The sequence below is a fragment of the Ursus americanus genome, chromosome 5 (assembly GCF_024610735.1).
Source record: "Ursus americanus isolate L20-20 chromosome 5, mUrsAme1.1.p, whole genome shotgun sequence".
NCBI lineage: Eukaryota > Metazoa > Chordata > Mammalia > Carnivora > Ursidae > Ursus > Ursus americanus.
The window spans coordinates 52,483,814-52,627,039 of NC_142131.1; the positions used below are offsets into that span (position 1 = coordinate 52,483,814).

Consider the following 143,226-nt stretch of genomic DNA (forward strand, 5'->3'; position numbering starts at 1 on the left):
AACATTTTACACATTTATCAGTTGCTTTACTGATGGATATGTAGGGTTCACTCCTATTCTTTGTTCCCCCGAGATGAACATTTTTAGGCATCTCATTTGTGAAACTGTGAAAGAAATCTTTGGGCTTATACACTTGAAACTAATATAACATTGTGTGTCAACTATACTTCAATTAAAAAAAAGAACTTTCTGGCTTATATACCCCAAAGTAGAATTGCTGGATCACAGGGTATGTTCACTTTAAATTTCACTAAATACTATTAAAAATCTCTCAAAGTGGGCTGTACATGTGATTTCCTATTGTTCCACTTGATGTTATGCAAACTTCTCATCTTTACTAATGCTCTGGATATAAAGTAGCGTCTTATTCTAGCATGTTTTTCACCAACTAATGAGGTCAAGCATCATTTCATGTTCTTTTCAGACTTTGCTTTCCATTTTTTGAATTTCCTATTCCTTTTAACCTTAAAAAAACTTACTGGCTCTCTGACTTTTTTATTTTTGCTAATCTGCAACAGTTATGTGAATAATCTGAATATTAATCCTTCTTAGTTAAACTGCTGCAAGTAGCTTCTCCCTGCCTTTTGGCTTGCCATCTTCTGGTTTTGAGGTAGTAATATTTGTCCATTTTTATCTTTATTTTTTATAATTTTAAAGCCTTGTTTAAGAAATTCAAACTGATAGGGGCGCCTGGGTGGCGCAGTCGTTAAGCGTCTGCCTTCAGCTCAGGGCGTGATCCCAGAGTCCTGGGATCAAGCCCCACATCAGGCTCCTCCACTAGGAGCCTGCTTCTTCCTCTCCCACTCCCCCTGCTTGTGTTCCCTCTCTCGCTGGCTGTCTCTCTGTGTCAAATTAATAAATAAAATCTTAAAAAAAATAAATTCAAACTGATTGTAGGTTTATAAAGATATTTTTACCTAGGTTTATTATATTTTCTCAATTAAAATACTTTAACTTTGCTCTCCCAAAGAGATCTTAGGCCCATAGAAAGTTTATTTTTATATGGCATAAGATGAGGATTTTCTTTATACAGTGAGCCAAATTTCCCAATAACATTTGCTAAGTGATATGTTTTGCCCCTAAGCACAGTGATTTTGACACCTCCTCTATCACAACCACATTATCTTATATAAGAGGATTTGACTCTGGATTCTATCCTATATGGTAGTCTACAAGTCTCTTCCTAAATTATTCAAATAGGATATTCTGTTCTTATCTATTCTTTTCTTAAAAGATTTATTTATTTTAGAGAGAGAGCAGGGAGGGGCTGAGGGAGAAAGGGGTGAAGCAAGGGGAAAGGGAAATAATCTTCAAGCAGATTCCCTGCTGAGCACAGAGCCTGACATGGGGCTTGATCCCTGGACCCTAAGATCATGACCTGAGCTGAAATCAAAGTCCAATGCACAACCAACTGAGCCACCCAGGTGCCCCTGTTCTTATCTATTCTTATTAGTGCATAATAAGCATAAGATTTACTTCTTATGAGACTGAGGGATTAAAAGGGCCCAAACATTTTTTTTCAAAATTTTATTGTTTATCTATTTATATGAAATTCTCATAGCCAGTAAATAGCTACTGCAAAACAAAATAAAACCAGTAAAAATTTCATGAGGGAAAGAACAAAAAAGAATTCTAGGGAAATTGAAATTTGTTGCACCCATTTCTCAATGTCAAATTCTATTTTATTACACCATCTAGCCTATAATATCTAATTTTATGAGAAAAATTACAAAAATGCAAGGCACACTAGCTCTATATCCACACATTATAGCTATGAAAATACCTATACTCTTCCATTAAACTGTCTACTTATATATTAGAGACATAACCTGTAACACCATAAGATATCTATAAACCATAAATACAGACCCATTCCTTCTTGTGGATATCAGAGAGAGGCCACAAATTATTAAGGATTACAAATCAATGGAAAAGTGAACCTAATTCATTTCCTTAACATTTTGAATTTTCATTTCAATTTAAGAAGTTTTTATACGTACTCTTCTGATAGAGAGTTATTTTGCTCAGAATGATACCTTGACCTACATTCTAGTTAAGTCATGAACAATGTAATATAAACTAGCGAACATGGTATTGAAGAAAACAAAACAGCCATATCAACAAAACACAGGATCTAGAGTTCCTTCCCCACAAAGCATAACAAAAACAACAAAGGAAAATTACTTAAGAAATCAATAATTTTCAATGTGCTCACTTTTATTTTGTCACGTGGTGAATTTTTGAAAAACATTACAAGACAAAAAGCGAGCAAATAGGTATCCTAGTACTAAATATGGAGGGATATCTTTTTTTAACACTTTATGATGAAAACGAGCACAGTAAGTGCAAAAAAATCCAATATACTTCCACCCAGATCCAACAGCATTTTTTATTTTTGCTTTCTGCTTTGATAAAATATCCAGAAGTTACATATACTGTAGCATTCACTCTTAATACTTCAGTTTGTACCTCCAAATAATTAGTACCATTGTCTTGCATAACAATGCCATTATCACATTAAAAATTAGCAACAACTCCATTAATATAACATTTTTGACCAAACAATTGAAAAAAAAACAGACAACACACAGATTATATTTCCACTTCATTATGGCCGCTAATAAAGATTTGTGAGGAGAGCGGGAGAAATGCATGCAGCTGTAGTACAACCTAATATCCGTTAGATTGGCAGAAAAAGAATCCACACGTTGTCAAGAGTAACAAAAGATTCAAAGTTTAAATAAATTATTTTATTGAATGTTGAATCCAAAACTATTCCTAAAGTTCTCATTTCCCCCTATATCTCTACCAGTGTCAGGGACTGGAAGGCTGGGGATAATGGGTTTGAGGAACTTGAACTCGCCGGTCCCTGAGCCTCCCCTCAGACACACCTCATACTGGTAGCTGTGGGACAGGGTCCCCGTGCCGCTGACGTCCACCAGGTGGCCCGCAAACGGGCCCTCGGGCACCGAGCAGCCGCCCCCCGACGCCGCCCGGCTCCGCCTGCACAGCCGCACCGCCACGAACACCAGCACCGACACCAGGAAGAGCGACGACACCGACGCCAAGGCGATGACCAAGTAGACGGTGAGCGGGTCGGCCCGGGCCTCGGCCGCCGCCACGTCCGGCAGCGGCAGGTAGGGCTGCGAGAAGCCGTCCACCAGCAGCACGTGCAGCGTGACGCTGGCCGACAGCGGCGGCTCGCCATTGTCCTTGACCAGCACCAGCAGCCTGTGCTTGACGGCGTCGCGCTCGCTCAGCAGCCGGGCCGTGCGCACCTCGCCGTTGTGCGCCCACACGCCGAACAGCCCGGGCTCCGTGGCCTTGAGCAGCTGGTACGACAGCCAGGCGTTCTGGCCCGAGTCGCCGTCCACCGCCACCACCTTGGTCACCAGGTAGCCCGCCTCGGCCGCCCTGGGCACCAGCTCGGTGCAGGGCGCCGAGCCGTTCTGCAGCGGGTACAGCACGAAGGGCGCGTTGTCGTTGGCGTCCACCACCAGCACGCGCACCAGCGCCTGGCTGCTGAGCGCGGGCGAGCCGCGGTCGGCCGCGCGCACGCCGAACTCGAACGCCTGCAGCGCCTCGTAATCCAGCGCCCTGAGCGCGAACAGCTGCCCGTTGTCCGCGTTGATGGACACCAGCGAGGCCAGGGGCAGGTGCGGGTCGTGGGGCGGCAGCAGCAGCGAGTAGGTGACCTGCGCGTTGGCGCCCGCGTCTCTGTCGGTGGCGCTCACGCTGCCGATGTGCAGGGCGGGGCTGTTGTTCTCGCGGACCCGCAGGGTGTAGGAGCTTTGGCTGAAGGCGGGGGCGTTGTCGTTGACGTCGGACACCGTCACGGTTAAGTTGAGTTGGGTTTTCAGCCTGGGGGTGCCCAGGTCGGTGACGGTGATGGTGATGTTGTACTCGGATTTTGTCTCTCTGTCTAGTGCTTTTTCCGAAACTAGAGTGAAAAAGTTCTTGAAGGTTGGCTTCAGAAAAAAGGGGAGCTCATCCTGAATAGAGCAAACTATCCTCCCATTGTCCCCAGCGTCTTGATCTCGGACACTAAAAAGAGCAACCAGAATCTCTGAGGCATTCTCTGGAATTGACTTTGTAAATGATGAGATGGTCACTTCTGGTGGATTATCATTTATATCTATTACTTTAACCAGAAGAGTACATTCTTCTGAAAGACCCCCACCATCTGTTGCCTGAATACTTATAGTGTAGAACTGTATTACTTCAAAATCCAGGCATGATCTCAAATGAACTTCCCCAGATATTGGATTGATTTCAAATGTTTTACGAATATCTTCTGATGCATGCAAAAAGGTGTATGATATTTTCCCATAATTTCCTGCATCCAAATCGTTAGCAAAAATGGTGATAATCCAGGAGCCAACGGGTGTGTCCTCCAGAACATGAACTTCATAGAGCTTCTGAGCAAACTGAGGGGCATTGTCATTGATGTCCAAGACCTTGATGAGAACCAAAGTTGTCCCAGACCTGGGTGGAGATCCACCATCCAGTGCTGTGAGTGTTAATATGAGCTCAGGCTCCTCCTCATGATCTAATGCTCTGTCCAGGACCAGTTCTGGGTATAACTTTCCATCACTGCTGTCTCGGATTTTAATGTAGAAATGATAATTGGGGCTAATTGTGTAGTTTTGGAGACTGTTGGTTCCTACATCCAAATCTTGGGCACTCTCCATTAGGAATGTGGTTCCAGTACTGGTACTTTCTGATATTTTAATAAGTATTTGCTTGTCTAGAAACATAGGGGAGTGATCATTTATGTCTTTGACATGCAGTTCAGCCCGAAAAAACTGTAAAGGGTTTTCTAATACCATCTGAAAATGCAGCACACAGGGCTCGGTGGAGCCACAGAGCTCTTCTCGGTCCAATTTCTCATTTAGGAGCAAATCCCCCGTCAGTAAATCAAGTTGTAAGTGCTTTTCATTATCATCCGACACTACCCGGGCTTCCCGTGATGATAGCTCCTCCACCCCAAGCCCCAGATCCCTCGCAAGATTGCCCACAAAAGAACCAACTTCTGTTTCCTCTGCCACAGAATATCGCACAGATTCAGGACCTGCCTGAGATAATCCCAGCAAAACAAAGAGAATCAGGACTTGCCTTTTCTGCAGAGCGAGCTCCCCTTTGATCTCCATGGATCCTTCCAGCAACCTCTTTTGCAGAAAAAAATCTCAGCCCTAATTTTGGGAACTGAAACTCAATTTTTAAAAATAAGAACCCCCTGGAAGGTATATAGCCCTCCAGCAGCTTTAGTAGATGAAGCTCCTTTACTACCTCTCTTTTCATTGGCTTGGAATGGTCTCTGTTCCCCTGAATAATGAAGCCCACAGAGTTGCCCATGCACTAATTTCATCTTATCCTGCAGCGCCACCATGTGTTTCTATGAATTTTTTTCAGTAAAAAAAATTTTTTTCTCTTTGAACAAATAATTCATGAATACAGCAGGAGTATTTTAAAGCAAATCCCAGATATCATATATCTTTACCTCTAAGTACTTGATCACGTATCTCTGATAAAGACTTTAAAATATAACGATACCATTATCAAATCAAAGTTAGCAATAATTCCTTGATATAACTTATACCCAGTCTGTATATTGTTTTCCTCATTTTTCTCTAAAATGTTTTTTACTGTTGGTTTGTTTGAATCAGGATCCAAACAAGGTCTATACAGGGCATGTAATTAGTGCTGTTTTGAATGCCGACAAGACTCTATTAAGATGTCCTGAACCAAAGAGGTATGGGAGGGCAGATGCCCTGAACTGAAGTAATAATATTTTATTTAGACCATTTGTTTTTTAAGTAACTTCTTAAAAAAGATTATTTATTTTTTATTTATTTGAGAGAGAGATCACAGAGGGAGAGGAAGAAGCAGACTCAGCGCTGAGCCAGGAGCCGAGGTGGGGCTGGATTCCAGGACCCTGACATCATGACCTCAGCTGAAGGCAGTCGCTTAACTGACTGAGCCACCCAGGTGCCCCAAGTCCATTTCTTGAGAATTTCAAATACATGCTCTCCTCCACTCTTGTAAATACTTTTAAATTCGGTCAATTATAGTTAGTAATGTCATTACTTTTTTCACTTACATATTTTTAAAACACTCATGTAAGAATACGGAATAAATAAGATGTATTTAATCCTTGCCTTTATGAAGCTCACTGGCTAAAAATTTGGCAGACAAGTAATTGAAATATTTCACAATGTATGCATAAGTAAAGAGTAATATAGAATCATCTAGAAGAGCCATCTTGTACCTAGGAGGCACCATAGCCCATGAACATGGATTCTGGAACCAAAATATTTATATTAGAATCCTAGTTCTACTACTCATTATCTTCAGTATTGGGCAAATTATGTAGCGTGTTTCCTTACCTGTAAAATAGGGGTGATAATGGTAGGATTATAAGATTATTATCACAGGAATCTAATGAACTAAAATTTACAAAGTTCTTAATAAGTGCTAAATATCTATTAAAAAATAAATAAAATCTAGCCCAGATTTTTGAACATCAGTAAAAGCTTTCCTAAGGTCATAAACTATAAGTTATGATCTGAAGGAACAAGACAGGAGGAGGAGTGTTTTAGGCAGACATTTTGAGGAACAGAGAGAAGTTAAATATGCCTTAAACTTTAAAGCATAGAAGGGGAAAATTTAAAAATGAGACTGAAGGAAAAAAGCAGGGTGAGGACTTAAATTATTATGCAGGTTGTGTCACAAATTTAAAATTCTATTTTATGGGCAACCAAAATACATTGTAGGGTTTTAAACATTTGATTAACATGATTACATCTGTATTTTTTTTAAATCAGTTTAGAAGAAGTATAGAGAATCAATTTTGGGAGGAATGACTGGAATCAGAGACTCTGGTTAGAAGATAATGGCAGCCCGGTTAAGGCTAATGCTGCTGTGGATGGAGAGAAGAGGGATGATTAGAAAGATACGTAGTATCTGGTGACTGATGGGTTGCATGGGGAGAAAAAGAGGAAAGACACAAGGATGATTAAAACACCCCTGGATTAGACAACTGGATAGATAGTCATGTCATTCACTAAGACAGGGAACACTAAGGAACAAAAAAGATTGAAGTGAAAAAAGAGGAAGTCAATTTTGGATATGCTGAGATTGAGGTAAGTGCCTCTGGGATATATGTATGTGTGTTCACACATGCATGTGCCTATGTTAGAGTTGTATGACATATATAACTGAAGCATAGGATACAAACTGGGGTAGTTATGGACTTTGGGTTTCACCAGCATATATACAGTGGTTGAAACCATGAGAACTCTATGATAACCAAGCAAAAGTATGTCAGGTAACAACTGAAGAGGCTCAGCATAGAACTCTGAAAAAAACACCTTCGTTACAGGAGAGAGCAAATAAAGTATCTTTAAAAAGACAAAGAAGGCCCTGGGTTCAGAATCATGAAGCCAAAAGCAAATAGCACTTCAAGGAGATGAGGAAGATCAATGGTAGTAAATGCTTCAGAAACTGTCCCCCCCCAATAAACGCTAAAATCGTCGATAGGATTAAGAAGATGGTCATTGTGGAGGATTCTAATAGACATCTGCCAAAACCTGCTCCCTTTATAGTAATAGCATTGCATGCAGGCACACATACAACTACTCATAGATTGCCTGTCCCAGTCTCCCTTGTAGTTATGTGTGGCCAATTGAATGAAGTTCTCACTAATATTATGAATCGAGTTTTTGTTTGCCATTCCCGGGTCTAGAATAGAAGACATCTGGATGGGTTTCCTCCCTCCCAGCCAACTAGAAGCTAGATGTGGCAGTGACGAGGCTACAGTCATGAGGATTATGATACTGCATTAGGGAATGTAGGAACAATTACTTGCAACACAATTTGGTTCTGGAAGGATTGTAATGAGCAAAGCTGGCTCATCTACCCAGTCATTTACACTTGAACTGTTAGAAGGAGATACACACTTTTACAAGCCACTGGGTAGTTATAACCTTACCTAACTTTTACAGAAAATGTCAGTCTCCTTTACAATAGCAGTTTTGGAGTGCTCACAGTGAAATCAGATTGTGCTTGGTTGAAAAGCAAGAAGGATAAAGAAGTAAAAATGACAATCCTTTCAAATTTAGCTAGAAAAGAAATTGATGGTATCTTTAGGAAAATTGAGACTCGATAGGGTTGTTTGTTTTTTTTTTTTTTTTGAGCCTAGAGAAATTTGAACTTATTTAAAATGCTGATTTGTAATATTCAACAGAGAGGAAGAAAAGTGAGATACCAAAGAGAGGATTAACTCGATGTGAAGCCCCTAGAAGGTGGTTAAAGATAGGACCTGGAAAATAAATGAAGAGATTGGACTTGGGTAGAAAGTGACCACAGCACAGGTCATTAGAAGTACATTTGCCATCCAGTGTGTGGGTTTGGGGACAGAAAATTGAAAGAACTCCCATTTGATAGATTCTATTTTCTCAGCAAGGTATGAAGCAAGTTGTGCAATTATCACCGCAGTCTAATTTCAGAACATCGTGCCAAAAAGAAACCTCTCACTCCTTAGTCACTGTCCATCCCCTACCCTCCCTACAGCTGTAGGCAACCACGTATCTGCTTTCCGTCCCTAGAGATTTGCCTGTCCAGAACATTTCATATAAATGGGATCAGACAATGTAAGATATTTTGCAACTGGCTTCTTTCACTTAGAGTAATGATTTTCAGGTTTGTCCATGTTGTAGTCTGTATTAGTACTTCATTCCACTTTGGTGTTGAATAATAACAATCCCATTGTATGGAGATACCATATTTTGTTTATCCATTCATCAGTTGATGGACATTTGGGGTGTCTCCACTTTTGGTAATATTATGGATAATGCTACTGTGAACATGCATGTATACAATTATTGTGCATGTGTGAACATGTGCTTTTATTTCCTTTGGATACATAGGAGTTGAATTTCCATGTCATAAGGTAACTAGATGTTTAACATTTTGAGGAACTGCCAAGCTGTTTTCAAGTAAATGTGCCACTTCACATTCTTTCCAACAGTGCAGCAATTTCTCTGCATACTTTCCAACAGTTGTTATTGTCTTTTTGATTATGGCTATTCTGGTGTGCACAAAGTGGCCATTTATATTTTTCACCTTCAGTAGTCTGTATATCTTGTCTGGCACGCTGAGGTGCTATAATGCTTTTTATCTTTTTAAGCTAGTGATCACACATCTTTTCCCTACTGAGTGCAGTAAAGACAGAAGGTAATCTTAATACTTTACTTTGATTTATGGATTTTGTATGAATTTTTGTTCTCTATGTAAAGCAGCTTTCACTTAGGGGGAAAGGACTTTCTCCTGGTTCCACTTCTAAAAATAGAAAACTAGAATTTAATTAGCCTGCATGGAGAAACTCCTGTTCCCTCTATTTTTCTTGAATTCAAAGAATAATTAATCACTTCATGCAGTTCAGAACTGGTAGTGAAATCTCAGCTTTCAGAAAGTGCAAACATTAGATTATTTGGGATATGCTGGAGTAAAAGATTCTACTTCCTGACGTTATTAACTAACTAATACCTAGCCCTGCTATAGTGTTAAGATAAAGTTTTTAAATATATTGAAGAGGCACTTTCTGGCATTGATTCTAGTCTATGGTACTAGAGGCAACATTGCCATCATGTTCCTTACCCTCACCCATTTCATCTTTTATGTGCTTACTCTCTCACACACATACTTCCTTTCCTCTATACCCTCACTCATTTTGTTTCTCTACAGTTTCCTTCCACAACATATAGACTTTGGGCTTATTGATGAGATTCACTGGAAAACTCTTGTCCCAATCATGAAGGCTTTTTCTTCTGTAATGTAGTCAGATTACTAAAGTCAAGAGTAGTTGGTTGGTGCCCATGCTACATGAGACAAAACTTCCTCTTACAATGGTTTGAAAACGTTTTAAAAGATTAGAAACTTAAAGGATTCTCTTTGATACTTCTCAATGCTCTATATACACTTACATATATCTCTGAGAAAAGTGTTTTTCAAACTTTGGATTGCTACCCATTAGCAGAGCCATGAAATCAATTTAGTGGATCATAACCACACTTGAAAATTAAAGAGAATGGAATAATATGGGCAATTTAGGCTTCATCCCAAAAAAACTAAGAATTGTTCATAAAACATTTCTATTATGTTCATATATTACATAATATATACAACATAATTTTTCTGTTGGCTGCCATTTTTTAAGTTTTGGGTGCGTTTTTTTTTTTTTTGGCTTTTTGGTGTGGTTGTTTTGTTTTGTTTTTTTAGAGAGAGAGGAGGGGAGAGTACAAATGAGGGAGGAAGAGCAGAAGGAGAGAGAGAATCCCAAGCAGGCTCCACACTCAGTGCGAGCCCAACAGAGGGCTCGATCTCACAACCCTGAGATGGTGACCTGAGCCAAAATCAAGAGTTGAATACTTAATTGACTGACGCACCCAGGCGCCCCTTAAGTTTAGAAATTAGTGCCTACTATTTCTATTAGGGCCCACTGGGCACTATATCTATGTATTTATATATACATGTATATGTATTCTATAGGCATATATATAATAAGTGTATATACATATATATGTATTTTATATATACATGTAAAATTCTGGGAGAACACAGAAGGTAAAAGTTATAAACATTAGCATACAAGTCCACTTTATGCTATACAAATTATTATTCAGGTAGATTCAAGTGGGTTGCATTATAGCTTTGTAATATCAACAAGAAATCTGAAAAATTATAACTTCATTATCCAAGACTTTCTGGGTAGCTACACTATTTATGTGCCTTCACAATCACTCTACAGGATGAATAAAGAAGAGATGTTAACAAAATTGCCTTCTGGCCCTTTCTAACAAGGTGATTACACTTACAGTTGTATTATAGGACATGATATTTCAGGTGTATTTTCAACAGTGCACATTTTAAAGTGTTAATAAAAATGCAGTGAATTTAACAGAAGAAAAATGACATTTCTGAATAGCAACCGTTACTACACAACAAGAAAAACTGCAAGAAAAACGTGAAATTAAGAAATACTTAAATACTAGAAATACTTTGAAAGTGGTCTGCTTTATTTTACCAAAAGTATAATTGTGGGTGAAATTCAATTGGAGAGAGGGCCATGGACAAAAGTGATTTGGTGTTGTTACTTAAGGATGCAAACTACCCATTAAGACTTGGATTACAGAATAAAGTACCATCTAATTACAACCACAAATAAAGATAACATTCACTTTAAAGTAAAGATGGGTAGAATTTGTGAAAATATAAAAGTACACTGAATGCAATTTAAAATACACACAAATTGGGGGATATAACATTGATTTGGAAGTGGCACAAAAAAAGTGGCATATATAGAATAAGAAACTTAATTGTGGTCTCTACATATTGAACCCAAAGCTATTGTGGAAGGTAGGATTTTCTTCCCTTTCTTTCCCAGGGCACTGGGGTGGGAAGTTGGGGATAATCGGCTTCAAGAACTTGAACTCATTGGTCCCAGATCCTTCCCTCAGACACACCTCATACTGGTAGCTGTGGGACAGGGTCCCCGTGCCGCTGACGTCCACCAGGTGGCCCGCAAACGGGCCCTCAGGCACCGAGCAGCCGCCCCCCGACGCCGCCCGGCTCCTCCTGCACAGCCGCACCGCCACGAACACCAGCACCGACACCAGGAAGAGCGACGACACCGACGCCAAGGCGATGACCAAGTAGACGGTGAGCGGGTCGGCCCGGGCCTCGGCCGCCGCCACGTCCGGCAGCGGCAGGTAGGGCTGCGAGAAGCCGTCCACCAGCAGCACGTGCAGCGTGACGCTGGCCGACAGCGGCGGCTCGCCATTGTCCTTGACCAGCACCAGCAGCCTGTGCTTGACGGCGTCGCGCTCGCTCAGCAGCCGGGCCGTGCGCACCTCGCCGTTGTGCGCCCACACGCCGAACAGCCCGGGCTCCGTGGCCTTGAGCAGCTGGTACGACAGCCAGGCGTTCTGGCCCGAGTCGCCGTCCACCGCCACCACCTTGGTCACCAGGTAGCCCGCCTCGGCCGCCCTGGGCACCAGCTCGGTGCAGGGCGCCGAGCCGTTCTGCAGCGGGTACAGCACGAAGGGCGCGTTGTCGTTGGCGTCCACCACCAGCACGCGCACCAGCGCCTGGCTGCTGAGCGCGGGCGAGCCGCGGTCGGCCGCGCGCACGCCGAACTCGAACGCCTGCAGCGCCTCGTAATCCAGCGCCCTGAGCGCGAACAGCTGCCCGTTGTCCGCGTTGATGGACACCAGCGAGGCCAGGGGCAGGTGCGGGTCGTGGGGCGGCAGCAGCAGCGAGTAGGTGACCTGCGCGTTGGCGCCCGCGTCTCTGTCGGTGGCGCTCACGCTGCCGATGTGCAGAGCGGGGCTGTTGTTCTCGCGGACCCGCAGGGTGTAGGAGCTTTGGCTGAAGGCGGGGGCGTTGTCGTTGACGTCGGACACCGTCACGGTTAAGTTGAGTTGGGTTTTCAGCCTGGGGGTGCCCAGGTCGGTGACGGTGATGGTGATGTTGTACTCGGCCTGTGTCTCTCTATCCAGCATTCTCTCCGTTTCCAATGTGTAGTAATTCTCAACAGAAGATTTTAGCATGAAAGGGAGATCTTTTGGGATAGAACAAATCATCCTCCCATTGTCCCCAGAGTCTCTGTCTCGGATGCTAAAAACCATAACCACAGTCTCAGGCAAATTTTCCGGAATTGGACTGGTAATTGATGACACAGCGATTTCAGGAGCATTGTCATTCACATCCATCACCTGAATTCTGACTGTTGATTTTCCAAAGAGGCCGCCCCCATCTGTAGCTTGAATTATTATTGAGTATGATTTAATTGTTTCAAAATCCATGGATGCGGTTAAACTGACTTCTCCAGACTTTTGATTAATTTCAAATGTCTTGCGAATATCTTCTGAGGCATGTGAAAAAGAATATGATATTTCTCCATTTTTTCCTGAGTCTAAATCCGAAGCTGAGACGGTGACAATGATTGAGCCCAATATGCTATTCTCTGGAACCTTCACCTCATAAAATGGCTGCTCAAACTCAGGCGAATTGTCATTAGTGTCCACAACCACCACCCGAACCAAGGCAGTCCCCGACCTGGGCGGAGACCCGCCATCCAGAGCAGTGAGGATGAAACTGAGCTCGGACTGCTCTTCATAATCCAGTGGCCTGTCCAGAACCAACTCTGGATATTTCCTATTGTCTGGATTGACTCTCATTTTAATGTGGAAATAAGAGTTGGGGCTTATTGTGTAGTTCTTTAGAGCATTGATTCCTACATCTAAATCCTTCGCGCTTTCTAGTAAGAACACAGCACCAACAGGACTGTTCTCTGGGATTTCTAAGAGCATTTCTTTTTCTAAGAAGACTGGAGAATGGTCATTTATATCCCTGACCTGGAGCTCAATCCGTAAAAACTGCAAAGGGTTTTTCATTAATACCTGGAAATGCAACACACAGGGCTCCGTGGAGCCACAGAGCTCCTCCCGGTCTAGCGATTCGCTTAAGAGCAAATCTCCGGTATTTATGTCCAGCTGCAAACGCCTTTTGTTATCATTAGAGACCACCTGAGCCCCCCTTGAGAACAGCTCACCCACTTCTAGTCCCAGGTCCTTTGCCAAATTGCCTACAAAGCTCCCGCTCTGCATTTCCTCTGCCACCGAAAAGCGCCCAGACTCGGAACCCGCCTGAGACATTCCTAGCAAAACAAAAAGAAGCAGGACTTGCCTTATCTGCAGAGTGTCTGCCCTTCCGTTCTCCATCGCTCCTTTAAGGAAAGCTTCCCGCAGAATCGCTTCAGCTTCTCTTCGCAGTTCTGGGAAACGTGCCTCTGCTAATGTCCACCGAATCTTCGGAGGCCTAAGGATTTTAACCCTGTTAAGTAGCTTGTAGTTCGCCCCTTGAAGGCGTGTTCTTTCTGTCTTCCCACCGCTCTGTGCGCCCTGGGTAACTGTGTCCGGACCATCATCCAGTGTAGTTTTTTACCCCCGCGATGTTATCCTGCAGCGCCACCATGCGTCTCCAAAGATTTTCAGTTTGGTGAAAGCTACCTACATTCCATTAATATCAATGTCCTTCAGAAACTAATGTTGTTTTATCATTGTGTTTAAGTGATTACAAATATATTCTATCTTCCATAAGAACTGTTTTATACTCTTTAAAGTTCCTGATGCTGTTAGTATTGTTTTAAATACACGATGTGATTCCTGGCCCCCAGGAGTTTGTAATCTTTCTGAGAAGATTGAAACCGGAAACAAGATTGCATCACTACTTGGCCTTCATTCGGTTGTAATGGAAAGGGAATGTATACACGAGTGACTTCGGGAGTGCTCTCAGAGGATATGAAATGGGTAAACCGTGAGATGAAACACAGATAGTTGTTACAGGGTGAGAAGGCATCTCTGTAGATTTCCTTCACAGCAGTGAACTGTGAACTTGGGAGAAAATGAAGTAAAATACTGGGGTGGAACACATTAGGCAAAGTCATAATTTAGTTCTAGTTCCTCATAATTTACACAAAGTATTTAATAAGTACACAAACATGTTACTTTCGTTTAAAGCAGGCTTACTCCTAAAACCACGTTCCCTCAGGTTCACAAGATTTATTCAGCTACAACTATGGTCACCTGTTTTCTCTTTCAGCCTCAAAAGAGAGGAATTCGCTTTCCCAGTCATAGAGCAAAAACTTAGTTTTACTCTGATTAGACAATTAAGATCATATACCTGCTTTTGAAGCAATCATTATTTCAAAAGGTATAAAGGTATATAATTATAGGCGGAGATTTTAGTCTCGGAATCCGAAGATCCATCTTTGGCCTTTGCTTTGTTTTAAAACTGTCTGGAACCATCTTTTAAGCTTTGGGGGGTTTGAGTCCTAGCCAAAGTGCAAGGTTGAGGGAAATTGTTTGAAATAGATGATAGAAGCTCACCAATGATGTGAAGTCTCAGTAATGCTCTCAAGAATGGATCGAGGAGGTATCTAAAATTTTTGCATTTAAAAATGGTAAGTTCAAATTACATTTTTAAAAATATAAGACACATTATTGAAAAATTGATCACTACAAAAGGGTAGAAACTGAAAAGTAGGTGGATTGACTACACTCAGTTATCCTCCTTCCTTTTAAAATACTCACTAAATGACAGGGAAAAAAACCCTAAAGTGGTATGAACTCATAAAGACTAAGAATGCACAAGTGAACACCCATAATTTTGATGACAGAAATTTTAAAAAAGAGCAATTGATTTAGCAGTTCCAAAAAAACATCTAAAATAAAGTTCCTGCCTTTGAGATATTCACACAAGACTAGTGGGTTTGTTCTATAATATCCCACTTAGGTACAAGATTTAGAAGAGCTAAGCATGAGTTAAGAGCTAAAAACGCTATATGCAAAAGAATGAAACTTGACCACTGTCTCATACCATACACAAAAATAAACTCCAAATGGATGAAAGACCTCGATGTGAGACAGGATTCCATCAAAATTCTAGAGGAGAACATAGGCTGTAACCTCTTTGACATTGGCCACAGCAAATTCTTTCATGACACATCTCCAAAGACAAGAGAAACAAAAGAAAAAATGAACTTGTGGGACTACATCAAGATAAAAAGCTTCTGCACAGCCAAGGAAACAGACAAAAAAAACTAAGAGGCAGCCCACAGAATGGGAGAAGATATTTGCAAATGACACTACAGATAAAAGACTGGTATCCAAGATCTATAAAGAACTTCTCAAACTCAATACATGAGAAACAAATAATCAAATCAAAAAATGGGCAGAAGAGATGAACAGACACTTCTAATGAAGACATACAAATGGCTGACACATGAAAAAATGTTCAAAATCGTTAGCCATTAGGGAAATTCAAATCAAAACCACATTGAGATACCACCTTACACCAGTTAGAATGGCAAAAATCAACAAGGCAGGAAACAACAAATGTTGGAGAGGATGTGGAGAAAGGAGAACCCTCTTACACTGTTGGTGGGAATGCAAGTTGGTACAGCCACTTTGGAAAACAGTGTGGAGGTCCCTCAAAAAGTTAAAAATAGAGCTACCCTATGATCCAGCAACTGCACTACTGAGTATTTACACCAAAGAAACAGACGTAGTGAAGAGAAGGGCCATATGCACCCCAATGTTCATAGCAGCATTGTCCACAATAGCGAAATTGTGGAAGGAACCGAGATGCCCTTCAACAGACGAATGGATAAAGAAGATGTGGTCCATATATACAATGGAATATTACTCAGCCATCAGAAAGAATGATTACCCAACATTTACAGCAACATGGATGGGACTGGAGGAGATTATGCTAAGTGAAATAAGTCAAGCAGAGAAAGACAATTATCATATGGTTTCACTCATTTATGGAACATAAGAAACAGCAGGGAGATCGGTAGGAGAAGGAAGGGTAGGAGAAGGAAGGGAAGAATGAAGGGGGGTAAACAGAAGGGGGAATGAACCACAAGAGACTATGGACTCTGGGAAACAAACTGAGGGCTTCAGAGGGGAGGGGGGTAGGGAATTGGGATAGGCCAGTGATGGGTATTAAGGAGGGCACGTATTGCATGGTGCACTGGGTGTTATACACAAATAATGAATCATGGAACACTACAACAAAAAAGGATGTACTGTATGGTGACTAACATAATAAAAAATTTAGAAAAAAAAGAACTAAAAACGAAGTTACCAGGTGACAGTATGTAAATGGGAGAGTTGACTACTCTGATCCTCTCATCATCCTACATAGACAGGAAAGTATCTCAGAGGCAGAAAATGGGAAGTTAGTTCTTTGGAGAAATTAAATGGGACTCTCCCTAGTTTTGGAGGCCTTAGGCAGAAATGAGTGCAAGTTGAGGTGTGAAACTAAAAAGAGGGAGGTTAAACAAAATTTTGCATCTTGAGTGATGAGATTTCCATATTACCCGTACTATGCAATATTCTCTCGTTGTAGGACACAAGGTATACACCTGACCTTCTCTCTAACTTTCCCTCACACAGAAGATACTGTAGAATTCTAACCTGGAGAATATGAGAAGCTCAGATAAAGACTTACACACTGATATTTGGAGGGGTCAATAGCCCAAGTTAATAGCCCTATCCTAGCATGGTTACATTAGAATGAATTCCTACCATCAAAGGCCTCATGTTTTCACAAAGAGCTGACAGGATGGTATCTCATCAATTTTAAATATGAGAAGATAGCTCAAGACCACAAGACATTTGAGAAAATGCCTACAACATGAGTAGAAACATCAAACCACCATCACCAAAAAACAAAACAAAAAGGAACAGGAAGAAACAGATATAATAGAGAAAACAGAAGAAAGTATTTAAAAATGTCTGATTAATATCCCCGGAATAGTAGAATCTAATAAGAGCTAATACTTATTGAGAATTATTATGTGATACCCATTGTACTAAGTGACATATATGCATTTACTCACCTAACAGTAACTGCATGAAGTATGTATTCTTATTGTAAGATTGAGAATAGATTAGGGCTTAAGTGCCCCTTACTAGCTATATAACCTTGGATGTGTTCTTAACTTCCATGTTACTCACTCTCATTTTAATAATGGGTGTGACAGTAGTTTTTACTGCATAATGCTTCTTTGTATAATGTATTTTAAAATAATAAATTAATTATAGATGAGAAAAGATAATACATTTACAAATCTATAACAGTATAATAAGGAAAACACTCAGAGAACCAAAAAGGGCTCTTAAATATACAGGCTGGGTGATAAAATAAATTGTTCAAAAAGTAGAGCAAGAGACAGAGAAAATAAGGAAAAAGATTAGTGTTTTAGAGTATCAGTCCAAGAGATCCAATACGTAACTAATGAACTTCCAGTTAAAGTGAGAATGTAGAAAATTCAAGGGAGAAATTATGATAAAAACATAACAAGAAAATTTCTCAGAACTGAAACTGAGAGTTTAAACGTTAATAGGGTACACCCTTAAGACCAGATAAATATATAAATGATACTCTGATATTTTCATACTTCCAGAATGAAAAAATGGGGGTGACATTAAAAGAGCTAAGAATCAGAAGGGAGGGGCACCTGTATGGCCCAGTCAGTTAAGCTTCTTTTTTTTTTTTTAAGATTTTATTTATTTATTTGACATAGAGACAGGTAGCGAGAGAGGGAACACAGGCAGGGGGAGTGGGAGAGGAAGAAGCAGGCTCCTAGTGGAGGAGCCTGATGCGAGGCTCAATCCCAGAATGCTGGGATCACGCCCTGAGCCAAAGGCAGACGCTTAACAACTGTGCTACCCAGGCGCCCCAACAGTCAGTTAAGCTTCTAACTCTTGGTTTTGGCTCAGGTCATGATCTCAAAGGTTGTGAGATTGAGCCCAGCTTCGGGCTCTCATGCTCAGCAGGAAGTCCTTGAAGATTCTCTCCCTCTGCCACTTCCTCCACTCATGTGCTCTCTCTCTCAAAATAAATAATAAATCTTTTTAAAAAAGAATCAGAAGGGAATCAGTCTTCTGAACAACAACTCTATATGCAATCAGTAAAATGAACAGTGCTTTCAAAATCTGAGGGAAAATTAGTTTCAAACTAGAATTTTACAGCCAACTATCAATCAGATGAAAAGAAAAACAAGAGACCTTTACCAAACAAGTTTTCAAAAATTTTTACCTCCTCTGAATCATCTTTATGAAACTATTGAGAGATGTGTGTCAGTTAAATAAGGGAGTAAACTAACAAAAAGGAATATATTGGATCTTGTAAAACAACACAAGAAAGTATTAAAGGAAAAAGTCCCAGGGTGCCTATAGAAGACACTGGTAGTGTTGGAAACAATGAAACTAAAAGGCAAACTTATGGGAAGGGAGAAGATATTTGCAAATGACATGACATATCTGATGAAGACTCAGTATCCAAGGGGCACCTGTGTGGCTCAGTTGGTTAAGTGTCTGCCTTCAGCTCCGGTCATGATCCTTGGGTCCTGGGATTGACCCAGCATCTGCATCTGTCATTTGTTGGGCTCCCTGATCAGCAGGGAGTCCGATTCTCCCTCCCTCTCTGACCCCCTCCGTCATGCGCTCACTGGGGCGTTCTCTCTCTCTCATGAATAAATAAAGAGTTAGCATCCAAAATATATAAAAAAAACTTATACAACTCAACACCCAAAAACAAATTATCCAGTTTAAAAATGGGCAAAAGACATAAATTGACATTTTTCTGTAGAAGACATACAGATGGCCAACAGACACATGAAAAGATGCTCGACATCACTCATCATCAGGGAAATGCAAATCGAAACTACAATGAGATATCACCTCACACTTGTCAGAATGGCTAAAATCAACAACACAAGAAATAACAGGGGTTGACAAGGATTAGGGGAAAGGGTAACCCTCTTACACTGTTGGTGGGAATGCAAGCTGGTGTAGCCACTCTGGAAAACAGTATGGACGTTCCTCAAAAAGTTAAAAATAGAACTACCTTATGATCTAGCAATTATACTACTAGGTATTTTACCCAAAGAATACAAAAATACTAATTTGAAGGGATACATGCACGCTGGTGTTCATAATAGCATTGTCAACCATAGCGAAATTATGGAAAGAACCCAAATGTCCATCAACTGATGGATAAAGTAAGATGCAGTGTGTATATATACACAATGGAATATTAGCCATAAAAAAGAATGAAATCTTGCATTTGCAACCACATGGATGGAGTCAGAGAGCATTATGCTAAGCAAAATAAGTCAGTCAGAGAAAGACAAACATCATATGATCTCACTCATATGTGGAATTTAAGAAACAAAACAAAGGATCATGGGGAAAACAGGAGAGAGGAAAACCAAGAAACAAACTCTTTTTTTAAAAGATTTATTTATTTTAGAGAGACAGCTCAATGGGTGGGGTACAGAGGGAAAGGGAGAGAAGGAATCCCAAGCAGACTCCAACTGGGGATCCCAGCACTTGAGATCATGACCCTGAGATGATGACCTGAGCCAAAACTGAGAGTCAGATGCTTAAAAGACAGCGCCACCCAGGTGCCCCATGAACTCTACAGAGAACACACTGAGGGTTACCAGAGGGGAGGTGGGGGGGGGGAATGGGTGAAGTAGGTGAGGGGGATTAAGGAGTGCACTTGTTGTGATGAGCACCAGGTATTGTATGGAAGTGCTGAATCACTAAATTGTACACCTGAAACTAATGTTACACTGTATGTTAACTGGAATTTAAATAAAAACTAAAAAAAAGAACAACCAGTATTAATGAATCAGAGATACAAAAGGATCTAGGTGAAGATCTGAAATAAATTGATACGAATCTGACATTTTTTTAATATTTAAAAGAAATACTGCTATTCAAATGAAAGAGAGTATGAAAAATTAGTAATAGTAAAAAAAGAAAATGATGCAAGTGAAAATAACGATCAACTCTCAGAATGAAGTTTTTCAAGAAAGGAAATGTAATCATACTAAACTAATGTGTATTTTGAAGTAATCTTGGTAATATAGACAAAAACTACTAGTTTAACTTTAAAAAATGACACCTCTACTGAGAGAATAGGAGAGAGGGCACATGCAATGTTTGGATGTGTGTTAGTTGGAAAGTAAGGAAGTGAAATCCTTTTTATCATAGGAAGAAGTGATGAAAGTATAAAACTGAACGTTATGATACAGCAGTATAAACATATTACTAAGAAATATTTAGAACAATTCTAAAGGAACTACTCTGTAGGAGGGGCCTGGAGATTGAAGAATTTATTGTTTTTCTTCATGACTTTTAGTTCATCTTGATGTTAAACTTTTTAAACAACTAAAATAAATTCACAAAATGAAATGAAAAGTGATTATCTTTCCAACAGTCCACCAATATTCTCACACAAATTTTCAAAATGTTTTTATTTTCATTTTCAGGCAGATTATTACATTTTTTTGGAACTGTAAGACATGACCTATTTTTACATATGTCAGCAAAAGTGAACACTAGAAAATAGTAAGAGTAGTGTAATTTAAAGGAAATGAAATAATAATATGACTACACAGTATCTTGTAAGTCCAATATCACTCACAAGATGATCTCATTGTGTCATGAGCAGAGTAATATAGAAATATTTCTTTTTAAATGCTAGATGACATGGTTTTTAAAAATATGATTAAATAGAATGTTAGATAAGGTCAGAAGTGCAGGTATGTCTTCTTATATGAAGTAGAAGGTGATTAGGATCAAGAGATTAGTCTATAAATATACTAGAAGAAAAATAAAAACTTGTTTTCTAGATAAGAAATAATAACTAAATCCTTGCACATTTTGAAATGATTAAACCTTAGAACTATTATTTAGAAAAGGGTGCTAATTAAAGCTACTGATGAATGCAAAAAAGGATGAAATAACATTGTAAAATATATACAGCACTTAAAATTAGGCTTGAACTTGCATAATGACTAGGAGTTTTAACATTAAACTAATATGGATATTAGAGTACAGCACTTAAAAGTATATTAAAATATAAAAAGAATTCTTATTGAAAATTAAATCCAAAGCTATTTCGAAAGGTGGGATTTTCTTCACTATTCCTCCCAGAGCTCTGTGCCTGGATATTGGGGATAATGGGTTTGAGGAACTTGAACTCGCCGGTCCCTGAGCCTCCCCTCAGACACACCTCATACTGGTAGCTGTGGGACAGGGTCCCCGTGCCGCTGACGTCCACCAGGTGGCCCGCAAACGGGCCCTCGGGCACCGAGCAGCCGCCCCCCGACGCCGCCCGGCTCCGCCTGCACAGCCGCACCGCCACGAACACCAGCACCGACACCAGGAAGAGCGACGACACCGACGCCAAGGCGATGACCAAGTAGACGGTGAGCGGGTCGGCCCGGGCCTCGGCCGCCGCCACGTCCGGCAGCGGCAGGTAGGGCTTCGAGAAGCCGTCCACCAGCAGCACGTGCAGCGTGACGCTGGCCGACAGCGGCGGCTCGCCATTGTCCTTGACCAGCACCAGCAGCCTGTGCTTGACGGCGTCGCGCTCGCTCAGCAGCCGGGCCGTGCGCACCTCGCCGTTGTGCGCCCACACGCCGAACAGCCCGGGCTCCGTGGCCTTGAGCAGCTGGTACGACAGCCAGGCGTTCTGGCCCGAGTCGCCGTCCACCGCCACCACCTTGGTCACCAGGTAGCCCGCCTCGGCCGCCCTGGGCACCAGCTCGGTGCAGGGCGCCGAGCCATTCTGCAGCGGGTACAGCACGAAGGGCGCGTTGTCGTTGGCGTCCACCACCAGCACGCGCACCAGCGCCTGGCTGCTGAGCGCGGGCGAGCCGCGGTCGGCCGCGCGCACGCCGAACTCGAACGCCTGCAGCGCCTCGTAATCCAGCGCCCTGAGCGCGAACAGCTGCCCGTTGTCCGCGTTGATGGACACCAGCGAGGTCAGGGGCAGGTGCGGGTCGTGGGGCGGCAGCAGCAGCGAGTAGGTGACCTGCGCGTTGGCGCCCGCGTCTCTGTCGGTGGCGCTCACGCTGCCGATGTGCAGGGCGGGGCTGTTGTTCTCGCGGACCCGCAGGGTGTAGGAGCTTTGGCTGAAGGCGGGGGCGTTGTCGTTGACGTCGGACACCGTCACCGTTAAGTTGTGCTGGGTTTTCAGCCTGGGGGTGCCCAGGTCGGTGACGGTGATGGTGATGTTGTATTCAGCCTGGTTCTCTCTGTCCAGCCCTCCTTCTGTCATTAGGATGTAAAAATTTTCCACAGAGGGTTTTAGAAGGAATGGCAGATTATCTTGAATGTAGCAAAGCATCTTTCCATTTTCTCCAGAATCTCTGTCTTTAATTCTAAAAACAGCCAGTACTGTCTCAGGAGAGTTCTCAGCAACATAGTTGGAAAGTGATGATATGATCAGTTCAGGGGGATTGTCATTGATGTCTAATACCTCCACCAAAACTGTACATGTCGCAGTGAGGCCCCCTCCATCCATTGCCTGTACATTTATTTTGTAAGACTTTACTAACTCATAATCCAGCAACACTATGAGAACAATGTCCCCAGAAAAAGGATTGATTTGAAAGGTTGTTCGTATATCTTCAGAAGCATCGAAAAGCGAATAGGATATGTCTGCATTAACTCCAGAATCTACATCTCCCGCAGAGACTTTTGCAATAAGGGACCCTACTGGGCTGTTCTCTGGGGCCTGGGTCTCATAGATTGTCTGAGAAAATTGGGGGGCATTATCGTTGATGTCCAGGATCACAATTCGTATTGTGGTGGTCCCAGACCTGGGTGGAGACCCACCATCCAGTGCCGTGAGTGTTAAAGTGAGCTCATGCTGCTTCTCCCGATCCAGTGCCTTATCCAACACTAGCTCTGGATATATCATGCCTTCATCACTGTCACTAATTTTAATATGGAAAAAAGAGTTCGGGTTGATGGTGTAGCTTTGGATACTATTAAGTCCTCCATCTGCATCCTCTGCTCTTTCTAGTCGAAATGCAGTCCCTTCAGCTGTGCTTTCTAATATTTTTAAGACTGTCTCTTGGTCCCGAAACATTGGTGAATGATCATTTATGTCCCTGACCCTCAGCTCAGCCCGGTAAATCTGAAAGGGGTTATCCATTAAGATTTGGAAATACAGCACACAGGGCTCTGTGAGGCCACACAGCTTCTCCCGGTCCAGTTTCTCATTCGTGAGCAAATCTCCAGTCTGAGAATCCAGGAGCAGGTGTTGTTTGTTATCATCGGAGACCACCCGGACTCCCCTTGCAACCAACTCCTGGTCCCCCAGCCCCAGATCCTTTGCCAGATTGACCACAAATGATCCTCTCTCTGTTTCCTCTGTTACCGAATATCGTCCAAACCCAGAACCTGCCAAGGATACTCCCCAAAACAGAAAGAGAAATAGGACTTGCCTTTGTCTTGGGCGACACAACGTTCCAGCCTCCATTTTTTCTTCAGAACACGTCTTTTGTCAGTGTTGGTCTCAGTCACTGCTGCCAGCATAAAGAACCAGCAGTAGCAACCCCCAGACCTACGCCATGTATAGCAGGCGTCTGGGTTTTTTCTTTTCCCAGTCTTGGACCACTACAGGTTTTCTCCCAGCTCATCTGGCCGGATCTTCCTTTTCTGTTAATGACTTCCGCAGCGTTCCCAGTTCAAGGTGGGTTCGTTTTTTTTGTTTTTGTCTCTTTAGCCTGCAGCGCCACCGCGTGGCCTCCAACAGACTCAATCGGCTATACCCAATGTGCGTGTGAATATTTGGAATTTTTTTCTTTAGTGACTCGTTTAAATATTTTGTTTTCCTTTTCTTTTTGTTTATTTTGTAGAAAGCATTGTTGAGATAGAGTACTGTCCACATTGTTGAGATTATTCACTGCTTCATAGGAAAAGTTAAAAATTCAACACTTGGAAAATGTCTCTAGCAGTTAACTGCCCATCTCATCATGCAACATTTAGTTCTGTAGTAGGTCTTTCACTCCTGACACTACTCCCATGCAATGTCATGAACCAAAGGGAAAATAGTGGTGACGTCTGGGACCACCAACATAACAGATTTTACTTTTCTAAAAACACAGGGCATAAAACAACAGATTTTACTGTTCCAAAAACATTGACCAAAACTGACAAAAGAAACTTGTTTCACACATTCTTCAACAAATTTTTTCAACATCTAATTACATTGCCTAAGTAGAATCATTTGGAAAGAAGAATTTAGGCTGTCCCTCCTCTGTGATCCCGTAAAAACTTGTGTAATTGCCCTGTAAATATTATTGCTTCCTGCTTCATACCAATTTGTCCCTTCTTCAGGCCAATCTGTCCCTATGTAAGGAAGGAAACTATGTCTTAGTCATCTTAGGTTTGCAAATCAGACACTCAGTGCTTGCCCTATTAAGGCATGGATAAATAAACTCTACTTAATAGGATATGAAACAACTTTCAGTGCCTTAAATCCTTACCATTTGAAAATTATTCTTTCACTCACTCATTCTTAGCAATTTGTTTCCTTTCTTTCACTTTGTTTTTCTTATATTAGATTTAAAATTACTTACAGAATTAAAGAAGAGACTGATCTTTATTTTAAGCTCCCTCTTAATTAAAATCTAGTGGGATCTAATTTGTGCCAAATAAAAGGGAGGAGAAGAATAGACTATCCCAATGCCTATCCAAGCAACAGCAAAAGTAAGAACAGCAATGTAACATCTGCCTCATAGAGAATTGTATTCAAAGGCCTAATATCTAGAAAGAAGCTCTATTTTTCCCTTAATAAGCTAGGAATACAGATTAAATTGAGGGATATTGTACAGGGAAAGGGCTAGATACTGCCAAAAACTCTAATTGCTGACATAAAAGCCACACCATACAAACTTCTGACAACTTCTGTATGTTTTTTTCTCCAACTGAGTGGGACTCTGTTGTTAGCCATTAAAAACTTAACAGGGAGCTCTATTTTTTTATACAGAATTTAAAACAACAAATATATTAAATATTTCTATACGATGCTATTGAACACCTAAATTTTCCACATTTTTGTCTCCAAACTTAAACACATATATACACACTCAGTATCTAAGGTGTTTCTTCTTATTTTAGATAAGACTTATTAGAGATTTATATATATCACACAACAGAAGTATTTTAAATATGAAGGTACCAATACAGGGAAAGTGGAACTTTTTAAAAAAGTAATAAAGGTGTTAAAAATGGCTATAATAAAAACTGAGGTTGATAAACCAAAAAAAAAAAAAAACCTACCAGTTATAAAAGGAAAAGAGAAGAAATATCAAATAATAAATACATAGATCAAGGCAGATTATTTTAATAACTGAACAAGTTCTAGAACACTAAAATGAGACACATAAGTACAAAGTCAGTAAAGACTCCTATAAAGTGGAAAAACTGTTAATGATACCATGATTGAAGGTAGAGCCTATTTCACTTATTGGTATTACACTGAAAAAAATACTTCATTAGGCTAAAATATGAGAAAGGAAATTTGTGAAGTTAGGCATAAAATTGGAAATTGAAGATGAACCAAACAGAGAAAATTAAACACCTTATTGGTGGTGGTGGGCATAAACGATTTGGTTAATCAAGAAAAAATATTAGAAGTTAATGTGTTCATTAAATAGGTTCCTAGCAATAATTACATCCCAAAACTATTTCTGAAGGGGGAATTTTCTTCCACTTCCCTCCCTGTGCTCTGAAGCTGCAGATTAGGGATAATCGGCTTCAAGAACTTGAACTCACCGGCCCCTGAGCCTCCCCTCAGACACACCTCATACTGGTAGCTGTGGGACAGGGTCCCCGTGCCGCTGACGTCCACCAGGTGGCCCGCAAACGGGCCCTCGGGCACCGAGCAGCCCACCCCCGACGCCGCCCGGCTCCGCCTGCACAGCCGCACCGCCACGAACACCAGCACCGACACCAGGAAGAGCGACGACACCGACGCCAAGGCGATGACCAAGTAGACGGTGAGCGGGTCGGCCCGGGCCTCGGCCGCCGCCACGTCCGGCAGCGGCAGGTAGGGCTGCGAGAAGCCGTCCACCAGCAGCACGTGCAGCGTGACGCTGGCCGACAGCGGCGGCTCGCCATTGTCCTTGACCAGCACCAGCAGCCTGTGCTTGACGGCGTCGCGCTCGCTCAGCAGCCGGGCCGTGCGCACCTCGCCGTTGTGCGCCCACACGCCGAACAGCCCGGGCTCCGTGGCCTTGAGCAGCTGGTACGACAGCCAGGCGTTCTGGCCCGAGTCGCCGTCCACCGCCACCACCTTGGTCACCAGGTAGCCCGCCTCGGCCGCCCTGGGCACCAGCTCGGTGCAGGGCGCCGAGCCGTTCTGCAGCGGGTACAGCACGAAGGGCGCGTTGTCGTTGGCGTCCACCACCAGCACGCGCACCAGCGCCTGGCTGCTGAGCGCGGGCGAGCCGCGGTCGGCCGCGCGCACGCCGAACTCGAACGCCTGCAGCGCCTCGTAATCCAGCGCCCTGAGCGCGAACAGCTGCCCGTTGTCCGCGTTGATGGACACCAGCGAGGCCAGGGGCAGGTGCGGGTCGTGGGGCGGCAGCAGCAGCGAGTAGGTGACCTGCGCGTTGGCGCCCGCGTCTCTGTCGGTGGCGCTCACGCTGCCGATGTGCAGAGCGGGGCTGTTGTTCTCGCGGACCCGCAGGGTGTAGGAGCTTTGGCTGAAGGCGGGGGCGTTGTCGTTGACGTCGGACACCGTCACGGTTAAGTTGTGCTGGGTTTTCAGCCTGGGGGTGCCCAGGTCGGTGACGGTGATGGTGATGTTGTACTCGGCCTGTGTCTCTCTATCCAGCATTCTCTCCGTTTCCAATGTGTAGTAATTCTCAACAGAAGATTTTAGCATGAAAGGGAGATCTTTTGGGATAGAACAAATCATCCTCCCATTGTCCCCAGAGTCTCTGTCTCGGATGCTAAAAACCATAACCACAGTCTCAGGCAAATTTTCCGGAATTGGACTGGTAATTGATGACACAGCGATTTCAGGAGCATTGTCATTCACATCCATCACCTGAATTCTGACTGTTGATTTTCCAAAGAGGCCGCCCCCATCTGTAGCTTGAATTATTATTGAGTATGATTTAATTGTTTCAAAATCCATGGATGCGGTTAAACTGACTTCTCCAGACTTTTGATTAATTTCAAATGTCTTGCGAATATCTTCTGAGGCATGTGAAAAAGAATATGATATTTCTCCATTTTTTCCTGAGTCTAAATCCGAAGCTGAGACGGTGACAATGATTGAGCCCAATATGCTATTCTCTGGAACCTTCACCTCATAAAATGGCTGCTCAAACTCAGGCGAATTGTCATTAGTGTCCACAACCACCACCCGAACCAAGGCAGTCCCCGACCTGGGCGGAGACCCGCCATCCAGAGCAGTGAGGATGAAACTGAGCTCGGACTGCTCTTCATAATCCAGTGGCCTGTCCAGAACCAACTCTGGATATTTCCTATTGTCTGGATTGACTCTCATTTTAATGTGGAAATAAGAGTTGGGGCTTATTGTGTAGTTCTTTAGAGCATTGATTCCTACATCTAAATCCTTCGCGCTTTCTAGTAAGAACACAGCACCAACAGGACTGTTCTCTGGGATTTCTAAGAGCATTTCTTTTTCTAAGAAGACTGGAGAATGGTCATTTATATCCCTGACCTGGAGCTCAATCCGTAAAAACTGCAAAGGGTTTTTCATTAATACCTGGAAATGCAACACACAGGGCTCCGTGGAGCCACAGAGCTCCTCCCGGTCTAGCGATTCGCTTAAGAGCAAATCTCCGGTATTTATGTCCAGCTGCAAACGCCTTTTGTTATCATTAGAGACCACCTGAGCCCCCCTTGAGAACAGCTCACCCACTTCTAGTCCCAGGTCCTTTGCCAAATTGCCTACAAAGCTCCCGCTCTGCATTTCCTCTGCCACCGAAAAGCGCCCAGACTCGGAACCCGCCTGAGACATTCCTAGCAAAACAAAAAGAAGCAGGACTTGCCTTATCTGCAGAGTGTCTGCCCTTCCGTTCTCCATCGCTCCTTTAAGGAAAGCTTCCCGCAGAATCGCTTCAGCTTCTCTTCGCAGTTCTGGGAAACGTGCCTCTGCTAATGTCCACCGAATCTTCGGAGGCCTAAGGATTTTAACCCTGTTAAGTAGCTTGTAGTTCGCCCCTTGAAGGCGTGTTCTTTCTGTCTTCCCACCGCTCTGTGCGCCCTGGGTAACTGTGTCCGGACCATCATCCAGTGTAGTTTTTTACCCCCGCGATGTTATCCTGCAGCGCCACCATGCGTCTCCAAAGATTTTCAGTTTGGTGAAAGCTACCTACATTCCATTAATATCAATGTCCTTCAGAAACTAATGTTGTTTTATCATTGTGTTTAAGTGATTACAAATATATTCTATCTTCCATAAGAACTGTTTTATACTCTTTAAAGTTCCTGATGCTGTTAGTATTGTTTTAAATACACGATGTGATTCCTGGCCCCCAGGAGTTTGTAATCTTTCTGAGAAGATTGAAACCGGAAACAAGATTGCATCACTACTTGGCCTTCATTCGGTTGTAATGGAAAGGGAATGTATACACGAGTGACTTCGGGAGTGCTCTCAGAGGATATGAAATGGGTAAACCGTGAGATGAAACACAGATAGTTGTTACAGGGTGAGAAGGCATCTCTGTAGATTTCCTTCACAGCAGTGAACTGTGAACTTGGGAGAAAATGAAGTAAAATACTGGGGTGGAACACATTAGGCAAAGTCATAATTTAGTTCTAGTTCCTCATAATTTACACAAAGTATTTAATAAGTACACAAACATGTTACTTTCGTTTAAAGCAGGCTTACTCCTAAAACCACGTTCCCTCAGGTTCACAAGATTTATTCAGCTACAACTATGGTCACCTGTTTTCTCTTTCAGCCTCAAAAGAGAGGAATTCGCTTTCCCAGTCATAGAGCAAAAACTTAGTTTTACTCTGATTAGACAATTAAGATCATATACCTGCTTTTGAAGCAATCATTATTTCAAAAGGTATAAAGGTATATAATTATAGGCGGAGATTTTAGTCTCGGAATCCGAAGATCCATCTTTGGCCTTTGCTTTGTTTTAAAACTGTCTGGAACCATCTTTTAAGCTTTGGGGGGTTTGAGTCCTAGCCAAAGTGCAAGGTTGAGGGAAATTGTTTGAAATAGATGATAGAAGCTCACCAATGATGTGAAGTCTCAGTAATGCTCTCAAGAATGGATCGAGGAGGTATCTAAAATTTTTGCATTTAAAAATGGTAAGTTCAAATTACATTTTTAAAAATATAAGACACATTATTGAAAAATTGATCACTACAAAAGGGTAGAAACTGAAAAGTAGGTGGATTGACTACACTCAGTTATCCTCCTTCCTTTTAAAATACTCACTAAATGACAGGGAAAAAAACCCTAAAGTGGTATGAACTCATAAAGACTAAGAATGCACAAGTGAACACCCATAATTTTGATGACAGAAATTTTAAAAAAGAGCAATTGATTTAGCAGTTCCAAAAAAACATCTAAAATAAAGTTCCTGCCTTTGAGATATTCACACAAGACTAGTGGGTTTGTTCTATAATATCCCACTTAGGTACAAGATTTAGAAGAGCTAAGCATGAGTTAAGAGCTAAAAACGCTATATGCAAAAGAATGAAACTTGACCACTGTCTCATACCATACACAAAAATAAACTCCAAATGGATGAAAGACCTCGATGTGAGACAGGATTCCATCAAAATTCTAGAGGAGAACATAGGCTGTAACCTCTTTGACATTGGCCACAGCAAATTCTTTCATGACACATCTCCAAAGACAAGAGAAACAAAAGAAAAAATGAACTTGTGGGACTACATCAAGATAAAAAGCTTCTGCACAGCCAAGGAAACAGACAAAAAAAACTAAGAGGCAGCCCACAGAATGGGAGAAGATATTTGCAAATGACACTACAGATAAAAGACTGGTATCCAAGATCTATAAAGAACTTCTCAAACTCAATACATGAGAAACAAATAATCAAATCAAAAAATGGGCAGAAGAGATGAACAGACACTTCTAATGAAGACATACAAATGGCTGACACATGAAAAAATGTTCAAAATCGTTAGCCATTAGGGAAATTCAAATCAAAACCACATTGAGATACCACCTTACACCAGTTAGAATGGCAAAAATCAACAAGGCAGGAAACAACAAATGTTGGAGAGGATGTGGAGAAAGGAGAACCCTCTTACACTGTTGGTGGGAATGCAAGTTGGTACAGCCACTTTGGAAAACAGTGTGGAGGTCCCTCAAAAAGTTAAAAATAGAGCTACCCTATGATCCAGCAACTGCACTACTGAGTATTTACACCAAAGAAACAGACGTAGTGAAGAGAAGGGCCATATGCACCCCAATGTTCATAGCAGCATTGTCCACAATAGCGAAATTGTGGAAGGAACCGAGATGCCCTTCAACAGACGAATGGATAAAGAAGATGTGGTCCATATATACAATGGAATATTACTCAGCCATCAGAAAGAATGATTACCCAACATTTACAGCAACATGGATGGGACTGGAGGAGATTATGCTAAGTGAAATAAGTCAAGCAGAGAAAGACAATTATCATATGGTTTCACTCATTTATGGAACATAAGAAACAGCAGGGAGATCGGTAGGAGAAGGAAGGGTAGGAGAAGGAAGGGAAGAATGAAGGGGGGTAAACAGAAGGGGGAATGAACCACAAGAGACTATGGACTCTGGGAAACAAACTGAGGGCTTCAGAGGGGAGGGGGGTAGGGAATTGGGATAGGCCAGTGATGGGTATTAAGGAGGGCACGTATTGCATGGTGCACTGGGTGTTATACACAAATAATGAATCATGGAACACTACAACAAAAAAGGATGTACTGTATGGTGACTAACATAATAAAAAATTTAGAAAAAAAAGAACTAAAAACGAAGTTACCAGGTGACAGTATGTAAATGGGAGAGTTGACTACTCTGATCCTCTCATCATCCTACATAGACAGGAAAGTATCTCAGAGGCAGAAAATGGGAAGTTAGTTCTTTGGAGAAATTAAATGGGACTCTCCCTAGTTTTGGAGGCCTTAGGCAGAAATGAGTGCAAGTTGAGGTGTGAAACTAAAAAGAGGGAGGTTAAACAAAATTTTGCATCTTGAGTGATGAGATTTCCATATTACCCGTACTATGCAATATTCTCTCGTTGTAGGACACAAGGTATACACCTGACCTTCTCTCTAACTTTCCCTCACACAGAAGATACTGTAGAATTCTAACCTGGAGAATATGAGAAGCTCAGATAAAGACTTACACACTGATATTTGGAGGGGTCAATAGCCCAAGTTAATAGCCCTATCCTAGCATGGTTACATTAGAATGAATTCCTACCATCAAAGGCCTCATGTTTTCACAAAGAGCTGACAGGATGGTATCTCATCAATTTTAAATATGAGAAGATAGCTCAAGACCACAAGACATTTGAGAAAATGCCTACAACATGAGTAGAAACATCAAACCACCATCACCAAAAAACAAAACAAAAAGGAACAGGAAGAAACAGATATAATAGAGAAAACAGAAGAAAGTATTTAAAAATGTCTGATTAATATCCCCGGAATAGTAGAATCTAATAAGAGCTAATACTTATTGAGAATTATTATGTGATACCCATTGTACTAAGTGACATATATGCATTTACTCACCTAACAGTAACTGCATGAAGTATGTATTCTTATTGTAAGATTGAGAATAGATTAGGGCTTAAGTGCCCCTTACTAGCTATATAACCTTGGATGTGTTCTTAACTTCCATGTTACTCACTCTCATTTTAATAATGGGTGTGACAGTAGTTTTTACTGCATAATGCTTCTTTGTATAATGTATTTTAAAATAATAAATTAATTATAGATGAGAAAAGATAATACATTTACAAATCTATAACAGTATAATAAGGAAAACACTCAGAGAACCAAAAAGGGCTCTTAAATATACAGGCTGGGTGATAAAATAAATTGTTCAAAAAGTAGAGCAAGAGACAGAGAAAATAAGGAAAAAGATTAGTGTTTTAGAGTATCAGTCCAAGAGATCCAATACGTAACTAATGAACTTCCAGTTAAAGTGAGAATGTAGAAAATTCAAGGGAGAAATTATGATAAAAACATAACAAGAAAATTTCTCAGAACTGAAACTGAGAGTTTAAACGTTAATAGGGTACACCCTTAAGACCAGATAAATATATAAATGATACTCTGATATTTTCATACTTCCAGAATGAAAAAATGGGGGTGACATTAAAAGAGCTAAGAATCAGAAGGGAGGGGCACCTGTATGGCCCAGTCAGTTAAGCTTCTTTTTTTTTTTTTAAGATTTTATTTATTTATTTGACATAGAGACAGGTAGCGAGAGAGGGAACACAGGCAGGGGGAGTGGGAGAGGAAGAAGCAGGCTCCTAGTGGAGGAGCCTGATGCGAGGCTCAATCCCAGAATGCTGGGATCACGCCCTGAGCCAAAGGCAGACGCTTAACAACTGTGCTACCCAGGCGCCCCAACAGTCAGTTAAGCTTCTAACTCTTGGTTTTGGCTCAGGTCATGATCTCAAAGGTTGTGAGATTGAGCCCAGCTTCGGGCTCTCATGCTCAGCAGGAAGTCCTTGAAGATTCTCTCCCTCTGCCACTTCCTCCACTCATGTGCTCTCTCTCTCAAAATAAATAATAAATCTTTTTAAAAAAGAATCAGAAGGGAATCAGTCTTCTGAACAACAACTCTATATGCAATCAGTAAAATGAACAGTGCTTTCAAAATCTGAGGGAAAATTAGTTTCAAACTAGAATTTTACAGCCAACTATCAATCAGATGAAAAGAAAAACAAGAGACCTTTACCAAACAAGTTTTCAAAAATTTTTACCTCCTCTGAATCATCTTTATGAAACTATTGAGAGATGTGTGTCAGTTAAATAAGGGAGTAAACTAACAAAAAGGAATATATTGGATCTTGTAAAACAACACAAGAAAGTATTAAAGGAAAAAGTCCCAGGGTGCCTATAGAAGACACTGGTAGTGTTGGAAACAATGAAACTAAAAGGCAAACTTATGGGAAGGGAGAAGATATTTGCAAATGACATGACATATCTGATGAAGACTCAGTATCCAAGGGGCACCTGTGTGGCTCAGTTGGTTAAGTGTCTGCCTTCAGCTCCGGTCATGATCCTTGGGTCCTGGGATTGACCCAGCATCTGCATCTGTCATTTGTTGGGCTCCCTGATCAGCAGGGAGTCCGATTCTCCCTCCCTCTCTGACCCCCTCCGTCATGCGCTCACTGGGGCGTTCTCTCTCTCTCATGAATAAATAAAGAGTTAGCATCCAAAATATATAAAAAAAACTTATACAACTCAACACCCAAAAACAAATTATCCAGTTTAAAAATGGGCAAAAGACATAAATTGACATTTTTCTGTAGAAGACATACAGATGGCCAACAGACACATGAAAAGATGCTCGACATCACTCATCATCAGGGAAATGCAAATCGAAACTACAATGAGATATCACCTCACACTTGTCAGAATGGCTAAAATCAACAACACAAGAAATAACAGGGGTTGACAAGGATTAGGGGAAAGGGTAACCCTCTTACACTGTTGGTGGGAATGCAAGCTGGTGTAGCCACTCTGGAAAACAGTATGGACGTTCCTCAAAAAGTTAAAAATAGAACTACCTTATGATCTAGCAATTATACTACTAGGTATTTTACCCAAAGAATACAAAAATACTAATTTGAAGGGATACATGCACGCTGGTGTTCATAATAGCATTGTCAACCATAGCGAAATTATGGAAAGAACCCAAATGTCCATCAACTGATGGATAAAGTAAGATGCAGTGTGTATATATACACAATGGAATATTAGCCATAAAAAAGAATGAAATCTTGCATTTGCAACCACATGGATGGAGTCAGAGAGCATTATGCTAAGCAAAATAAGTCAGTCAGAGAAAGACAAACATCATATGATCTCACTCATATGTGGAATTTAAGAAACAAAACAAAGGATCATGGGGAAAACAGGAGAGAGGAAAACCAAGAAACAAACTCTTTTTTTAAAAGATTTATTTATTTTAGAGAGACAGCTCAATGGGTGGGGTACAGAGGGAAAGGGAGAGAAGGAATCCCAAGCAGACTCCAACTGGGGATCCCAGCACTTGAGATCATGACCCTGAGATGATGACCTGAGCCAAAACTGAGAGTCAGATGCTTAAAAGACAGCGCCACCCAGGTGCCCCATGAACTCTACAGAGAACACACTGAGGGTTACCAGAGGGGAGGTGGGGGGGGGGAATGGGTGAAGTAGGTGAGGGGGATTAAGGAGTGCACTTGTTGTGATGAGCACCAGGTATTGTATGGAAGTGCTGAATCACTAAATTGTACACCTGAAACTAATGTTACACTGTATGTTAACTGGAATTTAAATAAAAACTAAAAAAAAGAACAACCAGTATTAATGAATCAGAGATACAAAAGGATCTAGGTGAAGATCTGAAATAAATTGATACGAATCTGACATTTTTTTAATATTTAAAAGAAATACTGCTATTCAAATGAAAGAGAGTATGAAAAATTAGTAATAGTAAAAAAAGAAAATGATGCAAGTGAAAATAACGATCAACTCTCAGAATGAAGTTTTTCAAGAAAGGAAATGTAATCATACTAAACTAATGTGTATTTTGAAGTAATCTTGGTAATATAGACAAAAACTACTAGTTTAACTTTAAAAAATGACACCTCTACTGAGAGAATAGGAGAGAGGGCACATGCAATGTTTGGATGTGTGTTAGTTGGAAAGTAAGGAAGTGAAATCCTTTTTATCATAGGAAGAAGTGATGAAAGTATAAAACTGAACGTTATGATACAGCAGTATAAACATATTACTAAGAAATATTTAGAACAATTCTAAAGGAACTACTCTGTAGGAGGGGCCTGGAGATTGAAGAATTTATTGTTTTTCTTCATGACTTTTAGTTCATCTTGATGTTAAACTTTTTAAACAACTAAAATAAATTCACAAAATGAAATGAAAAGTGATTATCTTTCCAACAGTCCACCAATATTCTCACACAAATTTTCAAAATGTTTTTATTTTCATTTTCAGGCAGATTATTACATTTTTTTGGAACTGTAAGACATGACCTATTTTTACATATGTCAGCAAAAGTGAACACTAGAAAATAGTAAGAGTAGTGTAATTTAAAGGAAATGAAATAATAATATGACTACACAGTATCTTGTAAGTCCAATATCACTCACAAGATGATCTCATTGTGTCATGAGCAGAGTAATATAGAAATATTTCTTTTTAAATGCTAGATGACATGGTTTTTAAAAATATGATTAAATAGAATGTTAGATAAGGTCAGAAGTGCAGGTATGTCTTCTTATATGAAGTAGAAGGTGATTAGGATCAAGAGATTAGTCTATAAATATACTAGAAGAAAAATAAAAACTTGTTTTCTAGATAAGAAATAATAACTAAATCCTTGCACATTTTGAAATGATTAAACCTTAGAACTATTATTTAGAAAAGGGTGCTAATTAAAGCTACTGATGAATGCAAAAAAGGATGAAATAACATTGTAAAATATATACAGCACTTAAAATTAGGCTTGAACTTGCATAATGACTAGGAGTTTTAACATTAAACTAATATGGATATTAGAGTACAGCACTTAAAAGTATATTAAAATATAAAAAGAATTCTTATTGAAAATTAAATCCAAAGCTATTTCGAAAGGTGGGATTTTCTTCACTATTCCTCCCAGAGCTCTGTGCCTGGATATTGGGGATAATGGGTTTGAGGAACTTGAACTCGCCGGTCCCTGAGCCTCCCCTCAGACACACCTCATACTGGTAGCTGTGGGACAGGGTCCCCGTGCCGCTGACGTCCACCAGGTGGCCCGCAAACGGGCCCTCGGGCACCGAGCAGCCGCCCCCCGACGCCGCCCGGCTCCGCCTGCACAGCCGCACCGCCACGAACACCAGCACCGACACCAGGAAGAGCGACGACACCGACGCCAAGGCGATGACCAAGTAGACGGTGAGCGGGTCGGCCCGGGCCTCGGCCGCCGCCACGTCCGGCAGCGGCAGGTAGGGCTTCGAGAAGCCGTCCACCAGCAGCACGTGCAGCGTGACGCTGGCCGACAGCGGCGGCTCGCCATTGTCCTTGACCAGCACCAGCAGCCTGTGCTTGACGGCGTCGCGCTCGCTCAGCAGCCGGGCCGTGCGCACCTCGCCGTTGTGCGCCCACACGCCGAACAGCCCGGGCTCCGTGGCCTTGAGCAGCTGGTACGACAGCCAGGCGTTCTGGCCCGAGTCGCCGTCCACCGCCACCACCTTGGTCACCAGGTAGCCCGCCTCGGCCGCCCTGGGCACCAGCTCGGTGCAGGGCGCCGAGCCATTCTGCAGCGGGTACAGCACGAAGGGCGCGTTGTCGTTGGCGTCCACCACCAGCACGCGCACCAGCGCCTGGCTGCTGAGCGCGGGCGAGCCGCGGTCGGCCGCGCGCACGCCGAACTCGAACGCCTGCAGCGCCTCGTAATCCAGCGCCCTGAGCGCGAACAGCTGCCCGTTGTCCGCGTTGATGGACACCAGCGAGGTCAGGGGCAGGTGCGGGTCGTGGGGCGGCAGCAGCAGCGAGTAGGTGACCTGCGCGTTGGCGCCCGCGTCTCTGTCGGTGGCGCTCACGCTGCCGATGTGCAGGGCGGGGCTGTTGTTCTCGCGGACCCGCAGGGTGTAGGAGCTTTGGCTGAAGGCGGGGGCGTTGTCGTTGACGTCGGACACCGTCACCGTTAAGTTGTGCTGGGTTTTCAGCCTGGGGGTGCCCAGGTCGGTGACGGTGATGGTGATGTTGTATTCAGCCTGGTTCTCTCTGTCCAGCCCTCCTTCTGTCATTAGGATGTAAAAATTTTCCACAGAGGGTTTTAGAAGGAATGGCAGATTATCTTGAATGTAGCAAAGCATCTTTCCATTTTCTCCAGAATCTCTGTCTTTAATTCTAAAAACAGCCAGTACTGTCTCAGGAGAGTTCTCAGCAACATAGTTGGAAAGTGATGATATGATCAGTTCAGGGGGATTGTCATTGATGTCTAATACCTCCACCAAAACTGTACATGTCGCAGTGAGGCCCCCTCCATCCATTGCCTGTACATTTATTTTGTAAGACTTTACTAACTCATAATCCAGCAACACTATGAGAACAATGTCCCCAGAAAAAGGATTGATTTGAAAGGTTGTTCGTATATCTTCAGAAGCATCGAAAAGCGAATAGGATATGTCTGCATTAACTCCAGAATCTACATCTCCCGCAGAGACTTTTGCAATAAGGGACCCTACTGGGCTGTTCTCTGGGGCCTGGGTCTCATAGATTGTCTGAGAAAATTGGGGGGCATTATCGTTGATGTCCAGGATCACAATTCGTATTGTGGTGGTCCCAGACCTGGGTGGAGACCCACCATCCAGTGCCGTGAGTGTTAAAGTGAGCTCATGCTGCTTCTCCCGATCCAGTGCCTTATCCAACACTAGCTCTGGATATATCATGCCTTCATCACTGTCACTAATTTTAATATGGAAAAAAGAGTTCGGGTTGATGGTGTAGCTTTGGATACTATTAAGTCCTCCATCTGCATCCTCTGCTCTTTCTAGTCGAAATGCAGTCCCTTCAGCTGTGCTTTCTAATATTTTTAAGACTGTCTCTTGGTCCCGAAACATTGGTGAATGATCATTTATGTCCCTGACCCTCAGCTCAGCCCGGTAAATCTGAAAGGGGTTATCCATTAAGATTTGGAAATACAGCACACAGGGCTCTGTGAGGCCACACAGCTTCTCCCGGTCCAGTTTCTCATTCGTGAGCAAATCTCCAGTCTGAGAATCCAGGAGCAGGTGTTGTTTGTTATCATCGGAGACCACCCGGACTCCCCTTGCAACCAACTCCTGGTCCCCCAGCCCCAGATCCTTTGCCAGATTGACCACAAATGATCCTCTCTCTGTTTCCTCTGTTACCGAATATCGTCCAAACCCAGAACCTGCCAAGGATACTCCCCAAAACAGAAAGAGAAATAGGACTTGCCTTTGTCTTGGGCGACACAACGTTCCAGCCTCCATTTTTTCTTCAGAACACGTCTTTTGTCAGTGTTGGTCTCAGTCACTGCTGCCAGCATAAAGAACCAGCAGTAGCAACCCCCAGACCTACGCCATGTATAGCAGGCGTCTGGGTTTTTTCTTTTCCCAGTCTTGGACCACTACAGGTTTTCTCCCAGCTCATCTGGCCGGATCTTCCTTTTCTGTTAATGACTTCCGCAGCGTTCCCAGTTCAAGGTGGGTTCGTTTTTTTTGTTTTTGTCTCTTTAGCCTGCAGCGCCACCGCGTGGCCTCCAACAGACTCAATCGGCTATACCCAATGTGCGTGTGAATATTTGGAATTTTTTTCTTTAGTGACTCGTTTAAATATTTTGTTTTCCTTTTCTTTTTGTTTATTTTGTAGAAAGCATTGTTGAGATAGAGTACTGTCCACATTGTTGAGATTATTCACTGCTTCATAGGAAAAGTTAAAAATTCAACACTTGGAAAATGTCTCTAGCAGTTAACTGCCCATCTCATCATGCAACATTTAGTTCTGTAGTAGGTCTTTCACTCCTGACACTACTCCCATGCAATGTCATGAACCAAAGGGAAAATAGTGGTGACGTCTGGGACCACCAACATAACAGATTTTACTTTTCTAAAAACACAGGGCATAAAACAACAGATTTTACTGTTCCAAAAACATTGACCAAAACTGACAAAAGAAACTTGTTTCACACATTCTTCAACAAATTTTTTCAACATCTAATTACATTGCCTAAGTAGAATCATTTGGAAAGAAGAATTTAGGCTGTCCCTCCTCTGTGATCCCGTAAAAACTTGTGTAATTGCCCTGTAAATATTATTGCTTCCTGCTTCATACCAATTTGTCCCTTCTTCAGGCCAATCTGTCCCTATGTAAGGAAGGAAACTATGTCTTAGTCATCTTAGGTTTGCAAATCAGACACTCAGTGCTTGCCCTATTAAGGCATGGATAAATAAACTCTACTTAATAGGATATGAAACAACTTTCAGTGCCTTAAATCCTTACCATTTGAAAATTATTCTTTCACTCACTCATTCTTAGCAATTTGTTTCCTTTCTTTCACTTTGTTTTTCTTATATTAGATTTAAAATTACTTACAGAATTAAAGAAGAGACTGATCTTTATTTTAAGCTCCCTCTTAATTAAAATCTAGTGGGATCTAATTTGTGCCAAATAAAAGGGAGGAGAAGAATAGACTATCCCAATGCCTATCCAAGCAACAGCAAAAGTAAGAACAGCAATGTAACATCTGCCTCATAGAGAATTGTATTCAAAGGCCTAATATCTAGAAAGAAGCTCTATTTTTCCCTTAATAAGCTAGGAATACAGATTAAATTGAGGGATATTGTACAGGGAAAGGGCTAGATACTGCCAAAAACTCTAATTGCTGACATAAAAGCCACACCATACAAACTTCTGACAACTTCTGTATGTTTTTTTCTCCAACTGAGTGGGACTCTGTTGTTAGCCATTAAAAACTTAACAGGGAGCTCTATTTTTTTATACAGAATTTAAAACAACAAATATATTAAATATTTCTATACGATGCTATTGAACACCTAAATTTTCCACATTTTTGTCTCCAAACTTAAACACATATATACACACTCAGTATCTAAGGTGTTTCTTCTTATTTTAGATAAGACTTATTAGAGATTTATATATATCACACAACAGAAGTATTTTAAATATGAAGGTACCAATACAGGGAAAGTGGAACTTTTTAAAAAAGTAATAAAGGTGTTAAAAATGGCTATAATAAAAACTGAGGTTGATAAACCAAAAAAAAAAAAAAACCTACCAGTTATAAAAGGAAAAGAGAAGAAATATCAAATAATAAATACATAGATCAAGGCAGATTATTTTAATAACTGAACAAGTTCTAGAACACTAAAATGAGACACATAAGTACAAAGTCAGTAAAGACTCCTATAAAGTGGAAAAACTGTTAATGATACCATGATTGAAGGTAGAGCCTATTTCACTTATTGGTATTACACTGAAAAAAATACTTCATTAGGCTAAAATATGAGAAAGGAAATTTGTGAAGTTAGGCATAAAATTGGAAATTGAAGATGAACCAAACAGAGAAAATTAAACACCTTATTGGTGGTGGTGGGCATAAACGATTTGGTTAATCAAGAAAAAATATTAGAAGTTAATGTGTTCATTAAATAGGTTCCTAGCAATAATTACATCCCAAAACTATTTCTGAAGGGGGAATTTTCTTCCACTTCCCTCCCTGTGCTCTGAAGCTGCAGATTAGGGATAATCGGCTTCAAGAACTTGAACTCACCGGCCCCTGAGCCTCCCCTCAGACACACCTCATACTGGTAGCTGTGGGACAGGGTCCCCGTGCCGCTGACGTCCACCAGGTGGCCCGCAAACGGGCCCTCGGGCACCGAGCAGCCCACCCCCGACGCCGCCCGGCTCCGCCTGCACAGCCGCACCGCCACGAACACCAGCACCGACACCAGGAAGAGCGACGACACCGACGCCAAGGCGATGACCAAGTAGACGGTGAGCGGGTCGGCCCGGGCCTCGGCCGCCGCCACGTCCGGCAGCGGCAGGTAGGGCTGCGAGAAGCCGTCCACCAGCAGCACGTGCAGCGTGACGCTGGCCGACAGCGGCGGCTCGCCATTGTCCTTGACCAGCACCAGCAGCCTGTGCTTGACGGCGTCGCGCTCGCTCAGCAGCCGGGCCGTGCGCACCTCGCCGTTGTGCGCCCACACGCCGAACAGCCCGGGCTCCGTGGCCTTGAGCAGCTGGTACGACAGCCAGGCGTTCTGGCCCGAGTCGCCGTCCACCGCCACCACCTTGGTCACCAGGTAGCCCGCCTCGGCCGCCCTGGGCACCAGCTCGGTGCAGGGCGCCGAGCCGTTCTGCAGCGGGTACAGCACGAAGGGCGCGTTGTCGTTGGCGTCCACCACCAGCACGCGCACCAGCGCCTGGCTGCTGAGCGCGGGCGAGCCGCGGTCGGCCGCGCGCACGCCGAACTCGAACGCCTGCAGCGCCTCGTAATCCAGCGCCCTGAGCGCGAACAGCTGCCCGTTGTCCGCGTTGATGGACACCAGCGAGGCCAGGGGCAGGTGCGGGTCGTGGGGCGGCAGCAGCAGCGAGTAGGTGACCTGCGCGTTGGCGCCCGCGTCTCTGTCGGTGGCGCTCACGCTGCCGATGTGCAGAGCGGGGCTGTTGGTCTCGCGGACCCGCAGGGTGTAGGAGCTTTGGCTGAAGGCGGGGGCGTTGTCGTTGACGTCGGACACCATCACGGTTAAGTTGTGCTGGGTTTTCAGCCTGGGGGTGCCCAGGTCGGTGACGGTGATGGTGATGTTGTACTGGGCTCTTTCTTCTCTGTCTAGTGGTCTCTCTGTTACCAAGGTGTAAAAGTTCTTGACTGAAGGTTTTAGAAGAAAAGGAAGGTCACCCTGGATAGAGGAAATGGTCTTCCCGTTGTCCCCAGAATCAGGATCTGAAACACTGAAAACAGCAACTACAATCTCAGGTGAGTTCTCTGGGATGGGACTGGTAAGTGCAGACATGGTCACTTCTGGAGGATTGTCATTCACATCCACTACCTGGAGGAGAAGAGTGCATTTTCCTGATAGACCTCCGCCATCAGTGGCCTTGATGTCTACTTCATAGGATAAAACTGTTTCAAAATCTACTTGCTTTTTCAGTCGAATTTCTCCTGTTACAGGATTTACTTCCAAAGTTTTGCTAATATCTTCTGAAGGCTGAAAGAGTGTGTAGGATATTTTTCCATAGATTCCGCTGTCTAAATCGCTGGCAGAAACAGTGACAACGAGGGAGCCTACCGGGCTGTTCTCAGGAATATGCACCTTGTAGATGGGCTGCCCAAACTCAGGGGCATTATCGTTGCTGTCCACCACTTCAATGCGCACTTGCGCTGTCCCATACCGAGGTGGAGAGCCGCCATCCAGCGCCGTCAGGGTTAATACGATTTCAGGCTCTTCCTCCCTGTCCAGCTCTTCTTCCAACACCAGCTCGGGGTACATTCTGCCATCACTGAGTTTGCGGGTTAGAACCCGGAAATGGGAATTGGGGCTGATTTTATAGTTTTGAACATTGTTGCTTCCTACATCCAAGTCCAGAGCATTACTCAGAGGGAATGCAATTCCTAGAGGACTGTTTTCCGGTATTTTTAGAATCATTTCTCTTTCAGTGAACACGGGAGAATGGTCATTTATGTCTTCCACCCTCAGTTCAGCCTGAAATACCTCTAAGGGTTTTTCCATTAAAAGTTGAAAATACAGTAAGCAAGGGTCAGTTGAACCACATAGCTCCTCTCGATCTAGTTTCTCATTTATGAGCAAATCCCCAGTCTGAACCTTGAGCTGCAAATACTCTTTGTTCCCCTGAGAAATTATCCGAGCCCCTCGGGTGGACAGCTCTGTCAATCCCAACCCCAGATCTTTTCCTAGATTTGCCACAAAGGAGCCTATTTCCATTTCTTCCGCTACTGAATAGGGCTCTAACTCGGCACCCACCCCAGACATGCTCAGCAAAACAAAGAAAACAAGGACTTGCCTTTGTCTCAGATAATGCATCCATCCAATCTCCATTGCTCTTCATGAAAATTTCATTCAGAGAAGCTTAGTGCATGCCCGGGATCCTGGTAGCCTGGCACTGCAGTCCAGATATCAAAACTATGCCACTGAATAGAGTTTTAAAGAGATTCCAGATTGACTTCTGCTGTGGCTAAGAAAACCGTTCAGAGCTTCCGGGCAGTGTGAACTGTTTGGCTGGATACTGAAGCTGCATAGGCAATTCTGTTTTCCATCATTTAACCTGCAGCGCCACCACGTGTTCTCATGGAATTCTTTATTTTCTACAGAATTCTCCTAAATGTACTAAATAAGTTGTGTAAAATGTGTTCTGTACTATAAAACAATGAGCTCTATTTTCATATGGTTGTGTGTGTGTGTGTGTGTGTGTGTGTGTGTGTGTGTGTTCAGATAGAGCTCTGTGTTGTTGCCCAGGAGGAATACAAAGAGCAAACTGTCACTTACGTTACCATTTAAAACTGTTGAGGGTTAAAATAAAATAACATTTCGGTTAAAAAGAATCTAGGAGCAAAATGTTTTCTAAGTAACATGGGAACAGTTTCACAAGTACATCGTTTTCATGGTACATATCATAGAATTACAAATGAGTGGACACTGCAAAATTGCAATTAGTGTCAGTTCTAAAGAGAGTATTTAACCAATGCCTTATTAAATTACATACTTCCTCTTCTTTACAATACCTAAGCCTGAGAGCTGTGAAATTTTGCAATTTTCAATTTATTGGAAAATTATTTCCCAAACAGGAAGTAGGTAGATCGCAAGGTTAGGCCTGCCTTGCTTTTGGATTCTTTTTTTTTTTTTTTTTGGATTCGTTTAAAAAAATGACAAGAATAATTTGTTTCACTCCTTTTTAAAAGTTTTAATGAGATATAATTCGCATACCATACATTTCATTCATTTAAAGTATACAATTCAGTGGCTTTTAGTATATTCAGAGGAGTAAATCCATCACCACAGTCCATTTTATTTGAGAGAGAGCACACACGTGAGAGAGAGCACAAGCCGGGGTGGGTTGGGTTGGGAGGGGCAGAGGGAGAGGAGAAGCAGGATCCCTGCTGAGAGGGAGCCTGAAACAGAGCTCTAACCCAGGACTCTGGGGTCATAACCTGAGCCAAAGGCAGATGCTTAACCAACTGAGGCACCCAGGCGCCCCACCATAGTCAATTTTAGAACATTTTCATCACCGCACAAAATCCATACCCTTTAGCTACCACCCTATTCCACTATCCCTCCTGTGCTGAGCCCTACTCAATAACTTTCTGTCTCTGTAGACTTCCCTACTCTGGACTCTCATATGAATGGATAATATAATATGTGGAGTTTTGTGACCAGCTTTTTTCATTTAGCATGTTTTCAAGGTTCATCCAAGTTGTAGCATGTATCCGAACTTCATTCCTTTCTATGGATGAATAATATTCCGTTGTATGATATATCACATTTTGATTATCCATTCATCTGTTGATCAACATTTGGGTTGTTTCCACCTTTTGCCTCTTCAGAGTAAAGCTGCTGCAAACATTCATATACAAGTGTTTGTGTGGACATAAATTTTCATTTCTCTAGGAGTAGAATTGCTAGATCATATGGTAGCTCTGTATTTTCCAAAGTGGCTGCATCATTTTATATTCCCACTAAATATATATCAGCATTCCAATTTTTCCACATCCTCCCAACACTTGTTATCTGACTTGTCAAAAAACTTCTGTTTTGTGTATTTATTTATTTATTTATTTATAGACAGCATGCATACGCACACGCATGAGTGAGCCAGGGAAGGGCAGAAGGAGAGGGAGAGGGAGAATCTCAAGCTAACTCTGCTGAGTATAGAGCCTGAGCAGGGCTCCATCTCACCACCATGAGATCATGACCTGAGCAGAAATCAAGAGTCTGATGCTCAGCTGACTGAGCCACCCAGGAACCCCATGACTTTTTGATTCTAGCCACTCTAGTGGGTATGAAGTAGTATCTCATTATGATTTTGATTTGCATTTCTCTGATGACTACTGATGTTGGACTTATTGTCTATTTGCATATATTCCTTGGAGAAACATCTATTCAGATCTTTGACCATTTTAAAACTGGATTATTTGCCTTTTCATAATTGAATTGTAAGGATTCTTTGTATATTATAGATACAAGTCCCTTTAAGATTGTATTCATTTGTTCAGGTTTCCATTTTTATAATTCGACTCTAACTGTAGTAAGGTTAATATCTTTATCAATTCGATGTTTTCCTTAATGTTAAATACTTTGGGGTTAAAGCATCTAATCAATGAGGCCTAAACTACTCTTATAAAGGCCTTTATTTGCCTTCCTTTGGCCACCAGTGGTACTGCTAGACTGGATAATTTTCTTCCAAGCAGCCAATCTGTGGTAGACAAGAATAATGGCCATACACACGAAGACATCCTAATTCCCCAAATCTGTAAATATGTATCTTACATGGCAAAAGGGAATTTATAGGTGTAATTAAGTAGAGGATCTTATGAAGGAAAGGTTATCCTGGATCATTTCGGTGGGACAAAATTTTGCTAGCTGTGGTCAGAGGTAATTATGAATATGGAAGAATTGGTTAAAGAGATACAATGTTGGGTGCCTGGGTGGCTCAGTAGGTTAAGTGTCTGCCTTCAGATCAGGTCATGACCCCGGGGTCCTGGGATCAAGCCTCACTTTGGGCTCCCCTGAGCAGGGAGCCCATTTCTCCCTCTCTCTCTGCCACTCCCCCTGCTTGTGCTCTTTTATGTTCTATCAAATAAATAAATAAAATCTTTAAAAAGAGAGAGAAAAGATACAATGTTGTTGGCTTTGAGGATGGATGAAAGGGGCTATGAGTCAACTAATATAGGCAGCATCTAGAAGCTGGAAAACACAAAGAAATGGATTCTTGTCTAGAGCCACCAGAAAGATATGCACTCTTGCCAACACTTTTAGCCCAGTAACACCCATATCAGACACCTAAAAAACTATAATACATTTTTTTGGTTTAAAGCCACTATGTTTGTGGTAATTTTTATAGCAGCAATGGAAAACTAATACATAACACAAGGATAGATGTACATGCATCCAGCAGCTGTGTCAACAACATTTATCACCCTACAAGAAAAGTACTATCATGGCATTTGCTGGAAAATGTCTGATTCAGATCTGGTGAACCATCCTTTCAGAATAAAGTCATTAATGACCCCCTAAATCTTTTTTCAACATAATTTTTGAGGAGTTGCCAAAGACATGTGATTAATTTTAACAGAAAATAGCTAGAGCCTATCAGTTTCTTACTAAATTCCCAGTCTCTAAATTATTTAGTGAAAAAAATTCCTCCACACCATTGCCCATACTTTTCTGAAATTAGTCGTTTCATTTAAAATTAATACTAGAAATATCAATTGCTTTCAAACAATAGTGTGCTAAAATGAATTACAGTATATTTAAGTTGAATTAGAGACTTAGAAAAAATATATAATAAAGTGAATTTCAACTTTCTAAAGAAAATGAAAAATTTATATCAGGATTGACAGAAAAGAGACTGAAGGCATAGTACAATAAATTTAAGAAATATAACCATAGGGTAATTCTATTCCTTATTCAGGGCATTTGTTTCTGCAATAATGAATGTGGTATGTTGAAAAGATAAAGGAAAATTATCAGATTGCTTTGCTCCTAATGAAGATTAATTCTGTTGTCTGACCCAGCTTACTTAGGTCAGTGCTTTTATAAGAACTTTGGATCTACTGGTCCAGAGTAGTGTTTTAATCTATAGTAAAGAAACAAGTACAAACTATACACGCAAAGTTACATTTCTGCCTAGGAGTTCAGTTCATGGAATAGATGGATTTCATTTTGCTTAGTTAGGAAGACAATGCTACCTCCTGGGCATTATAACACATGGGTTAAGAACTGGAGTATTCCATTCAAATAGACTTAGAATATATTTCAAATTTTTCCTTTCATTACTTTGGAATCGTTAGCAAGTTTCTAACCTTCTAAGCTTCAGTTTCCTCATCTGTAAAAAAGGGCAATATGCCAACTTCCTTAGGGTTTGGCATAAGATTAAAAAGAGAATGAATGTAAAGCACTCTGTACTCTACTTTTAACTAAATTAGAAATCAAGAATAAGAGCTTTAAAAGATCAGTTATATCAACCCATACACTTAAGATCTGTGCATTTTACTATAGTGAAGATCATTTTAATACAAAATCTTACTGTTAAAGCTTTAGGATTGGATTCCACTGGAGGCAGCACAAAATCTAAAATGATGGTGGCTTAAATGAGATAGAAGTTCCTTTACTTCTCTAGTACAAAACAAAACAAAACACCTCAGAAGTAGGCACTCCAGGGATGACATGATGATTCCATAATTACCAGAGACTCACATCTCTTTTAAGTTTATTCTATATTGACTTGTCTTTGTACATTATTTCCATCCTTAGTTTTGCTTTATGATGCAACATGGCTAATTGTGTTCCTGCTATGACTTACACATTCCTAGCTGTAAGGAGCAGTTAGAGAAGGACCAAAAGGGACCTCGACCTTTAAACAGCCTTCATGAAAGTCTCCTACAACATTTCTATATACATTCCATTGGCAATAACCTAGTCAAGTGCTCCATTCCAGCTGCCAAGGTGGGATAATGTACTCTTTTGACTAAATATACTACTGCCCTACATGAAATTCAGGACCTGTTACTTAAGGAAGGAAAGATGAATGGATTTGGGTGGCCAGTACATTTTCTGTCACACATGCTCAATGTTTCTCAAATAGAAAAAGTCCATTTTGTGACTCTGCTATTTCACGTCACTGGATAAACATGATGTTAACAGCAATGACACTAAATGGAAGGCAATAAAATAATTACATTAAAATTAACATCTAGTATATTAATGAGTATATTAATGAGAAGAAGTGCAGTTAGTATAATATTTTTAAAAGAAAACAATTATCAGAGTTAAGGGCTATGAGACCAGAATAAAGCAAGAACCAGATTCTCACTGTACCAGTTATTTCCTTCCCCATTAGGCATTCTTCGTGTGTTAGTGTCTTACTGCTCTTATTTACCTAATGATTTAAAGTAAAAACTCAAGGGGATACAACTGATCATATAGAATTAAATTTTCACTGTTTTTCCTAATCTATTCCTAAGCCATTCCACAAGAATTTGTACAACTACTGACTTCATTAGTGTTTTGAGGGCAAGATTTAGAGCCATTCATCTTCTTATAGTAATGAAAAAAAGGATACTATTCTTTAAAACTATTCTTTAAAAAAGGATACTATTCTTTAAAACAAACAATATAAGAAATTGTGCAGGCAGTGGGATTTAAATGTTCTTAATAGGTTGCCAGAAAATCCATATCTTGAACTTACCAATTTTAAATAGCTGTAAGATGAAAAGAATACAGTCACTGAATACTAAAACCGAAGTCATTCCTAAAGTTGGGGTTTTCTTCTACTGCTGGCCCAGGGGAGTGGCCCTGGAAATTGGGCATGATCGGTTTGAGGAACTTGAACTCGCCGGTCCCTGAGCCTCCCCTCAGACACACCTCATACTGGTAGCTGTGGGACAAGGTCCCCGTGCCGCTGACGTCCACCAGGTGGCCCGCAAACGGGCCCTCGGGCACCGAGCAGCCGCCCCCCGACGCCGCCCGGCTCCGCCTGCACAGCCGCACCGCCACGAACACCAGCACCGACACCAGGAAGAGCGACGACACCGACGCCAAGGCGATGACCAAGTAGACGGTGAGCGGGTCGGCCCGGGCCTCGGCCGCCGCCACGTCCGGCAGCGGCAGGTAGGGCTGCGAGAAGCCGTCCACCAGCAGCACGTGCAGCGTGACGCTGGCCGACAGCGGCGGCTCGCCATTGTCCTTGACCAGCACCAGCAGCCTGTGCTTGACGGCGTCGCGCTCGCTCAGCAGCCGGGCCGTGCGCACCTCGCCGTTGTGCGCCCACACGCCGAACAGCCCGGGCTCCGTGGCCTTGAGCAGCTGGTACGACAGCCAGGCGTTCTGGCCCGAGTCGCTGTCCACCGCCACCACCTTGGTCACCAGGTAGCCCGCCTCGGCCGCCCTGGGCACCAGCTCGGTGCAGGGCGCCGAGCCGTTCTGCAGCGGGTACAGCACGAAGGGCGCGTTGTCGTTGGCGTCCACCACCAGCACGCGCACCAGCGCCTGGCTGCTGAGCGCGGGCGAGCCGCGGTCGGCCGCGCGCACGCCGAACTCGAACGCCTGCAGCGCCTCGTAATCCAGCGCCCTGAGCGCGAACAGCTGCCCGTTGTCCGCGTTGATGGACACCAGCGAGGCCAGGGGCAGGTGCGGGTCGTGGGGCGGCAGCAGCAGCGAGTAGGTGACCTGCGCGTTGGCGCCCGCGTCTCTGTCGGTGGCGCTCACGCTGCCGATGTGCAGGGCGGGGCTGTTGTTCTCGCGGACCCGCAGGGTGTAGGAGCTTTGGTTGAAGGCGGGGGCGTTGTCGTTGACGTCGGACACCGTCACGGTTAAGTTGAGTTGGGTTTTCAGCCTGGGGGTCCCCAGGTCGGTGACGGTGATGGTGACGTTGTACTCGGCCTGGGTCTCTCTGTCGAGTGGTCTCTCTGTAACTAGGGTGTAGAAATTTTCCAAGGAAGATTTCAGAAGAAAGGGTAGATCATCCTGAATGGAGCAATTTATTTTCCCGTTTTCTTCTGAATCAAGGTCTGAAACACTGAGAACTGCAACCACAGCCTCAGGCGAGTTCTCAGGTATGTGCCTAGTGAATGCAGACAGGGTGACTTCTGGGGCATTGTCGTTCACATCCATCACTTGAGTCAGAACGGTGCATTTTCCAGAAAGGCTGCCAGCATCTCTGGCCTCGATATTGATCTCATAGAAAGGTATTCTTTCGAAATCAAGTTGTTTTTTCAGTCGAATTTCTCCTGTCTCAGAGAGGATCTCAAAAGTTTTGCAGATCTCTTCAGAAGCCTGGAAAAGTGAATAGGAAATCTCTCCGTTGACTCCTATGTCTTCATCCGTAGCAGAGACCGTGACAATCAGGAAGCCAACGGGACTGTCCTCAGGAACCTGCACCCTATATAGAGGCTGCTCAAATTCAGGGGCATTATCGTTGATGTCCACGACCTCAATGTAGATCTGAGCGATGCCAGATCTGGGTGGAGAGCCACCATCCTGAGCTGTAAGGGTTAACCTGAGCTCCGATTCCTGCTCTCGATCCAGCGCTTTGTCCAGCACCAGTTCGGGATATTTGCTGCCATCGCTGCGTTTGCGGGTAAGGACCCGAAAGTAAGAATTGGGGCTAATTACATAGTTCTCAATATTATTCCGGCCCACATCCACATCCTGAGCATTCTTCAGTGGAAATGTAGTTCCAGGTGGACTGCTCTCTGATATTTTTAGCAACATATCTCTGTCTATGAATACGGGGGAATGGTCATTTATGTCTATTACTTGTAACTCAGCTTGAAAAAACTCTAAGGGATTTTCTAGCAACACCTGGAAACGCAGCACACAGGGGTCTGTGTGACCACACAATTCCTCCCGGTCCAGTTTTTTAGTTAGCAACAAATCTCCAGTTTCCCAATCAAGCTGCAAATGTAGTTTGTTCCCTTTGGAAATGACCCTAGCTCCCCGCTTGGAGAGTTCGCTCTGACCCAGACCCAGGTCCTTTGCTAAATTGGTTACAAATGAGCGCCCCTCAGTTTCCTCCACCACAGAATAGCGCCTAGGTTCCAAGCCCGCACGAGATAAGCCCAATAGGAGAAAGAATAAAAGGACTTGCCTTTGTCTGGAAATGAGCTTCCCGCTGGTCTCCATTGTTCTTGTCTGGTAAAGCCTCCTTCCAGGGTGGTTCTGCTGAACTGTAAAGACTTCAGAATCCAAGACTGTGGCTCTTTCCCAAGATACCTCAGAAATATTCCAGTGGGTGGTCCTATCAGAGGACCCAGTCCTCTCTTCTGTGGCACCCAAGCTTCCCGCGGGCTTCCATGTTCTGCCGCTTAGTTTTGTCTGTTAATGGAGCCGCAGCTGCAGTGCTGATTTGTACCTTCTTATCCTGCAGCGCCACCAGGCGTCGTCATAGAATCATACATTTTCCGGGATGAAAATGGATGCAGTATTCAGAACTCTTGCCTGTGTATATTATACGGAGCCTTACCTTTACTATCCCTAGACTTTACAGTGTAGACAATTGTCTCAGGGCCACAGAAGAGAAAAAAAAAAACACTAGTAGGGACTTCCTGCTTTTCTACTTTCAGGAAAAATAAAATGTTTATGTAACAGCCTACCTAAGAATAAATATATACAGAAAATTCTTTAAAATACACAGTTGGAGTCATATAGAAAACTTTGAGAGTTATATACTTTTATTGCCATGAACTATGGAAATAATTAATAGCTATGAACCTTGGACAAATTATTTAAACTCTGTCTCAGTTTCCTTACCTGTAAGGTGGAGATATCTACCACATAGGGCTACAGTGAGTTTCCCCACCTTACCGATGAGGAACTGAGGCAGAAAGATATTAACCATGCGTGTGTGTGTGTGTGTGCACACACACACAGAGACACAGACACACACCAGGCATGTAATTTGATGCCATCAGGTAGCAGAGCTTACATGAGTCCATTGACTAGAAAAACACCCAAGATTCAAGATTCATGTGGTAGAATGCATGAGCGGGATTATTCAGATAGAAGTTACCATGTCAAATGATGAAACAAGGAAAGGCTGGAGAGTTTGTCTAATAGAGGTATCATCTGTAACTGCAGTGGTGATTCTGTATCTCAGAAGGATGTCCTAATTTTTTTAATTTTTTAATTTTTTTATAATTTATATTTTGTTATATTAGTTACCATACAGTACATCCCCAGTTTGTGATGCAACGTTCTATGATTCATTATTTGCGTATAACACCCATTGCGCCATGCAATATGTGCCCTCCTTAATACCCACCACCAGCCTATCCCAATCCCCCACCCCCCTCCCCTCTGAAGACTCAGTTTGTTTCCCAGAGTCCACAGTCTCTCATGGTTCATTCCCCCTTCTGTTTACCCCCCCCCTTCATTCTTTCCTTCCTAATTTTGTTAACTCCTCTTCTTACATTTGTAAAAAACTTGTTATTATAAGAAATCCAAACCCCATAAAGAAGAAGAATATGATGAATCTCCAGGTACTCATAACTAGCTTCAACAATTACCAATATTTTGCCATATTTGCCCACTTTATCTGCCTATCATTTTCCCATCTCAAACTAAGTTTTCACCCATAAATACTTCATTATACATCTCCAACTTTTAATGACTCAAAAAACCCCAACTACAATGCCATTCCTATACCTAAGAAATTAGGTTAACATTATTTAATATCCACCTAGGTTCAAATTTCTCCAATTCATTCAAAATTGTTATGGTTGTTTGAATCAAGACCCAAACAAGATCCACCAAGCATTATATTTCCTTAGTATATGTCTTAATTTCTTTCATTGTGTAAAATTCCATCCTCCCTTTCTCCCTTTCACCAATTTGTTGGGAAAACTGGATAATTTTATCCTAACATTATGAAAACAATATAAGATTTTACTGCTATGAGGGTTTTTTCTTTTGCCCTTAGACTATATCCCATTAATAATTCACAGTAATAGTACTATTTTAAGAGTTACCAGTACTTCACTTGTAATACATTCAGAATACGGTTATGTAAAAATTATCTGGGTAATTGTTAGAGAAAAAGCAGTGAGATTATTATAACAAACAAAGCTTCTCCTTAATTCTTCAGAATCTCTAAGCAATTTGATAAATTGTTTCTTTAACATGGCATATTTAAACTATTCTTATACTTTCCTGATTCAGCAACTGCAACATATTGAATAGGAACTTTTTTTTAAAAAAACTTTAAAATTAAGGAAGGAAATGTATTTTAAAAGTAGGAAGGGACCACTGTAGAAGAATTACTGCAAAGTAAGAAAAAATAAACTAATAAAATAATCAAAATTATGTATTATGTCTATTCAGGGCCATTAACTTTTCTGTGAAATGAAGGTCATGTGTTCAGATAACAAGGAAAAAGCACAGATTGATCTTCCAATATTTTTTTACTTAAGCTTTGGTCAGATCACAGCTTTAATAATAATAGTTGAATAATTGATCCAGAAAAGCCGGATTGTGGGTATGTAAGAACATATGACCACAGACCACTACATACATTATTATTTCCAAATGTAGAAAAGACTGAACAGGGATATTAACATGAGAAGATTTCTTCTCCTTAATCAGAGAGAAACTTGCCAGGTGATATCTAATGACAAAACAATATAGCATCACAGCAAGTCCTCAGAGTCAGACCTAGGAGAGATGCTCAAGTCTACCATTTATTAGCTGGTGACCCTAGTGAATTCACTGGACCTCTCCATAGAGGTCTATTTGCTCATTTCTAAGAATACCTCATAGGTTCACTTCTAAGATTAAAAGTGTTAACATAATGTATTATGCATGGTAAGTGCTTTTTGAAAAGCTTTAAAAGATACTCTACAACCGATACTTCTAAAACTAAGTATAGTACAACACTCCAACTCAGAAAATAAGAGTAGCAACAAACTTTAAAGACAAAACCAACTTACAACATCTCAAACAAGATTTACTATGTAATAGATTGCAAACAATGCGAAATTGTTTGAGATGATTTACAAGACATATATACTACAAGCTTTGTGGAAGTTTCCTAGGGCTAAAGCTGGATCCGTGTCTCTGTGAATAAATTTGTTCTAGGACTTTAACAATATTTGAAAAATATGAAAGCACTCCTCTACAGGTACTCGGGATGAATTACATAATAAAAATATATTTACAGACACAATATGAGCATTTATTTTTCATCCTTTATCAGAAACCCAAATCATTCTGACATGAGGGATACTCTTCCACTTCCCTCCCCGTGCTCTGAAGCTGCAGATTAGGGATAATCGGCTTCAAGAACTTGAACTCACCGGCCCCTGAGCCTCCCCTCAGACACACCTCATACTGGTAGCTGTGGGACAGGGTCCCCGTGCCGCTGACGTCCACCAGGTGGCCCGCAAACGGGCCCTCCGACACCGAGCAGCCGCCCCCCGACGCCGCCCGGCTCCGCCTGCACAGCCGCACCGCCACGAACACCAGCACCGACACCAGGAAGAGCGACGACACCGACGCCAAGGCGATGACCAAGTAGACGGTGAGCGGGTCGGCCCGGGCCTCGGCCGCCGCCACGTCCGGCAGCGGCAGGTAGGGCTGCGAGAAGCCGTCCACCAGCAGCACGTGCAGCGTGACGCTGGCCGACAGCGGCGGCTCGCCATTGTCCTTGACCAGCACCAGCAGCCTGTGCTTGACGGCGTCGCGCTCGCTCAGCAGCCGGGCCGTGCGCACCTCGCCGTTGTGCGCCCACACGCCGAACAGCCCGGGCTCCGTGGCCTTGAGCAGCTGGTACGACAGCCAGGCGTTCTGGCCCGAGTCGCCGTCCACCGCCACCACCTTGGTCACCAGGTAGCCCGCCTCGGCCGCCCTGGGCACCAGCTCGGTGCAGGGCGCCGAGCCGTTCTGCAGCGGGTACAGCACGAAGGGCGCGTTGTCGTTGGCGTCCACCACCAGCACGCGCACCAGCGCCTGGCTGCTGAGCGCGGGCGAGCCGCGGTCGGCCGCGCGCACGCCGAACTCGAACGCCTGCAGCGCCTCGTAATCCAGCGCCCTGAGCGCGAACAGCTGCCCGTTGTCCGCGTTGATGGACACCAGCGAGGCCAGGGGCAGGTGCGGGTCGTGGGGCGGCAGCAGCAGCGAGTAGGTGACCTGCGCGTTGGCGCCCGCGTCTCTGTCGGTGGCGCTCACGCTGCCGATGTGCAGGGCGGGGCTGTTGTTCTCGCGGACCCGCAGGGTGTAGGAGCTTTGGCTGAAGGCGGGGGCGTTGTCGTTGACGTCGGACACCGTCACTGTTAAGTTGTGCTGGGTTTTCAGCCTGGGGGTCCCCAGGTCAGTGACGGTGATGGTGATGTTGTACTCGGCCTGGCTTTCTCTGTCGAGGGGGCTTTCTGTTACCAGGGTGTAGAAATTCTCTACTGATGGCTTCAGGACGAAGGGGAGATGATCTTGAATGGAGCACACCATCTTTGCATTGTTCCCCGAATCCCTGTCTCTAATCCTAAAGACAGCTACTACTGTCTCTGGGGAGTTTTCTGCAATTGGGCTAGTAAGTGATGACAGGAGCAGTTCCGGTGGATTATCATTTATATCTGTTACTTGGACCACCACAGTACATTTTCCAGAAAGCCCTCCACCGTCTTTGGCCTGAATAGTCAATGTATAAGTTTGTATTGCCTCGTAGTTCAATTCGGCTTTAAGATGAAGATTGCCAGATGTTGAGTTGATTCGAAATGTTTTGAGAATTCTTTCAGTAGCGTAAAAAAATGCATAGACTATTTCTCCATTACTTCCAGCATCTAAATCTCTAGCTGACACAGTAACAATCAGGGAGCCAACAGGGCTGTTCTCAGGCACCTGCACCTTGTAAAGCGACTCTACAAATTCAGGGACGTTGTCGTTTATGTCCAAAACCAGGATGCGTATGAGGGTGTTTCCAGATCTGGGCGGAGAGCCGCCATCCAAGGCGGTGAGGGTTAAAATGAGCTCAGGAACCTCTTCACGATCCAGCACTCTATCCAGTACCAATTCGGGATAAACATTCCCCTCCCCACTATCGCGGACATTAATATGGAAATAGACATTGGAGCTGATGGTGTAGTTTCTCAGGTTGTTGATTCCAACATCTGAATCCTGTGCACTTCCTAGGAGAAATGTTGCCCCTGGAGCGGTACTTTCTAAAATGTTTAAGGTAATCTCTCTATCTAGAAATACTGGAGAATTATCATTGATGTCTGTGACCTGTAGTTCAGCACGGAAAATCTGAAAAGGTTTTTCAAGTAACAACTGGAAAGGCAGCACACAAGGCTCTGTGGGGCCGCACAGTTCTTCTCGGTCTAATTTCTCGTTTAGCAGTAAATCACCAGTAAGCGGATTGAGAAGTACAAATCGTATGTTCTCATCTGAAACGATTCTAGATCCCCGAGCTGACAGTTCCCCCGCCCCCAACCCCAAATCAATTGCTAAGTTGGCCAGAAAGGTCCCTCTCTCTGTTTCCTCTGCCACAATATACCGAAGCGGTTCTGCACCAGCCCAAGACACTCCCAGAAACACATAAAGAAATAACACTTGCCTTTTCTGCGCTGCACGCACCACTCTGGCCTCCATTCTTTGTTTATGCAATCTTTCAAAACCACGTTCACTGGGACTCAAGCAGCTCTCAGAAATGGCAGAAACCGAATCCTTAGAAATGAGCTGGATAATAGAAATACTCATGGGGAAGAGTCCCACTTTTCCCCAACTCCATCACCACAGTTTCCTTTCCTCTATTTTTCTTGTCTGGCCAGCTTTCCTCTGAACACTGGAATTTATAACATCCTTTGTGTGAATATCTTCCCCTCTTTTTAGCCAGCAGTGCCACCTTGCGTTTTGTGGATGTTATTCCCGTTTTCAAGAATAGAACGAAAAGATGGCGGATCAAAGGAACTGCAACAGGAGTGACTTTTTTACCCCCAAGTGTCTTTGCGGTTTTATTACAACTTTTTCTTCAAATGGTCACAGTAACGTTAGTAGTTCACATTGCTTTTTTCTCTGATAGTCTGAATTTGTAGAAAAATAAAGTTGTTTTCCTTAATCTGGGAACATGCAATTAAACTCTGGCTTCCCACCAGGATTAAATCTTAAGAAAACTTTCTCCAGTTTTTAAATGAGTTGGTTTTGTGGCTTTGCTGGTGGTATATCTATGACTGTATTTCCCATTTTACTTTTGGTTATCAATCTGTCCAGGTTTTGTTTACTTTTAAAGTAATTTATGTTTAATTTTATAAGCTATTCATTTTTTCTAGGTTTGCAAAATTCGTTTTTTTTTTTTTATCTTCAGGTATATCCCTATTATTAGTAATGTTTAATATTTTGCCTTTCCTTTATCCTTGGGGAGACTTGCAAGGTCTCTATTCTGCTGATCTTTTAATATGCATTTTTCCCCAAAATAATATATGAACTTGGTTCAAAATCAAATATTACTAACTGGCTTAGAATAAAATACAATAGTTTTCTGCCCTTTGTTTCTTCACTTTCCTAGCTCCTTCCTAATAGCAAGCCACTTTAATCTCTTTTAGTTATCTCTTCTGCTTTATTCTGTATTCCATATTTTGATTAATTTTAGACATGATCAATTGACTCCTTACTATGTTGGGACTAGGTTTTAGCTCTTGTATACTTTCAAGGCCCGTTCTTGCCTTCCTTAAGTTGCCGTATCATTGGGAACATTGTTGTGTACAAATTATATTTTCTCACTTTTTTCCTCGAAGTTAATAATTTCCTTGCTTTTTCATTTACTTGATTTTCTTTTTTTTTTAGATTAATTAATTTATTTATTTGAGAGAGAGAGAGCACAAGCAGGGGGAGAGCAAGAGGGAGAGGGAAAGGAAGAAGCAGACTCCTCACTGAGTGCAGAGTGGGAAGCTGAGCTGGATACCAGGATGCTGAGATCATGACCTGAACTGAAGTCAGACGCTTAAGTGACTGAGCCACCCAGGCGCCCCTACTTGATCTTCTTTATATTTACCACTTGTTCTTCCCATACTTCCCTTTGCTTCCCAGTACAATTTTCCACATGATCATTCTCATATCTTTTGAGATAGCATTTTCTTTCAATTGGGTGGTGGTTCTCGAAATGTGTTGCATTGCTATCATCCTGGAACATTCCTTTGCTGTTGTGCTTGGAATTCTCTTTGCCTTTTATTCTGGTTGGATTTCCTATTTTGAGGGTTTTATTTCTTCCGCCTTTTTCGTTTACTCTATGACTTTAATAGATCACATCCTATAATACCTATAACAGTTTCATCTGATTGAAGAGATGTCAGGGGACTTGCTGATGATATCCTCCAAATGACTGTCTCTTGAGTTATACAGCTTCAAATTGGACTATTTTGTTCTTGAGACACAGTTGTCATCATGGGATCATCCTTGAACATCATCTAGAGATTCATTTCACTTCTTTTTTCAAAGTTGTCTTTTGTTTCTTCTGACTTCCTCTCTCTTGGACTACTCTAACATTTTGATAGATATCTTCTAGTAGTTTCCAGAGAAGAGTATATGAGAGTTAAATTTTGTTGTGACCTTGAGTATATTAAAATATCTTTAGTCTACCCTCAAACTTGATTGAAAATTTGATTATAGAGTTCTAGGTTGAAAATATTTTTTCTTCAGAATTTCAAAATATTTTGTCAGTGAGTTCCCTAAACCAATGTATTTATTAAGAACTCTAAGGCAAACCTTATTTTATATCTTTCTATATGTGACCTGTATTTTTATTTCTTTTTTTTTAAAGATTTTATTTATTTATTTGACAGGGAGAGCCAGCAGAGAGGGAACACAAGCAGGGGGAGTGGGAGAGGAAGAAGCAGGCTCCTAGCGGAGGAGCCTGATGTGGGGCTCGATCCCAGAACGCTGGGATCACGCCCTGAGCCGAAGGCAGACACTTAACAACTGTGCCACCCAGGCGCCCCTGTATTTTTATTTCTTGTAGTATTTAGTCATTGCACCAAACATTTTCAAATTAAACACTGATGTATTGTGGTTTGAGTTTATGTTCACCCACTGACAATTAGTAAGACCTTTATACTAAGAAACTAATTTCCTTCAGCTCTTAGAAATTTTCTTGAATTACTTCATGGATAATTTCTCTCTCTCTCTCTCTCTCTCTCTCTCTCTCAATTACTACAAACCAGATGTTGGGCCTCTACGATCTCTAATTTCCTTATTTTTTCTCTCCTGTTTGTCATTTTAAAATACTTTCTGCAATATTTCCTGGAATATTTTCTTAACTTTACCTTCAAGCTCTTCTTGAGATTTTCATTTCGTTATGTTCATATTTTACAAGAGCCCTACTTTTTCAAGAGAGGCCTCTGTACTTATTTCTCATATGTAACAGCTTCTTTTCTCATCTGATGATATTAATTATAGTTGTTTTTTCAAGTCTTCTTCTCTGCAAACGTTTTCTCCAATTTACCTTCTTTCGTCTTTGCTTGCTTTTTGTTTCTGTTTTTCTTTTTAGAAATTTTCTTCAGGTGTCTCATTCAGGTGTCCGTTCTTAATCTAATTTGGTAGACTAAGTAATAGCTCTGAGCATGTTGGCAGGGCTTATTCATTTTTAATGTGTACTGTAAGGTGAACCGAGAGCACTCTTAGTTGGAGAAACTCCAGTGTTAGTCTGATTAGGTTTTTCCACTTGGACTGGTCAGATTGCCCAACTCTATAAAATCTCCTACCCAAAAGAAAAAGGCATAGATTGAAAAGGTAAAGAATTGATGGGAGAAGAGGAGGGGAGATCTGCATCACTCAGGATATGCTAGGTAATGCTTCATTATCAAACAACTCCAAACTTCAATGGCTTGAGACAATGAAGGTTGATTCCTTTCTTATACTACATATCCTATACAGTTCAGCATGGAGCCCATATAGTGGTCAGTCAGGGATCCAGGCTTCTGGAGACTCCATCTCCACCTATGCTTTCAGGATTACTATGTTGGAGAAAGTAAATGTGTTAAACCATGCACAGTCTCTGAAAGCTTTAGCCCAGAAGTAATATATATCATTTCTTCTCACGTTTTATTGGCCAAAGGAAATTACATGGTCATACATAATTTAAAGAGGAAATAGAATTAATATTCTGCCAGGGGTGCCTGGGTGGCTTAGTCAATTAAGTATCCAACTCTTGATTTCAGCTCAGGTCATGATCTCAGGGTCATGAAATCGAGCCCTGAATCAGGCTCCGCACTGAGCATGGTGCCTGTTTAAGATTCTCTCTCCCTCTGCCCCCTCCCCCCACCTTGGTGCACCTACGCTTTCTCGAAAGAAGGAAGGAAGGAAGGGAGGGAGGGAGGGAGGAAGGAAGGAAGGAAGGAAGGAAGGAAGGAAGGAAGGAAGGAAGGAAGGAAGGAAGTTAATTCTGCCATGTGTCTGAAAGGAGAACTGAAACATCTGTAATTGGTCCCAGTGATTATCATAGCATTTTAACAATCAGTCAGCATTCAATGTTTAGATGGTCACTTATTCCCACTACCCATATTACCCTGCCCTCAATTTTTTTTTTGCCAGTGGAACCTCTAATTTAATGACTCTCCTTTTTGCTGTCACGAGAAATCAAAACTCCAGGATCAGAGAAATAGGTTGCTCACTGACTGCAGTGGGGAAAAGTTATCTGTTACAGATTTAACCATTTTTCAGGCAATGATGATGACCCTCCATATTTGGCACCCCATCATCATTTCCAGAGTCTCCAGGGCTGACGGCTCTGATGCCTCTGAAAATCCTGCAGTCTAAATAGGATTGGTTCTCAGCTTTCCCACTCCAGGACTGGTAGTTGTTTTGTCAGTCTACTAAGTCATTCATCTACTTCCTAGCTACTAAGGTTTTTCTCTGTTGTCTTCTATTTTATTCTTTCCATTCTGTTAAGTTTATGTTTTTGAAAATAGCTCTTCACTTTTATGTTAATGCATATTTAGAGGAAGTCATATTAGAGATATATCTCCAATCACCAATTTAACTCAAAATAAATACCCTTGAATTTTTCAGAGAAATAGACTTATGTTTAAATCTTCTATGGTTATTACTCTTTTAATTAATTTATGCTTTTATACTTAGAATCAGTTTCTTTTATTTTCTTCATTTTAAAAAATTATTTTTTTTAAATCTTGGGTTGTTTCCTTTGCCTATTCTCAATAAACCTTGATTATTTTCTTTAATCATGTTTTCTTTAATCATTCTTTGGTTCTTTTTTTTTTAAGATTTTATTTATTTATTGGACAGAGATAGAGACAGCCAGCGAGAGAGGGAACACAAGCAGGGGGAGTGGAAGAGAAAGAAGCAGGCTCCCAGTGGAAGAGCCTGACGTGGGGCTCGATCCCAGAACTCCGGGATCACGCCCTGAGCCGAAGGCAGACGCTTAACGACTGAGCCAGCCAGGTGCCCCCATTCTTTGGTTCTTATCTTAAATATCACTTTGTTAAAGAAGTTTACTATATCAGCCGGAATTATGTTCTATAATATCTATGTATAAATATGTCCTCTGTAATTTCAACCTATTATAGAAGAACCTATAATGACAATGGCTAGCACAAAATAGAATTTTATTTTCTCTCATAAAAGGCTAGTGGCTTGAAATGCATTCAGTGTTATCTCTGATAGTCACTTTCCATCTTGTTTCCATCTTCAAATCATGGCCTTTAGTTTATAGTCCAAGAGAGCTGGTTAATATTCACCCATTAGATCTCCATTCAGACCAACAAATGGGAGAAAGGGAAGGTTTTGTCTTCCTTTTTAAAGACTACTTCCATGAAATAGTCCATGGCACTTGTACTCCTATCTCAATGGCCATAACTTAGTCACAAGACCAATTCCAATCACAACAGAAGTTGGGAAATACAATCTATAATCCACATATCCACATGGGCAACTAAAAATGAGAGGTCTATTAGTAACAAATAAGGGAAGAACATATATTTGGGTGAAATGAGTAGTTTATGTCATACCCACTCAGACCACACCTATAGTTCCCACTGCCCACCAGGAGCAGATAGGGTCAACTAAACTGCCTGTTTGGATTGATTATTAGAGGAGCATATGATTGCATTGCTACATATTGGTGGTGTGATCTGTAGCCAAAAGAATTCTTATTCCACAGAACACTTAGCCCCAAAGCAATAAATGACTTCAATTGCTGGGACAAGATTCTCTTTGAACTAATAATGCTTCCCCAGTGTGCTACTGGCAACTGTTATCCATTTCTACTTCCTTTTATGATTTTTTTTAAAAAACCTTGGGTCCAGAAATCATAAAACTCCATTTTAAGGACTCCTTTGAATTATTCTGGATGCAAATTAGGCTTTACCAGTGCAATGCCTTCAGATGAGCCTGAGAAGACAGGCAAAGGTCATCTACCCACTGTTGTTCCTGTTGACCAGCAAGGTCAGAGAGATGTGCATGCTTGCAGCCAAGCCAGCATTTCTGTGTCTAGCCATCAGTTTCAGAAAGAATTGGAGGCCATTGTGGCAGCAAGACACTAAGTTTCTGGGCATTGTCACTAGTTTTGGAGGTGATGGTGGGAGAGGACATTGTGGGAGCAACAGTTTTGGCAGTAATAACGGCTTCCTGATTTCTGTACTGCAGCAATAGGAGAATGCCTTCAAAACTCGGAGTTCAGTGCTGGTTCTCTCAGTTTTGCTTGTCCAGTTCTTCTGATTTTGTAATTCCTTCTAGTAAGGATCTTTTTTTGGTTAGATATACATAGAGCAGCTTCTGGGTTTTTTTGTCCTGAAGTCTGAATAATTCACCTAAACTCAAAATTGTACATCTTCACTCAAATTATAAGGAATAGGAGCTTCTCAATTAGAGTTTGTAAAGGAAAAGAAGTAAAGTATAAAATCATCAAGCAGTTAAAGCACTATTCCCTTAAGCTAACACATCTTAGTTGGTTTAAGAATATGGAAAAATAAAAAAATTACAGGTGTATTCCTGAGAAACCAAGGATGAAAATGTTTAATAAATTTAATATATATTTTTATATTTAAGATATATTTAAATGTAATATATATATATTTAAATGTAATATATATATATAAAGTATATATATATATATATATATATATATATATATATATATATATATACTTTAAAACAGACCATCGTCTGAAAACAGTCATAGACACTTTCTTTCTCCCCTTATGTGTAACACAATAAGTTTAAAAATTTAATTATTTGGAGCACCTGGGTGACTCAGTTGGTTAAACGTCCAACTCTTGGTTTTGGCTCAGGTCATGATCTCATGGGTCATGAAAAGGAGCCCCCTCTTGCTCAGGCTCTGTGCTCTGTGGGTTGTCTACTTGAAGATTCTCTCCCTCTGCCCCTCCCACCTCTCTCTCTCTCAAATAAATAAATATATATATTTAAAAAATTTCAGGGGTGCCTGAAATTGGTTAAGTCCCTGACTCTTGATTTTAGCTCAGCTCATAATCTCAGGGTCGTGGGATCTGAGTCCCAAGTAGGGCTCCAGCTCAGGCAAGGAGTCTTGGGATTCTCTCTCTCCTTTTCCCTCTCTCTCTGCCCCTCCCCCCTCTCTCTCCAAAATAAAATTTTTAAAAAACTTCATTGTTTGTGAATAAATAAGAAAAGTGCTCAACATCACATCATACAGTTTAAAAGATGATAGTTGGCTCACTAGGTGATAGTCTAATGATATTCTAAATGATAAATTGTTAGGTGAACAAAGCAAATATCAAATAGTGTAAATAGTACATGAGCATTTTATAAAAATAAATAATTTTGTTGTAGTTTTTAAGTTTATAAAGCCAGATGATAAAACACACTGAAATTCATTAATTTATTCAACTCTCATTCATCTGTATTTACTGCAATTTGTATTTTCCTAAGCGTAATAGAAAAAGAGCCCACTTTATGAGGAGATTAAACTTTAGTGGGGAAAGATCATTTGTCTGGGTGGAGTGCCCAGTGACTGGAACATTGACTTCAAAGAAAAATAGACTCATATATCATCGGAATGATGGCAAAACTGAATCTTCAAATTGAAAAGATGTTAGGCAGAGCTTCTCATTTCTGAAATTGATGGTATAGATAATACGGATGACCCTCACATAGAAAATAATAAAAAATAAACAACAAGACTTTTAAAAAACATTAAAAATATTGAAGAGCCAAAAACAGTAGAAAACATAGTGAAAAGAAACCCCAGTTTTTGATGGAAGCCTGCAACGGAGGGGTAAACAATGTATCAGAACAATGAAACTTATTATTCCTTCAGGGCATTTAAAAATATCTGCCTTTGGGCTTGATTTGATGCTATTCATGAGATTAAATAAATATCAACCAAGGCTCAAGGCCAAACTAATTTGCAGCATGTCATACAAAGATCCTCCCCATTTTAAGGGACCCCCAGGGCTACACCCCATACACACACACATACACACACATATAAATGTTTATGCAATGTAAACATTAACAAATCTAAAGATTCTCTCTTTCCCCAACTCCTAGGAATTATATAGAAGCTCCCCTGATGTCAAGTACAGCAAAAGAAAAAGAAAAGAAAAGATGTCTGGGAACCGGTAGCTACAGGTTGGTCCTCACGTGTGTTTATATTTTCAATATGCACACCTTGGGTTGTGAGAAACATCAAGCCTTAAACTTGGTTTGCAGTGGTTCCCTACTGATTGATAGCGTTTCAAGGGTCCTAGCTGAAACCAATGAAAATACATTATGAAGGATGAAACATACAACCGAGGCTTTGAGGGCATCCTACAAATAAATTTTCAAGGGCAATCAACCATATGAGTCACACAAAGAAACAAAGGTAACATGCATGCGAAGCATCAGCAACAATACAGCACAAATAGACCCATACAGACTTCAGCTATCAGAAGTATCAGATAGATTTAATAAACAATCATGCTTCCCATACATAAGCAAATAAATGATGTGCTTGAACATTTGCATTAACAGACTGAAAAGGTACACTGACTTTTAAACCATAAAGGGTCTAGGGGCACCTGGGTGGCTCCATCGGTTAAGCTTCTGCCTTCAGCTTGGGTCATGATCCCCAGAGTCTTGGGATGGAGCACAGCGGCTTGCCTGGCTTCGGGCTCCCTGCTCAACAGGGAGCCTGCTTCTCCCTCTTCCTCTGCCACTCCCCCTGCTTGGGCTTTCACTCTCTCTCAAATAAATAAAATCTTAAAAAAAAATAAAAGGTCTAAACAATTATGGGGATTATCTTTTAAAAATACATCGTAAATACTATAAACATTGATAAGGTACTATATATAACAAAAAGCATAAAGTAAGGTGAGGAGAGGAGGCAGGATGTGTAAGAATGTTTCTTTGCTCATTTTCAGCAGGCAGTTAAGTGATGCCCATTCTTAATATGCATCATATTCTTTTTTTTATTGACCTTATAGGGATTATTTATCTAAGCTTTGCAAGATCTATAGTTTCATATAATTTTGTTTTTTATATTCAAGTAAAACATGATAGCTTTAATTATGAATCTAGCAATTTATTATAGATCCATTTTATGAAACGATTTTCATCTATTAACTTATTCTTATGTGCATCCATAGAAATATTTTAAGGATATTGACAATAATTATTTGAGTGGTGAAATAATTATGTTAATTTCCTATGTTTTCCAGTATGGGGTTTCCTCAAAAAGTTAAAAATAGAACTACCCTTGCATCCAGCAACTGCACTACTGGCATTTAACAAAAGGATACAAAACTATAGTTTTGAAGGAGTACATGCACCCCAATGTTTGTAGCATCATTACCAACAATAGCCAAACTACGGAAGGAGCCCAAATATCCATCGACTGATGAATGAATAAAGAAGATGCGGTACATACACACAATGGACTATTACTCATTCATCAAAAAGAATGAAATATTGCCCTTTGCAACAATCCAGATGGAGCTAGAGTATATTATTCTAAGTGAAATAAATCAGAGAAAGACAAATACCACATGATTTCACTCGTATGTGGAATTTAAGAAACAAAGCAGATGAACATATGAGAAGGGGGGAAAAAAGAGAGAAGGAAACAAACCATAAGAGATTTTTCATGATAGAGGAAAAACTGAGGGTTGATGGAGGGAGGTGGGTGGGGGATAGGTTAAATGGATGATGGGTATTAAGGGGGGCACTTGTTATGATGAGCACCGGGTATGTAAGTGATGAATCACTACATTCTACTCCTGAAACCAATATTATACTGTATGTTAACTATAATTTAAATAAAAATTTGAAAAAGAAAACAATTCCTTTGTTTTCTCTTCATATTGTGTTTGAATCATGTAACCCTATATCATATATATATATATATATACATTTTTTAAAGAATGAGAATCATTATTTACATACCCAAACCATTTATTATGAAAAAATAATCATCAGTCCACTAACACCTTTTCTACTTTTTCTATTTCACAGGGATTGAATTCTTTAAAATCTTATCAGAGAGTCTTGTTCAAAGATATCAATTTTGAAAGAAAATACTCAATTCAGGAAACATCCAGATAAAATACTAGTTCCTTTGAGAAAAGACAATACTGTTTTCAAAACAACACTACCAGAAATCCAACCATTTCCAAGGTAAGAAAAATTTTTGTATAAATGAGAAGTATTTTTAAAGTTGAAAGCCATCATTTACAAGACACTATGCTGATAATAATCAGAAAACACAATTCTCTTAGTCACAAGAAGCTATCGGTGAACAAGCTCAAACATCAGGCATCTGAAAACATTTCCCGACCCCCCAAAACTGAGAAACACCATTTCTCCACTATTGTATGAACATGCAAAATGTGACCTGGCTAAAAACAACAACAGCAAAAGCAACAAGCACCCAGAGATTCAGAATGTAAAATATTTAAACAAGCTGAAATAACTGTAAATATGACAATAATTATTAATGTATGAATAAGTAGCTCTTTATGTGAAAAAACGGGTTGCGAACTAATCATACATTAATGTTATCATTTATCTCCTCTTAAGGTGAGATGCCTAACTGAACCCAAAATGATTTCTAAAGTGAGAGTTTTCCTCCGTGCCCCTATCAGCCCCTTCACCCACGAAATTTGGGATAATGGGCTTGAGGAACTTGAACTCGCCGGTCCCTGAGCCTCCCCTCAGACACACCTCATACTGGTAGCTGTGGGATAGGGTCCCCGTGCCGCTGACGTCCACCAGGTGGCCCGCAAACGGGCCCTCAGGCACCGAGCAGCCGCCCCCCGACGCCGCCCGGCTCCGCCTGCACAGCCGCACCGCCACGAACACCAGCACCGACACCAGGAAGAGCGACGACACCGACGCCAAGGCGATGACCAAGTAGACGGTGAGCGGGTCGGCCCGGGCCTCGGCCGCCGCCACGTCCGGCAGCGGCAGGTAGGGCTGCGAGAAGCCGTCCACCAGCAGCACGTGCAGCGTGACGCTGGCCGACAGCGGCGGCTCGCCATTGTCCTTGACCAGCACCAGCAGCCTGTGCTTGACGGCGTCGCGCTCGCTCAGCAGCCGGGCCGTGCGCACCTCGCCGCTGTGCGCCCACACGCCGAACAGCCCGGGCTCCGTGGCCTTGAGCAGCTGGTACGACAGCCAGGCGTTCTGGCCCGAGTCGCCGTCCACCGCCACCACCTTGGTCACCAGGTAGCCCGCCTCGGCCGCCCTGGGCACCAGCTCGGTGCAGGGCGCCGAGCCGTTCTGCAGCGGGTACAGCACGAAGGGCGCGTTGTCGTTGGCGTCCACCACCAGCACGCGCACCAGCGCCTGGCTGCTGAGCGCTGGCGAGCCGCGGTCGGCCGCGCGCACGCCGAACTCGAACGCCTGCAGCGCCTCGTAATCCAGCGCCCTGAGCGCGAACAGCTGCCCGTTGTCCGCGTTGATGGACACCAGCGAGGCCAGGGGCAGGTGCGGGTCGTGGGGCGGCAGCAGCAGCGAGTAGGTGACCTGGGCGTTGGCGCCCGCGTCTCTGTCGGTGGCGCTCACGCTGCCGATGTGCAGGGCGGGGCTGTTGTTCTCGCGGACCCGCAGGGTGTAGGAGCTTTGGCTGAAGGCGGGGGCGTTGTCGTTGACGTCGGACACCGTCACTGTTAAGTTGTGCTGGGTTTTTAGCCTGGGGGTGCCCAGGTCGGTGACGGTGATGGTGATGTTGTACTCAGCCTGGGTCTCTCTGTCGAGTGGTCTCTCTGTAACTAGGGTGTAGAAATTTTCTACACTAAGTTTCAGAAGGAAGGGAAGATGGTCTTGGATGGAACACATCATTTTGCCATTTTCCCCAGAGTCTGGATCTGAAATTCCAAAAATAGCGACCACCGTGTCGGGTGTATTTTCTGGAATATCACTAGTGAACACGGACATAGTCAGTTCGGGTGTGTTGTCGTTTACATCCATCACTTCTATGGCTATAGTGCATTTTCCTGATAGTCCCCCGCCATCTGAGGCCTCAATTTCCATACGATAAGATTGAATTTCCTCATAATCCAACAGTTTTTTTAATCGAATTTCCCCTGTGACTGCGTTTATTTCAAAGGCCTGCATCACTTGATTTGAGGACTGGAAAAATGAGTAGGAGAGCTCTCCGTGGGTCCCAGCATCTAAATCTCTAGCAGTCACGGTGATGACATGGGAGCCTATGGGGCTGTTCTCTGGGATTTGCACCTTATAGAGCAGCTGAGCAAATTCAGGAGCATTATCATTTATGTCCAAGACTACAATGACAACCTGAGACGTTCCAGTCCTAGGCGGTGACCCACCATCCAGGGCCGTGAGCGTTAACCTGAGCTCTGACTGCTCCTCCCGGTCCAGCACTTTGTCCAGCACCAGCTCGGGGTATCTCCTGCCATCGCTGTGATTTCGAGTGAAAAGGTGGAAATGGGAGTTGGTGCTAATAGTGTAGTTCTGAACTGTGTTACTGCCCACGTCTAAATCTTGAGCTATTTTCAAAGGAAATGCAGTCCCTGGATGGCTGCTTTCTGAGATTTTCAGGAGGATTTCATTTTCCAGGAATTCTGGGGCATGGTCATTTATGTCTCGTAGCTGTAGTTCACCTTGAATAAACTGCACTGGGCTTTTTAGTAACAACTGGAAATGCAGTATACATGGATCTGTGTCACCGCACAACTCTTCCCGATCCAATTTTTCTTTTAGGAGCAAATTCCCACTCTTCTGCTCGAGCTGCAAATACTGTTGATTCCCTTTGGAAAGAATTCGAGCACCCCGCTCAGCCAGCTCCCCCAAGGCAAGCCCCAGATCTTTTGCGAGGTTGGCCACAAAGGAGCCGCTTTCCCTCTCTTCTAGAACCGAATACTTAATGGTCGTACTGCCCACTTCCCACAGTATTAACAGTATTAGGATAATAATGGCGGTCACTTGCCTTTTCCGCGGCGCTTTGGGTACCGGTGTCTCCATCGTTCCTCGGGGTCCAAAAGATGCAATATTTAATCACAAATTAATTGCTGCGCAGCCAACTCTGCTATCTTGATTCAATGATCTTGAGTTAGTTCCTAACATTGACTGACATGGGGATAGCGGCCTCTCTGAAACCTACTATCCCTCAATAGTGAAAAACGTTTCCTTTTCAAGTAGCCAGAAACTGCTCAGCTGTTATGGAGACTGCAGAGAGTTTTTCACTTTCTTAGCTTGCAGCGCCACCAAGCGTCCTGCTTTACAACTTCAGTTTTTAGTTTTTTCGTGGTTTTTGTTGTTGTTGTTTTTCATTTCAAAGCATCATGCAACAGTTAAAACGAATAGAAAGCCTTTTGGGATATAAACTTCCCTCCACCCCATCGTGCAGTATTCTTCAGGTAGCTAACAACATTTGTGAGAGCAAAAGTAATACTTATCTATATCTATATGCATTTTCCTTAAAGGTAGAATTTCAGGACACAAAACTGCTCAAGACAAATTCATTTATTCATTTAACCAATATTTCTCTATGCAGGCATTTTTCTAACTTCTAATGGTAAATTAAACACAAAATTCTTGCTCTTGGGTGCTTGCATTCAATTACAAAAATAGTAATTTGCTGTGTTGTGTTAGAAGTTATGAATTTTAAAATCCGCTTTCTACTCCCAAATTGCAATGTGCCTGTACTCCTGAAAAAAAATTTAAAATGTGATTTCTTATCAGTCTCTGGGCTAGATACCTTTGGCAATTTTTTTCCTTCATAAATTCACTCTGTGTAATACTCAGTAAGACTAAGGGGAAATGGCCATTTGTTTTGTTAAAAATCAATGTAAGTTCAGAATTCAGACAATGTTTCTACTACAAACATGTAGAAGGCAAAAAAATTCAGTGGAGTCAAAGATATACTTTCTTGGGAGGGGTTTTGACCTGTCAATATTGGACAGTGGCCCATCCCAGTGTACATCCCCTGGGACTATGGAAATGAGTATTTTGAAAAACACCACAGCACCAACTAAAGTCAAGTGGTTGCAGTGACACGAGCAGGAAAAGTAGTTTCCCAGAAAGAAGAATGCTTTTCCAAGGAGGAGGAGATAAGTATCTAAGAACACAAAACAGTAAGTGTTCCCTATACTCATTGTACCAAATGGTAATCATCTATGACAATTCACTTATTTGGACACAAACCTCAGTGAAATATAATTTAGTTAAGGCTAGTTCCATTTTAATTAAGGATAAAAACAAAGTGTTCATTCAGCTATCAGTTTAGTATAAATTACCTGACTTTGATGGAGAGTTGAAAAGAGAAATTTTTCTTAAAATACTACAAATAAGACACAAGAAAATATGGCCTAAACTGTGAAAGTAAATGATTTTATGATCAATAAGATAAATGATACTTTCACAGCACTTTATTTATGACATTACCTAATAACCTGCCATTAATACATACTTAGTTCTTGGCAGATACCACACATGAGAAACTAGGAGGAAGAGTTTGAAAAATATAATTTGGATTTTATTAAATAATACATTTTAAGGAGCACCTGGGTGGCTCAGTCAGTGAAGTGACTGCCTTCAGACTATGTCCTAATCCCAGGGATCGAAACCTTTAGCCTGCTTCTCCCTCTCCCTCTGGTTGTTTCTCCCTTTCCCTGCCTCTCCCCCTGCTTGTGCTCTCTCTCCCTGTCAAATAAATAAATAAAATCTTTAAAAATATACATTTGAACTTTCAAATTGGTTGACAAAGACAAGGAGATAAAATATACTCTCAACATTTTATATTCCGTAATAGAGTTTAGGGTGTGTGGAGGGTGGTTTCTGTTTAGGAAGAAAGTAAAAGAATGATATTTAATTTCACTTATTGACAAAGGTACCACATTGTAGAGAGAATATTAGCATTTTTCTGTATTCCCTGAAATTAATTTTTAAAATTCACTGTTGGAATGTTAATAACATTCATCAAATATTTATTATGCATTTAGAATTGGCTTGGTATTATTAAAAATACTATCATATGCTTACGTGAAGCTTACAAACTGGAGTTTAATTTATTGACACTTTTGCAAAGTTTATATGCATAGAAACATGTATTAACTATTATGGTATATTGAAATACACATAAATATGAATGGCTATCTTAGCATTTAGCCATCTTTAGTGTTTATCACATTGTAGCCATTACTCCAAAATGAGACTTACACTGGCAGATTAAATAACATCAAACACTCACATTTTATTCTTTTTTTTTTTTAAAGTAGACTCTATGCCCAGTATGGGGCTTGAACTCACTACCAAGATCTACAGTCCCATTCTCTACCAACTGAGCCAGGCAGGCACCGCCAAACATTCACACTTTAAAATTTTCCCTACATGGTAATAGTGATGCTAATTGTCACCAATAGTTAGATATACAATCTTACCTAAGGTCTTTGTATTACAATTTTTCTAAAATGAATAGATGATTGAATTTCAAAAATTTTAAGCTATGCAAATAAAAATTTATTTTATTCAGATTGTCAAATAAAGTTGACAGTAATACAAATCTACTAAGTATGATATAGGGAAAACACTGTGTATACCCAGTATCTGACTTTTTTTTTCAACCTAAGTAGGTGTAGTAAAATAATTAAAAAACAGACTATCAATAACATGTAACTAAGTTAAAAGAGATTTTCAAACTTACTAAGTAGGGCTTAATACGATAATCCAATACTTAACTGAATAGGAAACTATCCCGAACGGTGGGGTTCTCCTCCATTTCCTTCCCAGTGCCCTGGGGAGGGAAGTTGGGAATAATGGGCTTGAGGAACTTGAACTCGCCGGTCCCTGAGCCTCCCCTCAGACACACCTCATACTGGTAGCTGTGGGACAGGGTCCCCGTGCCGCTTACGTCCACCAGGTGGCCCGCAAACGGGCCCTCGGGCACCGAGCAGCCGCCCCCCGACACCGCCCGGCTCCGCCTGCACAGCCGCACTGCCACGAACACCAGCACCGACACCAGGAAGAGCGACGACACCGACGCCAAGGCGACGACCAAGTAGACGGTGAGCGGGTCGGCCCGGGCCTCGGCCGCCGCCACGTCCGGCAGCGACAGGTAGGGCTGCGAGAAGCCGTCCACCAGCAGCACGTGCAGCGTGACGCTGGCCGACAGCGGCGGCTCGCCATTGTCCTTGACCAGCACCAGCAGCCTGTGCTTGACGGCGTCGCGCTCGCTCAGCAGCCGGGCCGTGCGCACCTCGCCGTTGTGCGCCCACACGCCGAACAGCCCGGGCTCCGTGGCCTTGAGCAGCTGGTACGACAGCCAGGCGTTCTGGCCCGAGTCGCCGTCCACCGCCACCACCTTGGTCACCAGGTAGCCCGCCTCGGCCGCCCTGGGCACCAGCTCGGTGCAGGGCGCCGAGCCGTTCTGCAGCGGGTACAGCACGAAGGGCGCGTTGTCGTTGGCGTCCACCACCAGCACGCGCACCAGCGCCTGGCTGCTGAGCACGGGCGAGCCGCGGTCGGCCGCGCGCACGCCGAACTCGAACGCCTGCAGCGCCTCGTAATCCAGCGCCCTGAGCGCGAACAGCTGCCCGTTGTCCGCGTTGATGGACACCAGCGAGGCCAGGGGCAGGTGCGGGTCGTGGGGCGGCAGCAGCAGCGAGTAGGTGACCTGGGCGTTGGCGCCCGCGTCTCTGTCGGTGGCGCTCACGCTGCCGATGTGCAGGGCGGGGCCGTTGTTCTCGAGGACCCGCAGGGTGTAGGAGCTTTGGCTGAAGGCGGGGGCGTTGTCGTTGACGTCGGACACCGTCACGGTTAAGTTTTGCTGGGTTTTCAGCCTGGGGGTCCCCAGGTCGGTGACGGTGATGGTGATGTTGTACTCGGCCTGGCTCTCTCTATCTAGCGCTCCTTCAGTTACCAAGGTGTAGAAATTCTCTACTGATGGTCTTAGAAGAAAGGGCAGATTGTCATCTATAGAACAAAGAACCTGTTGATTTTGTCCAGAATCTGCATCTGACACAGTGAAAACCGCTACTATGATTTCTGGCAGGTTTTCGGGGATGGGACTGATGAGTGACGACATGGTCAATTGAGGAGCGTTGTCATTTACGTCCAGAACCTTGATGACTAAAGAGCATTTTCCTGATAGTCCCCCGCCATCTGTAGCCTCAATATCCACGTGATAAGATTGAATTTCCTCAAAATCCAAAGTCTTTCTCAGTCGAATTTCTCCTGTAATTGCGTTTATTTCGAAGGGTTGATTAATGTCATCTACCTGAAATAGGGCATAAGATACCTCCCCAAAGGATCCTGCATCTAAATCTCTGGCTGAGACAGTGATAATCAGAGAGCCCAGGGAACTGTTTTCAGGGATTTGTGCCTCATAGAGCTCCTGAGCAAACTCGGGAGCATTGTCATTGCTGTCCAAGACCAGGATCTTAATCTCCGTGGTCCCAGACCGGGGCGGAGACCCACCATCCAGCGCTGTGAGGGTAAGCCTAAGCTCGGGCTGCTCCTCGCGGTCCAAGGCTTTGTCCAGCACCAGCTCCGGGAACTTCCTTCCGTCGCTGCGATGGCGAGTGAGAACGTGGAAATGAGGATTGGAGCTGATTATGTAGGTCTGAAGACTGTTGCTACCAGCGTCTAAATCCTGTGCCATTTTCAAAGGAAATAGCTTTCCTGGTGTAGTAATTTCTGATATTTTAAGTAGCATTTCTCTGGCTGGGAACTCCGGGGCGTGGTCATTTATATCTCTGACTCGTAAAGCAGCCTGAAAAAACTGCAAGGGATTTTCCAGTAACACTTGGAAAGGTAGCACACATGGCTCAGTGGAGCCGCACAGCTCTTCCCGGTCCAGTTTCTCATTTAGCAGTAAATCATGGGTCTGGGGGTCAAGCTGCAAATGCTGTCTGTTCCCTTTGAAAACAACCCGGGCACCCCGCGCAGCCAGTTCTCCTCTCCCGAGTCCCAGGTCCTTTGTCAAATTGGCCACAAACGTGCCCCTTTCTGACTCCTCCAATACAGAATATTGAATCGATTCTGAACCGGCTTCCCACAAAAGCATCCATATAATGAGAATTGCCACTTGCCTTTTCTTGCGATGTACTTTTGTTCGCGCCATCTCCATTATGTCTGATCCCAGAGGAAAAAATCCTTTTCCAGTCCCCATCATCACGTCCACCATCTACCCTCCGAAATGTCTTTGCTGCTGAATTTCGAATTCGTCTTATAACTTGTCTGGTGACGACTGCCTTCCTGAAAACGTCTATCTTAGCTTTAGCTGTAAGTGTGCTCTGTTTTGGGGGCGGGGGCTGGCTTCTGAATAAAATGGAGTCCACCGAATCCGCGAGCTCTTATTCACTCTCTTAGCCTGCACTGCCACCACGCGTTCAAATTAATAACTTCAGGAGGTGTGTACAGGCAACACTATTTCCAAAATCTGAGCCTTATAAAGACTTTCAGGTAGACTCTATTTCTCAAATTGTAGTGTGTGAACCATATGCATAAATAATTATCCGGGAGTCTTGAGTTGTTTTTTTTTTCAAGGTTGACTCCTGGGGTTTCCTCCAGACCTTGAATGAAATTCTCTGGTGGTGCTAAAGGCTGAAATTCTGCACTTCAATCTCTCTAAGTGATTCTCATGCATACTAATGTTTAAGAATCACTCCCTCAGAAGCTTTTTATCTTGACGAAGTCCCACAAGTTCATTTTATCTTTTGTTCCTCTTGCTTTTGGATATGTGTCATGAAAAAGATTGCTGTGGCTGATGTCGTAGAGGTTGCTGCCTATGTTCTCCTCTAGGATTTTGATGGATTCCTGTCTCACATCGAGGTCTTTCATCCATTTGGAGTTTATCTTTGTGTATGGTGTGAGAGAGTGGTCAAGTTTCATTCTTTTGCATATACTGTATGGTGACTAACATAATATAATAAATATTATAATAAAAAAAGAAAAAAAAAGGAAAAAAGAATCACGCCCTCAGGTAATGTAAACTTCCTACAATCAATTTTTATTCTTTGACACTGAAATTTATCTCATGAGTAGTGTGATTTGTGAATCCAAGAAGTACACTATTTAATCGTCCCAACAAACAAGTCAATAAACTATACAAAATGTAAAAGTTGGTTAGCAACACCAATTATAAAACAAACAATTGTTTCTCTAAGTTATATGGCTCATAAAATGGCATGAACAACAGACCTAATTTATTTTATGGTTACACCTGCACAGTAAGGGGAACAATTAGGCTATTAGGAGGAAAATTGAGGCCAACACATACTTATGATAGGAGTACCAAATCAATTAAATTATTTAAAAGAGGAACTAGCAGGGCACCTCGGTGGTACAGTCAGCTAAGCCTTGGACTTTTGGTTTCAGCTCATGTCATGATCTCAGGGTTGTGAGATAGAGGCCCCAAATGGCTCTGAGCTCCCTGACAGTCTGCTTAAGACTCTTGCCCTCTCCCACTGCCCCTCCCTGCTGTGCTCTCTCAAATAAATAAGTAAATCTTTAAAAGAGGAACTAGCAACAATCAGTCTGTCTTAAGTAGGCATTTTAGGATTTTACTTCATTTTGTATGGGAAGAATTGGTCATGATTTTATTAGGTTTGTTCATTTTATTATAACTCTTAAATTTCCCTCCTATATTAATTAATCAAGGCCCAAATATATTACCATATTGTAAGGACATAATGCAATGCAGAAAACAAACATTCAAGAATCACCTCTACCATCCTCTCACAACAAGGATGACACTAGTTGCTATAAACACCAAATAAGGTAGTGAATTACATTTGAGTGGATTCCACAGAATTCAATGATGGTTCATCATGGCTATACCCATTTCTATCTCACCAGTTTCTGTTCAGATAAATAGGAAAATATGTCTTTAAATATCCTCAAACTATATGAAATGGGTCAGTGCACATATAAGAACACAAAATGTGCCAAACCTAATCTCATTTCAGATTGATTTCAGATTTCTTGGGAGGTGAAATCAATTGAGTTCAACCAAATTTCACTTCAGGTAAGAGCCAGAATGATGGAAGATTAAAAATGAGAATCTTTTTCAAGATGTTTCAACTCTACGTAAAATAAGTAAAGCTAAGTAAATCTAAACTCTGAACAGATGAAATAATTTTGTAGTTAAGAAGCATCTCTATCTACCCAGAAGGATAAAAAATAAGATCACTGTGACCAGTCTCCATGGTTCACTTGATAAATGTTACTGAGAATAGACTTCCTTGAGAGTATGAATGACAAAATAAACTGATGAAGTAAAACCAGCAATCATAAACATATGAGATGGGTTTAGTTTCTTTTTTGAAACAAAGTTATTTCCAATTCAATCCTAAGTGTTTCCTTCCTTCGTTGGGCATTCCAGTTCCAGCTTGATGCCCTCCCAGGTGTCTGTGTAGTCCTTCGTGCACTCTCTTTGCCTGTAGTGCCACCAGCCATCTTCACATACAGCTTACTGAATTATTTTTCACTTTAAAGCAAATTTTACTAGCAGGCCAGTATCTGTGAAACTCAACTGAAACATTGAAGTGTCTTTGAGAATGTTGCTTGTTATGACGGAGAGGAAGAGGATAATATCTTAATGTATCATCCAAGGCTATCAGCTGGTATGTGAAGACACTGCCTTTTTATGGAAATGGATTACTTCAGATTCTTTCAGAAGAATGCTTCTCTGTGTTATTCTCTTTTGCTTTCCTTTGCTAGAGTAGAACTGAATTGACATTTATAAACTTGTCTCACAAGTAATAACTCACTAACGTTTGTGCGAAAAGTTCAACACATACAAAGCAAACAGCATAACTTCCATGTACACATCACCCCGCTTCACAACGTCTTCATCTATACCTTCCCCTCCACTCTCCACTTCCCACTTTTGAATCTTTTCTTAAGTTAATGTTTACACAAATTGAAATGCACCAATCTTAACTGAATAAATGGATCCATCCATGTCACCCACACCTCTTTCAAGATATAGAATATTTCCATCATTCATTGGGAATCTTCTTAGTCATGGTTTCCAGCTTAATTTCAATAATTAGGTGGCAAAACCTTGGTCTTCTCTGGACACAACATGGAAAGCGTAAACTGTAAAAAAACCACCATGCCCTAGGTTCATTATGCTCACGTATGCTTATGTAAAGTGACATCATTAAGAGTAATTTAACTGATTATTACCAGTAAGCTGAAATAATACTTTGATGAAACATTGTAAAGTGAATTAAACTTAATTTTATTTAGTTAGCTTATAATTATTACGTAGCTGATCAAGCTGGTTTCCATTTTTATGCTATAAATGTTTTCCTCTCATTCCATTATAAATTTTTAAAATTATTTAAGTTCTAAATGTGAGAATCCATCAAAATCCTAGAGGAGAACACATGAGAACCTCTTTGACCTCGGCTGCAACAACTTTTTCCTAGACATGTCTCCAAAGGTAAGGAAAACAAAAGCAAAAATGAACTATTGAGACTTCATCAAGATAAAAAGTTTTTGTACAGCAAAGGAAACAGGCAACAAAACCAAAAGACCTACAGAATGGGAGAAGATATTTGCAAAGTCTTATTGGATAAAGGATTAGTATCCAAGATCTATAAGGAACTTATCAAACTCAACACCCCCAAAATAAATAATCTAATCAAGAAATGGGCAGAAGACACGAACAGACATTTCTCCAAGGAACACATACAAATGCTACCAGACACGTGAAAAAATGCTCAACATCCCTCAGCATAAGGGAAATACAGATCAAAATCACAATGAGATACCACCTCACACCAGTCAGAATGGCTAAAACTAACAAGTCAGGAAATAACAAATGTTGGTGAAGATGTGAAGAAAGGAGAACCCTCTTACACTGCTGGTGGGAATGCAAGCTGGTGCAGCCACTCTGGAAAACAGTATGGAGGTTCCTCAAAAAGTTGAAAATAGAGCTACCCTACAACCCAGCAATTGCTCTACTAGGTATTTACCCAAAGGATACAAACAGTGATCCGAAGGGGCACCTGCACCCCAATGTTTATAGCAACAATGTCCACAATAGCCAAACTATGGAAAGAACCCAGATGTCCATCAACAAATGAATGGATGTGGATAAAGAAAATGTAGAATATATATATATATATATATATATATATATATATATATATATATATATATATATATATAATGCAATATTACTCAGGCATCAAAAATGAAATCTTACCATTTGCATTGACATGAATGGAACTAGACGGTATTAAGTCAAATCAGAGAAAGACAATTTTTATATGATTTCACTCATATGTGGAATTTAAGAAATAAAACAGGATCATAGGGGAAGGGAGGGGAAAATAAGATAAATCAGAGAGGGAGACAAACCATATGAGACTTTTAACTATAGGAAACAAACTGAGGGTTGCTGGAGGGGAGATGGGTGAGGGATGGGGTAACTGGGTGATGGGCATTAAGGAGGGAACATGATGTAATGAGCACTGGGTGTTACAGGCAACTGATGAATCACTGAACTCTACCTCTGAAACTAATGATACACTATATGTATAATACACTAATTGAATTTAAATAAAATTTAAAAAAACAAAAAATTAAAAAATAGAAATTCTTCAAGTTAACTAAAACTGAGAGACAAAGACTAACCTTTCTTCCAAATCTTCTTTAATTTTGTTATGAATCTCTTAAAAATCTTATTTAATTTAGCTATATCCAAGGAAAAACAATAATTCAGGGCAAAGATGGAAATATGTAAGCAATCACTTAAAGAACTCTCTGAATTGATGGGAGAAATGATGCAGAAACGTTTGAAAATATAAAGGATTTTTAGGGGTTCTTGGGTGGCTCAGGCAGTTAAGCTTCCAACTCTCGATTTCAGCTCAGCTCATGATCTCAGGGTTGTGAGATCACTGAGCTCCGGGGCATGGCTCTGCGCTGGGCATGGAGCCTGCTTAAGATTTTCTCTCTCTGCCTTTCTCTCTGCCCCTTCCCCTCTAAAAACAAAAACAAAAACAAACAAACAAACAAAAACAACAAAGAACTAGCTTTTTATTTTATTGATTTTCTCTCTTATTTTTATTTTGTATTTCATTGGTTTCTTCTATTATTTTTGTTATTTCCTTCCTCCTGCTTCTCCTGCTTGCTTTGGGTTTATTTTACTGTACTTCTTCTAGATTCTTGCAGTGGGAGATTAGACAATTGATTTGAGACTTTTCCTCTTTTCTAGAATGTATGCATTTTTATTGATGTCCCTCTCTGTACTGCTTTAGCTTTGTCTTACAAATTTTAATTTGTTGTCTTTTCATTTTCAATTCAGCTTGGTATATTTTTTATATCCCTTGAGACTTTGTCTTTGATCCAGGGATGACTTAGAAGTGTGTTGTTTAGTTCTCAAGTGTTTGAAGATTTTCCTGTTATTTTTATGTTGATTTTATAGTTTGATTCCTTTGTGATTGGAGAACACACATTGTACGATTTCAATTCTTGTAAATCGGTTGAAGTTTGTGTTATGGCCTTGTTTATGTAGTTTATCTTGTATATTTTCTGAAAGCATTTGTAAAGAATGTGTATTATAGTGTTTTTGGCTAGGAATTTCATAAATATGGATTAGATTCTGTTGGTTGATGGTGCTGTTTAGTTCTAAGTTCTTGCTGATTTTCTATCTAGTTGTTCTATCACTTGTTACGAGAGGGTGCTGAAATATCCAACTTTGATCGTAGATCTACTTTTCCTTTCACATCTGTCAGTTTTTGCTTCACATAATTTGCAACTTTGTTACTTGGTGTATACATACTATATGTATGGAATACATAGGAATGCTTTGTCTTCTTTTATCATTATATAATTTCCTACTCGTCACTTTCTTCCCCACTTTCTGGTCAACTCTTCCCTCTGAAGTCTACTTTATCCGATATTACTATGGTCACTCCTGATATATTTTTATTAACATTTGCATAATATATTTCCCATCTTTTTACATTCAATCTGCCTATTTCATTATATATGAAGTGAAGTTTCTTGTAAGCAGCATACAGTTGGACATTTTTAACCCATTCTATTAATCTCTTTGCTTTAATTGATGTGTTTATAACCATTTACATGTAATGTGATAACTGATGTTAGAGCATAAGCCTAACATTTTTTTTGTTGTTTTCTATTTGTTCTCTTTTTCTTTTTTTTTAAAGATTTTATTTATTTTTATTTATTTGACAGAGAGAGACAGGCAGTGAGAGAGGGAACCCAAGCCAGGGGAGTGGGAGAGGAAGAAGCAGGCTCCCAGCAGAGGAGCCCGATGTGGGGCTCGATCCCAGAACGCCGGGATCATGCCCTGAGCCGAAGGCAGACGCTTAACACTGTACAACCCAGGTGCCCCATCTTTTTTTGTTTGTTTGTTTCTGTTTTCTTTTTCCTGCCTTCCTGCGGGTTATTAGAACATTTTTTAGAATTCCACTTTGATTTATCTATAGTGTTTTTTAGTGTATCACATTGTGTAGCTTTTACATTGGTTGCTCCATACATAACTTATTACAGTTTACTGGTATTGTCATTTTACCAGTTCAAGAGTAGGGTAGAAAACTTAACTCCCTTTATATCCCTTTGCCATCTGCATTTATAATCATCTTAAAAATTTCTTCTCTATATACTTAGAACTGTATCAGACATAATCAAATATAATTTGGGATTTAACCATCAAACATAATTTAGGAAACTCAAGAGAAGGAAAGTCTATCACGTTTACCCATATTTTTGTTTACTGTGTTTTTCTTCTTTACTGATGTTCCAAGATGCCTTTTTTTAAAAAGTAGGCTCCATGTCCAACATGGGGCTCGAACTTATAACCCTGAAATCAAGAGTTGCATGCTCTCACTGAGTCCCAAGATTACTTTCTTTTTAATTGATTCCTTTCCATTTGGAGAACTTCCATAAGCCACTCTTTAGGGTCGGTGTACAAATTCTCTTCCTGAAGGGTATTTTCACTAGATATAGGATTCTAGGTTAACATTTCTTTTCTCTCAGCACTTGAAAAATATGTGTCCTTCTTTCTGACCTCTATGGTTTTTGATGAGAAGTCTACTGTCATTCAAATTGTTATTGCTTTGTGAATAGTGTGTCATTTCTCTTTCTGCTTTCAAGATTTTTTCCTTGCCTTTAGTTTTCAGAAATTTGACTATGATGTCTTTTGGTGTGGATTACCAAATATGATGTCATGAGGCTTTCCCCCTATGTTTTCAGCATGTTGCTCCTCTGCTGTGAAGTTGCCAGGATCCCCCTGCTTCCTGTAGCAACAAATAACAACACTTCTCCTAGGGGAAGAAATAGAAATACTCAAAGTACAGTGAGGGACTCACTTTAAAAAGGGATGGAGAAGAAAAACCAAAAATGTAAAATAAAAGAGAAATATAAGAAACATAGAGAAATAATTGAGAATGTTCAATATCTGACAAACACGATTCTCAGAGGAAAAAAACAGATAAAAATAGGAATACAGTTTTTAAGGAAATAATAGTAGAGATGAAATAATCCCAGATATGAAAAAGCATGAATTGTTAGAATATATAAGACATTAAATGACATACATAATACATAACATATCAATGAAGTGTAAGAGAAAACTAAATGCATTTTCAGACATGCAGAGACAAGAGTTTATTTTTCATGTACCCTCTCAGGAACCCACTTGAGGATATACTGTAGCAAAGAGAGGGTTTTTTTTTAAAAAGGAGATAAGTAATCTATCAATGGACTTAACTAGGAGAGGTATGAAGACAAGATGATAGTTTTGTCCACATTTAGAGATAATTTAGTCCATAAAGAAGCAGAAAGATAGAGGGCTTCGGGTAAGAAATACGGGAACCTGAATTATTGATTTAAAGATATTTGAGGATATGGTAAAGCCAACTGATGGAGTCTAAAATGGTGAATCTACTTGATCTTGATTCTAGGAACACTCTATTTTCAATGACACAGGAAACACAAGAATAGATCAAAGGAGCAGAAAACATAGTCCTTACCACTAAGTAATATGGCTCTGCAATGAACAATGTATTTTATTGTAGTTAAAAATATAACATAAAATTCACCATCATAACCATTTTTTGGTATACAGTTCAGCAGTGTTAAATATATTTACATTGTTGTGAAACAGATCTTAAGAACATTTTCGTTTTGCAAATCTGGAACTCTAAACCCATTAAACAAAACTCCCCTGTTCCTCCTCCCCCCATCCCCGGTAACCACCATTCTACTTTCTGTTTGTATGGATTTAACAATTTTTAAATACATGATTTAAGTGGAATCATACAGTATTTGCCTTTTTGTGACGATCTTATTTCACTTAGAATAATGCCTTCAAAGTTCATCCATGCTGTAGCATGTGATAGGCTTGCCTTCCTTTTTAAGGCTGAATAATATTCCATTCTTTACATATATACACACACACACCACATTTTGTTTATTCATTTATCCATATGTGGGTATTTGGGTTGCTTCCATCTCTTGCCAGTTGTGAATATGCTGCTATGAATATGGGTGCACAAATATCTCCTTGAGACCCTGCTTTCAATTCCTTTAGATATCCACTCTGGAATGAGATTTCTGGATTATATAGAAGTTCTCTTTTAAACTTTTTGAGGAGCCTCCATACTGGTTTTTTAGCAGTTGCACCATTTTACAATCTCACCAACAGTGCACAAAGGTACACGTTTCTCCACATCCTTGTGAACACTTGCTATTTCCTGGTTTTTGATAGCAGTCATCCTGGTGTGTGAGGTAATACCTCATTGTGGTTTGGATTTCCATTTCTCTGATGATTAGTGATGTTGAGCATTTTTTCATATTTTTGTTGGTCATCTGCACATCATCTTTGGAGAAATGTCGATTCAAGTACTTTGTTCATTTTTTAGTGAGGTTACTTGATATTTTGTTGTTTCTGTTGGGTTGTAGGAATTCTTAAATGTTATGGACAATAACCTCTTATCAGACAAAAGATTTGCAAATATTTTCTCCCATTCAATAGGTTGCCTTTTCACCATTGACTGTGTTCTTTGATGCATAAAACTTTTTAAGTTTGATGTAGTGTCATTCGTCCATTTTTGCCTTTGTTGCTTTGGTGTCATATCCAAGAAATCATCGCCAAATTCAATGTCATGAAGCTTTTCTCTTGTGCTTTCTTCTAGGAATTTTATAGTGCAATGAGTATTTTGAGAAAGAGAAAATCAGCCTCTTATAAATAGGAACTGGCCTAGCACTCACAAATAGGCCATGATCTTCCCCTGTTGAATATAAACAACTTCACAGAATGACATCATGAAAGATCATTGTGATAAGATAAAACAAAACCATAATAAGACGATATCATGATCATGCTTGAGCAGAGACAAAAACAACAACATTGTAAAGACAAACCAAAAAAATGACCAAAGTCCTCTGTCCTGGCTTATTATGAATGAATGCTGGCTTTTAAAAAAACAATTACAGCTTTAACCTCACTTTGTTCTTCTCACCTCCTAAATAAAATTCAATAAGAGACCCTATAAGAGAATTACTGCCATTCACTAAAAGCATCCAGTACCAGGGCTACTTCCTTGAACCCTATGCAAAATCACCCAACACAAGCCCAAAACCTATAGCTCCTTTTTAAGGCACTATTACTAAGGTGACCCATGCTCTCCCAGGGTGTGCAGTCTCCCTCATTACAACAAGTCAATAAACCCAACTTTGTTCTGATACAGTGTGTTCCTGGTGATCTTTGGCTGCGGGGCATTCATAATTTATATGTCATTAAAGGTGAAGTTTTAATATTGGTTTTCAGAAAATGGATATACAGACAAAAGGGGAAATTCTTGGCTATGGTTGTAGGGTAAAAAATATCATCAGCCTTGGCAAAAGTAAAAGTTAATTTGATAGAGGTCTGAAAGTTTAAGGGAGAAAGAGGTAAGAGAAAAAAATAAAAATTGTATTCTATTCTGTTATACAAGTAAATGCAAAGGAACTGTTGTTAGTAGAATAATCAATGAAAGGTTTCAGTTTGTGCAGGGAAGTATTGGAAAATAGTGACACAGCCAATGTGAAGGATGGATGAGAGAAGTTTTAAGTGTGCTAGGTACTAAAGAACAGCAGAAAATTGAGGAAATTATTTAGTTTATTTTAAAAAGTTACAAACACATTCTTTAGTAGAAAAGAAATGAATATAAAAAGAACTAGAAATAAAAGGTTTAAAAGTACTTTCCAATGGGATAAAATGAAAAACAAATACCAGGTGTTGGCAAAAATGTGGAGAACTGGTACATCCAGACCGTACTGATAGCAGTGTAAATTGGTTCCACCAGTTTGGAAAAAGTACATGTTTTCATGTACTTTGTAAATGAGCCGCAATTTCACTCCTAGGTATATGCCAACATAAAGGCACATACATGTTTGCCATAGGACATGTATGAGAATGTTCAAAGCAGTATTATTCAAACAGTCAAAACTTGCACCAACCCAAATATCCACCTACAGTAGGATGGGCAATAAATTGTGAAATAGTCACACAATGGAATACTATACAGCAATGAGAATAAAAAGCTAAAGTTAAAAGCAATATCATGGACAAATTTCATAAACATAATGTTCAATGGAAGAAGCCCAACACAAAACAGTTCATACTCTACTATTCCATTGATATAAATTCAAAACAGGCAAAAACTAAAACAAAGTATTGGCAATCAGGATATTTCTTATACTTGGGCTGGTAATGACTTTAAGAGGTAATTTGTGTGCCACCTGAAATGCCAGCAATGTTTCATTTCTTCATCAAGATACTGGTACCAAGTATGTTCACTTTCTGAAAACACATTGAGCCAATGTTAGGATTTGTTCCCTTTTCAAGTGTATAATTCAATAAAAAATGTTTGTTTAAAAACAATGTTTGCCAGTATGGATCAGAGCTAGGAAAGAAGAGTAGAAGATTAAAACATAGAAGATAGAAAACATTACAAAGAGTAGACATAAAAAGCATTCACATATTTATTTGAGAGAGCGAGGAGGGGGGTGAGAAAGGGCAGAGGGAGAGAGAGAGAAAATTTCAAGTTGACTCCCTTGAGCCCAGAGCCCCACACAGGCAGATCCCCACCCTGAGATCAAGACCTGAGCCAAAATCATGAGTTAGACGCTTAACCCTCGGAGCAGGTGCCCAGAATATTGTTGCCTTTTGTCAGGTTTTCTCACATATTACATTTGTTACCATGTGCCTGTATTCCTTTGAAAACAAAATAAAATTATGCAAACACATTTTTATTTTTGCTATTTAGCATCAAAAAACACTTAGAGTGTGATGAAACAACGGACAGAATACAGAGGAAAACAATATTTGACTTCATTAAAATAGCTCACCCTGACAAATACCATCAGGAGCAAACATTTCAGAAAAATCAAGAGCATGCATAGATTTGGAGTGGCACTGGGTAAATAGATGCAACGACGCAGAATTCGGTTTTTCAAAACTAGACGAGATAAAGTTCAAAGGATAAATTAGCTACAAAAGGGAAATCATACCTGAGGGTAGGGTTTTTCTCCACGACGCTCTCACACTCGGTATTTGGGGAAATTAGAGATAAATGGTCAAACACACGACATTACAATCAGATCCCTAATTGAATCCAAAGCTATTCCGGAAGGTGGCGTTTCCCTCTATTTCTTCGACAGCGCTATGGGGCGGAAAATTGGGGATAATCGGCTTCAAGAACTTGAACTCGCCGGTCCCTGAGCCTCCCCTCAGACACACCTCATACTGGTAGCTGTGGGACAGGGTCCCCGTGCCGCTGACGTCCACCAGGTGGCCCGCAAACGGGCCCTCGGGCACCGAGCAGCCGCCCCCCGACGCCGCCCGGCTCCGCCTGCACAGCCGCACCGCCACGAACACCAGCACCGACACCAGGAAGAGCGACGACACCGACGCCAAGGCGATGACCAAGTAGACGGTGAGCGGGTCGGCCCGGGCCTCGGCCGCCGCCACGTCCGGCAGCGGCAGGTAGGGCTGCGAGAAGCCGTCCACCAGCAGCACGTGCAGCGTGACGCTGGCCGACAGCGGCGGCTCGCCATTGTCCTTGACCAGCACCAGCAGCCTGTGCTTGACGGCGTCGCGCTCGCTCAGCAGCCGGGCCGTGCGCACCTCGCCGTTGTGCGCCCACACGCCGAACAGCCCGGGCTCCGTGGCCTTGAGCAGCTGGTACGACAGCCAGGCGTTCTGGCCTGAGTCGCCGTCCACCGCCACCACCTTGGTCACCAGGTAGCCCGCCTCGGCCGCCCTGGGCACCAGCTCGGTGCAGGGCGCCGAGCCGTTCTGCAGCGGGTACAGCACGAAGGGCGCGTTGTCGTTGGCGTCCACCACCAGCACGCGCACCAGCGCCTGGCTGCTGAGCGCGGGCGAGCCGCGGTCGGCCGCGCGCACGCCGAACTCGAACGCCTGCAGCGCCTCGTAATCCAGCGCCCTGAGCGCGAACAGCTGCCCGTTGTCCGCGTTGATGGACACCAGCGAGGCCAGGGGCAGGTGCGGGTCGTGGGGCGGCAGCAGCAGCGAGTAGGTGACCTGGGCGTTGGCGCCCGCGTCTCTGTCGGTGGCGCTCACGCTGCCGATGTGCAGGGCGGGGCTGTTGTTCTCGCGGACCCGCAGGGTGTAGGAGCTTTGGCTGAAGGCGGGGGCGTTGTCGTTGACGTCGGACACCGTCACCGTTAAGTTGTGCTGGGTTTTCAGCCTGGGGGTCCCCAGGTCGGTGACGGTGATGGTGATGTTATACTCGGCCTGGGTCTCTCTGTCGAGTGGTCTCTCTGTAACTAGGGTGTAAAAGTTCTTGAATGTGGGTTTCAGGAGAAAGGGGAGATCGTTCTGGATGGAGCAAACCATCCTACCGTTGTCCCCGGAGTCTGGATCAGAAACACTGAAAACAGCCACTACGGTCTCTGGTGAGTTTTCTGGGGTAGAGCTTGCGAGCGTCGACATGGTAAGTTCAGGGGCGTTGTCGTTCACATCCACAACCTCTATAGCTACAGTGCATTTTCCTGAAAGGCCCCCGCCGTCTGTGCCTGCAATTTCCACATTATAGTATCGAGTTGCCTCAAAATCCAATGCCTTTTTCAGACGTATTTCTCCTGTAATTTCATCTATTACAAATGGTTGAGTAACTTCATCGCCTTGGAATAGAGTGTAGACTATATTCCCGTATGTTCCTGAATCTAAATCTTGGGCAGAGACAGCGACAACTAAGGAGTTTAGGGGGCTGTTCTCGGGTACCTGTACCTCATAGAGAGACTGTAAAAACTGAGGGGCGTTATCATTGATGTCCACGACTTCAATGCGGACTGCAGCGGTGCCTGACCTGGGCGGAGTCCCACCATCCAGCGCCGTGAGGGTTAAACTGAGCTCAGACTGCTCCTCCCGATCCAGAGCTCTGTCCAGCATGAGCTCTGGGTATATTCTGCCAACTCCGCGATTACGCGTGACAACGTGAAAATGGGAGTTGGGGCTGATTGTGTAGTTCTGCACAGTGTTGATACCTACGTCCAAGTCCTGAGCTATTTTCAAAGGAAATGTGGTCCCTGGCTGAATGCTCTCTGGGATTTTTAGGAGCATTTCCTTGTCTAGGAACTCTGGGGAATGGTCATTTATATCCGTAAGCTGCAGATCAGCCTGAAAAAACTGCACAGGGTTTTCCAGTAATAACTGGAAATATAGTACACAGGGATCTGTCGCCCCGCACAGCACCTCCCGGTCTAGTTTTTCATACAGCAGCAAATTCCCGGTTTCTATATCCAGCTGCAAGACCTGTTTGTTTCCTTTGTAATGGATTCGCGCGCCCCGAGTCGGTAGCTCCCCCACCCTGAGCCCCAGGTCTTTTGCCAGGTTGGCCACAAAGGAGCCACTTTCTGTTTCTTCTGGCATGGAATACCTAATCGCATCAGAGCCAGCCTCCCACAAAAGCAACAATATAGCAAGAAAGATAACTTGCCTTTTCTGTGGCGTTTTTGCTAGCGCAGTCTCCATTGTTCAGATCCAATTCAAGAAGGTGCAGTTTCTTCAACTCTGTATACAATCAACCCAGATGATTTGGCTAAATAACCTCGATTTAGATATTTCTGACTGACTTGCCCTAGAATGATGTCCCCTCTGAAGATATCTGCCCCTAGATCTTACTAAAATGCTTCCTTCTTTTAGGAAGCACTCCTCGTTCTGATTCCCAGCTTAATGGCGTCCGGGACAGCCACAGAGCCTTTCATTCATACTGCTAGCCTGCAGCGCCACCAGGCGTCCTTATTTACTATGGCATGTAGTATTTGCCATTTCATTCCAAATTATCACCGTATACTATCAAAGTTCTCTTAAGTCACAGAAGTGCGCCCGATCGTAACTCCAGTTCTTAGGCATTGGAAATTCTAAAGAAATATTTGTTGAGTTAACTTTCAGTGCAATAATACTTTTCAGAACAAACTAAATGATATATTAGTGTTCTTCATAAAATACAATTTGAGAAGAAACCTCTTGTTGGGTTTCTTACTTGATTACATTCAAGAAATAAGTGACACCTGATGTTTACAAAAGTTTACCATTTTACAGAAGTTATTTTTATTTTGAAATATAACATATCAGAAAGGGTACAAGTGATAAGTGTACAACTCAATACATTTTCAGGAAGTGAACACACTCCTGTAAGTAGAAACTAAACTAAAACTAAAATGTTACCAAAACTGTAGAAGCTCCCTTCTGTTTTTGTTTGGTAATTACTCTTTCCCCTAAAGGTAAGCATGCTTCTTATATTTATTATCACAGATTTTTTTCTTTTTTTTTGAACTTTTATACAAATGGACTTATGTAGTATTTCTCTTTTATGTTTGGCTTCTTTTACTCGACATTATGTTTTTAAAAATTCATCTGTTATGTATTGTCCTAATTTATTTTATTCTCAGTGCTTTATATTATTCTGTTGTATGACTGTACTACTATATATCTGTTCTCCAGTTGATGCACATTGGGGTTTTCAGTTTGGGGATATTTTGGATAGTGCTGTTACCGACATTCTTGTTCTTGTCTTTTGGTTTCTATGTGACCATTTATGTTGAATATATTCCTAGGAGTTAGACTTCTGTGTGCGAAGATGTGCACATATATTTAGCTTTAACAGATATTGCAAAAGTTTACAAATGTGGTTTTACTGAAACCAGCAAAAAAATGACAGTTCCAGTTGCTCCATGTCCTTGTCAACATTTGACACTGTCTTTTAATTTTAACCACTCTGATGGGTGTGTAGTGATACTATATTGTAACTTTAATTAGCATCTCCCTGATTAATTAAATTGAGCACTTTTTTCACATGTTTAATGGCCATTAGGGTACATTCTTGTGAAGTGCTTGTCTTTTGTTTCTCTTTCTATTTATGGTATTTGATTTTTTTCCCCATCAATCATTAGAAGTTCCTTATATATCTGGAGTATAAATGCTTTTTCAGAAGTACGTATTGCAAATATCTTCTCCCACTCTATGGCTTGCATTTCACCTCTCTTCTGCTATCTTTGATGAACAAAACTTCTTACTGTTAGTCTAATTTATCAATATTTTTCATTTATGGTTAGGGCTTGTGTTCTCTTTAAATCTTTGCATATATCCCAAGATCATGAAAATATTCTTGTATATTTTTTAAATCAATTGCTTTACTAATTTCACATTTAGAGCAATAATCATCTTGAATTTGATTTTTTTCATGTGAATGAGGTTAGGGTTACATTATTTTTTTATAAAAATATCCAAATGACTTTGCACTATCTACTGAAAAGAAGATCCATTCCCTATTGTTTCTGAAGTGTCATTTTGTTGTAAGTTAGGTGACCATAGGTCTGTTCAAGACCCTTTTTTCAATTTTTCTCTTCATTTATCCTGCAATACCATATTGGCTTAATAACTATATCTTTATAATAGGCTTTATTATCTGATAGGTAAATCCTCCACTTTTGGGGGGCTTACTATTTATATATGACAAATACCCACATCCAAGATCCTTTCCAGAAGTTCTTTGAAACGACTTCGGCATTGGCCAGTTTGAGGATGGAGTCATCTGACTCACCCATTCTGGGAATGGCCCCGCAGATGGCATAGGTTTTAAACTGGCCATTGAACCCGCCTGTCATCTTCTCAACCTTGGCCACGTTCATCTGGGTGGATGTGTGGTCCTTGGCGCTGACGATGCGGTTGCTGGCGGAGCGTTTCCGCGGTACTTAGAGGTGCAGGAACCGCCAGGGGTGTGAGCACAGAAAGAAGTCCTCCACTTTTATTCTTTTTCTTCAAGATGGTTTTGGTTCTTATTATCCCTTTGTATTTCTATATAAATTTTAGATTTGGCTTGTCGATTTTCACAAAGAAATCTGCTGAAATTTTGTTTAGAATTGTATGCCATCTATAGATTGCTTGGGGAGAACTGCCATATTCCCAACATCGAGTCTTCCAATTATTGAAAATTATATATCCCTCTATTTTAGGTCTTTAATTTTTCTCAATATTTTATAGTTTTTCAGTATATAAGTCATACACACGTTGTTAGATTTGTTTCTAGATATTTGGTATTTTTTAAACTATTGTAAATGATACTCAAAATCTTAAATTTTATGATTTTTGTTGTTACCAGAAATACAATTTATATTTGTATGCTACTTTATATCCAGTGGAATTGCTAACTTATTAATCCTAATCACCAATAGATTCCTTATCACTTTTTATATCTAAAGCCATGTCATTTTTTAAAAAAGACATTCTTATTTCTCCCCTTTCAATCATTGTGCCTTTTATCTTTTCTTTGCCTTATTCCACTGGTTAGGATGTATGGTATAATACTGAAATGAAATAGTAAAGGCAGGCATCCTTGTCTCATTCTTGTTAAGTAAGGGAAACTTCAATAATTTACCATTAAAGATAATTTTTCCTGTAGGTTTTAAAATACAATTGAATGTTCCCTTCTATTTTGAATTTGCTGAATACCATGAATGTGGGCTGAATTTTATCAAAGGACTTTTTCTGTATTCACTGAGATAATCATATTTTTCTTCATCTGTCCATGTAACTAATTATATTAATTTTCAAATATTAAATTGGATTTGCATCCTTAAAATAACACATTTTCTCATAATTTATTATTTCCCTTTCATATATTTCTGAATTTTATTTGCTGATATTTTGTTTAGAATTTTCCCGTCTATGTTTATAAATGAGATTGGCCTCTGCTTTTCCTCTCTTGTCTTATTCAGGTTTGGATGCCATAACCCATTGAAGTTATGCTAGCACTGAAATGATTTGAGAAACATTTCCTATTTTTCTATTCTCTGAAAGAGTCTGCAAAAACTGGTGTTAGTTCTTCTATAAGTATTTTGGAAGAATTCACAAGTGTGAATTGGACTGGCAAGGTTTCTTTAATAACAAGTTTAATTTACTTAATAGATATGCCTAATCAGATTTTATATATCTTCTTGTTGCAGTTTTAGTATATTGTGTTTTTCAAATATGTTTTCCATTTTAAATAGTCAAATTTATTGGCATAAAGTTATTCATAAAATCCCTTTTTATTTTTTTAATGTCTGTGAGATTGGTAGTGATGTTCCTTTTCATTCCTGATATTGATAGTTGGCGTTTTATTCTTTCTTGATTAGTTTTACCTAGACAGTTTTTTAAAAAGATTTTATTTATTTATTTATTTATTTATTTATTTATTTATTTATTTATTTATTTATTTATTTTTGAGAGAGAGAGGAGAGGGTCAGAGAGAGGGGCAGAGGGGGAGGGAGAAAGAGAGAGAAAGAATCTGAAGCAGACTAGGGGTTGAGCATAATGACCCCAAGATTATGACCTGAGCCAAAACCAAGAGTCTGACTCTTAACCAACTGAGCTACCCAGGTGTCTCATAAGAATTTTTAATTGTATTAATCATTACAAAGAGCTAACTTTCAGTTTTGTTGATTTTCTGTGCTATTTGTCATCTATTTGTTTATATATGTTTTCTTCCTTATTTGTATTTGTTATTTTTCTAGCTTCTTCAGAGGAACTCTTGGATTAGTGATTTTTAATATTTTTCTAAAATGCACATTTAAAGTTTTTAAATTTCCTTCTAAGACCTGTTTTGATGCAGCAAATCTTAATATTTACCCAGTTCAAAATATATGGAAATTTCTGCTATGACATCTTCTTTAACCCACAGATTATATTATTTACTTTTGAAGCATCTGGGGATTTCTTGTTATATTTTTATTTTAAATTATATTAAATTAAATTTATTTCATTTAATTTCATTTTATTTCACTTCAAGTAGGCTCCACATCTAGCATGGAGCCAACATGGGGCTTGAACTCACAACTGCGAGATCAAAACCTGAGCTGAAATCAAGAATCAGACTGAGCCACCCACGTGCCCCTTAGTTACATTTTTAATTCTGTCCTAATTCCACTGTCAAAAAGCATACTCTGAGTCATTTCAATTATTTTAAAATTTTTGATGTTTGTCTTTGACCCAGAATATGGATAATTTTGATATCTTTCAAATGCACATAAAATATCGTGTATTCTCCAGTATGCTGTGTATGTCAGTTTATTCCAATATGATTATTGTGTTGCTCAGATTTTGAATATTCTTGGTATTGTATGTTTGTGTGTATATGTCTTCTTTTTCTACCAGGAATCAAGAGAGTTGCATTAAGTCTGTTATGACCATGGATTTGTGTATTTTTCATTTATATTCTCTCAGTTTAACTTCTATATTTTGTAATTATCTTATGGGCATATATTCAGTCTTAGAACTGACATAATGCTGGTAGATTTACGTCTTTATCATTATGAAACATCTCTTTTATCTCTATGCATGCAGTGCATCTTTCCTCAAAGTCTCTTTGTCTTATATGACTACAGCTACACTAGGTTTATTTTGGTTAGTGTCTGTATTGTATCTTTTCCTATTTTTTTAAACTTTCAACCTTTTTGTTATATCTCACACAAACACACATTTATATGATACCATATACAATAGTTGAAATATTCTTTTTTTTTTAAAGATTTTATTTATTTATTTGACAGAGAGAGGGATAGCCAGCAAGCGAGGGAACACAGGCAGGGGGAGTGAGAGAGGAAGAAGCAGGCTCCCAGCGGAGGAGCCTGATGTGGGGCTCGATCCCAGGACTCTGGGACCACGCCCTGAGCCGAAGGCAGACGCTTAACGACTGAGCCACCCGGGCGCCCCAATAGTTGAAATATTCTTATACCTACTCTGAAAATTTTCAGTTGTATAATGGGATCATTTAATCTAATCACAATAAATGTAATATTTGATAATTCTCTATTTATACTTACCATCTACTTTTTAAATTTGTCCTTAAAGTTTTATTCTTTTTTGGATTATTCATATATTTGTTATTTTTCATTTTCCTTCAATTCATTTTTTAGTTAATCTTGTGGTAATTATCCTACACATTAAAGCATGCATCTTTTATCTAGAAGAGTCTAATATATATATTTTTAATTTTACTGCTTCCATGATAATGCTTAGAACTAATTAACTGTATTTATACCATCTTCCTTGTACATTGTCATGAATTTAAATCTTATATATATTTTAAATCCTTTAAGAAACTTCTATTTTTGCCTTCTATAGCCAATATTAATTTATACTTACCCTTCCTGTTACTCTTCATTTTTTCCTGCAAGCCTGATTCCTTTAGGACTGTTTTCCCTCTGCCCAGTGAATTCCACTAAAAGTGTTTCTTTTAGTGCAAACATGACTATGTTTAATTCTCTTGGTTTTCATTTGTCTGAAAGCTGTATTTTTGAAATATATATTTTCTGGTAATATAAGAGTGCTAGTCTGTTTTAAAGGCATCATTTCCTTGTCTTTTGGTTTCATGATTTATGTGGAAAAGTCCGCTATTTTATTGTTGCTCCCTTAAGAGTAATGTCTCATTTTTTGGTGGTTGCTTTTAAGGTTTTCTCTTTGACTCTGGTCTTCAGCATCTTTCCTATGATACATCTAGGTGTACTTTGTATTTTATTTCTCTTCATTGGGTCTCCCCAAGCATCTTAAGTGGTGAAGGATTTTCACAAATTTTGGAAAATTCTTGGCCATTATCTCTTCAAACATCGCTTATTCTCTATTTCTAACATCTCCTCTCCTTTTAGGATTACAATCATATGTATGTTACAGTTTTTCATTATATCCCACATGTCAGTAATGTTCTTTTCTGTATTTTTCATTATTTTCTCCTATGCTTCTATTTGGACATTTTATATTGGCTTGTCTTGCATTCACTAATCCTGTATTCCTGTATATCTACTAAGCTATAAACTACCGAAATAGTTTTTAATTTCAGATTTTATTTCTTTCAGTTCCATAATGAATTTCCATTTTAAATTTCAGTTCTGTGGTGAAATTCTCTTTTATTTCTTTCCTCTATTCTTCATTTGTAACCTATTAGTCCCACTTATTTTAACATCACTGTCAGTAAGTTTTAGTATCTGTTTCTTCTTTGGATCATTTGTATTGTCTGTTTTTTTCCTCTAGGTTTTACTCATGTCAACCAGTTTTTTTTGTATGTGTGCCTAGTAGTTTTTAATTGAATGCAGAATATTTACGTAAAAAGCTGCCCAGGATCCAGATGATATTATCTTTTTCCAAAAAGAGTTCACCTTTTCAACTCTGTTAACTTGATAGAGTCATGTCTCATCAAATTTCCTTAATCCAAACAGGCTCTGTGCTTAGTCAAGGTGCTTTGCAGTCCTGATAAGCACCTAATTCTCCAGAATTATCAGTTGAGAACTTAGTGTATTTTCCACAGTCCCTTCTCATGACAGGTTTTAAACCCTAGTCTTTATGTATCAAGACTATCAAAACTGACTCTGCTATTCAGAGATTTTTTTACTTAGGCTTTTAGTCTTCTTCCTTCTCATGACAGGTTTTAAACCCTAGTCTTTATGTATCAAGACTATCAAAACTGACTCTGCTATTCAGAGATTTTTTTACTTAGGCTTTTAGTCTTCTTCCTCGGACTGTCCCTGAGTTTGACTGAGGGGAAAAATTGGCCATGAGCTTGACTCTTCCAGTCTGCCAAAGGCTACTGAAGTTGCTCTAGCCCATAGCAGGAGCCTTTTGTCTGTTCCAAGACTTAGCAAATTTCTGCAGGTCAAACTGCAGAAGTCAGTTCACAACTCCAAGAAATCTTAGCCCTTTGAGTTCTTATTATATTATCTGCTGTCTGTTGTGTCAAACAGATAATTTCTGAATTTTAACAAGTTTTTATGCTGTTAGGTAATCCATCCATTCTACCTGGAAGGAGACTTCCACCAAATAACTACATAACTTTTAACCTTCAGTAAAAGTTCTGCCCCCAAAACAGCATATGTTCAACTCACTATGTGCTGTGCCAAAAAAAATAAAGGAATTGTAAAAGATGTATATCTCAGATGGATGTTAGCTAAACCTATTTTGTGTGGTAGTCACTTCACAATATATGTAATTCAAAGCATCATGTTGTACACCTTAAATTTGCACAGTGATGTATTTCAATTATTTTTAACTAAAACTGGGGGGAAATGTACATATAACAGAAGCATGTAAGAAAACATAAGATTGAAATGACCGTAATTATCAAGATATTTGGCCTCCATTCTTTATTTTTGTTTTGAAACAATGGAACTGGCCTATTTTTCATAAGGTATGCATTTTGTAGAAGTTATTTGGGTCACATTTACTATTAAATTCAAATTATTGAATTTCAAAATATTGATCCATTCTACACCAAAGTCTGGTGTACAGAATGATCCATGTGTTATGGTAAGGAATGGTCTGTGCTTTATGAATATACACAGTAACCAATAAAATAATACACAAAGTAATTCACAAATTTACACAGAAATTCATAAAGGTGGGTTTGGGTGTTTATTTGGCCAGTCTCATTTGGGCAGTTATACAAATTGGCCTTTTCTGGCATAAACAAAAAAAAAAGGGAACTTGGATTTTCATAATGTTGCAATATACTGGTGAAAACTTCAGTCAGATTTCTTATCACATATAAAAGCTATTCACTTAAATTGCTAATAAATGGAGTAGTCATTAAAGTTGACTACCATATTTTTGTCTAAATATACTTGTGTTTAATTTTGTTCTCATTTTTATCACTTTCTCATTTCAATTTTTAGACTGGATGAAGACTAAAAATTATGTTTCAAGAATAACTTAACCAGTAATTTTCCTTTTTTAATGTCATTATTATATCCTTAGGGAAAAAAAGTAATTCAGGGTTAAGTACAAATAATTAAATGCCAGTATGATCCTGATATTTAAAAATAAATATTTAGATTATAAAGCACGCTCTTCAATTGATCACATTGTGTCAAAAGTTCAACTAAGAGGTTTTACACTTATATCCATATAAATTTAGTTGGACACCACATGATCAGCTTACTTTGCTTATTGAACATGACATAAAACAATTATACTTCAGATAAGTTCATTTCTTAATTAATTGCTATTTCTATTCTATTGTCCAAAATGACAACATAATGCTTATTTCTTATCAATGAAAGTTTAGCATAATTGATAAAGTAAATTTACATAAAACACCTCAAAGCTCCATTGAACAGAAGATAATTTGGACATCAAAAATAAAACATTATTTTGTTGATAAAGGATGTTCATGTCTGCAAAGTACTTTAAAGTGAAAACCTCCTATCACCCAATAACCTTGAATAGGCCTGAACAGAATAACCCAAACTCAGAAGAAATTCTCTGACTCTTTTGAAAAGTGGGGAGAAGCTGCAAGAAAACCAAAAGAAACATATACATTAAATTTCACTTGAACTTCTATTTATAGGGCAAAAGGAAGGACAAGGAAGATATGATATCCTTCATATCTTGAATCCTTTGAAAGGATTTAAGGTTCATTTAAGGTCTGAAATTGCTTTAAAGGATTTTATCAATCAGTGATTTAGTTTTGGTTAGTGAGCATGATGCCAAATGATAGATTTTCAATTATTACTTATAAATGAAAGTAATTTTTTAAATTTAGTATTAGTGTTTACAGAACACATACAGTGTGCTAGGTAAGTAGCAATCAAAAATTTTAAAAAAATTCTAGCATGTATGGTGTTCACATTAGGAAGTCACAATTTTAGTGTTTTAATATTTTAATCAAAGTGCATGTTCATGTACAATTTCAGAGAAACAAGTAGGTTAAGTTATATGCTCATGGCTTTCCAGGGGCATAGACTGGAGAACAGTCAAAAAGGCCTAGGTAGCTAAAACAAGTTCAAACACTCTAAAGATAAAGCTGATGGTAAAGACAAACACCACAAATACATAGAAATGCACAATTACATAAAAGCTTTAAGACAGTAAGGAGTTGATGTAAATAAAAATTTCTTCTTAAACTACTTGAGTAATTTATAGTTATGGACAGATTAATCATGAAGAAAAGGTCAAATATGGAGAATATACATAGTCCATAATCAGTGTAAGTGAAAATGCTAAGTTCAATGAATATCAATAAAAGGAGGAAAATTTAGCACAATCAGGGACATGCATAAGTTTGGAATAGAGATATACATATTTAGACAACAGAATTCCTTAAAAGAAAGGCATTGCAAAGGGAGTTAGGTTTGCCAAAATTAAGGAGAGGCTGACTTAACCAAATACACTCTTTAACTGAATACAAAGCTATTCCTGCAGTTGGGGTTTTCTTCAATTTCTCTCCCAATGTCCTCAATCAAGAGATTGGGAAATACTGGCTTCAAGAATTTGAACTCACCAGTCCTAGGAACTCCCGTCAGACGCACGTCATACTGGTAGCTGTGGGACAGGGTCCCCGTGCCGCTGACGTCCACCAGGTGGCCCGCAAACGGGCCCTCGGGCACCGAGCAGCCGCCCCCCGACGCCGCCCGGCTCCGCCTGCACAGCCGCACCGCCACGAACACCAGCACCGACACCAGGAAGAGCGACGACACCGACGCCAAGGCGATGACCAAGTAGACGGTGAGCGGGTCGGCCCGGGCCTCGGCCGCCGCCACGTCCGGCAGCGGCAGGTAGGGCTGCGAGAAGCCGTCCACCAGCAGCACGTGCAGCGTGACGCTGGCCGACAGCGGCGGCTCGCCATTGTCCTTGACCAGCACCAGCAGCCTGTGCTTGACGGCGTCGCGCTCGCTCAGCAGCCGGGCCGTGCGCACCTCGCCGTTGTGCGCCCACACGCCGAACAGCCCGGGCTCCGTGGCCTTGAGCAGCTGGTACGACAGCCAGGCGTTCTGGCCCGAGTCGCCGTCCACCGCCACCACCTTGGTCACCAGGTAGCCCGCCTCGGCCGCCCTGGGCACCAGCTCGGTGCAGGGCGCCGAGCCGTTCTGCAGCGGGTACAGCACGAAGGGCGCGTTGTCGTTGGCGTCCACCACCAGCACGCGCACCAGCGCCTGGCTGCTGAGCGCGGGCGAGCCGCGGTCGGCCGCGCGCACGCCAAACTCGAACGCCTGCAGCGCCTCGTAATCCAGCGCCCTGAGCGCGAACAGCTGCCCGTTGTCCGCGTTGATGGACACCAGCGAGGCCAGGGGCAGGTGCGGGTCGTGGGGCGGCAGCAGCAGCGAGTAGGTGACCTGCGCGTTGGCGCCCGCGTCTCTGTCGGTGGCGCTCACGCTGCCGATGTGCAGGGCGGGGCTGTTGTTCTCGCGGACCCGCAGGGTGTAGGAGCTTTGGCTGAAGGCGGGGGCGTTGTCGTTGACGTCGGACACCGTCACGGTTAAGTTGTGCTGGGTTTTCAGCTTGGGGGTGCCCAGGTCGGTGACGGTGATGGTGATGTTGTACTCGGCCTGGCTCTCTCTGTCAAGGGGGCTTTCTGTTACCAGAGTGTAAAAGTTCTTGAATGTCGGTTTCAGAAGGAATGGCAGATTATCTGGTATAGAGCAAATCATCTTTCCATTGTCTCCAGAGTCTCGATCTCGAATTCTGAAGATAGAGACTACAGTCTCAGGAGCATTTTCTGGTACGGAGCTGGTGAGTGAAGATATGGTAAGTTCAGGGGCGTTGTCGTTCACATCCACCACATCTATGACAACGGTGCATTTTCCAGAAAGGCCTCCTCCGTCTATAGCTTCAATTTCCACGTGGTAAGATTTAATTTGTTCAAAATCCAGTTTCTTTGTCAGTCGGATTTCTCCTGTGACTCCATTTATTGAGAAAGTTTGTTTAATTTCATCTGATGCCTGGAACAAGCCATAGGAAACACTCCCGAAGTTTCCTGCATCTACATCTCTAGCGGAGACACTAAGTACTGGGGAGCCTAGTGGGCTGTTTTCCAAGACCTGCACCTTATACGGGGTGTGCACAAACTCCGGAGCATTGTCATTGACGTCCATGATCAGGATCCGCACTGTGGTGGTGCCAGACTTAGGTGGAGACCCACCATCCAGTGCAGTGAGGGTTAAGCTGAACTCAGGCTGCTCCTCTCGATCCAGCGCTTTGTCCTGCACCAAATCTGGGTATTTCTTGCCGTCACTATGATTTCGAGTTAGAACATGAAAATGAGAATTGGGGCTGATAGTGTATTTTTGAAGACCATTGCTGCCCACATCCAAATCCTGAGCTAATTTCAAGGGAAACAGAGTCCCTGGCTGGCTGTTTTCCAGTATTTTCAAGAGCATTTCCCCAGTCGGGAATACCGGGGAGTGGTCATTTACGTCCTGGATTGATAATTCTCCTTCAAAAAATTGAACCGGCTTTTCTAGGAACACTTGGAAATGCAGTACACACGGTTCAGTAGGGCCACATAGCTCTTCCCGGTCTAGTTTCTCCCTCAAAAGCAAATCTCCAGTCTGACGATCCAGCTGCAAGCGCTGCTTGTCATCGTCAGACACCACCCGGGCCGACCGGGCGGCCAGGTCCCTGATTCCCAGGCCCAGATCCTTGGTCAGATGGGCTACAAAGGAGCCACTCTCTGTTTCTTCCATCACAGAATAACGAATAGGCTCAGCAAGAGCCGGAGACAAGAACACCATCAAAATAAAGACCATCACTTGCCTGTTTGGTTGAATTCTCTCTAGCGTCTCCATGTTGGAGACCCGGTGCTTACATCCAATCCCTTCTGGCACCGACAGAGGTATTAAATTACGATTTCTTGTTTGGTAGAGTCCTCACAAAGTTGCCTTGAATCTTAAAATTCGTTTAGTATACCGCAGTCCAAACTCGCTGGTAACCCAGCACGGCTGGCAAAGCTCCTCTCGTGTATTTTTGATTCCTTTTGCAACAAAGGAATACGCGAGCTTTTTAGGGCTCTGTATTCACAACCTTAGCCTGCAGCGCCACCCTGCGTCTTGATTGAGAAATTAATATTCTCAAGTCAAAGCATATTTTGGAAGTGTCCAAAGTTAAGCTACTTTTTAAAGTGTATAGAACTTTCACAAACTTTTTAATTCCATTAACTTGCATAATTTATAAGGTTACTTCTTCATATTGCATGAGCTACAGTAACTGAGCACAAATCAGGAGGATAACCTGGTCTCCCCACACTCTAATCAGTGGAACTTTCCTGGTCTCCCCACACTCTAATCAGTGGAACTTCAAAGAACTCCGTTTCCCCTTTATGTAATCTAACCAGGGGAGATAAATTCTTATAAAATTATAAATCGTATTTGTTTATTTCCAAGTATGTGAGGAATTTATGATGATGCAAAAGTTTGTTAAGGTGCTCGCTATCACATGGTCTCAGGGAGACTATTTTTCAAAGAAACTTTCTCTGTCCCTACAAACAGTAGTATAGTTGAATGAAGAGGCATCTTGCTTTGTTATGAGTCCTTTTACAGTGTAAATCCGCATTAAATTTAGAAGGAAATCAAACATATTAGAGTCAGATTCTTAGACTGGAGAGCAAATGCCAGGGCTTTTACAGACAAGGAAACTGAAGCTCAGAGGGTGATAGGACTTGATTAATTGACTATTATCAGAATAATATAAAAACAAAATCAAGTGAGTAAAAATCATAAAATTTTGTTAAAGTAAAGGCTTTAAGATTAAACTTATTTAGAGCAAGTTTACTTCTTACTGCATTCATCCTTTGTATCCCAGATACCATATTCTTCAACCAGCTGATTTGGGCAAAATAAGAAGCCCTGATTTAAAGCATTTTAATCTGTGAGCAAAGGGTGCCTCAGGCCTTGTCTATTCATATATCATAAAGAGGAGAGACTTATTTATAAAATGGATTCCAGCACAGTGTGCAGCCATTGTGATTACCCTGATATAGTAAGTTAACTGAGATACAGTTAAGCAGTTTCTCGGTTACAATTAGTATATTGAGTGTATTGAGTAGAGTACCATTTATCTTGGCACATACAGGATTTCCCCTCTTTAAATATCTTGCTATTTTATTTAATTACTTAGTTAACTTAATAAATTATAATTCATGTTGAATGAATTATTTTAAAAGCATTAATATTTAAATTCTGAGAGTGACAGAACGTATTAGAAAAAATATTCTTGAAAGAAGCTTGGATTATGGTAGTCATTAAAAAATGTCAAACAAATAAATAAATTAATCCATTCTAATGATCATGTTTCTATTTATATATGAAGATTACTGCCAGATCATATATTCAGCCATAAACATGTCTGAAAATAAACAGAATTCTCAGAGTATAATACATGCTAAGTACTATTCAATTAAATTTACTTTGATTCTAGTTCTAGTAATTAATTCCTATAAGAGTCATAGCAATGGCAATAATAACATTAATACACTTTAGAATTCTTTCACATTTAAAGCAAATCAGAGGTGAATACAATATATATGACCATTAAGTGAAATAAAAAATGATAAAACACTGAAAAGAGCAAAAGGCAAAACTATTATTTTAGATATAAATGGAAAACAAATACCCTGGGCAAAACAAAAGAGCAAACTGTTTATAATATAATAACCAAGCTCTAGTTAGATTCAAGTTGAAGTGTTCAAAACAAAACTTAAACTACATTTTGTTTATTTATTTATTCCTATATGTTGACGTTGAAATAGTGTTGCAAATCAGCTCTTTTCAGTTTTTTTGCCAACCCAAAGCAAATGAAATTTAGATAATATTAATGCATATGTGCAACTATATGCTAGATATTATTCTAAGCATTTCCACATATTAGTTCATTTTATCCCCCAACAATCCTACAAGGTAGACACTCTTATTAGCCACATTTTATAGATGAAGAAATTGAGGCATAGAGAGTTTAAATAACCTGCCCATAATCACACATCATATGAAATGGTAGAGCTAGGATTCACACCACTACAGTGTGGCTCCAGAATCTATTCTCTTACCCACATAAGTGGAATTGGAGAAGTGAACAACTTTTTAGATAATTTAGATCCAAACTTCAGTCTTGCCTTGGTTACAGAGATATCACAGGTGATATATTTGTGTTCAAGTTTGCAATTAATATAAGAACCTTTAAAATGGTCTGTCTGCCTTTAGAGATAGATACCAGCAAAAACAGGTGCTTACACAACTTTGAAATCGGAAGGGAAACTAGTAGTGTTTTGTTGAGATCATTAATTAGGTAAAAATAAATACAAGAGCGATATATATCATGAATTCCCTGTAGCCTTGATTACGGAAGAAAAAAATACCTATGTATGGATCTTTTGGAATGTTATTAGGGTATAAAGTTAAAAACAAGAAAAACAATCTAAGAGGGCAGTCTTACATCATGGATTATCCCCCCCCCAAAAAAACTGCTAAACTTGGAAAAAATACCTCTTATGTTGTACCTGCATGGAGGAAGAGTTAATGATATCGAGGATGATCACCTGAAAAACCATTCTATTCCAGTCAGGAAAGCTGCATTTTCCACTCTGAAGGACTCATACGACTACAATTTACACAATTTTCACCAGACCTGAAGCATGACATTTAAAGTATTTTTTTCCATGTTGAATATATAAAGTGAGAGAGAATAGTTTTGATTCCTCCCTGGTGTAGTATAAGCAAGAATTTTAAATTTCCTTGAAGAAAAGATAAAAATCATTTTAAAGGAATTTAATACAAGTAGGCCAGAAGTTCAAAATGCAAAATCCATACTCTGAAGTTTTGAATATTCTCACTTGTTTAAAAAAAAAAGTGAACGAATGTTTTTTAAACCTCATGATGACTTGAGGGCTGTTTTGTTCTTAATGTGAAGAGGGAGAGTAGAGGGAAATTAAACCAATTGTTGAGAGAAAGATTAATTGGTGAAATAGGAATTAGATTTTAACTAGTATTTTTAGTTCCTTAAATCACACTTCAATAGTATTATTTCAAAATATTAAACTAACATTAACAATCGGTTCATGTTGATGGCGTGTGGATTTTGTTAGAAATTCTTACAAATTTTTGAGTTCCTCTACTAGACAGATAAATTAAATACATCAGGCTGGCCATTTGAGTGCAATAACTATAAAGCAAACGATACTGCTCACTGGTGAAAGCAAATTAAATTTAATATCAGTTAAAATTCCAAACTAAACCTGTAGGATATTTTTAAAAATCACATTTATTGGGACACCTGGGTGGTCAGTCGGTGAACATCCAATTCTTGATTTTGGCTCAGGTCATGATCTCAGGGTCCTGAGTTTGAGCCCAGCACTGGGCTCCATGCTAAGTGTGCAGCCAGCTTAAGATTCTCTCTCCCCTCTCCCTCTCTCCCTCTGCTGCTCCCCATTCACAGTCTCGTGTTCACTCTCTCAAATAAATAAATAAATAAATAAATAAATAAATAAATAAATCACATTTATTGAAATGCAAATTTTGAAAGGAGATATCTGAATGATGAGAATTTGGCTAGAGAAATTTATGATGGCATCTAAGATAATTTCTAATAATTTCTTGTAGAACATTCTAAATGAAAAGAGTATTTGTATGTTTAATGTATCGAAATGTTCAAAATCTAATGTCTAACTTTAAACTCAGGAAGTATGAGTCCTCCAACTCTGTTGTTCTTTTTCAAGATTATTTTGGCTCTTCTGGGTCCCTTGCATTTCCATATGAATTTTAAGGTCAATTTGCCAATGTCTGAAAAAAGAAAAGCCTGCTGGGATTCTGATAGGATTGCATTGAATCTGCAGACCAATTTGGGAGGTATCACCATCTCAACAATATTGAGTCTTTCAATCCATGAACACTTTCCATTTACTTAGGTCTTCTTTAATTTCTTTCAGTGATGTTTGGTTGTGCTCAGTGTAAAGTCTTGCACTTCTTTTGTTAAATTTGTTCCTAAGCACTTTATTCTTTTTGATGCTATCACAAGTGGAATTGTTTTCATTTCAGTTTTCGATTGATTTTTAAAGACTATTTATTTATTTATTTATTTATTTATTTATTTGGAGAGTGTGTGCATAAGCAGGGGTGGGGTGGGGGAGGGGCAGAGGGCGAGAGCAAAGAAGCAGTCTCTCCACTGAGCCAGGAGCCCTGTGTGGGGCTCTATCCCAGGACCCTGAGATCATGACCTGAGCTGAAATCAAGAGTTGGATGTTCAACCAACTGAGCCACCCAGGCACCCCTCTTTAGGATTTAAAATTTTTATGCAAGATCATGTCATCCACAAATATACTTTAACTTCTTCATTTCCAATCTGAACTATTTTCTTTTTCTCACCTAATTGCCCTGGCTACAGTTCCAGTACAATATTAAATAAAGCAGTGAGAGGAGACATCCTTGTTCGTTCCTCATCTTAGGGAGAAAGTCCTTCACCATTAGATATGAAGTTAACTGTGGGTTTTATAGTTGTCCTTAATCAGGTTGAGGATATTCCCTATTCTTCCTGGTTTATTGAGTGTTTTTTATCATGAAAAGGTATTGGATTTTGTAAAGTGATTTTTCTGTGTTAATTGAGATGGTAATATGGTGTATTGCTCTGATGATTTTCATATGTTAAACCAACCTTTAATTTCTGGGATGAATTCTACTTGGTCATGGTATATAATTCTTTTTATATGTTGCTGGAGTTAGTTTGCTAATGTTTTGTTGAGAATTTTTGCATCTATATTCATAAGGGATATGGTATATTATTTTATTTTCTTGTATTATCTTTGTCTGGTTTTAGCATCATGATAATATGGGCCCCATAGAATGAATTGGGAGATGTCTCTGGTCCTCTTTTTACAATTGGATTTGTGAAGGACTGGTGATAATTCTTTAAACATTCAGTAGAATTCTAGTCCTGGGCCTTTCTTTATGGAAAGTTTTTGATTACTGATTAAATCTTGAATAGGATAAGACATTTAGGATGAAAAAATCCATTTCCCTAAAGATAAAAAAATTTAGGTAAAACCCCTCCCACCTCAAAATGACAATATTTAGACAATACAGTTTTAATTTTTTATAAACCACCAGTCGTTTTAGAAGTTGAGTTTCTCATCAAAGCTCTTCCTCATAGTCAGCCCATATTAGCTGGAGACAACTGACTTCAGAAAGCTGAACCCATTAGTCTCTGACATTCCAGTCAGAAACCTCTCACATTAATAGTTCTTCAACTAAGTCCAAATGATGTTGATATCCCCCAAATGCTCAAAAAAAAAATGGCCTTATGAGCAGTAGTCCACTGAAGGTTCCCTGTTCATCCTCCACAACTGAACATCATTGAACAGGAGCAGAGAATCGAAAGAGGAGGATGGCCGGGTCATCTCACTGCTCAAGAGGACAGAGAACCTGCCAGCTGAGTAGACATCTGTGGAGGTTCAGTGAATGACAGGTCAGGCGGGGATAGGTCCTAGACCCTGTCAAATAGAGTGACCTCTAGTCTTTAATCATAGCAGTAGCTTGTGCCTGGCTGTGCCTGTGACTTTGGAGCCTAGATATGCTTCAGCGCTCCGATACTTCCAGGTTGTGGGCCCACTTGCTAAACATCAAGTACTATGAAGCTTTGAATCATTGATGAAACAGTCCTGAGTTCTACTCAGATTGCCATCCCGGTTACCACCTTGTCTGTGTGGCACCAGCTCAGTGCATAATATAAGATAGCTCCGCAGCACATTTTCTTGGTCATCCAGCACTACCATGTGCAACACTGTCACATATTAATCAAGACCTTGCTTTTTTGTCCTGTAGGGAATCCCCATGTATCAATTACTTCAGTTACAACTCGATTTTCCTCAAAACCGGCTTGTTTACTCTGCAAATTAGAAAGTAAAAAATGTCTCCACTAGCTCCCATGTCTACAGCCTCAGCCATCACCATGACAAACAAGAGGCAGAGGGTGACCTTCTCTGTGATTTTGCCTCACGGAGCAAATGCAGAGCAGGACCGTCCAAGGGAGACTGGGACCCAGACCAAATACATCATTAGGTATTGGTCTCAAACTTCTCCCTGTGTGTGACAGAGCTGAGCTAAGCTTCTTCATTAAGGCTTGGATTTGCAGAGCCTGGGGCTGGAAACACCCTGAGACTCCTCCTTCCTCCCTTCCACAAGACTACCAATACCAGTACTGGCATGAGGGAAACCTCCAGAAGGGGATGAGTTGTCAATAAAATATCACCAAGCAAATGAGGAAGACTAACAGAGTGAAAAATGGACTCAACAGATAAAAGAATGTATACACAAGAAACAGAGATTCAGAACAATATGGAAAGAACTTAAGAGTAAAAGACATTTACTTTCCTCAAACAAAAAAGAAGGAAATAACAATTGTGAATAGAAAAAACAAGTTGTTGTGAAAACTGACCAAATGGAAGTTAAAAAAAAAACTAAAGTTACTGAAACAAAAACAATCAGCATATTGGGTAAATCTCAGGTTGGGACCTAGCAAGTACCAGCACATCAAGAATAAAGAAAAAATATATATATATAAAAAAAAAAACAGAGTAAAGGCGGGGCACCTGGCTGACTCAGTGGGTAGAGCACAGGACTCTTGATCTTGGGACGTGAGTTAGAGCCCCATGCTGGGCATAGAGATTACTCTTAAAAAATAAAGAAGTTTACAAATAAAAGAATGACAACTATACTGATTTCATACTTTTGATCAACAGTGTTGAATACCAAAAGAACAGGAGGAAAATTGTTTAAATTCAAAAATCTATATTCAACCAAACTATAACCAAGCTAAGAATATCAGTATTAGACATAAAAGTAACTTTGAATTAAAACTAACAGACTTCTAGCTTTAAAATATATAGCAAACTACTCTGAAAAGCCAGTATAAATAAAGAATAAAAGTAGTGGGATATGCAGAAAAACTGACTTTTTTTTAAAGTCCTCATTTACAAGGCAGCCATATTTAAGGAAGAGAAATTAAAATGGCCCCTCCCCCCAAACACACTCATGCAACAAATGTTATTCAAGCATCTACTGTGTGTGACACATTGTGCTATCTGAATAAAACAGAAACATACTCTACCGACAAGTTCCTTAGAGTCTAGTCAGGTTATTTAGTGTGTTTGGGGGGAGGGGCCATTTTAATTTCTCTTACTTTTTGAAAATTAGAATATTAGAGATCGATTTGGAAATAATTCACAGTAATGAACTTATTAGTCCTCATAGAAGACTACTAAAAATTATCATTAGCACAGGAAGTCATCCCTTTTACCCTGTACCAGACTTTCAGTATGGGAATTCCAAAAAGTGGCCACAATAGATAGTACTATACATATGGTGCCCTCTTTGTCCTGTACTTAATATCCAGATAAAGAGGTTTTTGAACATTGTCTTCAAATAAAAGAGTAAAAGGTCTTCAACAGCCCAGAAATAAAAGCAATTTTGAAACAAGACTAAGGTGTAATTACTTCTGATCTTCAAATTTAGTTCAGAGGATCTTTTCTGGCTTTACTAAATTCTGTTCACTTTCTCAACAGTATATGAATTCAACGGATTGACCAACTAAGTTATTAATAGTATCCATTATTTTGTGTTCTGGGTATAAATGAATGCTCAGCATTTAGCCCCTCCAACTTTAGTCCTAGATCGTATACCATAATGGAAAAAAAAAAAAAACCTGCCTTCTATACCTTACAGAGAATACTTCCCTAGCTCTCACACTACCCAGGACTAAGCCTTTTTCTTCTCTTACTGAAAATTCAGCTACGTATGAAAAGAAGAAAAAAGATCTGACTAAAAGAGCCAGATTCAAACATCTCTATAAAGTGCTTCATCAGTGAAAGGAAATATTCTCTTTCCCCTGGTTAATAGGATTCATACATTTGATTCTCAGTTATATAAAATGATAGCATTTATAACTACACTTTAATGTATGATTGAATTCTTTTTCTCTTTTGGGAATTCTTTTTCTCTTTTGGGAATTTTCAAAATCATTGAGAAACTTTACTTTCTTCTAGTCATCAGTTTTCAGTTCTTGGAAGTTTCTATCCATTTGGATGAGAAAATGCCTCTGAGAAGAAAACTGATTTTTTCCTAATCAACTTCTCTAATTGGGAACTAAATAATTTGTCACTTTAATATAAATTTTTCTGTTTCACCCAAAATAGCCATAAAATGTGTTTTGGTTGCTTCCAGATTTTATCCATAGGTGTAGCTAATTTAGACTTTCACAATGATATTGCTCTCTCTTCTTTAGAACTACCCTATTCTTGGACATCTTTTAATTACATTATAGGGGGTAGAATGCTGATGTGGATGGACAGTTTATCCCAGAAGGACCATATATAATCCTGAGTCATGACAGATTGAAATCAGGAGGAGGGAATCAAGACAGGAAACAAAAAATACATATGTATTTCCCTCATATATCACCATCTAAATGCCAAGTGGGTATTAATTTAAATGGTTCTTCTTAAAAAGATTTACTTATTTATTTTAGAGAGAGAATGGAGGCAGGGTGGGGCAGAGGGAGAGGAAGAGAGAATTCAAGCAGACTCCAACTGGAGCACGGAGGCAGGGCTCAATCTCCTGATGCTGAGATCAGGACTGGAGCTGAAAACCAACAGTCAGTGGCTTAACTGACTGGGCCACCCAGGTGCCCCTAGGTATTAATTTTAAAAGTAGTATTGGATGGGACACCACTTTTACCATAATCCATTTAGAGGTCATATATGCATGTGCTTTCTTGAAAAATTTTAAAAATGACGCTTAGGTTGGATTACCTGGGTGGTCAGCCTGTTGAGCCCAAGACTCTTGGTTTCCCCTCAGGTTGTGATCTCAGGGTCCTGAGATGGAGCTAAGCATGGAGTCTGCTTGAGAGTCTCTCTCTCTCTCTCCTACCCATCTCCACAGTGTCTTTGAAATAAATAAATAAACAAATAAATAAATAAATAAAACCTTTTAAAAAATGACTCGGGTTGATAACATTTATATCTCAGAATTTACAAACTAAATTGTCATCGCATCAGATGCCTCACTAAACAACGTTTTCGTGCAAAATGGAAAGGCACAATCTGTTGTTCAAAATGCTCTAGGTTTAATTTTTTTCTTCAGACATCATGAGAATACTCTAGGCAAATCCAAGAGTAATTTGCCTTATAGCCTTTATTTTGTGTTCATTTTTGTCAATGTAAATGCATATAATATTGAAATATTAATTGCAAATGTCAAAACAGAAACTGAACTAAATGTATTACTTTCGTTTGATTACTATGTCCTTAAAAACATGTTGTACCTTAAATAAGGTGCATCTTAAAGAAAACAAATTATATCTATCCACAAACTTCATTAACTACGAAGCTGCTTTAAGTATATTGCAAAGAACAATATCTGACTGTATTCAACAAGGTAAATTATAAGATCGCTGGTGTGGAACTCTATCTACATTGCTCTGGATATAAAATTTGAGATGAGTTCCTTAAAGTAAACCTGTTAGAAATCATCATTAAAACAAAATGAATGTATTTTTCCTCACCTATTAGAAAAGGAAAAGGAGGCATTAAGACTGCATTAGTAAGAAAGGAAGCAGATGAAAAAAGAATATGCAAGGATTAACAAAGTAAAATCAATATATAAACAAAAGGTTATATCAACTAAAGATTCTTGATTTCAAAAGAAAAACATAGTCAAACAACTATCTTTATACTATTCTGTAAATGAAACCTAAACTATCCTTAAAATTGGAGCTTTGCTTTAGTCTCACTCAGTGTCTTGAACCAGACCCATGGGCTTGAGGAACTTGAACTCGCCGGTCCCTGAGCCTCCCCTCAGACACACCTCATACTGGTAGCTGTGGGACAGGGTCCCCGTGCCGCTGACGTCCACCAGGTGGCCCGCAAACGGGCCCTCGGGCACCGAGCAGCCGCCCCCCGACGCCGCCCGGCTCCGCCTGCACAGCCGCACCGCCACGAACACCAGCACCGACACCAGGAAGAGCGACGACACCGACGCCAAGGCGATGACCAAGTAGACGGTGAGCGGGTCGGCCCGGGCCTCGGCCGCCGCCACGTCCGGCAGCGGCAGGTAGGGCTGCGAGAAGCCGTCCACCAGCAGCACGTGCAGCGTGACGCTGGCCGACAGCGGCGGCTCGCCATTGTCCTTGACCAGCACCAGCAGCCTGTGCTTGACGGCGTCGCGCTCGCTCAGCAGCCGGGCCGTGCGCACCTCGCCGTTGTGCGCCCACACGCCGAACAGCCCGGGCTCCGTGGCCTTGAGCAGCTGGTACGACAGCCAGGCGTTCTGGCCCGAGTCGCCGTCCACCGCCACCACCTTGGTCACCAGGTAGCCCGCCTCGGCCGCCCTGGGCACCAGCTCGGTGCAGGGCGCCGAGCCGTTCTGCAGCGGGTACAGCACGAAGGGCGCGTTGTCGTTGGCGTCCACCACCAGCACGCGCACCAGCGCCTGGCTGCTGAGCGCGGGCGAGCCGCGGTCGGCCGCGCGCACGCCGAACTCGAACGCCTGCAGCGCCTCGTAATCCAGCGCCCTGAGCGCGAACAGCTGCCCGTTGTCCGCGTTGATGGACACCAGCGAGGCCAGGGGCAGGTGCGGGTCGTGGGGCGGCAGCAGCAGCGAGTAGGTGACCTGCGCGTTGGCGCCCGCGTCTCTGTCGGTGGCGCTCACGCTGCCGATGTGCAGGGCGGGGCTGTTGTTCTCGCGGACCCGCAGGGTGTAGGAGCTTTGGCTGAAGGCGGGGGCGTTGTCGTTGACGTCGGACACCATCACGGTTAAGTTGTGCTGGGTTTTCAGCTTGGGGGTCCCCAGGTCGGTGACGGTGATGGTGATGTTGTACTCGGCCTGGGTCTCTCTGTCGAGTGGTCTCTCTGTAACTAGGGTGTAGAAATTTTCTACGGATGGTTTGAGCACGAAGGGGAGATTGTTCTCGATGAAACACATAATTCTCCCATTGTCTCCAGAGTCTAGATCAGACACACTGAAAACAGCCACCACAGTCTCTGGCGAGTTCTCAGGGATAGGGCTGGTAATTGAGGACAAGGTCAGTTCTGGTGGGTTGTCATTCACATCAACCACCTGAACTATCACTGTGGTTTTTCCGGAAAGGCCTCCGCCATCCTTAGCTTCTATGTCCACTTCATAAGTATTCATAACCTCATAATTCAAATATTTGACTAGCTGGATATCACCAGTAATTGGATTTAGCTGGAAGGTTTTGCGAATTTCTTCAGAAGCGTGAAAAAATGCATATGATACTGTCCCAAAATTTCCTGTATCTAAGTCAGAAGCTGAGACAGTGACAATAACAGAGTTAATGGGGCTGTTCTCTAGAATTTGAACCTCATAGAGTGACTGTGTAAATTCAGGGGCGTTGTCGTTTATGTCTAAGACCAGGATGTGGAGCTGGGCGATTCCCGACCGGGGTGGAGAGCCGCCATCCAGCGCGGTGAGCGTCAAAATGAGCTCTGTCTGCTCCTCGCGGTCTAGCGCTTTGTCCAGCACCAGTTGTGGGTACTTTCTTCCGTCCCTACGGCTGCGTGTGAGAACGTGGAAATGGGAATTAGGAGTGATAGTGTAGTTGTGGAGACTGTTTCTTCCCACATCCAAGTCCTCAGCATTTTCCAAAGGAATTATGGTTCCTGGTGGCGTGTTTTCTAAGAGTTTCAGCTGCATTTCATTTTCAAAGAATACCGGAGAATGGTCGTTTACATCTATGACCTGAAGCTCATTTGTAACAAACTGCAAAGGGTTTTGCAGTAATATCTGAAAATGCAGTATACATGGCTCCGTGGGGCCGCATAGCTCTTCCCGGTCCAATTTCTCATGCAGGAGCAAATCGCCGGTCTGATGGTTGAGCTGAAAATGCTGTTTGTTCCCTTTAGACACAACCTGGGCGCCCCTCACAGCCAGTTCCCCTACTTCTAGCCCTAGATCCTTTGCTAGGTTGGCTATTAAATAGCCCCTCTCTGTTTCCTCAAACACAGAGTAGCGTCTTGAGTCAGACCCAGCCAGAGACCCACCCAGAAAAACAAAGAGAAATAGGACTTGCCTTTGTCTAAGAAAACGCTCCCCTCTGGCCTCCATTGTGCTTTCGCCACGTTCTTCCCGGATATATTGCCAAACTAAGCCTCCGGCAGTGCTAGCAAACGCAGCCTTTTGCCTTCCAACCTTTGAAGAAGGTCTAGCGAATAATCCTTTCCTGGGCTCAGATTTTCTTGCTTAAAAATCTGCCCAGGCTCACAACCCCCTAGTTTACCGAATTGGATCGGTGCCTTAAAGAGTGCGCACAATGCCGGTGGTTTAATTCGCCTTCTTAGTCAACAGCGCCACCATGCGTTCGCTGGTAGCTTAAAAATCTTAGAGAAGGTGTTGGGGCCGGAGCGTCGCAGGGTGTTTTGATTTTTTAATCGCTTATTCCCCTTCTCAAACCCATTTGACGCTACTGGAGGAGGTTCTTGTGTTAAATGAGTTAAACAAACACAACCTAGGGAAATGAAATGTCCCCTTAAAAAAGAACAACCACTGTCTTTGGTAAGAGTCCTCATTTACATGTTTTTGCTGATTTATATGATTTCGCTGATAGAGCTACTCTTCCTGCCCATCTGCAATTATTATCCATAAACTTTAAAGGATTTTGCTCTAAATGATGATATGCTTCATAGCCTACTTGCATTTTTCTCTTATTTTCCAGATTTTGTAAAATGTGCACGAATTGCATTTATAATCAGGGAAAAAATGCTATGAAAAGATGACCTCATGCAAGGTGATAAAAATTATAATAGGTCGTGTCAGGGTGTATACTCAGAGGTCACAAATGCCCAATTCCTTTCAAATCTTCACACTCAGGGAACATAGAGATTTCTCCTCTTCATATTTCACAATAATTTTACAATTACTGGTTTCATCTATATGAACTGTATTAACTGTTTCATCTATGTAACTGTAACTTATCTGTGGAAACACGTATTTGTTGAGTTTGTAGAAGTTAGGCATATAGTGGTAACAAGACAAATCGTGTCTATCTCGTACAGTTTTCCATCTAATGGGATGAACAGACTTTAAATATATGTTCAAACAAACTGTGAAAAGTGCTACATAGGAAATATACTGAGCACACTGAAAGTATGCAATAGGAGGACCTGACTCAATGGGTGGTGGGTGAAAAAGGTTCCATCAAAGTTGTGCCACTTAATCTAGAAGATGAAGGATAAGATGTTTGTCTTACAGGCCAAGTCTTACAGACTAAGACTGTAAAATGGGAAGAATACATATATGAGAAACTGATACATAAAGGCTGGCAATGGTAAATAATAGCCATTATAGATGATAAAAGGGCAGTGTACCCAAAACTTTGTGTCTCAAGAGTAAGTGGGAAGAGAAGGCCGGAGAGATAAACTGTGGGCAAATAACAGATGCTTGGATTTTATTCTAAGAATAAAAGGAAGATATTGCAAGGTTTTAAGCAGAGAAATGAAACAATTCAAATATCAACTGTTCAATCTAGCATCTTCACAATTATCAGGAATGTAACAGGAAGGATCATCTATTAGGATTGCTCTTAATATTAGTAATACTAAAAATAACAGCACTTATACTTGTATATATATTATCTCATTGATCATAATTTCAAGATATAGAAATAGCTGTTATTAGCATTTTGGGGGAACAGAAATTATGTGACTTATCCAAATCCTACTAAGGATTAGCAGTGCTCTACACTGCTAATCTCAAAAGGAAACCTTTAGAATTCATATAATTTTAATAGCACAGCTCATGCAAATAAACATAAAATGATATAAGAATTTAAATATAGGCTGAAGAACATTAAGAATTAAAAATGTGTTTTAATGTATGGATCTGAAATTGCACTGCAAGAAATAAAGTTGAATGAATCATTTAGGGAATTACACAAGGAAATTTAAATTATAAAATCAAAAACACAATTTCCCCATATATATCCCTTAAGCTAGAAGGCAGGAGAGGAGACTCAAATTAATCAGGAAGAGAGAAAGGAAAAATATATTGAGGGAAAGAGACACCAGAGACTGATAACTGCATAATCTTTCAATAACAGTAATCAGGTTAATTTAGTAACCAAAAATTATATATGTAATTCCTTATGCATCAGAGAGCATTTAATTCCAGCAAAATTTTGTTCTCTGAGTATTTTAGTGTCTTTAAATATCAGAATATCACAGGGTGAAATAAAGACACTTTCTTTCAATCATTTATTCAAAACTTTTATTAAGAACCTATGATCCTCCAGTTACTGTGCTAATCATACAATAAATGGGGAGCTATTGAGAAACATATTCAAGAACCTAAAAAGAAAAAAAGCTTTGAAAACCATAGGAAACCGAAAAGGGAAAAATAGAAGTAGCCACGGGCTTATTTCCAAAGGAATCATAAATGCTCCAAAATTTTTGAAAAATGCAATGCCAAACTAATATTTGAAGTTTCTAAAATTTGGTCAAGAACAAAGACTTAGATTTATTTCCTCATATCTCTTGGATTTTAAGGATGTGCTCAAAGTTAACAGATGGGTTGTAATTTGCTAAAACTGGTAACTTTTAAAGGGGAATTGAAATGAGCAGATGTTTAAAGAAAAATTTTTTTAATAGAAAGCATGAGGAACTACATGGCTTTAAAAACAACTGGACACATGCTATTTATTTAACTACATTTGAGAATATTAGTAGTTGACTGAGCACTTTTGATGTGAATGGTTTGTAGAATCCAGCAGTCAAGGTTGTCACAATCTCTAAGGAATCATAATCTTCACTTATGGACTCTTTAAGGAAGTACATATTTAGAAAAATGTGAGATGTTGCTTTGTTATTAATGAATACGCATATATTAATGGTTTTAGTCAACATGAGCAAACAGAATAGAAGTTATACTAGTCTAAAAGAACATACAAACACAAATATTCTGCGTTGGAAAAAGAATAAGCTTGTGTAGCGATTGCAAACATTTAAAAAGATGTTTTAAATTTTAAGTTCTGCAAAATTACCTGGGAACTGTGCAAGATGAGTTTGGGAAAAGGTGGTCTAACTTAAAAATTAAAGACTTCCGAAAATACAAAATTTACTTTCACACTTTAAGTTGAATTAAGTTACAGTGAGACTAATCAACAAAAAGAAAACAAAGGAAATTTGCATTCCTTATACCACAAATGAACACCTTTAGAAACACCAGTAACATGCACTAAATTGGAATAGGATAGCTATTTACCAAATAAAAAGAACCCCAATGACCAAGGCAGTAAGAAAGGACTTTCCACAAATTAACTGAGACTAGGCTCAGTAGACCCGTATTAATACTTAATTGAATTCAAAGTTATCCCTGAAATTGGGGTTTCCTTCACTAATCCTCTCCTCACCCAGACCAAGGAAACTGGGGATAATGGGCTTGAGGAACTTGAACTCGCCGGTCCCTGAGCCTCCCCTCAGACACACCTCATACTGGTAGCTGTGGGACAGGGTCCCCGTGCCGCTGACGTCCACCAGGTGGCCCGCAAACGGGCCCTCGGGCACCGAGCAGCCGCCCCCCGACGCCGCCCGGCTCCGCCTGCACAGCCGCACCGCCACGAACACCAGCACCGACACCAGGAAGAGCGACGACACCGACGCCAAGGCGATGACCAAGTAGACGGTGAGCGGGTCGGCCCGGGCCTCGGCCGCCGCCACGTCCGGCAGCGGCAGGTAGGGCTGCGAGAAGCCGTCCACCAGCAGCACGTGCAGCGTGACGCTGGCCGACAGCGGCGGCTCGCCATTGTCCTTGACCAGCACCAGCAGCCTGTGCTTGACGGCGTCGCGCTCGCTCAGCAGCCGGGCCGTGCGCACCTCGCCGTTGTGCGCCCACACGCCGAACAGCCCGGGCTCCGTGGCCTTGAGCAGCTGGTACGACAGCCAGGCGTTCTGGCCCGAGTCGCCGTCCACCGCCACCACCTTGGTCACCAGGTAGCCCGCCTCGGCCGCCCTGGGCACCAGCTCGGTGCAGGGCGCCGAGCCGTTCTGCAGCGGGTACAGCACGAAGGGCGCGTTGTCGTTGGCGTCCACCACCAGCACGCGCACCAGCGCCTGGCTGCTGAGCGCGGGCGAGCCGCGGTCGGCCGCGCGCACGCCGAACTCGAACGCCTGCAGCGCCTCGTAATCCAGCGCCCTGAGCGCGAACAGCTGCCCGTTGTCCGCGTTGATGGACACCAGCGAGGCCAGGGGCAGGTGCGGGTCGTGGGGCGGCAGCAGCAGCGAGTAGGTGACCTGCGCGTTGGCGCCCGCGTCTCTGTCGGTGGCGCTTACGCTGCCGATGTGCAGGGCGGGGCTGTTGTTCTCGCGGACCCGCAGGGTGTAGGAGCTTTGGCTGAAGGCGGGGGCGTTGTCGTTGACGTCGGACACCGTCACCGTTAAGTTGTGCTGGGTTTTCAGCCTGGGGGTCCCCAGGTCGGTGACGGTGATGGTGATGTTGTACTGGGCTCTTGTCTCTCGGTCCAAAGCTGTGTTTGTCACGAGGGTGTAAAAATTCTCAACAGAAGGTTTAAGGAAGAAAGGAAGATCATCTTGAATGGAGCAAACCATTCTTCCATTGTCTCCCGAGTCAGGATCTGAAACCCTGAATACAGCAATTATGGTCTCCTGCAAGTTTTCTGGGATATGATCGATAAATGTTGACATAATCAGTTCCGGAGGGTTGTCATTCAAATCCATCACTTGGACAAACACCACGCAACTTCCAGAAAGGCCTCCACCGTCTGTCGCCTGAATATTTAATGTATAAGTCTGAGTGGATTCGAAATCCAGTTTCTGTGTTAAAAAAAGTTCTCCTGACTTTGCATTTATTTGAAAAGTTTTGCGAATATCTTCAGAGGCTTGGGAAAATACATAAGATATTTCTCCATAGGTTCCAATGTCCAAATCGCTAGCAGAGACTGTGGCAACCAGGAATCCAATGGGACTGTTTTCCAGAACTTGAACCTCATAAAACCGCTTTGCAAACTCGGGCGCGTTATCATTGACGTCTAAGACTTCAATGCGAACCAAGGCAGTGCCAGTCCTGGGTGGAGTCCCGCCATCCAGCGCTGTGAGAGTTAACCTGATCTCAGCCTGTTCTTCTCGATCCAGTGCTTTGTCCAGCACCAGCTGTGGTAATATGCCGTCAGGACTGTCTTGTAATGTAAGACGGAAATGGGAATTGGGGCTGACTGTGTAACTTTGGAGACTGTTGCTTCCTACATCTAAGTCCTGGGCACGTTCTATTAGGAATGTAGTTCCAGGAGTGATACTTTCTGAAATTTTCAAAATTATTTCTTTATCTAGGAAAACCGGGGAATGATCATTTATATCTCTAATCCGTAGCTCGGCCTTAAAAAACTGCAAGGGATTTTCCAATAACACCTGGAAAGGTAGCACGCATGGCTCGGCAAGGCCGCACAGCTCCTCCCGATCCAGTTTCTCATTTAACAACAAATCCCCTGTCTGCCTATCAAAATGCAGACGCGTTTTTTTCCCTTTGGAAATGACCCGAGCCCCCCGGGCAGCTAGCTCATCTACTTCCAGCCCCAGATCTTTTAACAAATTGGCCACAAAGGAGCCACTCTCCATTTCCTCAGCCACTGAATAGTGCCTAGGCTCGGTAGCAGCCTGAGCCATGCCCAGCAAAACAAAGAATATCAAGACTTGCCTTTGTTTCAGAAAGCGTTCTTTTCCCTCTCCGGCCTCCATCGCTTTCCGGTATCCCAGCAAACGTGACCCAGTTTCAGCTCGTGTTGTGGCGGGCTCTTATCATCTAGTATCTCGCAGGTACTGGGTAAATGGAGACGCCCAAGGTCCTGATTTCCCGGAGCAAACACCTTAGAAAGCCTCCCCTTCCTGCTTGCTTCTTTAGCAGAGCATCTGGCTTAAGGAGCGCCCGCTGGTAGCTTTCTTCGTTCTACTTTTAATGCTGCAGCGCCACCCTGCGTCCTTTCCGAGTGTTTATTTTATCCAAACATTACATCCTATCCTTTCTTTTCAGACCGATGGCAATCAAAGTGGAATATTTTCACGTAGTGTCTCAACGTCTTATCTGCATTTCCAAAGACTTTTTCATTGCATTCATAAGGACCATGGCAAGCATTGACAAATTTCCATTCCAGCTTTCTCACAGATCGAAGGGGCTCGTTTTAAATTGGAAAACATCGACTTCAGAAACTGGAAGGGAGTAACTTCAGGCTCAGGATGAAAGAAGGCTTTGAGTAGGCAGTTCCCAGTTTTTAGTTAGAGGTGGTGATTAGGTTACCATCCTCACATTCAAGAGAAACCAAAAACTATACAAACTCAGGGAAATCACAGTATTCAAATAAGAACATTCTCATGGACTGTGAAATATTGTTCTTATATTATCTCTCTTGCACCACTCTCACTTCACATTTCCCTGAAATTTGACACATTTGGGCCACATGAAAATCTCCAAAAGTAGCTGGAAATTTTCTTCATGGGAATGTATCAATGTTTTTATTTTCTTTTCTAACAGATAAGGGCATTTTTTGTATAACGTCAAATCAGTTATCACATCTAGCAACGCTAATAATTTCATAATATCAAATATTCAGTAAGTATTGAATTTACCCAGTTATCTTTTTTAAAGTCTTTTTAGAGATAATTTGTTAAATCAGTGCCAAACAAGATATACATGTTGCAATTTGTTGTTAGGTGTTTAAAGTTTCTATCTTTTTGTATTTAAAATATTTGATAAGGGGCGCCTGGGTGGCTCAGTCAGTTAAGCACCTGCCTTTGGTTCAGCTCATAAACCCAGAATCCTGGGATTGAGTCACCGCCCCGTGATGGGCTCCCTGCTTGGCCAGGGAACCTGCCTCTCCCTCTCCCTCTGTCTGCCGCTCCCCCTGCTTGTGCATGCATCCGCTCTCTCTCTGTCAAATAAATAAAATATTTTTTAAAAATAAAATACTTGATAAAAAGAAGTCAGTTATCAACCCAGAAAAAGACATGGGGGAAATTTAAATGCATATTGCTTAGTGAAAGAAACCAGTCTGAAAAGGCACATACTCTATTACTTTCAACTACATGGCATTCTGGAAAAGGCAAAAGTAAAGATACGTTAAGAAGATTAGTAGTTGTCAGATAGAAGGAGGAGGTGAATTAACAGGTAAAACACAGGAGATATGGGAGGTACTAAAACTTTTCTTTATGATAATGTAATGGTGGATACATGACATTATGCATTTGTCAAAACCCATAAAAAACACAAAGAATGAACCCTAACATAAACTACAGACTCCAGTTAATAATAATGGACCGATATTGGTTCATTAATTATAATAAATGTACCACATTAATGCAAGATGTTTATACTAGGGAACACTATGAGTGAGAGAAAGTGGGTATATGGGAAATCTTTGTACTATTTGCTAAATTTTCTATAAAATCTAAAACTGGTCTAAAATTTTAAGTCTATTAATTAAATATTTGGGGGCACCTGAGTGGCTCAGTTGGTTAAGTGTCTGACTTTTGATTTGGGTTCAGGTCATGATCTCAGGGTTGTGAGACTGAAACCCATGTCAGGCTCCATGCTGGATGTGGAACCTGCTTAAGTTTCTCTCTTTTCCTCTCCCTTTGCCCCTCTCCCCCACTCATGTGCTCTCTCTCACTCTGAGAAAATAAATATTTGTATTGAGAAATGTTTTAAATATATAGAAAAGTTAAAAGAGTTATACAAACATAATTCTACACTCCATCCAAATTCAAAGCTTAATTTTTACCATATTTGTTCTATCTATATATTTTTTATTCTACACACAAGTATCCCTTTTTTTGCTGACCCATTTGAAAGTGACTTGAAGATATCATAACACTTCACCTCTAAATATTTCAGCAGGCATCACCTAAGTATAAGGACATTGTCCTATATAATCATGATCCTACTAGCACACTTAACAAAATTAATAATGATTCCATAATGGTACCTAAAATCTCATTATATTTCCATTATTCCTCAATTTTCTTAAATTTGGTAAGAATTCATATGCACTCCTGAGTTCCTTTTACAAATGCACCTTTTAACCACTTGTTATAAATAATGTCTTGGAAAATTTGTTTTTTAACCAAGTTTCATGATTGTATTAGGTGTTGAATCGATTTATTCTAGAACAGTCTCCTGTCTTTTATTGAATTCTTTAAAGTATCCAGACCTGTTGTCTTGTAGGATGTTATACATTCTGAATTTGTCTGATTGTTTCCTTGTGGTGTCATTTAACCTGTTCCTCTATCCCCTGTATTTCCAGAAAACTGGAATAGATGATTTATTAAATGTAATAACGGCATAACACTTTTTTAAGCCCTCATTTATTTTCTGTAATTAGGTAAAAAAAATACTGGGCAATCACAGATTCCTTTTCTTAACATTTAGAAAATAAATGCCTACTTGTATTTTGATATTATTTTTATCTTTTCATGATTATGTTTATATTAATATTATAATCAAACATTTTAAATTCATTTCATAGTGTTCTGGCACTTATCTTACGGTGGAAATTGTGGGCCTGTGGTAACACTCAAACAATTTGCTTTTGACTCTATTAAGGATACAAACAACTAAGTTTTTTCATAATCTATCAAGATATTTATTTCACAAAGCTCAGGCAAGCAGGATTTCAAAATAAAGGTGACTCAGGCAAGGAAAATGAAGATGCCACTTGCTTTCCGCAGAACGAATATGCAACTAATGGCTTGAAAAAGGACACTTGCATAAGAATTTTGGCATTTTTTGTTTCATGAGAATCATTATAGTCTATTAGTACAAACTGTTCCCCTGAAAAAAATCTTGACCACACATCGCCATGGGTTCTAGCCTGCCTTGAGTATATATTGGATTGTCTCTATTAAAATAGGCTAAAACTTGTATCAGGTTTTGGTAGTCTGGTAGATGATTGCATTTGTACTAAAAGCACAATTAAAAATTCATTTTATTTGTTTTTTTATTTCATTTTATTTTAATTCCAGTATAGTTAACATACAGTGTTATATTAGTTTCAGGTGTACAATATAGTAATTTAACACTTCCATGTATCACCCAGTGCTCATCAGTACAAATGCCCTCCTTATTCTCCACCTACTTCACCCATCCCCCCACTCACCTCCTTTCTGGTAACCATCATTTTGTTCTCTATAGTTAAGTCTCTTGGTTTGTCTCTTTCTCTCTTTTTAAAATTAATTTATTTCTTACTTGACATATATTTGACATATGATATTAGTTTCAGGGATACAACATAGTGACTCAACATTTATACACATTACAAAACAGTCACCACGATAAGTGTACTTACCATCTATCACCATACAAAGTTATTACAGTATTACTGCCTATATATTCCCTATGCTGTACTTTACATCTCCATGACTTATTTATTTTATAACTGGAAGTTTGTACTTCATTCCCTTCATCTGTTTCACTCAACCCCTCACCCTGAAATTTCTTTTTAAAGAGAAAATGTGCCTAAGTGTTTTTTAACTACTAAATACAACACAGAATACAAATAATGAAGAAATCTACAGATGTAGGGAGGGCAAAGAATGTGTCAGGGGGAAAGAAACCTGAGAAAATAACTGACAACCAACAACTTTCCTGGTGAAGACCAGTGCAGACCTGGATCTGGCCAACAGTAGTGACCATCCAATATTGTTATTGTTAAATTAAACTCAACCTATTTCTTTCCACTGAGAAATATGCCATTCCAGTTCTGGATATTTCTTGCCACCATTGTCGTGGCAGTTGTCAAGAGTAGACATGGGAATTGGGATTCAAGGTATACTTATGAATGCTACTATTTACATCCAAGTCCCGCCATCTTTATGGACTTTGCTACAGGAACGCTCTATTGGATTTTTGGCAGCATTCCCAAGTCAAAGAACACGCCGGTGAATAATTATTTATATCCATGAATCTCAACTCAACTTGGAAAAATGCAAAGGATTTTACTTTAGCCACTAAAAATCCAGCATCTATGCCTCAGTTTGTCCACCAACTCTGGATCCAATTTCTATTTATCTATTTACTTGGAGAGCAGAGAGGGGCAGAGGGAGAGAGAGAATCTTAAGCAGGCTTTATGCCCAGTGTGGAGCAAAATGCCAGGCTCAATCTCACGATGCTGAGATCATGACCTGAGCCAAAACCAAGAGTTGAACGCCTAACCAACTGAGCCACCCAGGTGCCCCCTAATTTCTACTTAGTAGCAAATCCTGAGTCTGTAGTTTGAAAATGCTGTCTTTTATCTTTAGAAATATTATTTACCCCCTCATATCCATGCCCCCCTAGGCAGCAACTACCACCAATAGCTTTCCCACTCTCAGGCACAAAATATCTGTGAAATTAGCAATGAAGGAACTACTCTACAGTGCCTTTGGAACAGAATTCTGCAGGAGTCCAGTTTCCTCAATGGTATATGTTAAGTAAAATAGAGTAAGTTTGCCTTAGGTTAGGCTTTAAGTATTCCATTATTCCTTCTTCTAACTCCTTAGCAAATATGGCTTTGCATGATCAAAGTTTTATTACACTAATATTTCTTTCTATTATTTATACCACCATAGTCTCAGGCTTCCAATACAACTTTCAAAGTCAGGGTAGTGTAATATGGAGCACACAGTACTATATTTGCAGTCGGGTTGCTCTACCATCTAAGCCTTCAGTGTCATTATCAGGCCTCTCTTAGTTTTTCAAATTCTCTGGAAAGTAGAAAAAAAATTAGAAAGGCAAATGGAAATACCAACTATTTTGTATTTATGTAATATGCTTATTATCCAGTGTATTGAATAATGTGTATTTTATTTTCTCCGCAACTATTATGTATACATTAAAAATCAACAATTAGATCTCATTTTAGGTATGTCATGCTTTTGTATCCTCTGCCTTTGATTATTCTAAACTATATCGGAGAATATTAAACATTGATGCAAAGAGAAGAAAGATGAGTTTGTTTTGCCACTCCATATTAAATGGCATTTCCTTTTAATGTATTGGAGATGCTGAGACATTAATTGCTACATATTCATAAGAAAACAGCAAAAATGAACAAATACAAATTAGCATAGTAATAAATAAGCTACACAGCAACTCAGTGGATTACACCTTAAATAATGAAAGAGACATTTATTTCTATCTACTTTTTTCCCTGTATTTGACTTTGTCTCACCAATGTCATCAAAATAAAATGACTTTATTTCAAACAAGAAGTAAAAACTACATAATAGTAATCAAATAGTTATTTGAATTTAGGAGCTGTACAGCAGTCTGGCTGAAAAGTAGGCTATCACAATTTATGGGCCATCATCTATGAAATATCAAGAAAAGCAAAAAATGACAAAATACATAGGCTGGCCTCCACTGGAAAGACTTCCCTCTTGAAGATTATCATTTTATGGATAGATTGGGATGAGTTTCCTTGTCAAGCATTCGGACACCTCCTAGGATAGTCTACACAAAGTTTTAGGGATAACTTCTCTTTGTGAAAGATCAAAGGAAATTAGGCCTGAGGAGAAAACAATGCATGCTTTTTCTGTACTTAATAAAGAGGCTACTGGCTTCTAAACCCAGACCTCTGTGAAGTAAATAAAAAGATAAAAACAGCTAAGTTATCAGTACTTGTTGACTCTGAATTAACATTAGCTATGCTTCAGAAGAAAAGAAAATACCACTAAAGTAGAACCATAAAACAGCAACTATGCTATTCAGAAAAGCGATATCTTCCTCTACTTTTTATCCAGAGCCCAAAAGCAAGAATACCAAGAATCATAGCTGTATCTACCTAATGTCTTATTTTCAGCTTCCAAGAACTTAATGTCACTGAAGATAAAGTGATGTTGCATGCATCTCTCTCTCTCTTCTCTTTGTCCTGCATTAGACTGGCAGAGTAGGGAATATTTTTAACATTCAATGGAAAAAAAATTCTGGAAGGAAAGATCAAGGCATTTTCGTTTTAGGCCAGGGTGTTCAGACGATGATTGTTAAAGAGGTGAAGTCTGTTTCTGGAGGTTTTTCAGGATGAGCAGGCAAGCGTCAACATGACCAATTCTATGGAATTGTCATCCAACAGGAGGAGTGTCATCCAACACCCTTCACAGGGAAAAAGATTTCTGAAAGTATTTCTGCTGTGAATTTCCTGAGTATTTGCCACAGAGCCCTAAAATTGCCTGCTATTTTTCGCGCAGTGCATATTTATAATGTACAGATATCAGCAGTAATTAAAATGTTTGGTGAGTACTTTTCAGTGGTTGGAGGATTTAGTGAGCCTGGAGAATTCCGCGAGCCATTTCTTAATGATTTACTAAGACTACATCTTCAGCAGAGACTTCTGACAACCAGGCGGCCGAGCGGCCTGCATCTCCAGGGTTTTCACTGGTTGTCACCATGTGGACCTAGGAGGTCCCAAACTAGTGCTGATTACTACCACTCCTTTCTGTGATAGTTAAACTTACCTTGGATTATTCTTCAGCCAGCGATTTTTTCCCACGAATGAGCAAATTACTTATCCCACTATTGTATCGCACTTCACCGTGAGAATGGAAATTGAACTGATGGTGTAGTTTCCAATGATGGAAAATTTACCTAAATCTCATGCATGTTCCCGGTGCACATTCTGCAACGTTCAGAAGAATTTTTCAAAGAGGGAACATTCCAGACTCCTACCTTTTTCTCAGAAAACCAAAAAGAAGTTTACAGGTTTGGAAATGCAGAGCTCCTGCAGGTCTGGTTTCCTGTTCGGGAGAAAAGGCTCTTCTTTGGGTGGATCTAAAATATTCTTGGATCTTTTTCTAAACCACCCTGCTCCCCACCCCCTGTCCTCCCACAGGTGCGCAGACGCTCCCTTTCCCGCAGCCGGCGCCAAATCTCTGAGACCTCTGGCCATGAATAGCCGCCTTCCTTTTCCAGGTCCGCCGGCAATACGCCCCGGAAGAAAAGGAAAACTCACCACTTGCCTTTTCTGCCAGCTTTTCTCTCGCACAATTTCCTGCACACCCTCTGAGTGCGTTGTCTTGAATGAAAGAAGGATTGGGAAGTCTTGTAAGAGGAATAACGTCAACTGATGTCTCGTCCTCATTCATTTGAAGAAAAGTCTGAAATCTGAGCTTGCAGCCGACACTTCCCAAGCCGCGTCCATCCCCAGTACCTTTCAGATTTTGTCTTTTCTAAGATGGAGTCTGCTGAAATGCCAGGCTCCTCCTCCTACTTTTTAGCCTGTAGCACCACCAGGCGTCCGAACTGAAAACCTGGAATATACAGCGGTTTCCGCCAGAAACTGTCAAAATCTGTTCATCGTCACGTAGTCTAGTGGCGTAGTTCTTAAATTATTTCTTCATATTACTTCTCTGATTTTTGGTTTAACCAGTGTGGACAGAAACAATTGATAGCGTATGGTTTTATTATCATATGTCCAATTATCAGTTATTTTATTGTATTATCACAGCCATACAATTTGAGAGTAACTTGAACTGGATTTCTGCCATTTCAGACAGGTCACCCATTTGGCCATGCAACTGTTGAATTTATTAATTCATCAGCAGGTGTTTGTTTGGGATTATATTCAAGTCCTATGAAAGATATTGGGGATGTAAAATTGAATAAAGCCTGGTGCCTACACCCCAGGAAGTTACAGCCTAGAAGAGGGACACAGAAAAAGAGACAATTATGATGTGGGAGGTAAGTGCTAAGATAGAGATTTGCACAGGCTCGATGACTACTCAAAAGGGAAATATAAGTAAGAACAGAAATAGGGTATCAGGAAAGATTCCCAGAGGAGGTGAAGTTTGAGCTAGTTGCATTTTATGGTATCAGCTTAAACAAAAACCCATTGAAATTATTTTTCTACTGCAGATGAAGTACTTGCGATTTTGTGAGAAATGAGATTTTCTGAAAAAGATGAGGTGGTCATGGCTTATGTGAAATGCAATGCAGTCTTTCAGTCAACAGCACAGAGCCTTGCATGAAGTGTTATGGGTGACAACTGAAAGTCTAGGGATGAACGCTTTTTTCCAATTTGATTCGGTACAGATAAACTAATACTCAATTTAAAGGAGGGTCCTGCAGTTTGAGTGTGTGCATGTGTGAGTAGTTCGTTGTGTAAGAACATCATTTTTTAAGTGGTGATTAAGAGTATGGGCTTTTACGTCAAGGGACTCAAAATCCTGGCTCTACTACTTCATATATTTTATATTAAGAAAATCACTTAATCTCTCCAAACTTCAGTTTCCTGGTGTGAGAAAAAGTAGATATAATAATGTTACCTGCTTCTTGAAGTTGTGAGAATTAAGTGAAACAGTGCTTATGCAGCATTTTTTTTAAAGGAGGTCCTATGCCCAACCTGGGGCTTGAACTCAAGACCCCAAGATCAAGAGTCACATGCTCTACAGACTGAGCCATCTGGGCACCCCAGTGATACAGTGCTTATGAAATGTTCTGCCTAGTGCTTGGAACATCACAGTGTTTCATAAATGCTAACAGTTATTAGTGGTAATACTATGAAAACAGGAACCTACCGATAGTCCTGCTTACTCCTTCAAACAAATATAAGCCTAAATGATCCCTAAAAGGGAACCCCTGTGCACTGTTGGCGGGAATGTACATTGCTACTGCCACTGTGGTAAATAGTATAGAGGTTCCTAAAAAATGAAAATAGGAGCCTCTGGCTGGCTCAATTGGTTAAGTGTACAACTCCTGATTTCAGCTCAGATCACGATCTCAGGGTCATGGGATCCAGCCCCAGGTCGGGCTCCGTGCTTAGCCGGGAGTCTGCTTGAGATTCTCTCTCTCCTCTCCCTCTTTCCCTTCCCCCCACTTCCTCATGCTCTCTCCCTCTCAAATAATAAATAAATAAATCTTTAAAAAACAAAAATAGAACTACCATATGATCTAGCAATTCCACTTCTGGGTATATATTTAAAGGAAATGAAACCACTATCTCAAAGAGGTATCTGCACCTCCCTGTTCACTGCAGCATTATTCACAAAAACCAAGACATGGAAAAACAGTAAGCATCATCAAGGGATGAATGGGTAATGGTATACATATACAAGGGAATATTATTCAGCCATAAAAACGAAGATGTTCCTGCCACTTGTAAAAGCATAGATGGGTCAGGGGCATTGTGTTAAGTGAAATAAGTCCAACAGGAAAGATGATTACTGTAGGTTCTCACTTATTCATGGAATCTAAATAAGCCGAACTCATAGAAACAGAGAACAGGATGGTGGTTGGCAGGGGATGGGAGTGGGGGAAACGAGGAAATGTCAAAGGGTATAAACTTCCAGTTATAGGATGAGTAAGTTCTGGGGATCTTATATATGGCATGGCGACTATAGTTAAGAATATTGTATTATGTACTTGAAAGTTTCTATGAAAGCAGATTTTAAATGTTCTCACTGCACACACAAAAAATGGTGATTATGTGAGGCATAAAAAAAAAATCCTTCCAGTTATTTTGATCAGACTTTGATGGAGGGTATGGGGAGTGGAGAGAGAGATTTTAAAATTACAAATTCAGGGGCGCCTGGGTGGCACAGGCGTTAAGCGTCTGCCTTCGGCTCAGGGCGTGATCCCGGTGTTCTGGGATCGAGCCCCACATCAGGCTCCTCTGCTGGGAGCCTGCTTCTTCCTCTCCCACTCCCCCTGCTTGTGTTCCCTCTCTCTCTGGCTGTCTCTGTTAAATAAATACATAAAATCTAAAAATAAATAAATAAATAAATAAATAAATAAATAAATAAAAATAAAATTACAAATTCAATTTCCTTAAGAGTTATAGGGCTATTCAGATTACCCATTTCATAGTGGGTGAGCTATTGTAGTTTGTGTTTTTTTAGAAATTATTTTTTATTTAAATTCAATTAGCCAACATAAAGTACATCATTAGTTTTTTATATAATGTGCAATGATTCATTAGTTGCGTATAACACCCAGTGCTCATCACATCATGTGTCCCCCTTAATGCCCATCACCCAGTTATCCCATTCCCCCACCCTTCTCCCTATCTGCAATCATCAGTTTGTTTCCTGGAGTCAAGAGTCTCTCATGGTTTGTCTCCCTCTCTGACTTCTTCCCATTCAGTTTTCCCTTCCTTTCCCTATTGTCCTCTGCACTATTTCTTATATTTCAGATATGAGTGAAACCATATGATAATTTTCTTTCTTTGCTTGACTTATTTCACTTAGCATAATACCCTAGAGTGCCATCCATGTCGATGCAAATAGTAGGTATTCATCCTTTCTGATGGCTGAGTAATATTCCACTCTATATATGAATCACACCCTCTTTATCCATTCATCTGTTGAAGGACATCTCGGCTCCTTCCACAGTTTGGCTATTGTGGACACAGCTGCTATGAACATTAGGGTGCACGTGCCCCTTCTTTTCATTACATCTGTATCTTTGGGGAAATGCCCAGTAGTGCAATTTCTGGGTCATAGAGTAACTCTATTTTCAACTTTTTTAGGAACTTCCATACTGTTTTCCAAAGTGGCTGTACCAGCTTGCATTCCCACCAACAGTGTAAGAGGGTCCCCCTTTCTCCACATCCTCGCCAACATTTGTTGTTCCCTGTCTTGTTAATTTTAGCCATTCTAACTGCTGTAAGGTGGTATCTCATTGTGGTTTTGATATGTATTTCCCTGATGGCAAGTGATGTTGAGCATTTTTTCATGTGTCTGTTGGACATTTGTAGGTCTTCTTTGGAGAAGTGTCTGTTCATGTCTTCTGTCCATTTTTTGATTTGATTACTTGTTTTTTGGGTGTTGAGTTTGATAAGTTCTTTATAGATACTGGATACCAGCCTTTTATCTGTAATGTCATTTGCAAATATCTTCTCCCATTCCGTGGCTTGCCACCTAGTTTTGTTGACTGTTTCCTTTACTGTGCAGAAGCTTTTTATCTTGATGAAGTCCCAAAAGTTCATTTTTGCTTTTGCTTCCCTTGCCTTTAGAGATGTGCCTTGCAAGAAGTTGCTGTGGCCAATGTTGAAGAGGTTACTGCCTGTGTTCTCCTCTAGGATTTTGATGAATTCCTGTCTCACATTGAGGTATTTCATCCATTTTGAGTTTATCTTTGTGTATGGTGTAAGAAAATGGTCCAGTTTCATTCTCCTGTATGTGGCTGTCCAATTTTCCCAGCACCATTTATTGAAGAGACTTTTTTCCATTGGATATTCTTTCCTGATTTGTTAAGGTTAGTTGACCATAGAGTAGAGGGTCCATTTCTGGGCTCTCTATTCTGTTCCATTGATCTATGTATCTGTTTTTGTGCCAATACCATGCTGTCTTGATGATCATGGGTTTGTAATATAGGTTGAAGTCAGGCATTGTGATGCCCCTAGCTTTGGTTTTCTTTTTCAGCGTTCCCCTGGCAATTCAGGGTCTTTTCTGGTTCCATACACATTTTAGGATTGTTTGTTCCAGCTCTGTGAAAAATGGTATTTTGATAGGGATTGCATTGAACGTGTAGATTGTTCTGGGCAGCATAGACATTTTCACAATGTTTATTCTTCCAATCCATGAGCATGGAATGTTTTTCCATGTCCATGTGTCTTCCTCAATTTCTTTCATAAGTGTTTTGTAGTTCCTAGAGTATAAATCCTTTACCGCCTTGGCTAGGTTTATTCGTAGGTCTCTTATGGTTTTTGGTGCTAGTAAATCGAATCAGTTCTTTAATTTCTCTTTATTCCGTCACATTGTTATTGTATAGAAATGCAACTGATTTCTGTGCATTGATTTTGTATCCTGCCACGTTCCTGAACTGCAATTTTGAGGTGGAGTCTGTTGGGTTTCCACATAAAGTATCATGTCATCTGCAAAGAGAGACAGTTTGACTTCTTCCTTGCCAATTTGAATGCCTCTTATTTCTTTTTGTTCTCTGATTGCTGAGGCTAGGACTACTAGTACCATGTTGAACAATAATGGTGAGAATGGGCATCCTTGTTGTGTTCCTGACCTTAAGGGAAAAGCTCTCAGTTTTTCCCCATTGAGAATGGTATTCGCTGTAGGCTTTTCATAGATGGCTTTTATGATATTGAGGTATGTTCCCTCTATGCCTATACTTTGAAGAGTTTTAATCCATAAAGGATGCTGTATATTATCAAATGCTTTTTCTGCATCAATTGAGAGGATCGTATGGTTCTTGTCTTGTCTTTTGTTAATGTACTCGATCATGTTGATTGATTTCCAAATGTTGAACCACCCCTGCATCCCAGGAATAAATCCCACCTGGTCGTGGTGAATAATCCTTTTAATGTACTGTTGGATCCTATTGGCTAGGATCTTGTTGAGTATCTTGGCATCCATGTTTATCAGAGATATTGGTCTGTAATTCTCCTTTTTGATGGGGTCTTTGTCTGGTTTTGGGATTGGGGTAATGCTGGCCTCATAGAATGAGTTTGGAAGTTTTCCTTCCATTTCAATTTTTTGAAACAGCTTCAGTAGAACAGGTATTATTTCTTCTTTAAATGTTTGGTAGAATTCCCCTGGGAAGCCATCTGGCCCTGGACTCTTGTTTTTTGGGAGGTTTTTGATTACTGTTTCAATTTCCTTACTGGTTATTGGTCTGTTCAGATTGTCTATTTCTTCCTGTTTCAGTCTTGGTAGTTTATAAATTTCTAGGATGCATTCATTTCTTCCAGGTGGCTTAATTTGTTGGCATATAGTTGCTGGTAATAATTTCTAATAATTGTTTCTATTTCCTTATTATTAGTTGTTATCTTTCCCCTTTCATTCATGATTTTATTGATTAGGGTCCTTTCCCTTCAATGCATTTTATTTTATTTATTTGACAGAGAGAGAGGCAGCGAGAGAGGGACCACAAGCAGGGGGAGTGGGAGAGGGAGAAGCAGGCTTCCCGCTGAGCAGGGAGCCCGATGCGGGGCTCGATCCCAGAATGCTGGGATCATGACCTGAGCCGAAGGCAGAAGCCCAATGACTGAGCCACCCAGGCACCCCCCCTTCAGTGCATTTTAAAATTTCCTTTTACACTTCCTCCTTGACACATACATAATCTAGGTGTGTATTATTTAGGCTTGAAGTGTTCTGGAGATTTTCATCTTGTCTTTCTATTATTGGTTTCTAGTTTGCTTTTATTGTGGTTGCAGAGCACCTTCTGTATCATTTTAATTACTTTAAATTTGCTGAGGATTGTTTTATGGCCCAGGATATAATCTAGCTTGGTATATGTTCTGTGAGCACCTGGAAAGAGTATAATTCTATTCTTTTTGGTCGAGTGTTCTATAAATGTCTATTAGCTGATGGTATTGTTGAATTCTTACTGAGTTGGTCTACTTCCTGTCAACGGTTGAGAGAGGTGTTGAGGTCTCCAAACTACAGCTGTGAATTTCTCTATTTCTCCTTTCAGTTCTTTCGGTTTTTGGTTCACATATTTTGCAGCTCTGTTGTTTCATACATGTATATTTAGGATCACTATGTCTTCTAATGAACTGACTTTCTTATCTCTATATTATGTTCCTTTCTACCTCTGGTAATTCTCTTTCTCTGAAATCTCAGGTATTAATATAGCCATACCTGCTTTCTTTTATTAACATATTTATTATATATCTTTTCCCATCCTTTTACTTTCAACTAGCCTGTATTGTTATATTTGAAGTGAATTTATTACAGACAGTATACACTGAAGTAATGTTTTTTAATCCTTTCTGCCAAATTCTGTCTTTAACTGGTGTATTTTGATCATTTACATTTAATATAATTATTCATAAGCTAGGGCTTAAGACTGCCATTTTATTTTTTTAAGATTTATTTATATAGTTGAGAGAGAGAGAGAGAGAGCATACACATGCGAGCAGGGTGAGGGGCAGAGGAAGAGGGAGAGAGAATCTCAAGCAGACTCCCGGCTGAGCACAGAGCCCAGTATGGGCTCAGTCTCAGGACCCTGAGATCATGACTTGAGCCAAAATCAATAGTCAGGTGTCTCACCAACTGAGCCACTTAGGTGACCCTGTCATTTTATTTTTTGTTTTCTGTTTCTTTTTTGTTTCTGTTTTCCTTTTCTCTATCTTTCTGTAGGTTAATTGACCACTTTAAAAATTTTGATTTATCTATAGTGTTTCTGAGTATATTGCTCTATAGGCTTTTTAGTGGCTGCTTTAAGTATTAAATATAGATAACTTTTCCCAGTCTACTGGTATCATCATTTCACCTGTTTGAAGTATAGAAATCTTACCTCCCTCTGTGTCTCTTTACTCTCTCTCTTGTTTATAATATTGTCTTGGTTATTCCCTCTATATACATTAAGAACCACATCAGGCAGTATTATCATTTTTGTTTAAACATAATTTAGAAAACTCAAGAGAAGAAGTCTATTGTATTCACCCGTTGTTGTTGTTGTTGTTTGTTTTTTGTTTTTTGGGGTTTTTTTACTCACTGTGCTTGTACTTCCTTCCTAATATTCCAAGGTTCCTTTTTAAATTACTTCCTATTTAGAGAATGTCTCTTAGCTATTTTTTTAGGGTCAGTCTGCTGATGACAGAGTCTTTTAGTTTTCCTTCACCTGAGAAAGTCTTGATGTCTTCTTATTCCTGATGGGATATTTTAATGGTATGGGATACTAGGTTGACAGTTCTTTTCTTTCAGGCACTAAAAACATTGTGTTACTTGCTTCTAGCCTCTATCATTTCTGATGAAAAATCCCCTATCATTCAAATTATTTCCCCCCATAGGTAATGTGTCATTTTTCTCTAGCTGCTTTCAAGACTTTTTGTCTTAATTTTCATAAGTTTGACTACAGTGTATTTTGGTGTGTATTTCTTTGGGTTCTTCCTGTTTGGAGTTTGCTCAGCTCTTTAAATATCCATGTTTATATTTTTTTCCAAGTTTGAGTAGTTTTTCAGTCTGTCCCTTTGAGTACCCCTATCTTCCTTCTCCTTTCCTTTTAGGACTCCAGTGACACAAGTATTATATCTTTTGTTATTTTCCCATACATCTCTGAAACTCTGTGCATTTCTTTTTCAGTATATTTTCTTTCTTGTTCAGATGGGTAATTTCTAGTTGTTCTTTATTCCAACTAACTGATTCTTGTGTCTTTTTCTTCCGTTCTACTGTTCAGCCTATCCACTAAGCTTTTTATTTTGGCTATTGTATATCTCGGTTCTAAAATTTCCATTTGGTTCTTCTTCATATATTTTATTTCTTTATTGAGACTTTCTTTTTTAAAAAATTTATTAAATTTCATTATTATGTTCAGTTAGCCAACATATAGTACATCATTCATTTTTGATGTAGCAATCAACAATTCATTAGTTGTGTATTAAATTTTTAATTTTAATCGGTATAGTTAACATACGGTGCTATTATTACTCTCAGGTGTACAATATAGTGATTCAACAATTCTATACATTACTCAGTGCTCATCATGTAAGTGTACTCTTTAATTCTCATTTCCTGTTTCACCCATCCCCCTGCCCATATGCCCTCTGGTAACTGTCAGTTTGTTCTCTATAGTTAAGAGTCTGATGGGGCACCTACGTGGCTCAGTTGGTTGGGCATCTGACTCTTGATTTTGGCTCCAGTCATGGTCTTGGGGTCATGGGATGGAGGCCCACATTGGGCTCATGCTCAGTGCAAAGTCTACTTGTCCTTCTCCCTCCTGATCTGCTCCTTCCCCTCTGCTCCTCCCCCCACTCGCAGGCAAGCTCTCTCTCTCTCTCAAATAAATAAATAGATGGATGAAATCTTTAAAAAAAAAAAGACTCTTTCTTGGGTTGTCGCTCTTCTTTTTCTCTTCGTTTGTTTTGTTTCTTAAATTCCACATATGAATGAAATCATATGGTATTTGTCTTTCTCTGACAGACTTATTTCGCTTAGCATAATACTTTCTAGCTCCATCCATGGTGTTGCAAATGGCAAGATTCTATTCTTTATATGGCTGAATAATATTCCATTGTGTACATGTGTGTATACACACACACAAACATATATATATGTCACATAATATGTATCACCTCTTCTTTATCTATTCATCTATTGATGGACACTTGGGCTACTTCCATAATTTGGCTATAAATAAATAATGCTGTAAATATGCTTCAGTAAACATAGGGATGCATATATCCTTTTGAATTAGTGTTTTTGTATTATTTGGGTAAATGCCCAGTACTGCAGTTACTGGATCATAGGATAGTTATATTTTTAATTTTTTGAGGAACCTCCATTCTGTTTTCCACAGTGCCTGCACCAGTTATATTCCCACCAACAGTGTATGAGGGTTCCTTTTTCTCCACATCCTTGACAACACTTGTTATTTCTTGTTTTTTATTTTAGCCATTCTGACAGGTGGGAGGTGATATCTCATTGTGGTTTTGATTTGCCTTTTCCTGATGGTGAGTAATGTTGAGCATCTTTTCCTGTGTCTGTTGGCCATCTGGATGTCTGCTTTGGAGAAATATCTGTTCATGTCTTCTGCCCATTTTTTTTAATGATTTTTTATTATATTATGTTAGTCACCATACAGTACATCCCCAGTTTCCGATGTAAAGTTTGATGATTCATTAGTTGCGTATAACACCCAGTGCACCATGCAATACGTGCCCTCCTTACTACCCATCACCGGTCTATCCCATTCCCCCACCCCCCTCCCCTCTGAGGCCTTCAGTTTGTTTCTCATAGTCCATAGTCTCTCATGTTTCATTCCCCCTTCTGATTACCCCCCTTTCTTTATCCCTTTCTTCCCCTACCGATCATCCTAGTTCTTATATTCCATAGATGAGAGAAATCATATGATATTTGTCTTTCTCTGCTTGACTTATTTCACTTAGCATTATCTCCTCCAGTGCCATCCATGTTGCAGCAAATGTTGAGAATTCATTTTTTCTGATAGCTGAGTAATATTCCATTGTATATATGGACCACAACTTCTTAATCCAGTCATCTGTTGAAGGGCATCTTGGCTCCTTCCACGATTTAGCTATTGTGGACAATGCTGCTATGAACATTGGGGTGCATATGGCCCTTCTCTTCACTACGTCTGTATCTTTGGGGTAAACACCCAGTAGTGCAATGGCTGGATCATAGGGTAGCTCAATTTTTAACTTTTTAAGGGACCTCCACACTGTTTTCCAGAGTGGCTGTACCAACTTGCATTCCCACCAACAATGTAGGAGGGATCCCCTTTCTCCACATCCTCTCCAACAATTGTTGTCTCTTGCCTTGTCTATTTTTGCCATTCTAACTGGCATAAGGTGGTATCTCAGTGTGGTTTTGATTTGAATTTCCTTGATGGCTAATGATTTTGAACATTTTTTCATGTGTCTGTTAGCCATTTGTATGTCTTTATTGGAAAAGTGTCTGTTCATATCTTCTGCCCATTTTTTGATTTATTTGTTTCTCGTGTATTGAGTTTGAGAAGTTCTTTGTAGATCTTGGATACCAGCCCTTTATCTGTAGTGTCATTTGCAAATATATTCTCCCATTCCGTGGGCTGCCTCTTAGTTTTTTTGACTGTTTCCTTGGCTGTGCAGAAGATTTTATCTTGATGAAGTCCCGTAAGTTCATTTTATCTTTTGTTTCTCTTGCCTTTGGAGATGTGTCATGAAAAAGGTTGCTTTGGCTGATGTCGTAGAGGTTGCTGCCTATGTTCTCCTCTGGAATTTTGATGGATTCCTGTCTCACATCGAGGTCTTTCATCCATTTGGAGTTTATTTTTGTGTATGGTGTGAGAGAGTGGTCAAGTTTCATTCTTTTGCATGTAGCTGTCCAATTTTCCCAGCAACATTTATTGAAGAGACTGTCTTTTTTCCACTGGATGTTTTTTCCTGCTTTATCAAAGATTAGTTGCCCAAAGAGCCGAGGGTCCATTTCTGGGTTCTCTATTTTGTTCCATTGGTCTATGTGTCTGTTTTTGTGCCAGTACCATGCTGTCTTTGTGATCACAGCTTTGTAGTACAGCTCGAAATCCGGCATTGTGATGCCTCCCGCTTTGTTTTTCCTTTTCAACAGTTCCTTGGAGATTTGGGGCCTTTTCTGTTTCCATACAAATTTAAGGACTATTTGTTCCAGTTCTTTGAAAAATGTCATTGGTATTTTGATCGGGATAGCATTGAAAGTGTAGATTGCTCTGGGTAGTATGGACATTTTAACTATGTTAATTCTTCCGATCCATGAGCATGGAATATTTTTCCATCTTTTTACGTCTTCCTCAATGTCTTTCAAGAGTGATTTATAGTTTCTAGAATATAGGTCCTTTACATCTCTGGTTAAGTTAATTCCAAGGTAACGTATGGTTTTTGGTGCTATTGTAAATGGGATGGATTCCCATTACTAAATTCCCATTACTATTCTTCAGTCTCACTATTCGTGTATATAGGTCCTTTACATCTCTGGTTAAGTTAATTCCAAGGTAACGTATGGTTTTTGGTGCTATTGTAAATGGGATGGATTCCCATTACTAAATTCCCATTACTATTCTTCAGTCTCACTATTCGTGTATAGAAATGCAACTGATTTCTGAGCATTGATTTTGTATCCCGCCACATTACTGAATTGCTCTATAACTTCTAATAGTTTGGGAGTGGATTCTTTAGGGTTTTCCATATAGAGTATCATGTCATCTGCGAAGAGAGACATTTTGACTTCTTTTTTGCCGATTTGGATACCTTTGATCCCTTTTTGTTGTCTGATTGCTGTTGCAAGGACTTCTAGTACTATGTTGAATAATAGTGGCGAGAGTGTTCTGCCCATTTTTTAATTGGATTATGTTTTTCAGTGTTGAGCTGTATAAGTTCTTTATATATTTTGGATACAAACCCTTTACTGGATACGTCATTTGCAAATGTCTTCTCTCATTCGGTTGGTTGGCCATTAGTTTTGTTGATTGTTTCCTTTGCTGTGCAGAAGCTTTTTATTTTGATGTAGTCCCAATAGTTTATTTTTGCTAGAAAAATGTTGCTATTGCTGATATCAGAGAAATTACTGTCTGTGTTCTCTTCTAGGATTTTTATGATTTCAGGTCTTACATTTAGGTCTTTAATCCATTTTGAGTTTACTTTTGTGTATAGTGTAAGAAAGTGGTCCAGTTTCATTCTTTTGCATACAGCTGTCCAGTTTTCCCAACACCATTTGTTAAAGAGACTGTCCCTTTCCCATTGCATATTCTTGCCTCTTTTGTCAAAAATTAACTGACCCATAATTGTGGGTTTCTATCATGTTCTGTTGATGTACCTGTCTATTTTTGTGCCAGTACCATACTGTTTTGATTACTACAGCTTTGTAGTATAACTCGAAATCTGGAATTGTGGTAATTCCTGTTTTGCTTTTCTTTTTCAAGATTGTCTTGGCTATTCAGGGTCTTTTGTGGTTCCATACAAATTTTAGGATCATATGTTCTAGTTTTGTGAAAAAAGCTGTTGGCGTTTTGATAGGGATTGCATTAAATCTACAGATTTTGTTCTTCCAATCCATGAGCATGGACTATCTTCCCATTTGTGTTTGTCATAAATTCAGAAATATTTTGGCAGTGGTTTTTCAACCTTTTTGTCATGAACAAGATAGACACATTCTAGCTTCTGGCTGTAAGCAGAGACCCTGGCTTTTATTCTCCATCTTGCATGGAGAATATTTTCTTTTCTGATAGCCCAAAAGAACCAAACTTATGGCAACTAATGCCAGCTTCCCATCCTGCAGCTCAGAAGTGCAAGGGTTTCATCCTTGTTCACCATTTTATGTTTGCTCCATTTTTGTTTTATACTTTCTAATTTTTTATTTAAAAATTTTATGTATTTTTTTCTGCGTTCATATGAGCAGAGCATGGTGCACAGAAGGATATGCTTACGTCCCCACCTTAACAGAAAACTGTGTTTTTACTTTTTAATATTTTGTTTCAGCATTATATAAACACAACCAATACTTTAATAATATTGTTTTCACAGTGTTAGATAAATTTGTAAACAAAGTCAAAGTTTTGGTTGAAGAGCAGGTGTTTGATTAGTCACATGCTTTGATGACATTCAATTGTATAGAAAATAGACCTTAAGGGACATCTTGGATAAGCATCTGCCTTTGGCTCTGGTCATGATCTCAGGGTCTTGGGTTGGAGCCCTGCATCAGGCTCCCTGCTCAGTGGGGAGTCTGCTTCTCCCTCTCCCTCTGCCCCTCTGCCTGCTTATGCACTCTCTTTCTCAAAAAATATATATAAAATTTGAAAAAAAGAAAATAGACCTCTATATGGGAGACTTACATGAATGAATTCCGCTTCCACAAATGAGACAATTTTTTTTTTTTTGGAGAGAGAGAGAGAGAGAGAGAGAGAGTGAGTAGGGGGCAAAGGGAGAGGGAGAGAAAGAGGATCTCAAGCAGACTCCATGCCCAGTGCAGAGCAACATGGGGATGGAGCTCATGACCCTGAGACATGAGCTGAGCCAAAATCAAGAGTCTGATGCCTAACCAACTGAGCCACCCAGGCACCCCGAGACAAATTCATGTTTAAATTGAACACAACTAATGAATCATTGAACATTACATCAAAAACTAATGATGTACTGTATGTTGGCTAATTTGATTTAAATTTAAAAAAGAAACCAACAACAACAAAATACAGAGACATGACAAAGAAAGCAATGTATTTACTTATTTTTAGGAGAATTAAATAAAACCAGACAGACGAATTCCATTTTTTATATATCTGTATGTCTAATTTCAACATATAAATCTATATTTTAACTGACATCTCTATTATACATAGCTTATAAATATATAAACATGCCTGCATAATAAAATTTGAATTTTTCATACTTTAGTATCCATATAATAGTTTTATAATTGTAATGGAAATTTTAAATCAAGTTAATGTGATTTTCATTTAAAGTTAAAACAACATTATGAAGAAAACTTGATAAGACTTAGGAAACTTACACTTGTTTAAGATCATAAAGCATATAGGGTTATAAAGAAATACTTATTTTTGTTAAAATGTGTTCTTTGTGGATAATTCTAGTCTTAAAAATCTGTTTTTCATCCCAGATAAAAGGGTTTGCTGAACAACAAAATAAATAACAATAACATTGGATTATAACCCAAATAATAAAGTATATATCCATGGGTCTATATATAAAGAAAAAACTACAGAATGAATAAAAGGAGGAGAAGTTAAAAGTTTTTCTTCACTTAATTAATGTAAAGGGAATCAGGGAAATAGAAAATTACCATTCGAATGCCACAGTTTTAAATGCCATAGGAAATATCCAGTAACAGATACAAAATTAGTGGGCAAAAGTTTAAGCAGAAACATGACATCTGCATAGTTTCAAAGTGTCTCTCTCCCAGTATTTATTGATTGAAAAGAAAAAAATAGTAACTTTACAGTGGAGAAATTTGACAGATATCTTAACTGAGAGATGGAGATTAATATCACCTTAACACTATTGAACTGTATACTTAAAAATGTTTAATATGGTAAATTTTATGTTGCTTTTAACCAAGATTTTTTAAAAGATTAATATTACTGCTCAATAGGACACATTGACATCATGTACCCCCAATAATGATGCACTGAGAAGGATACAATATCATTTCTGTGGTAGTCTTCCCAATAATGCATAACATCAATCTAATCTAAAGAAGACAATCTCAAATTGAGGGACATGTTTGTTAACTAAACTTATTATAGTAATCGTTTCACAATACATGTAAGTCAAGTCATTATGCCATACACCGTGAAATTATACAGTGCTATATGTCAGTTATATCTCAATAAAACTGAAAAAATTGAAAAAATCAAATCTGGTAATGTCTGAAAACGTATCTTTTCTTAAGGCTACTTAATTGATATTCATGATCACTCTTTTCCTTAATATCTTTTTCTTTTATAGTTGTGTCTAGCACTTGTTAACTACAGTAAGCCTAATTTATTTTTTCCCTCATCTACCTTTCATTCCCCACATTCATGTAACTGCTCTCTGATAAGGAATGGAATAGACTTCTGTGTATAAAGAGATCAGGTTTGAGACTTGCCTAAGGCCCTAAACAGTCATTAAGATATCACCTGTAACTTAATTTTGGGAAACATTCCTGAACTGAATCTCTTTAGTCTTGTATCTGTCCTTATTCACCTTCTTAAATAAGTCAGTCCCTTTTTTTCCTTTCCCTTTCCTTCCACCATTTATCTATGAGGACCACCATTCACCAGGCATTTGCATTGTTGTGAACAATGGCATGCAAGACGTGGAGTCAAAGATGATCTCCACATACTGAGAGGCAAAAATCTAAAATTTCTGAGTAATGATAAACTATATTTCTGCTTCTCAAATCTAACTGCTTCCTGATGTATCGAAACTAGAACCTAGTTTTCGTCCCTATACATGAGTAACTGTCTACTGGAAAATAATTTAAAGGCACAGTAACAGGATATCTCTATGGAACTAAGCATTTCCAGGGCCGGGACTAATGAACTTTGGGGGAGACATAAATAATGGCTACATATAGTTTATGAGTAAGAGCTACATACAGTTGTCAGGTACTCGGCCATGGTCCTCTGACCCCCGAGACCTATTCCTATCGGAATCTGGTGGTAGACTGGAGCCAGCCTCTGTTTTTGCCTCTCCAGTGCCATGGGGGAAGGGGAAGTTGGGCATAAAGCGCTTAAGAAACCGAAACTCACTATTGCTGGTGCCAGTGGCTGAGCACATTTCATAGGGACACGGCTGAGATAATGATCCACTGGTCCCACCTTGTACCAGGTTGTTAGGAAAATTACAGTCATCATAGAAATGCTCTTGAACTGTGAACTTTTCTCTATATTTAACCTTCTGGTAGATATGTATAACAAAGATCACTGTGACAGACAGGAGAAAGAGAAAGGAAAGCACAGCCAGAGAAATGACCAAATATTTAGTGGATGGATTTACCCTTGTAGGATTCTTGGAAGGATCCCGGAACTGCAGATAGGGTTCAGAAAAACCATCTACCAGCAAGATGTTGAGTGAGGCTGTAGTGGATAGAGCCGGTTGGCCATGATCCTGAACAAGAACGATCAGTTTCTGAATCATGGGGTCTCTCTCAGATATCTGCCGCAATGTGCGGATTTCCCCATTTTGTTGTTGAACAGAGAATAACCCAGGGTCAGTGGCCTTAAGGAGATGATATGAAAGCCAAGAATTCTGACCTGAGTCACCATCCACAGCCACTACCTTGGTCACCAGGTAGCCTGCATCTGCAGACCTGGGCACCAGGTCATTGCAGGGCAAGGTGCCATTCTGCAGTGGGTACAAGATCATTGGGCGGTTGTCATTGTCATCCAGAACAACCACTCTGACAGTAACCTGGCTACTCAGTGACAGGAAGCCCCCATCAGTTGCCTTTACCACAAACTGAAAATTTTGAATGGCCTCATAATCCATGGTTCTCAGTGCATAGAGCTTCCCATTGTCTGAATTTATGGAGATGTAAGCAAAGACGGATAAATCTCCACTTTGTGGAGGCAGCAGAGTATATGTAACTTGGGCATTCTCACCCAAATCTAGATCCTCAGCGTGAACTTTGCCAATAAAAATTGCTGGGCTGTTGTTTTCTCGAACAGTCAAAATGTAGGAGTCTTCCTGAAATATTGGGGGATTGTCATTAATGTCAGATATTAGCACCTCAATCACAGTTTCTGTGAACAGACTGGGTGGCCCAGTATCCATGGCAACGACGGTGATATTGTAGCCTGAAACTTCTTCCCGATCCAAGCCTCTGTCAGTAACCAGTGAGTAAGAATTCCGGAAAGTGGGTTTGACTGCAAAAGGAAGGTCTTCTCTGAGGAAGCAGGTGATTTTTCCTCCCACCCGAACGTCCCGGTCTCGAATAGAGAAAAGGGCCACAACAGTTTGTAGTGGGGAGTCCTCAGGGAGAGGGCTGGACACAGAGGAGACTGTCACCTCAGGAGGATTGTCATTAACATCCACCACTTCCACCAGGACTTTGCTGTGGGCAGAGAGGCCCCCTCCGTCGGTGGCTTGAATGTCAATATCGTATGTTTCAATTGCTTCAAAATCTAGGGGCCCTCTCAGTCGAACCTCTCCAGTTTGAGAGTCAATCTGAAATGTCTGGAGAACTGCTTCTGGGTTTTGAGCTAAGGAATAAGTAATTTCCTTGTTGGAGCCCTCATCCAGGTCTGTGGCACTCACAGTGGCCACCAAAGAACCATTGGCGCTATTTTCCGGTACCTGAGCGCGGTACACCAGCCTAGAGAACAGGGGCACGTGGTCATTGACGTCCAGAACCTCCACGCGGATGTGGGCGATGCCAGACTTGGGTGGGGACCCGCCGTCCACCGCCGTAATTGTCAGGTTGACCTCAGGCTGCTCCTCTCTGTCCAGGGGCTTATCCAGGACCAGCTCGGCATATTTGGGCCCATGGCTGCGAAAGCGGGTATGCAGGTGGAAATACGCGTTGGGGCTCAAGGTATAGTTTTGAAGACCATTGAGGCCCACGTCCAGGTCCTGGGCGCTCTGCAGAGGAAAACGTGAACCCAGGGGTGTGCTCTCCGGAATCTTTAAAAGGGGCTCCTTGTTCAGGAAAACCGGGGCATTGTCATTGATATCAAATACCCTGACCTCCACACGAAAGGACTGCAGCGGCTCCGCCAGGACTATTTCAAAGTGCAGAACACACGGGTCAGCTTTGCCGCACAGTGACTCCCTATCCAGTTTCTCCTTC

General features: G+C 40.7%; 15 protein-coding genes and 1 pseudogene across 15 annotated transcripts in view; all 16 read right to left on the minus strand.

The window, feature by feature from the left end:
- Nucleotides 1–1,596: 1,596 nt before the first annotated feature.
- LOC123790235 (protocadherin beta-14-like) lies at nt 1,597–5,898 on the minus strand. Its single transcript, XM_045794455.2, has one exon. It carries the CDS (start codon nt 5,148–5,150, stop codon nt 2,751–2,753), a length of 2,400 nt encoding a protein of 799 aa, XP_045650411.2. The 5' UTR covers nt 5,151–5,898; the 3' UTR covers nt 1,597–2,750.
- A 4,895-nt stretch (nt 5,899–10,793) lies between these two features.
- On the minus strand, nt 10,794–16,104 carry LOC123790236 (protocadherin beta-11-like). The gene has a single exon (XM_045794456.2). The coding sequence runs from the start codon at nt 13,779–13,781 to the stop codon at nt 11,385–11,387; it is 2,397 nt and encodes a 798-aa protein (XP_045650412.2). The 5' UTR covers nt 13,782–16,104; the 3' UTR covers nt 10,794–11,384.
- Nucleotides 16,105–19,855: 3,751 nt separating this feature from the next.
- Nucleotides 19,856–23,916, minus strand: LOC148110101 (protocadherin beta-10-like). The gene has a single exon (XM_087862204.1). It carries the CDS (start codon nt 23,914–23,916, stop codon nt 21,517–21,519), a length of 2,400 nt encoding a protein of 799 aa, XP_087718330.1. The 3' UTR covers nt 19,856–21,516.
- Nucleotides 23,917–26,110: 2,194 nt separating this feature from the next.
- Nucleotides 26,111–30,826, minus strand: LOC148110102 (protocadherin beta-11-like). The gene has a single exon (XM_087862205.1). The coding sequence runs from the start codon at nt 28,501–28,503 to the stop codon at nt 26,113–26,115; it is 2,391 nt and encodes a 796-aa protein (XP_087718331.1). The 5' UTR covers nt 28,504–30,826; the 3' UTR covers nt 26,111–26,112.
- A 3,751-nt stretch (nt 30,827–34,577) lies between these two features.
- On the minus strand, nt 34,578–38,638 carry LOC123790237 (protocadherin beta-10-like). The gene has a single exon (XM_045794457.2). It carries the CDS (start codon nt 38,636–38,638, stop codon nt 36,239–36,241), a length of 2,400 nt encoding a protein of 799 aa, XP_045650413.2. The 3' UTR covers nt 34,578–36,238.
- A 2,194-nt stretch (nt 38,639–40,832) lies between these two features.
- LOC123790238 (protocadherin beta-16) lies at nt 40,833–43,990 on the minus strand. Its single transcript, XM_045794458.2, has one exon. The coding sequence runs from the start codon at nt 43,223–43,225 to the stop codon at nt 40,835–40,837; it is 2,391 nt and encodes a 796-aa protein (XP_045650414.2). The 5' UTR covers nt 43,226–43,990; the 3' UTR covers nt 40,833–40,834.
- Nucleotides 43,991–44,072: 82 nt separating this feature from the next.
- Nucleotides 44,073–52,165, minus strand: LOC123790239 (protocadherin beta-8). The gene has a single exon (XM_045794460.2). The coding sequence runs from the start codon at nt 51,023–51,025 to the stop codon at nt 48,626–48,628; it is 2,400 nt and encodes a 799-aa protein (XP_045650416.2). The 5' UTR covers nt 51,026–52,165; the 3' UTR covers nt 44,073–48,625.
- A 107-nt stretch (nt 52,166–52,272) lies between these two features.
- Nucleotides 52,273–59,699, minus strand: PCDHB7 (protocadherin beta 7). Its single transcript, XM_045794461.2, has one exon. It carries the CDS (start codon nt 56,585–56,587, stop codon nt 54,089–54,091), a length of 2,499 nt encoding a protein of 832 aa, XP_045650417.2. The 5' UTR covers nt 56,588–59,699; the 3' UTR covers nt 52,273–54,088.
- Nucleotides 59,700–66,190: 6,491 nt separating this feature from the next.
- Nucleotides 66,191–70,570, minus strand: LOC123790241 (protocadherin beta-17). The gene has a single exon (XM_045794462.2). It carries the CDS (start codon nt 69,278–69,280, stop codon nt 66,881–66,883), a length of 2,400 nt encoding a protein of 799 aa, XP_045650418.2. The 5' UTR covers nt 69,281–70,570; the 3' UTR covers nt 66,191–66,880.
- A 101-nt stretch (nt 70,571–70,671) lies between these two features.
- On the minus strand, nt 70,672–82,168 carry LOC148110103 (protocadherin beta-6-like). The gene has a single exon (XM_087862207.1). The coding sequence runs from the start codon at nt 74,439–74,441 to the stop codon at nt 71,991–71,993; it is 2,451 nt and encodes an 816-aa protein (XP_087718333.1). The 5' UTR covers nt 74,442–82,168; the 3' UTR covers nt 70,672–71,990.
- A 122-nt stretch (nt 82,169–82,290) lies between these two features.
- Nucleotides 82,291–88,505, minus strand: LOC123790243 (protocadherin beta-5). The gene has a single exon (XM_087862208.1). It carries the CDS (start codon nt 88,278–88,280, stop codon nt 85,890–85,892), a length of 2,391 nt encoding a protein of 796 aa, XP_087718334.1. The 5' UTR covers nt 88,281–88,505; the 3' UTR covers nt 82,291–85,889.
- A 1,092-nt stretch (nt 88,506–89,597) lies between these two features.
- On the minus strand, nt 89,598–93,098 carry LOC148110104 (small ribosomal subunit protein eS21 pseudogene; annotated as a pseudogene).
- A 2,793-nt stretch (nt 93,099–95,891) lies between these two features.
- PCDHB4 (protocadherin beta 4) lies at nt 95,892–100,836 on the minus strand. The gene has a single exon (XM_045794467.2). It carries the CDS (start codon nt 100,337–100,339, stop codon nt 97,949–97,951), a length of 2,391 nt encoding a protein of 796 aa, XP_045650423.2. The 5' UTR covers nt 100,340–100,836; the 3' UTR covers nt 95,892–97,948.
- A 9,398-nt stretch (nt 100,837–110,234) lies between these two features.
- On the minus strand, nt 110,235–113,259 carry PCDHB3 (protocadherin beta 3). The gene has a single exon (XM_045794468.2). The coding sequence runs from the start codon at nt 112,649–112,651 to the stop codon at nt 110,315–110,317; it is 2,337 nt and encodes a 778-aa protein (XP_045650424.2). The 5' UTR covers nt 112,652–113,259; the 3' UTR covers nt 110,235–110,314.
- A 754-nt stretch (nt 113,260–114,013) lies between these two features.
- Nucleotides 114,014–119,044, minus strand: PCDHB2 (protocadherin beta 2). Its single transcript, XM_045794470.2, has one exon. It carries the CDS (start codon nt 118,285–118,287, stop codon nt 115,891–115,893), a length of 2,397 nt encoding a protein of 798 aa, XP_045650426.1. The 5' UTR covers nt 118,288–119,044; the 3' UTR covers nt 114,014–115,890.
- A 21,982-nt stretch (nt 119,045–141,026) lies between these two features.
- The window catches only part of PCDHB1 (protocadherin beta 1), a 2,457-nt gene continuing 257 nt past the window's right edge, over nt 141,027–143,226 (minus strand). Inside the window, exon 1 of the mRNA XM_045795074.2 lies at nt 141,027–143,226. This exon is cut by the window's right edge and continues 257 nt beyond it. Coding sequence (XP_045651030.1) covers nt 141,027–143,226 — 2,200 coding nt within the window.

What these genes read in the sequence shown, in the direction of transcription:
- PCDHB4 (XM_045794467.2), bottom strand. Translation starts at nt 100,339, where the DNA reads ATGGAGACGCTAGAGAGAATTCAACCAAACAGGCAAGTGATGGTCTTT.
- LOC123790236 (XM_045794456.2), bottom strand. Translation starts at nt 13,781, where the DNA reads ATGGAGAACGGAAGGGCAGACACTCTGCAGATAAGGCAAGTCCTGCTT.
- PCDHB2 (XM_045794470.2), bottom strand. Translation starts at nt 118,287, where the DNA reads ATGGAGGCCGGAGAGGGAAAAGAACGCTTTCTGAAACAAAGGCAAGTC.
- LOC123790235 (XM_045794455.2), bottom strand. Translation starts at nt 5,150, where the DNA reads ATGGAGATCAAAGGGGAGCTCGCTCTGCAGAAAAGGCAAGTCCTGATT.
- LOC148110101 (XM_087862204.1), bottom strand. Translation starts at nt 23,916, where the DNA reads ATGGAGGCTGGAACGTTGTGTCGCCCAAGACAAAGGCAAGTCCTATTT.
- LOC123790239 (XM_045794460.2), bottom strand. Translation starts at nt 51,025, where the DNA reads ATGGAGACCAGCGGGAAGCTCATTTCCAGACAAAGGCAAGTCCTTTTA.
- LOC148110103 (XM_087862207.1), bottom strand. Translation starts at nt 74,441, where the DNA reads ATGGTGGACGTGATGATGGGGACTGGAAAAGGATTTTTTCCTCTGGGA.
- LOC123790241 (XM_045794462.2), bottom strand. Translation starts at nt 69,280, where the DNA reads ATGGAGACACCGGTACCCAAAGCGCCGCGGAAAAGGCAAGTGACCGCC.
- LOC123790237 (XM_045794457.2), bottom strand. Translation starts at nt 38,638, where the DNA reads ATGGAGGCTGGAACGTTGTGTCGCCCAAGACAAAGGCAAGTCCTATTT.
- LOC123790238 (XM_045794458.2), bottom strand. Translation starts at nt 43,225, where the DNA reads ATGGAGATTGGATGGATGCATTATCTGAGACAAAGGCAAGTCCTTGTT.
- PCDHB3 (XM_045794468.2), bottom strand. Translation starts at nt 112,651, where the DNA reads ATGGAGGCCAGAGGGGAGCGTTTTCTTAGACAAAGGCAAGTCCTATTT.
- LOC123790243 (XM_087862208.1), bottom strand. Translation starts at nt 88,280, where the DNA reads ATGGAGACTGCGCTAGCAAAAACGCCACAGAAAAGGCAAGTTATCTTT.
- LOC148110102 (XM_087862205.1), bottom strand. Translation starts at nt 28,503, where the DNA reads ATGGAGAACGGAAGGGCAGACACTCTGCAGATAAGGCAAGTCCTGCTT.
- PCDHB7 (XM_045794461.2), bottom strand. Translation starts at nt 56,587, where the DNA reads ATGAGTATTTCTATTATCCAGCTCATTTCTAAGGATTCGGTTTCTGCC.